The sequence below is a fragment of the Vulpes vulpes genome, chromosome 7 (genome assembly GCF_048418805.1).
Source record: "Vulpes vulpes isolate BD-2025 chromosome 7, VulVul3, whole genome shotgun sequence".
Taxonomy (NCBI): domain Eukaryota; kingdom Metazoa; phylum Chordata; class Mammalia; order Carnivora; family Canidae; genus Vulpes; species Vulpes vulpes.
The window spans coordinates 22,844,022-22,965,917 of NC_132786.1; the positions used below are offsets into that span (position 1 = coordinate 22,844,022).

Genomic DNA, 121,896 nt, shown 5'->3' on the forward strand with positions numbered 1-121,896 from the left:
ACAGGGGCCCAGAGGAAACCAGCCCTTTGGTTCTGGGGCCTCCAGGTGGTGAAACCCATTTCTGTTGTGGTGCTTTGTCACAGCACCCCAGGAGGCTAACACATGGACCCATACCTGTCATCCCGAGGACTCCCCGGCCTCCAGAGCAGGTAGGGTAGTTGGAGAAATCGCTGATGGAAGAGTTAATTCTGAATTAGCTAGATATTTCCCTACAAGGCCTACTTGGAGGAGGACAGACATGACTAAGCACGTTCAGTAAGACATCAATGGTAGAATCCCAATGGTGGGGGTGTTCCGCATTTCATTGTAAAGTTCAATTTAGAAATCGTTAATAGAATGTCAGGGTGTCATTTGTGGCAGACATTAGAGGTTAGATGACCCAACCCCTTCCTCCTTTGCTTGCTTTTATTATAAAGCCTAGAAAACCAAAATGTTTCACTTTCCCAGCTTCCCTTGCAGCTAAGGGTGCCCATGTGACATGGTGTGGCTGATGAGACAGTGGAAACCCCCAGGCGTTCCAGGAGAGCTATGGATTTTCTGTGGAAAGGGGAGGGACATGCCAGGCAATGCACCAGTGAAGTCCCCTCCTTCCTTTGCTTCAACCTCAGATCCTACAACAACTTGAGGTCACAGAGGGAAGATGATAGGCCAAGGGAACCACAGGATGTGGCCTGGACATGGTCGGGCTGCCAAAGCTATGCCACGTCTTCATGGGTGGGGGACAAAGGGTCGGTTTCAGCCATTGTGAGTTAGGATTCCCATTACCTGCTGGCAAAAGCACTCCCACCTGATCAAACTGTCCGAAGACTAGAAATGCCATTATGGATCATGTAAGGCATCGTGCTCTTTGTGGGGGAGGAGGTGGTTAGAGAGATCAGGTCCTTCTGAGAGATGACATGGCACAACCAAGGGACAGCAGGTCTGGGCACGCTAGCTCCTGTTCAGTATTAGCTATGATTTTGAGACAGGGGTGAACAAATTCATACACCAAGTTTTCTTAAGATGATGAATCTTGGGACACCTGGGTGGCTCAGTGGTTGAGTGTCTGCCTTTGAGTGTCTGCCTTTGAGTGTCATGACTCACGGCATGATCCTGGGGTCCTGGGATGGAGTCCCACATTGGGCTCCTCGCAGGGAGCCTCCTTCTCCCTCTGCCCGTGTCTCTGCATCTCTCTCTCTCTCTCTCATGAATAAATAAATAAGAATAAAAAAGAAGATAAATCTTTGCTGAAAATAGCCCCTCCCTCTCCAGCAATCCCAATGCTGGGTTGGACATTTATCAAATATGCCCCCAAAGCCCAGGGGACTGGTGAGGACACCTGGGAGCACTCCATACCACAGGGTCTCTCAGCTCCGGAGACCTGGTACTAATAATTGCAGGACCCAACTAAGCAGTTCCTGTGCAGCAAACGTCTCTAAGCTCCTACATCCCTTACAAGGACTAAGTGGATGAGTATCTCTGCTGCTCCCAGGGCTGTTCCCGGAGGAACTGTATCCTCCAAAAGACACGTTGCTGTGCTGGCAACAGAGGCAGAGGCAGGACGCAGCTGGCAGCCCTGGAGTGCCAAGGACCCTCTGCACCCTCCAGAAGCTGCAAGAGGGGGGCAAGACCATTCCTGCAGATGCCTTGCTTCCAGACCCCTGGCATCTTGCTTCCAGACCCCAGTATCCAGAATATTCCTGCAGACACCTTGCTTCCAGACCTCTGGCATCCAGAATATTCCTGCCAGCACCTTGCTTCCAGATCCCTGGCATCTTACTTCCAGACCCTAGCATCCAAAACATTCCTGCAGACATCTTGCTTCCATACTCTGGCATCCAGAACATTTCCATTGTTGCAAATCTCCAAGATTGTGGTTCTCAAAATGCAGCCATCAGACAGTAAGCTGACGAAGAACACCCTGCGCCACTTTACCATAAGGACACCCAACACTCAGCCGGGAAATTCAGCTCCAATACCTTCAGGGTGGGGCCTTCATTTCTGTGACTGGGTAGCAGAAGGGCCCGGTGTGATGGAATGGAAGCATCCCAGCCCTGTGCTCGGTGAGGATTAGCTTCCGTGTACAGACTGGAGGCTCCTGGGAAGAAGCTCAGCCCCTGACAGGAGCCACTGCCCATCCTGCACAGCACTGCCAGCCTGCAGCATCCTCTCTCAGCTCTGACACCCCGCAGCCCAGGGTCCACAGCCCTTGGCCCCCAATACCCTCCACTCCCCCGAGGTCATCCCGAAGGCCCAGGTCTCTCTGGGCCTCCTTTTGTCTGTGTGTTTACACGCCTACTTGAGCCAGATCACAGGGAGCCAGTAGGTGCGTCTGTGCCCAAGACGGAAAATTAATTAAATTTAAGGCTCCAGGTGATGTAAAATAAATTAGGTCTCTGTTTCATCAATTTAAGTCCCCAAACCTTGGCAGTAAGTTTACTTAGGATGTGATATCTCTCAGTGAAATAACACATACCTCGAGAAACGGAAACCAAGTGTATGCAGAGATTACGCGAATGGATTCAACTTTAGGAACTAGGTCACAAATGAGGTTTTTACCCTGTGCGTGGGAGAACTGAGTGTCAGTTGAATTATTCATGCAATGTGCGCTGCACTGTTTTAAACCAGACAATTGAACATTGGTTTGGAAGGTCATTAACACCCAGGAAAAATGCAAATGGTTTCTCCATCTTTTTAATTGTCATAGCATGAGAATCACCAGCACATGGAAATGGGATGAAAGCAGGTCCCCTCCCTGGTGGGGGACGCGGCTCCCACCTGCCAGACTGTTCTCGGATGTAGACGAGAGAAGGTTCCCGTGGGCAACTGCTTCTCCACAGAGACCCCGGCTCGGTGGGTGAGGAAGCAGATTGAGGTGCTATTTAAAGCCATGTTCTCATACGTGAATAATCAAGAGGCTTTTTTTTTTCTCTTTTGAATAGGGTGGAATTGGGGGCAATGCTCAATTAGCCTGGAAAATATCCCCTTGCCTGGCCACCTGTGGAAGGAAGCCATCCCAGGTGGAATCACAGTGTCAGAGGGGCTCTTCCCAAACCTTCATCTCAGAAGTCCACAGAGGTATGGGGATTCGCCCAGAGGGGCTCAGCTACTTAATGATGGTTGGAGCTAGAATTCTCTTCCGTCCCCAGCCCAGTGCCCTGTTCGCTGCACCTCCGTCCCCGAGGAGGCAAATTTGAAGGGCTGGTGTGCAGAACATTTAATATCTGTAAGTGCAGCTGGAAAAAAATGAGTAGGTTTTTAACTCCAAATCCCAGTCTTGAGGGGGTTCTGAATACAAATCATAGCCAGTGTCTGTTTCCCGAATCCCTTCAGGTAGGCAAGGGGGGTGTTGTGTCTGCCCTGGGGCTGGCCAAAATTATAGGGGGCGGCCAGGGGGCCGGGGCACTCTTTCATGAAGCCCTTGCCAGGTGTTGGAGCAGCATGCCACACAGGATGACCCTTCCATGTCAGAAGCTCCACCTCGTTGACTAACAAACTAGGAACTGGCAAAGCCGAGACCCTCCCCATACCCCTCTAGTTTGTTAGTCACCAAAGACCCATTTTGTCTAGAAGAGAGATGATCAAATCTTAGCATGTGTGAAAGTGACCCAAGGGGCTTGTTAAAAACACAGGTTTCCAAGTCACACCCTAGACTCGAGGTGGAGCTTCCGGCTTAGGAGATGTCGCTGGGCCAAGATCCTGCAGGATGATCCCTGCAATGTGAGAAACACCAATCTGGGGCGAATCCAGCCTTCTGTCCAGAGATGGGCTCTCAGTACAAACTTGTCTTTGTTGCCATGGACCGTGTGGCGGTCTGGCCGCAGACCTGCTGTGTTAGACCAACGGCCCCCCCCAGTGATGTCCACGTTCCAGTGCCCAGAGCCTGGACATGAGTTACTGGTATAGCATGAATGTTTGAACCCCCCGCATGTTGGTATGATGGTGTCCCAAAGGTGGGGCCTTTGTAGGGTGACAAGCTCATGGGGGTTCCCCAGGATGGGCTCGGGGCCCTTAGAAGAGAGATGCCACAGAGCTCCTTCTCCATTCCGGCCACGTGAGGATGCAGAGAGAAGCTGCCTTCTCTCAGCCAGGATGTAGGTCCCCACCAGACACCAAATCTGCTGGTGCCTTCGCCTTGCACTTCCAGCCTCTGGTGGGGTGAGGCCTGCCCGTGTCATTTCCGCTGCCCCGTGTGTGGTGTCCTGTTGTAGCTGCCCAGCTGAGCTTACACGGCAAAAGGGACCCAGCAGATGTGACGCCAGCCTTGACATGGAGAGATCATCCTGGATTCTGTGGGCGGGTCCAGTGTCCTCACAAGGGTCTTCACAAGAGGGAAGCGAGAGGTCAAAGCGGGAAGAAGGAGCTGTCAGATAAAGCACTGGCCCTAGCACGGAGGGGGGCCCGAGCCAAGGGTGCAGGTGCAGCTGGAAGCCTGAAGAGTCCAGGACACAGACTATCCCCTGAAGCCTCCGACGGGATCAGCCTGGCCGATACCCCAATTTTAACCCAGTGAGACCCACGTTGGTTCTGATGTTCAGAACTGTAGGATAATAAACCTGTGTTGTCTGAAGCCCAGGGCTCACAGTCATTTTATTTTTTAAACATCAGTTTGTTACAGCGGCAAGAGGAAACGCATACACCTGCCAGTGAGTAATTCCAAATGGAATGGTCCATCAGCCAGCCGGCTCCAACCTGACCTCTCACCCTGCCTCATCTGTCTCTGAGAACTTGGCTGGCTTTCAAGAGGGCAAGACTGCCTTACCAGCCCTGCACCTGCCTTACCAGCCCTGCACCGCCTCCTCCCCCGACCCCCCGGACAGGGAAAGGAGTGTGCAATCCCCCTAGGACACCGTTCCCGGGCAGGCAAACCCAGTCTCCAACCAGGATATGTGCACTTGTGACAAGGGCCCTGCAAGAACAAGCCTCAGCTCCTGATCACCTGTCGCAGCTTGCCGGGTAGCGGCAGTGACAAACACCTGCTGCCTGGTCACGTCCTGCTTCCATGTAAAGACCAGGGGTCAAGCTTTCCTAATCTCACAAGGACCTTAGGGTTCCCCGCCACCCCTGGAGGATGACAGTGCAGCAATGCCTGGTGTTTATTGTCTTCCTGACCAAGGGCCCACACCCTAAGTAGCCCCAGCGTCACCACTTGAGAAGTGTCTGTGATTGATGACAGCAGGTGCATTTGACAGAGGAAATGTCCCAGAGCCTTGACTCTGCTCTTGGAGGCTTCAGACCCTGGGGAGCTCCCGTTGTTGGGGATTTGGCTGAAATGAGGGTTTCCAGGTCTCTTGCCTGGAATGTTGGGCTCAGCAGATCTGGGGCAGGGCCCAGGCACCTGCACTTCAATTACCTTCCTCTAGATCCAATCACACATTGAGCCTAAATGATTGGGGTTCTGGATCACTTGATGAGGTTCCAGTACCCCATCTGGAAATGCTGATCGAGGGGCCACTCTGGAGGTATCTTGTAGAGGTGATTACTGTCTATAACAGGTCGGCTTTAAGTAAAGAGGATACCCCTCCACAATTACGCGGGCCTCATTCAATCAACTGAAGGCCTTGGGATCAAAAATGGAAGTTTCTATAAAAGGAATCCTGCCTCAAGACCAGCATTAGCTCCTGCCTGAGCTTCCACTGGCTAGCCTGCCAGAAGGGTTTTAGATTTGCCACCCTACAGTCTCCAGAGCCAATTCTATAAAGCCAAACTCCTTGGATCCACTGGAGAGCCCTGGCTGGCACAAGAGCCCATGGGGCTGTTGTGCATTTGGATGGATCGTTCTGCGTGAAGTTTCTAGAACAATGCCCTGGACACAGCAACCATTCAACAGATGTGACCTGTCATTATTGCTATGTGCCAGGGACAAGACATCGTGTTCCCTGTCTTTGGGGACTCTGCCTCATGTGCCCTATGCCCTCTCTCCAGAGGCTCCAGGAAGGTGAGTGGACATGAGCATGAGCCAGGGATGGAGGAAAGCAGGAAAAGGGGTGCAGGTGAGGGGTAAGAGGCCCCAGTGGGCTGGGACACAGGGCCAGGAGACTCAGGGAGAAGGTGAGGACAGGGATTGACCCCCAGGCTGCCCCCAGCTCACCCCCCAGCCCTCCCCCAAACCCTTCCCCTGCCTCCTGTGCCCCTGCATCCCCAATTCGCCTCAACTGGGGTCACCCCTCCTCTGGTCACATTCCTTCCTGCCATGTGCTCAGCTCCTCTAACTGCTTCTTATGCCTGCTCTGAGTCCCAGCCACTGCCACCACCAAGGACGATACTTCCAGACCCAAATGGGATGTCCCCACCCTATCCTTTCACACTCTTCCACCAACAAAGGGAGGTGGACGGAGGATGGACACACTACCTGCTGCCACCCGGCTCCTCTGGGGCTACCCTAGAGGATACCTGAGGCTGGGACCACAGCTCTCCCTCACACCAGGAGATCACAAGCATTGGCATGGATAAGGAGGAATGGAACCTGTGCAGGGCTGGTGTGACAGCTGCCATGGAGAACAGTGTGACAATTCCTCCCAAAACTTCAAAGTAGAGCACCCCCTGACCCAGTGACCCTACTGCTAGGGGCACACCCAAGAGAATGGAAGGCAAGGTCTGGAGGAGGTAGGTGCCCACCTGTGTCCACGCAGCATCACTGACAGAGCCGGGAGGGGGAGACAAGTTGAGTGCCCATTGGTGGATGAGTAGAGACGCAAAACGTGGTGTAGTCACGTTGTAGGATATCACACAACCTTGGAAACGAAGGCAGTCCTGCTGTAAGATACAGCTCGGGTGAACCTGGAGGACGTGGCGCACAGTGGAATAAGCCAGCTGCCGTGTGGAAACGCTGTAGGACCCCACCCACATGGGCGCCCACAACTGTCAGACCCACAGACACAGAGCAGATGGGAGCACTGGGGCTGGGTCATGGGGCTGGGGTTTCATGGGGATGAGGCTCCAGTGTGAGGAGATGCAAAGGTCCTGGGGATGATGGCGCTGAGGGCTGCACACGGTTTGAATGTGCCTGGTTCCTCAACGTCCTTTTAAAAAGGTCAAGATTGTAAGTCTTGTTATTTTTTCCACAATAAAAAAAGTGAGCCTCATTTTAATAGCACATGAAGTCAAAGTTCAGGTCAGACGGGCGATTCACTGTGCAACGTTTTCTCTCAGAGCGCTGTTAGAGAGCATGGATACTCCTTAAGGATTTGAAAAGAACAGCCATTTTCTGAGCAATATTAGCCGCCCAGAACTCAAATTTGCCAAATGCAAAAACTTCCTTTTCAGTGTTATATTTTACCACTTTTGGTACAGCAGAGCCCTGGTGAACCTTGGGTTCTCACAAGTCACACAGAAAGGGAAAAGTCGGGGAGCCCAGCAATCCAGCAAACCTGAGCGGCTATGGCTCTGGGTGCAGAGGACATGCTCAGAGGAGATGGGGTCAGGGCCCTTAATGCCTCCCAAGCTGACCTTGCTGCCAGGGTTCCACCAGGCCCCTAGCTGGGCGTCGGGAGGGCCGCTGGGCAGCAGTGGGGGGCTGGGGTGCAGGCAGCCCCAGCACGGCGGGCCCTGGGCATGGGCGCACCTTCTGTTTCCACCCCTGCAACCACAGTGGGCCTCAAGCCAGCCAGTGGCCAACCTTCCCTCCCCAGCTGCACCCTCATGGCGTAGACATCGAGGGAGATGTCTCAAGGTGTATCCAAACACTTGCAAACCTGCAAGTCACTTCCCAACCTCATTCCGTGGCAAAACCTGATCTCAATGGAGGTGAGGCTTCTTCTCATTGGATCCCACAGAACATGGCTTTCCCTTGCCACAAAAGTAGCAACACGTTTCCTTATGGGGCGCTGTCAGCACCCACGGCCACGCAGAGTACATGAACCGTGCTACCTTTCCAAAACCAAATAAGTTCTTTTTCCTTTTTTTTTTTTTTTAAGATTTTATTTATCTACTCATGAGAGACACAGAGAGAGGCAGAGACACAGGCAGAGGGAGAAGCAGGATCCCTGCAGGGAACCTGATGCGTGACTCGATCCCAGGTCCCCAAGATCACAACCTGAGCCGAAGGCAGACGCTCAACCGCTGAGCCACCCAGGTGTCCCCAAAATCAAGTAAGTTCTGATCTGAAACACATCTGATGCCCAAAGCTCTGGGTCAGGGACTATGGACTTCTAAGTATCCCCCTCAGGAGACTGGAGTGGAATTCATTCATCATTCAAATACACATATAGCAAAGCAAGTCTCAAAATATGATCTGCAGATCCCCAGGGGACCCCCAGCCCTTTTGGGAGGACCACATATGGCTGTTTGTACACTGATACTGAGCCACAATCTACCTTGACACCTGCAGACATGGGCACAGACATGCGAGCAACCCAGCAAAGAGGAGATGGGTCCTCTCCAGACCCTGGCCATGGCCCCAGCTGCACCCATGGGCACGGTGCCTTTCACAGCCATGCGCTCTCAGTTTTGTAAAGGAAAAAAGAAAAAGCCAGTTTTACTGAAGGATGTCCTTGAAGAAAGAGTAAAAAGTGGTTTCATTAAACCTAGGCTCTTGAGTACGTCTCTTTTTTCCCATTCTGGGTGAAAACAGGGGTGGCTGGCATTCACCGGTGCGGTGGCTGTCCAGAGGACGAGCTCTTGTTGACTGAGTTGTGAGCCACACGACCCACTTTTCGTGGAACTCCATTTTACATGAAACAACATCTGACAGACAGACCGTGGTTATTCAGACTTAGATATTTGACAGATATTTTCTCAAAAATAAATGAACTGAAACTGTCGTGTCCAGGAAAACAGGAGTGGTTGCCAATAATAAGATTTGAGTTTTCAAATGAAAGACAAAATCTTGGAAAACTTGTATCCAATACCACAAGCCAGACAACTTCCCATGACTTATAGAAAGCGGTCGGGAGGGGATCCCTGGGTGGCGCAGCGGTTTGGCGCCTGCCTTTGGCCCAGGGCGCGATCCTGGATACCTGGGATCAAATCCCATGTCGGGCTCCCTGCAGGGAGCCTGCTTCTCCCTCTGCCTCTCTCTCTCTCTCTCTCTCTCTCTCTCTCTCTCTCTGTGTGTGTGACTATCATAAATAAATAAAAATTTTAAAAAATATATATTAAAAAAAAAAAGAAAGAGGTCTCCAATGAGCTCAGTGGTGAAATGACGGGTGGGATTTTTGTGGTATTGTGTGAGGAGAGTGGCAACATTCGGGATCCCAGGGTGGCTCACCCGTTTGGCACCTGCCTTCAGCCCAGGGTGTGATCCTGGAGTCCCCGGATCTAGTCCCACATCAGGCTCCCTGCAGGGAGCCTGCTTCTCCCTCTGCCTGTGTCTCTGCCTCTCTCTCTCTCTGTCTCTCATGAATAAATAAACAAAATCTTAAAAAAAAAAAAAAAGTGGCAACATTCAGAAGAACTGCCTAACCCAGAGAACGAGTATTTTCCAAATGACCAGTGAACGATGGCACAAAATCTTTCATGGGTAAAAGATCCTCTCAAATTCAAGATGGTCCCACAGATTTGGACGTCATGGAGTATGAAATGTTCATTGATGTGGTTTCAGATTCCATGCTGTTACTAACCTGTCAGAAACTACCACTCATTGAATTTTGGTGTAGTATTAAGGAAGGATGTCCACAATTATCTGACCAAAAATAAAAACCCCAAACACACTAATAAAACATTCTTCCCTCTTTCAACCACCTGCCTGTGAAAGGTTGAATTTTCTCCATAGACTTGAACCAAAGTAATGGATTGCACAGCAGAAATGGGAACCCAGCTATCTTCTATTAGTCAGACATTAAAGTGTGTAAAAATGTAAAACACTACCCTTCTGACTAATTTTGTTTTGTTTGGGGATACACAGGAAATATTCGATGAAATATATTATTTAAGTAAAATCAAGAGGGTTTTTGTTGTCATTGTCAGTGAATCAACAAATATGTTAAACACAGTTGTTTCAATTTCTAGTAGGACAAATATCAGCGGGTATGATCCAAACAAAGAAAGCTCTTTGGGGCCCTCAGTAATTTTTAAGACTATAAAGGGGCTCTGAGATGAAAGCTCGAGAGCCCTGGCTGGGTGTTGCTGCATGCCAGCTCCTCTGGCTGGAAGGAGCTGAAGCTGCAGGAGACAGGGCCCCACCTGCCTGAAGTGTGTGTCCCAGAACGGCCCAACCCGTATGTAGCCCTAAGTGCCAGGAAGACCACACGACTGGATCCAACGCTGTTTTAGACACATGGCCTCATTCTGGGCTGTCTGTATCGCGGGATCGGGGATGTTCCAGCCAGAGGAGACAGTATCCCCTGGGGGGTAGCTTGGGTGGCAGAATTAGTAGGTGCCCAGGCTTGCAGAGGAAGGCCAGCAGCCTAACTGCAGGTGAGGGAGGGGGCTCAGGCAGTCACGCAGGGCCCTGAGGAACCTTTACACAGTTGTGTCTCATTCTCCGCATTCTTGGAAACCACTGGTATAGCATGTAGCCGAAGGACATGAGAGCATCCGATTTGCACTTACTTGGGCTTATTCAGACTGCAGGGACCAGCAGGGGTAGAAAGCCAGTCAGGAGGATCGTGCAGCTGTCCAGGTGGGATAAGAAACGGCAGCAGAGGGAGAGGAAGTGGTAGGAAGGAGGAATGGTGGGATGGAGCTGCAGGCAGCAAGGTCAGGGTATGGCCTCTGGTACATGGAGGAACCAGCACATCTCCTGGAGGCTTAGCCAGAGAAACTGGGTGAATGGGGGGACATGAGAAGGAGCAGGGGAGGCAGGACTCAACCCATCCATTTGAACTGATACATTTGAAATGCCTATTAGACCCCCTCCCCCCCCAGTGGAGGCGGCCAGGAGGCAGTCAAGTAGGTGCATGAGTATCATGCTCAGAGCTGGACAGAAATCTGGATTGTCATCTGCACAGTGATGGTGATTAAAGTACATCCCTTCAGAGCTGCTAGGAAGTGGTGTTAGTTGGTTGGGTTGGTTGGGTGGGTGGGTGGGTGGATTGCAGCCAGCATGGTAGCAGGGGAGGCTTCCTTCCATAGAGAAGGACATTTCAGACTCATCTTTTCTTTTTACTCTTGGCTGCCACAGCTTTGGGAAGTCTCCAAATGTCAGAGCCCCTCTTGTGGCTGAGGGCAGGTCATCCTGAGGGGGAAGTGGGGGATTTATCCTCTGGAATCTGGGGAAGGGAAAGCCTCAAGGGGCTTCCCAGCAGGTGAGAGGGAGGAGCGGTGGCAGTTGAATGGGATCTGAGGGGCACAGGAGAAAATGCAGTTTCTTCCCGGGGCAGGAGCCTCTCCGGAGGTGCCCTGTCACTGAGGGGCAGAGAATCATCAGAGACTGTAGATGGCGATGGGCACTGCCAGTCATGGTGCCCAGAAATTGTTAATGTGGCCACATGCAGATACAGGTGACACTTCCAGTTTACTGCAGTGACCACGATGCCTGTGATGCTTTCTGCCAAGCTCATGGAGTAGGCAGAAAGGAACGAAAGGCTTTTCAATATTAGGAACAATTAAGGAATCATGGTTTTAGATTATCTGCCAAAGTGGCAATGGAGGGACTTCTGACAACTTGACTTCTAGGGCCCTAGAGTATAGAAACTGAATCCCAAAGATTATAGGTGGAGCAGTTGTGAAGTACGTGGGTGCGGCTGTTTGGATGGAGCTCAAAGGAGGCCAACAGAAAGAATTGTGGACTGGCTGGACCATTGTGGACTGAAACAAAGTTCTTTTTAGGAGAGCTAGTTTGAAGATTATGATTTTGACTTTGGAGGAACAAAGGTGATTGCAGTGGAAGGGTTCACATGCAAAATTCCTTAAATGAAAATTATTGACTTTGAAACAAAGACACAATTGCTGCCCTTCTGTCCTCCTGGGTCCCTGTCCCCCTGAGCCACGTACCACTAGGTTCTATCAATTCCTGCTGTCTCTTCTATTTCCTATCCTTAAGTCATTTAGACTTCCCTTGTCTTTGCTGGACCAACGCCCTGCCCCTAAACTCATTTTTTAAATAGATGCCTGGACCCTCTGCTTCAGTGATTCCCTCCCTGGGCCCTGAGGATGAGAGGGGTCACTGAGCCAGCCGTAATCCTTTCTAACCTCTGACCTCTCCTTCCCTACCCCACCCCCCTCACCCTGCATCCCTTCCCACTTTGCCACTGCTCCCCCATTTAAAGGTAGGTGGGGGACGGCTTCGGGGCCAGGACTGCAGCCTCCTAAGATGCCGCCAGATCCACTTGGTGGAGAGGGGGAGCATAGCGGGATGGGGGGGCTCCCTCCACGGGGCGCTCTCCGGGCCTGGCACCCGGGGCCCAGAGGCCACGCTCCTCGCTCCTCAATGGGGCGCACACGTGGGTGCCTGCACCCCCACCCCAACTACCGGAACACCAAGGAGGCAAGGACAGACTTTGATTTACAGGTGGGAGGGGGGTAGGAGCCAGGCCACGGAGACTCGCCCGCCGACCTAACGGGGTAAATGTTGGGTGAGCGCGCCCAGGGTCCCCGGGGTACGCGGAGGGGTCACTGCGGGCAGGCGGGGCGGGGGGGACACGCAGTCCAGGACGCGCACCCCTGCGAGCGCCACCCCTTCGCGGAGTCGGGGCGAGCGGCTTTGAAGTCGCTGCCTTGGCTCCCCCGACCCCGCCCCGCGCCGCGCGGAACCGCCGAGTCCGGGCCGTGCCTGCTTTGTCGCTAAGCGCTCATTGCAGCGGCTCATTGGACCACGTCGGTGGGGCGATCGCAGGCCTCTGATCTGTGAGCTGCGGAGAGCTCGCGGCGCGTTCACAAATCCGCGCCCGGGGCCGCCCTCGCTGCGCCCAGCCTGGGGCCCCGCGCCCCTGCTCCCGCCGCGCCCTCGCCTCCCCGCGGGCGCCCGGGGCCCCGCCAGCCTCGAACCCGGGAGGTGAGGGGACCGGCTTTCACCTCGAAGGAAGAGCCCGAAGCTGAGAAGTGCGCCCCAGGGATCTGGCCGCTGACTCCAGGGCCCTCGCTGTCGGGCCCAGAGTCTCACTGGGCCAGTCCCCGCCTCTCCCAAAAGCAGAGCGTTGCTGGGGTGCGTCGCCAAGGGCCTACCCCGAGCCTGCGGGGGCGCGAGTGTAGACCTCCCTCGGCCTCCGCGGCCCGGCCGCGCCGGAGCCACAGCGCCCCCTCCCTCCCCCTCGGGGCGTGGCGGGGCACCTGGCCAGTCACAAGGAGTCACCCCTAAAACCGCGCCTGCCCGGGGCTTCGCTGCGTACTCGGATGCGCAGGCGGAAGGGGACCCCCGGACGAAACCTGCTCCGGGGCCTCCTGGGGGTCCCGCGCTGGAAGCTCCGGCGAGGGACCCCTCACCCCACCCTACGCTGCAGCGAGAGAGGTGGAGGAGCCGCGCCCCCGACCGGGGCGGCCACCCCTGGAAGGGAGAGCCCCGGTCACACTCGAGCGAGCAAAGGCCCGCGCCCCGCCTCCCCCGCGCACACCGCCGGCTCCCGCCCCTCGGCCAGCTCCGCGGGGCCCGCGCACGACGGGAGGCTCCAGCGCGGGGCGCCCCACCCCCGCCTCGGCCGCGGCGACCGCTGTCCCCGGGAGCGGAGGCCTGCGCTGGCCGCTGGCCCGAGACGCCTCCAGGCCCTTCCGGGGTGCTGCGGGGCGGCCCTTCCCTCTCTGGCTCGCGGAGCAGGCCTGGCCCTGGGCCCCGAGACGGCGGGCCCCCACCCCGCCCTGGAGCCTGCAAGCGCGAGGCGCCCGGGCTCCCGGAGAGGGAGCTCTCCGCGCGCCCGGGCCGCAGGCGGGCGCCGCCGCTCTCCTGCTCGCGCGATTTTCTGTCTTCCAGGAGTTGTTGCCACCGTGGAAAGGAGGTTTCCGCCCGCCCGGGGACCCGGGGAAGAAAGGCTGCCCGCCCGCACTCGGCCTCTCCAGCCCCGGTGGACGCTCGCCTTTGCGGATCTTCCGGATCCTAACTCCATTCGGATCGCTGGCTGCGGAGCCTGCCCCCGGGTGGGGTGCCCGGCCGGTCCCCCCTTGGTTGTACATTCTGGTTTTTTTCAGGGCTGAGCTGCTCCTGGCTGCTTTGCACGAGGAGTTGCTGGACTTGTATCTGCAAATGTAACAGAAAAGCTGTCACCTGAGGTGTGCCGTGTTTGCGGAGCCCGAGCTGTGCCCTCCGAGTGTGTCCGCCACGCCGTGGCACCAAGCCTTCTGGCCGGCCCGCAGCCCCAGACCACTCACCCCCAGGCGCGGCCCCCACGTCTGTACCCCAGAGGCCCCAGTGCGCCCGGGTCGGCCCTGGCAGTGCCAACCGAGAGCCAAAAGTAGGCAGTTAATTAGAGCAGCTCGTATTTCCTGTTCCTGGTAGATGGGGAGGTGTAAATCCCAAGGAATTTAAGGGCATTAGCTGCATATGTGGGAAATCCTCGCTCGTATCCCGTTTCTGTCTCCCAGCCTGTGCTAATTCTCCAAATGGCATCCTCTCTGGACTTTGCTGGCATCACAGAGGCTGTTGTGTCTTAGGGGATTATCTGATATGAGACACACACAAAATCCTGAAACTCCATAACATAAAACACAACACAAAGGCCTGTGGAGGAATGGAGTTTTTTGTGTTTTTTTGTTTGTTTGTTTTGTTTTTTGGGTTTCTTTGTTTTTTGTTTTTGTTTTTTTGTTGTTTGTTTTTTGGTTTTTGTTTTGTTTTGTTTTGTTTTGTTTTGTTTTGTAGAGGAACCGAGGGGATGGAAGAGTTTTGGAGGAGAAAGAGCACTTCTGCCGTGTGCCCTCACTTTCAAACCTCGCTTTGTGAATTCTCCCTTAAGTGGAGTAGAGGAACTGGGGTGAGGGAACAGACAGAAGCAAGTGGGGAGGGAGGTTCTGAGAGTGTCCCCCGGCCCTAGCAGGACCATCTATCTTTCAGAGGAGCTTAGGGGAGGGCAGCTCAACCCGAGCAGTTACTGAAAGCAGGCACCCACCGCGCAGGGGACACCGTGCCTAGCCCAGCCTGCACAGTCAGCAAGCTGGGGCAGGAGCCTTTGTGCTGGTGAAGGGCCACCCCTCTTCCCACCAGGGCTCTGCTGCACTCAGCACAGGAATTTACCAAAGTGGGACATAACCTCCCTAGACCAGACGTTTCAGAATGTTCACCAGTTAGATACTGAAGCTCAAGAGGTGACCAATGTCGTTGAAGTCTCTGAGAATGTATGAATTTAAATCACAAGGTACTTTTACCCTTTTATATCAAACTACAGTGTTCTATTTAATAAAGAGGAAAAAACTAACTTGAACAGTTTAAAAAAAAAAATCCTCCCTCCCTCAACTGAACAAGTGCATAACTCTACATAACCCTCCTCCTCCCCAGTGAGGTGCTCCTCAGCCCTGTATATTTGAGAGCAACGGTGTAGACATGTTCTCCCTGACATCAAACGTAGATTCCTGAGCCCATTTGTTTCTCTAGCTGTAGGTAGATTAACCAGGCTGGATCCAGGCACTCTACGTTAAGCCTAAACTTGCGCAAAGCTCTGAAAATCCCTAGCTACTCAAACCATATTTCCAAAAACAGCATAAAGTCAGCATATGTGAGTTTATGCTATGCTAGCCTATCTGTGATTACCTGTGGCTTTTAGGGAAAGAGATGGGGAAAACCCTCGTGCTCCATGAGGAGAAGCAGGTGTCGTGGGAGTTCCTTTCGAAGCTCTTGCTTTCCTTCCAAAGGTCAAAGGAAGACACTGGGTAGATATTTGAAGTTCTTCCCCTGTTTGTAAGCAATCAGAACGAGAGGGTGGCTGGTTTCCTCCACTATTATTCTTTTACATGTCTTCTTGTTTTGTTGTGCTGAGACAGCTCCAACCATGAGTGCTGCTCTTCAAATTCCTTTGCCAAACGAGTGTTACCCATTTTCCTCTGGGTTACTTGGAATGTGTCACTTTCTTCTGGTGGCTGCGATTCTCAGGGGACACATTCTTTACAGTAGAGGCATTAGGTCATGGAACAGTCTGTCTGACCCCCAAACGTGACGTTGCACAGGCTGCTCTGGGAAAAAAACAAAAACAAAAACAAAAACAAAAACAAAAACAAAAAACGTCCAAGCCAGACCCCAGAGCTGTGGTTGCTCTGGAGTACAAGTGGGCCCCACTTCCGGAGGGGTCCAGATTTGACTAGGATTAGGAATGGCAGTGAAACAGGTTGAGATAGCAGGAAAGGGGCCTCCGGGGTGCAAAGTGATTCCCAAAGAATCCCCAAGTCAGGTCGCTTAAGCCACGAGTCACCTGGCCATGGGAAAGTCAAGGGAGGGTAGGCATGGGCCAAGACGGTGTTCGGAGTTCGGAGTTCGGTGTGAGCTCGGCAGCACTAGCACGGCCAGCCTACACATCCCCCTTTAGAAGCTTCTATTTTCAAGAGAAATGAGGTTAGGGACGCTTTGTGCACTGTAGTCTCTAGCTCTGGAGATCTGCCCATCCTCTACCCATCTCCCCGGCTCTCCCAGGCTAGCTCTTGAGCTAAGCATCAACATGAGGACCTCTCCCTGTGGTCTGGACAGGACAGTGTTCTCCAGTGGGGGGTGTCTCTCACACTTGGTACCCTCTGACACCCAGGGAGCTTTTGCTGAACACAAGCTGCCACTTCTCCAGCTCTCCAAGCAGAGCCCAGGCAGCCCTCCTCAGCCCAGCCTCCCTGGCCACCCCCTGCCCACCAGGCTCTCCGTGGCACCTGGCAGTGCCTCTGGGGAGCTGGATGACTCTTGTTGGCCTGGGACAGGGAGAGGCGTGAGGCCTGGAGCACAGGACCCAGGAGCCTGGGTGCCTCTGCTCCCTACCAGCTTCAACCTCTCCCAGGCTTTGCCCCTGCTGTGCTTAACCCCTTCCCTCCTGGGGTTACCCAGCTGAGGCCCCTGACCCCAGGCCCAGCCTCCACAACCCTGGGCCCCAAGTTTGCCGGCTAGATCCATAGGCCAGTATTTCCCTTGGAGGTGAGCACCAACAAGCTCCCTTTGCCCGCTGCCCCACCCAACCCAACCCCTGCTCCCGGGGCCCCTTCACTTAGACCTTTGTCTGCAGGCCTGGAATGGCCATGGCACCAAGGGTAGCTGTCCGGCTGTCCGGTGGTCCGGCAGGCTGGGGACGGTTCGGTTCTCTCTGCTCGGCCCAACTTCCCCACCTCAGCTCGGCTCGGGGCCCAGGGCCAGGCCGTGAGGAGCCAGCTCTCCACCAGGGGGATGCAGGGGCCTCTGGGCTGATTTTGTTGGGGTCAAAGTCTCACTGTCTGGAATTGTTGGGCATCTCCACCACCCCCTGCAAGCGAAGGCTCCTCTCACCACCTTTGTTTTTTCCCCAAGTGTCCTCACACCCACCTGGACAAGTGTGGGAAGTGAGAGGACAACAGAGCTGCCAGAAAAGTCACCCTCCCCCAGCCTTCTTTTAGGGGGGAGAAAAAGGAGGCTGCATCTGCAGCCAGGCACCTAACCTCCACAGGAGCGCTCCTACCATCGGCTGGGCTGCCATCCGAAACCATGCGCCAGCTTTTATTTGTGATACTAGTGTCTCTATTCTAAATTGACGTGTCTGGAAGCCCTTTCCTTTGGATGCTCTTCCCTGGCCCGTCTTTGTGCAGATAGCGCGGGAAGTACGGAGGTAGTTCTCTGAAAGTGGGTGGTTTGAGGACGCATCCCTGCACCTGCGAGAGTGGGAGTATTCGAGCTTCCTGGCCTCCGCCTCACTTTCCACCAGGGACAGACAAATGTCCAGCGGAGCCTCTCTGGCCAGCGGTTCGCCCACCGAGAAGCCGACCAGAGTGCAGCGGTGGCCGGCAGGGTCAGGCAGTAGGGGGTGCAGGCCCGCGGGGCAAAACGGCTGCAGGGCAGGCATCCCCGTGCTCCACGAGAGGGACTTGCAGATGCCCCACCACCTCCTCCCCGCCCCCCAAAAAGCGCAGCCGGGCTGGTGTACCGGATTCTGCAGGAGGCCCAGCTGGACCTTCCTGAGACAGCTTGTTGCGACACCCATGTTGTAAGATTTAGAATTCCCTCAACTTGGGCAACTTGGGCCCAGATTCCCCTGCTCCCTGCCCCCCTGGCCCTTTGTATGGTGCTCACTCTCGAGGGGCGCTGTTTTCGGGAATTATTGTCATGTTTGTGTTGGCTTTGGGGGGCCTGATACTCTAATTATTTCTCACCATATTCCTTCCTTTTTGCTCTCTTCCTGCTGCTGCACCTCTGGCTCCCCTCTCCCAGCCTTCTTCCTCAGACCAGCCTGACCCTGGAGACCTGGTGTCCAAAGGTTGCTGCCCACAAGCAGGCTAGGTTTGCCTGGGGATAGCGGGCTGCTTTTCAGACTTCCTGTTGCAGCCATAAATATGGGTCTGGGTTGCAGGAAAGAACACAGTGGAAGTCCAGCCCGTGGGCTCGCTTAATGCTAAGGCAATCAGAGGCAAAGTTTCCCCCAGAAATTAGAAAATATTTCTCAGGAGACGGCCTAATTGATTTTTCATGGGACAGGTGGAGAAATTAACCTGGGATGGCTTTGCAGGAAGCAGACCAGCCCTGGGCCTTCCCTCCGCTCCCTCCGAGTTCTGAAGACCCAAAGTAATTGGACATTCCCTGGATGGTGATGATTAGGGTTCTCAGAGTTGCAGGAAAATTTCCCCGAAAACCATCAACACAAGTGGATAGGGTATTCCCTCAAACCTCACCAGCCCCATTTTCCTAGGGGCAGGCAGACTGTGAGGTTTGATTTTTTTGAGACCTAGGGAGGGCCCCTGGCAGTTATGTACCTAGTTGGATAACTTGGCAAGGACCCCTCCAATAGGAGGAAACAGGGGGGGGGGCGAGGGAGGTAGTAGATGTGAGTCACCCCAGGTGAGAATTGCCTTCTCTACCCTGTTTGAGTCTCACAGAGGATCAGTGAACCTTTCCATCTACCTCTGGAGCCTACAGACACGCAGTCCACCTTTAGTGGCCAGCTGACCCAGCCCATCACCTTCTCCTGTCCCCCACCCAGGTACCCCCTCAGAGGGTTAATTGGCCTGGGAACAGAACCCTTGTAACTGCTGTTTCTTTTCCCCCACAGGCCTGCACTCTGGAGCTTGCAGGGAGTGGACAGAGTGGATAGGAAAGAGCACAGAACCTGGGTATGATGGGCAGAGAGCCCAGTCAGGCTAGGGTGAGGCCGTCAACACTCAAGGTGGCTCGGACACCCCACTGTCACAGTGTCACAGAGAGGGCCGCTTGCCCAGCCTGGCAGTGCCCCACTGGCAGCCCCAGGGCTGGAGCTGCTCTGCAGTGGGCCTCAAAGCCCCAGTGCTCCTTCCTCCCTCCTCCTCCCCATCCCTCCTTCCACCGGGAGTACTTTTATTGTGTCAGGCTCCTAAAGCCTTGGAGCCGGCCTCTCCGAGGCTTCCTGAAGTTTGCAAATTTCCATAAAAATGCATTTTCATTGAAGGACAGCCAAGCTTAGGGGAACAGGGATGTTCCGTGGGGTATCTGCAGCTGGGGGAGGAGAGAAGAGCAAACCGGAAGGAGCCTAAAAGAGGAGGGGGAGGAGAAGAGGAAACAGAAGTTCAAGGTGGACATCTGACCGGACTGGAGAGCAAATTTAGAAAGGCGTAGAGAAAAAAGGGGGAGGAGTGCGGAGACGGGAACTGGAGCCCTCAGCCGTCCACCCCCCCGTTTTCCCGAGGAGGAACTCGTTTAAGGGATTTTAGGACAAAGAAAACGAGGTGAAGGGCCTGGTAGCCAGCCCCTCGGTGGGGGTAGAGATGTGGGGGAGGGAGGGTGGTCTGAGAACCCGCGGGGCCACGGCTGCTCCGGGGTCTTCTCTCTGGATGGCGTTGAAGGTTTGACTGAATCGTCAACCCTCCTCTCCTTTCCAAAACAGAAGATTCAGGGCTAACCTGCCACGCTCCTTTACGGCTCCTTCCCCACACGGAGCCCCAGATCCTGTTCCCGCGCTCCTCGGGGTCCACACGCAGGCTGCACGAGCAGCGGCGTTCCCGGGTGGAATCGCGCCGTGTGCACGCGCCTCCCCGCTCACGCTCACGCACACGCACCTGCACATGCACACTTACAGGGAGTGTCTACGGGAGGCGGGTCCTGCGCGCCAGCTCTGCGGGTGAGTCGGGAATCTGCCAGGTTACCAAAGTCAAGTGTAAGTGACAGTTCCCCCTCCGCCAGCAGGAAAGGAGACTACAAAAGTCCCTTTGTATGTCGGCAGCTCATTTAATATTATTTATGCATTTTTGTGCAAGGAATTGTGGGATTTTTTCCCCACGGTAAACAATATGGAAATGTTAAAAATAGCAATCTTCCCGCGCGTGTCCACGGACGCACACCCGGATGACCCGGCGGGGCCGCCGCGGGGGCGCCGGGGGTCCGCGAGCCGGGAGACGGCCGGGGAAGCGCGGGCGAGCGCAGGGAGCACGGTCGCGGGCTCACGGGGGCCGCGGCGCCCGCACGCGGAGCCCGAGGACGCGGCCGCTTTAAGGGGGGGAGGGGCGGCGGCGGGGGGAGGGGCGGCGGGCGGCTCCTGTCACCGAGCGGCCGCCGGCGCGTCACGTGGGCGCGCGGCGCTGCGGCCATTGGCCCGAGGCACGTGTCCAGGAGACCGGCCCGCGACGTCACTCGAGGGGGCTCTGTTAAAAATAAGAACAAAAATCCAGAGTGAAAGTGTCTCGGGTTGCGCTAAGTGGCCTGGAAGCCGCCCGAGCCCGCGCGGAGGCCGAGGCGGCGAGGGCGCGCAGCCGGCGAGGGAGCGGGGGCCGCCCAGCCCGGCCGGCCCGGCCCAGCGCGCCTCCCGCCGCCCCCCATGCGCCTCGGGCCGCGGGGCTCGGCGGGGCTCGGCGGGGGCGCGGCCGCACGCCGGTGGGGCGCCCCGGCCCGCAGCGGGGCGGCGGCCGAGCGCAGCGCGGGCCCGCGGGCCTCCATGTGCGTGCTGGCGGCGGCGGCGGGCGCGCTGACCGCTGGCGCCCCGCACCCTCGAGGGCCGGCCGGGGCGCGCGGGCGGGGGCGGCCGGGCGGCGGCGGCGGCCCGAGCGGGCCCGGGCGGGCGTGAGCGCCGGGGAGCGCGCTGCCTGCATGCGCGCAGCTCCAGCCCGGGCGGCCGCGGCGGCAGCAGCACCGGCGGCGGCGGCAGCACCGGCGGCGGCGGCGGCCGCGCGCGGAAACGGAGCGCAGCGCCGCGGAGGAGCCCCGGTCCCCGCCGGCCCGTGGCGACTGTCTAGCGCCCGGCGCGCGGCGGAGACGAGGACCCGGCTCTTTTGAACCGCCGGCGTCCGGGCGCCGCGCCACGCCTGCTGTTTCCTAACTCGGCTCGTGGATTGGAACGTGGCTCCGCTCCGAGCGCGGCCGGTGACTCGCAGGAGCCCGGCCCGGGCCCCCGCCGCGCGCGCCCTCGGAAGCCCCGGGGGGTCGGGGCGGGCGCCGGCCGCGACAGGCTCCGCGCGCACCGCGGGCGGGCCGAGGGCTGGGTGGAGGGGGGCCCCGGAGAGCCGATCTGGGATTTGTGGTGAACAGCATGGAGGAGCATGACCCCAAGCCCAGCGAAGCGGCGGCGGCGGCGGCGGCGGCGGAGGGGCAGCGGCAGCCCGAGTCCAGCCCCAGCGGCGGCTCGGGGGGCGGCGGCGGCCCGGGCGACGCGGACACCGGCCGCCGGCGGGCTCTGATGCTGCCCGCGGCCCTGCAGGCGCCGGGCAACCACCAGCTCCCGCACCGCATCACCAACTTCTTCATCGACAACATCTTGCGGCCGGAGTTCGGCCGGAGGAAGGACGCGGGGACGTGCTGTGCCGGCGCGGGAGGAGGAAGAGGCAGCGGCGCCGGCGGGGAAGGCGGCGCGGGCGGCGCGGAAGGCGGCGGCGGCGGCGGCGCGGGCGGCGCCGAGCAGCTCCTGGGGTCGGGCCGAGAGCCCCGGCAGAGCGCGCCCGGGGCGCCCGGGGCGGGCGGGCCGGTGCCCGGCGGCTGCGGCGGCGGCGGCGGCGGCGGCGGCGGCGGCGACTCCCCGGGCGACGGCGAAGGCGGCTCCAAGGCGCTCTCGCTGCACGGCGGCGCCAAGAAGGGCGGCGACGCCGGGGGCCCCCTGGACGGGGCGCTCAAGGCCCGCGCCTTGGGCGGCGGCGGGGACCTGTCGGTGAGCTCGGACTCGGACAGCTCGCAGGCCGGCGCCAACCTGGGCGCGCAGCCCATGCTCTGGCCGGCCTGGGTCTACTGCACGCGCTACTCGGACCGGCCTTCTTCAGGTGAGCGGCGGGCGGGAGGCCCGCGGGCTTGCGGGAGGCGCTGGCCGGGGACTCACGCCGGGAAGAGGACGCCGGGCCGGCACCCCCGCCCCCACCCCACCCCCGCCCCCACCCCCACCCCCAGCACACACAAAGACGCGCAAACGGGGACATTGTGTGCGCCTGACGCCGGCCGGGGCAGCGGCAGCGGCAGCGAGGGAGGGGAGGGGGCACGGCGGAATCGCAGGGGGTACAGACCGCTTAGAAAAGCAGAAGCCACAGGATTCTCTCTCTCTCCCTCTCTTTCTTGTTTTTGGGGCCACTCCCCAAAGTCCCCGGCTCTTCTCTCCCCTGCCTGGAGTTTATTTGGTGAGACGTGAGAGGTGGGTGGCTGGAAGACCGGCCTAGAAGCTGGACTCCACAATTTCTCCGTCCTTCCAACTCAGTAGAGACCCAGGACCCATGCCCAGCTCGCCCCAACCCAGTTATCCCAGAGGAAGCCAGAGAAAGAAGGAACGAGGCTTCAGACTCTTCCTTTGGCCTTGGCTGGGTGTGTGTGTGTGTGGGGGGGGGGGGGGCGGGTTGGGTAGAAGTAGGGAAGGGGTGTAAAACAGAGGTGCCCTTGGCCTGGTGGGGTAGCTCAGCACCCATCTTACATGGCCGGTAAGACGGAGGCCCGCAGCCGGAGGACCTGCTTGCAGAGGTTTCCCCACGCAGCTCCAGGGAGGAAAGAGCCAATTTGGGACGGGTGGGGTGCAGGGGCCCGCGGGGGTGTGCAGAGGTTCTGGGTGTATTCTCCATAGATCTAGGTTTGTAAAAGCTGAATGCATGTCCTGGTGGAAATCCTCCGTTGCCTTAGATGGGGTGACGGGGGGGGGGGGGGGGGGGGGGGGGGGGGTGCTGCAGCTGCGAACCCGCCATTAGGAGCGGGCTCCATTTGTCCCCAACCACAGGCCCCCAGCCCTCCACTGTTTGGCGGGGGTTGTTTACCCAAATCAGCGCAACCCAGTCGCCCCTGGGCCGACTTCCCTCAGAAACCCGTGTGTGTATTTCCAAGGAAAGCCACATTTCTCCCACTAGATCTGAAATTTGCTCCATTGTTCTCGCCTCCCTCCTTTGTTAATATTTAATTAACATAGAGGCTCACAATGCGGCCAGCGAGGAGGCTTGGCCCAGCTTTGTGCGGCGGTCGAGTGGCGGCCGCGTCAGGCCCGGTGCCCGCGGGAGCCCCGCAGCCCGGCCCGGCCTCATGGAATCCCCGGACTTAAACCCATAAGGTAACATGTGTATTTCTGGGCCTTTTAGAAAGAAGCGAGGCAGAGAGTTTTCTTTGCTGAGGTTTGCTTCTGTTGCTGCGACTCTTAAGTATTTCCGTTTTGAAAGAAAATCAAAGAAAGAGAACTAAAAATCCTGATTTTAGGGAAATTTTGTTTCTGCAAAATGCCGTGTATCTTCTTATGGGCCGGTTCACGTGTGCAAGAGCCCTCGGGACCGGAGAGGATGGAGGGTAGGGAGGGTAGGGAGCGTGCTGCCCGGGCCGGGGAGGCGCAGCACGGGCCTCCCGAGAGCATGAGGCCGCGCTCTGGTCGGTGCAGGGCTCCGGGAGCCATCCCAGCCTTCGCGCACCCCGGCAGCCTCTCCAGCACAGCCCTCCTGCCGGCTCGGAACCAGTGCCCTCGGCTTCTGCGCAGCAGGGGCAGGGACGGTGGGGGTGCGGGGCTCGGTGGGGGTCTGCTCTAGAGTCTGGAAGACCAGGGGTTTGCACCCAATGGGGCTTGGCGCCCCGTCGCCGGCGCCCCCAGCCCATCTTCCCGAGTGTGGTTTTCCCGGAGCGCGCCGCCGGGCCGATGGGCAGGGAGCTCTGGCTGGCCCACACCCCTGGCCCGAGCAGCCGGGGTGCACTCCGCGCTCTCCAGGTCGGTTCAGCAGCAGCTGGGGGGGCCTCCGGCAAGTTCCCTCTGCAGCCGCTGCGCAGGATGGTGGGGCTGTCCCTTGGCCCTGATGGCTGGGTTGGTGGGCATGCTGCGGAGACCTGGGGGGTTCTGGCTGCTGGAGGGGTCGGGCAGGGGTCCAGCCTCCCGCCATCGGCCTCTGGGGAGGAGCTGGGACCGGAGCTTCCCAAAGTTCGATCACTGTACTGAGTAAGAAACCCACACATGTGCAGCCTGGCCTCCCTCCCCTAGCAGCCTCTGCAGTCTCTTCCCTCAAAGACACCTTCGTGGGGCTGAACTTCGAGACACCAACAATAAAGAAAGCCTTGGCTCTCCTCTCTGCTCCCCTCATCCCGGCCTTTCCAGATGGCTGGGTCCTAGGACCTGTCCCAGACCAGCCTCCAGTGGTGCTGGGCGGAGGGGGTGCATCCCAGCAGGAGGAGACCCTCTATGCAAGGTCAGCTGGGCTCCACTGTGGTCCCCACTGGGGAAGCCCCAGTCCAGGAGGGGGTGCCTGTACTGGGAGCCTCAGCGGGAGGTGGCTCCGTGGTCCTTCCCCATCCAGGAAAGGAAGGATGTGTGCGCGGTCGGTCTCCCCTCTGGAAAGGAAACAATGAACTGGGACCCACAAGGCCAGTTAGGGGAGGAGAGGGGCCAGGGTGGAGGCAGACCCCCTTACTGCCCACCGCCCCTGAGCCCTGAGGGTATCAGCCCCTGGGGGCATCTGGTGCTGTTCCTGGGCTCCTCCTGCTGCTCCCGCTGCCCCCGCCCCTCCTCCAGCATCCCTCTTCCCCCTCCTGCGCCACCCAGTCCTTACTCCTGGACAGAAAGACGCCATGCTAGGAAGTTTGGGGCTTTTGCCCTCCTGTAAGACTTTCCCTTTTATCTGGAGATCGATCTTTTCTTTCTTTCTTTCTTTCTTTCTTTCTTTCTTTCTTTCTTTCTTTCTTTCTTTCTTAACCTTATGCAAACTCTAGGCCACATGTGGGGCTCAAACTCTGACCCCCGAGATCAAGAACTCCAGGCTCCCCACCCTGAGCCAGCCAGGAGCCCCTGGAGACCCTCCCACTAAGCCTGCCCTGTACCCACACTCAGCCCCTTGCACCCAGATTTCCTCAGCCCACCTCTGGCTTTCCACCCCTTTCGTAGGGTGGGTCCTTGAGGCTGGAGAGAGCAAGCCCGGCATGCCAGCAGACCCCGACCAATCGGGCGCCTTCCTCCCCAGCCCCTGCGCCCCTCTGTTGCTCCCCCTGAGTAGGCAGGCAGGCCCCAGCCCTCCTAACCACCGTGTCCTCTGTCCACCATGCCCACCCAGGTCCCAGATCTCGCAAACCAAAGAAGAAGAACCCCAACAAAGAGGACAAGCGGCCCCGCACCGCCTTCACGGCGGAGCAGCTGCAGAGGCTCAAGGCGGAGTTCCAGACCAACAGGTACCTGACCGAGCAGCGGCGCCAGAGCCTGGCGCAGGAGCTCAGCCTCAACGAGTCACAGATCAAGATCTGGTTCCAGAACAAGCGCGCCAAGATCAAGAAGGCTACGGGCAACAAGAACACGCTGGCCGTCCACCTCATGGCGCAGGGCCTGTACAACCACTCAACGACCGCCAAGGAGGGCAAGTCGGACAGCGAGTAGGGCGGGCGGGCCCCGGAGTCTGGTCTCAGTCCGCGCTCAACAATGCAATAATTTAAAATCATCAAGGGCCAGTGTATAAAGATTATACCAGCATTCATAGTGAAGATATCGTGTATTAGCTATGGTTCTGCAATATTCTATGTATATATAATTTACAGGTGGTGTAAAATCCAAAATATCTGACTATAAAGTATTTTTTGAGTTTTTCTGTGTTTATGAGATTATGCTAATTTTATGATTTTTATGTTTTGTTTGCGAAGGGGGCTGCTTAGGGTTTCATCTTTTCTAATCCCCTAGGCTCCGTTGTGGGACATGGGACACTTTTATTTTTTAATTTCAAAAGAAGAAAAAAAATTAAAACAACTTGCTGAAGTCCAAAGATTTTTATTGCTGCATTTCACACGACTGTGAACCGAATAAATAGCTCCTACTTGGTCTCTGAGTTCTGCCACTTTGTTTGTGAGGACAGCAGGAGGGTCTGCGCCCCCAGCCCTGGCCCCGGCCCAAGTGGGGAGGGCAGGGACCCTGGCTGGGCCAGGTGACCTTTGGGGTCCTGGGAGGAGTGTGCAGCCTGGGCCTGGCCGTGGTCAGGAGCGCACCCCCTGGGGAACCCTGGGTCCATAGTGCTGGGCTACCCAGGCCCCCAGCCTCACCCGGCTCCCCTCCTCCTGCCTTCTCTCTGGGTGCTCCTCCTCCTCCTCCTCCTCCTCCTTCTCCTCCTCCTCCTCCTCCTCCTCCTCCTCCTCCTCCTCCTCCTCCTCTCTTCCTTCTCACCAAGGCCTGGCCAGCACCTCCCAGCACCTCTCTGTGTGCTTCTGTTCTCGTCCATCCGTCCGTCGTGTCTGTCGCTGTCCCCTACCAAGCCGCCTGCCGCCAGAGCCAGCCCTCTGGCCTCCAGGCCCCACTTCAGGGATCCCAGGCCAGTGGGCCCAGCCTGTGGCGGAGACCAGCAGTGGTAGAGCTGCCCCTCAGCCCTCGGGGCCCCGGGAATCTCCTGCGGCCCCACTGGCTCACCCAGGCACTTGCATGGGCCCCAGAGGTGGCTGAGGTCTGCTGCCTCTGGGCAGGCAGAGAGCTCCCAAGAGGGACCTGCTCTTTTCTTCCTTTTTTTTTTTTCTTCCCTTCCTTTTTTTAAAATTTTTTTTAAATTTTTTTTAGTGGCTGCCTCATGTTTTGGAGAGCATTCTTTCAAGGTAAATATGTGTGTGTGTGCATAATCTATGTACTGCGTGTACGCACACACGAGCAAATGTGTATGAGTCCATAGTTCTGGAACATGTGGCTACCTTGATTTTTAATGGAACTCAGAATCCTCCAGGATTGAAAGGAAGGAAGAAAATATGTAAATAATCATTTCTTATCACTTTTTGTCTTTTCTTGTTTTTTTAATATACATTTTATTTTTGAAGGTGTGGTACAGTGTAAATTAAATATATTCAATATATCCCCACCAAGTACATATATATAAACAAACACATTATCTATATATATAACTCTGCACTGTCTCCTGTCTAGTGTATGGAAAAAGAATCGTGTCCAAATGTCCATCCGCAGCCAGGACAGCCCAGGGGGTGTGCCCATGGCTGAGCCAGACCCACGCTGAACCCCTGAGGGCTGAGGTTGAACTTCTCTCTCTCTTTGCCTTAAACCTCTTTATTTCACTGCGATAATAGTCTCACTTTGTACATACTAGTGCAAACCTTTTTAAAAAGGAAACTATAAAAAGAAAAGTTGTAATTTAAAAATTCTGTGAATAACCATCTGCTGCTTAGGAAACTCAATGAAATGATATGCCTTTTTAGCAGGAAGCAAAGTTTTTTGGTTTTTATTTTTTTATTTTTATTTTTTAGTTTATGAAACGTGCATTTTACAGTCCCAGTATCAAATATTTATAATCTTATGAGAAATGAATGTTTCTATTTACAACTGTGGTTATCAGCATTGTGAACATTCCCCTTGCATTTTTTTGTGTGTTTAAATTCTTGAAAGTTACATTAAATAAAAAAAAATCGCTTTATTGTAAAATATTGGATGTCCGAGGTGGAATGACTAGTTGTTCTAAGTGTGTTTCTAAGTCCAGCCCAACCGCTCTGGTGCTCCTGGCCTTTGCTGCCATCGGAGCAGGGAGGTGAAAAAAAAAAAAAAGAAAAAAGAAAAGAAAAAAGAAAAGAAAAAAGAAAAGAAAAGAAAAGAAAAGAAAAAAGATGCTTCAAATATCTCCTGTGTGAGCATAGAACCACCAAAGTAATTGAAGTACATTTCTTTACGGGAAGGAACTGTTTAAAAGTATGGTACTATTCCATAATTGCATAATTGTTGAAAATCCTACAGAAAGCAACAGGTGGCCATCCTCCCCACTGTTCCAATGGAGGGACAGAGACACTGGTCCCATGGGGAGGGCTCTCCTCTTGTTTTTAGCCCCCAAAGCAAAGGACATGGACATATCCCAAGGCAGATTTGGGGAAAAGGACAGACTTAGCCCAAGCTGACCAGACGACTCAAAGCATCCATCTGGATAGTGTTTTGGGGAGGGTGGTGAGGGCCAGTGTGGCCAGGCAGGATGGTGGAGTGCACCCTGGGTGCCCAATTGGTCTATGTCCAGACTTTCCTGCCTTGAAAAAGATTGTTCTTCCAGTAAAAGAAGCTCAGAGACTAGTGAGGATCATCTGCTGCCAAAGGAGACCTGGTAGGCATTTTTGGGGTCTACATAGGCTTCCCAATGGAAAGCTGGGCCTTCAGGCAGGAGAGGGGGGCTGGCTTCTCCCAAGATTTGCAAAGATGCAAGGAATGAACAAGAGAGAGGCTCTGGGGCCCTAGCTGCCTGGTCCTAGGAGTGCTCCAGGGTCATTGTCAATGGGGTGTAATCACTCAAGCAACCCTAGTGTCTCTCCCCTCCCCCTGTACCATTCTGAGGATTCTTTAGGATGGGGCTTCTATTACCTAATTGGCCACTCTCTCTTTTTAATAAAAAGACAGCATAACTACACAAATCCATCTTTCTTGTTCTTTTCATCAATTCACAAATCATAACATTGTTGAGGAGCAATGCATGGTTTTGTAAGGTAATGAGTTCCCCATCCTCAAAGGAGTACAAGCAGACGTTTCTCCTGCAGTGGCATAAGGAGTTTTTCTTTTTTGTTTCTGGTAGGGGTTTGGGCTGAGTGAACCCCCAGACCCTCGAAATGCAGAGATTCTGGTCTTGCTCCTATGTTTATTTGAAAATTCAGCATAGAATCCAAGTGTGAGACTCATGAAGAGCCCCCGTCTCTCTCACTTAGCGGCAAGTCGAGCCCAGAGCCAGGCCTGCAGGGGAGGCAAGGCTCCTTTCCGGACTCGGACTCGGGGGCCTGCTCCCTTCCTCCTGGACTGGCGGCCTACCGAGGCCTGGACCCTGACCGGGACCGCAGCGCCGCCGAGAGTGGCTGGAGCCTCCCGCTGGACCTCAGCCAGGCTGCTGCCCCTGCAGAAGGCCAGTCGCAGACGCGTTCTCGGGGCCAAGCCCTCCTCCTCCCGGCTGAGTCCACAATCTGGGCGGGCCTGCAGGTGTGGACAGGGGTGCGTGTTGCTGCCGCGCGCCCCAGGCCCGTGGGAGCGGCGGCTCCCATGGGGGCGCCGGGTAGAGCGGCCCAGCAGGGCCCCTGAGGTTCAGAGGGTCTTCCTCTTCCCCCTGCCCCACGTGGTCAAACCCGAGGGTCACCCCGTGTGGACCCGCCCTGTGTCTTTTTCAGGGGAGACAAGGAAGGAGCCGCGCGGGGACCCCAGTCTAGGCTCCAAGGGCGCTCCAGCTGTGTTAGGGGCCTCCTGAGTGAAAGGTGAGAGGGACGGGGCTTCCGGCCGGCGGGCGCAGGTGTGCGCAGGTGTGCGGGCGCGCCGCGCTCAGGCCGCCTCCGCGGACCCGGAACGCGGAGACGCCCGGGGCGCCCGGGGGCGGGGAGGCCGCGCGCTCGCTGCTGCTCCGCGCCGGGTCGCTCGGGCCCCGGCCCCGGCCCCGGCTCCGGCTCCGCAGAATCCGGCCTCCGCGCTCTCCGCCCGCCCCCGCGGCGCCCCGGGCGGCCCCGGGACGACCCGGCTCCGCCGAAGCCTGGCGCCTGCCGCAAGGAGCGGCGGGGCGGGCGCGGGGGCTCGGCGGCCCAGGGCGGGGCGCAGCGCCCAGCGCCCACTGCGCCCTCCTGCACAGCCGCACCCGCCCCGCGCCCCGCGCCCCGCGAGCCGAGGGAGGTCGACTCCGGGCCCCGCGGTCCAGGCCGCGGTCCAGGCGCAGCTCCTCGGGCGCGGCCCGGGGACCGAGCGGGCGGGAGCGCCCGGCGCACCCCGGCAGCCGACAGCGGGGCGGTGGGCGTGTCGGTGACCCCGGCGGTGCGCCCTGCAGCCCGCCCGCAGGCCCGGCTACGCAGTCAGGTTGTGAATGTAAAGCGCCTCACTGTATTTTTGCTGGCTGCCCACGGAAAATAAAGGCCGTTCTTGAAATCGCCTGAAATGTAATAATATTCATTAAAGTGGCTCCTAATTATGAGATTTAATCAGGCGTGGTTCGCAGTGCTTGGCGCTGGCTGGTGAGGCCGGGGATGACGCGTTACTATTATTGTTGTTGTTAGCAGGGTTCTCAGGCGACCGAGTGCCAGTGCCGGCCACCTCTTCAGTGTGGGAATTTGGGGAGCCCCGTGATGGAGGAAGGGGGGCAGAATGACTCCAGAGCCTGGGGGAACAGGTGTGGCCCAAGCCTACTGCCCCTGTGGACCAGACGCAGGTCCGGTCAAGGCCTGAGCAGCAAGCCTGGTGTAGGCAGGGGACCCCCCCACTCCTAGGCCCTCCATGTCCCCCAGGGACACCAGGGCTGGTTTTCCAGGAAGGGGAGCCTTAGGTCCAGAGCCCAGGACACCTCCCCCCTCTAGAGGGGGCCCCCCTTTCAGGGCTGAGCCCCACGCTGTGCTCTGAAGCAGGAACAAAGAGTAGCCAGATCGGCATCCCGGGTGCCTTTCCGTCCCCTATGCCTGGAAGGCGTCCCAGAGAGGCCCCAGCCCTGGTGCCCCAAAGGCTAGGAGGGAAGAGGGGCCAAGAGTCCAGAGGGCTGCGCCTCTGCTCGGCCTGTGTCGCCTCCTTCCGCGCAGAGCCGGTCGTGGGCCGAAGGGCCTCTGGCACCAAGGGGTGCTCTGTGGGGCCGAGGAATGGTGGGGATCACTGCGTGCATGGACCGTCTGGAAGAGTCAGGGCGGGCCGCCGCTCATCCCCATCTGTCAGGCTGCAAAACTTGGCCGTGCGGTCGGTCGGAGCGCGCTGCCTGCGGAAGGGGCCGCCCAGAGCCTTTCAGCCGCGCCTTCGGGGTTCTCTCCTCCCGCCAAGTCCTTTGTCTGGAAGGGGACTGTCAGCTCTGCCGCCTTTGCTTGCCTCCTCCTTCCCCCAACCTCTACCCCCTCCGCTAACTGCCCTTTCTTCCCTCGGCTTTTCTCTCCTCCTTGGATGGGTAATCACAGGCTCCAGCTGCCAAGCGCGCTGCGAGGAGTTGCTGCCCGGGTTCTGTGTGTGCTGCCCCTCCCAGCAGCAGACTGGCGCTTCCCCCAACCTCCCCAGACCGGCCCTGCCCTCTGGCGTCACTTAGTGGCCAGGGGCGGCTCCATCCCACTTTTCCCTTTAGGCCAAAACTTTGTCCTGGGGTTTTTGGTAGCTGTACTCTCCCATTCCTGTTGACAAAATGTGTGTCCTGGCAGTTGGCATTTCCTTGGATTCAGGCAGTGGGGGGGGGGGGGAGGGGGAGGGCATGGTGGGATCATGAAGCTCTTTGCAGAATTCTACTACCACCAAGGCCAGTCCCCCTTTTGTATTCCTGCAAGTAAGGTGCCCCCCAATAAACCACTTAAGTTATAACTCAGAGGTCTCAGCTTATCCCTTCCGATGTTAAAACATCTGGCTGGAAGTTGGGAAAATCTCAATCCCTCAAATGATGAATATGCTGGCTTCCAAACATCTGTTTGTTTGGGGATTGGCTGAAGCCAGCAAAGAAAGCAGTGGGCTGAGCTTGCTGTCTGTGGCCCAAACGTCTGTGCTTCCACACGTGGGCCCGGTCAGCTCGGGGTTCAGTTTTTCATGTAAACACGGAACATCACCCAGCACAGAAAGGAGTATCCTACAGTGAAGGTACAGTTTTGTAACTGTCCCCCCACCAGCCAGCCATTCATCTCTCCAATAGCAAGAAAATCTACCTAATGGGCTTCCCCGTGGAGTTTTTTCTGCCAGGGAAAATGAGCCTAAAGCAACTGGCACAGAACGGGGCTCTGGAAGTGAGAGGTTGCCTTTCCTGGACACTTACACCCGTGCTGGGCTCGGGCTGTGCCGTTCCTGATGGAGCGCCTAGCCTTCCTGGCTCCTACTACCCGGTGCAGCCTCTATATAGTTGTCTAGGGAGAGGGGGATAAAAAGAAGAAGTCGTGACTAGCAGAGACAATATTCACACGGTTATACAAAGTGGAACCGTGAGAGGAGCCAAGGGAAAATAGCAAATGGTTTTGCTGGAAGAAATTCAGGATGCTAGTCTGCACTTTCTAGAAACACTGCCCCCTTCTCTGAAACACTGCTGGGTGTGCTTTGTTACTGCAGGGCTCAGACATAGGATTTCCCCCCACATTTTTCTTGAGCACAAAATACAGAAGAGGCTGCGCCTGGTGTTTCCACAACAGCCTGGTAACTTCACACACCCCTCCGTCTCCCACCCGCGGTCGCTGCACTTAGCAGCATCCCATGGCCCGGAACCTGGTCTGGCTCCGAGCATGGGATGCAGGCATCCTACTGGACAGCGAGGCTGGAAGCCAGGCTACACCTTGCACGTGGGTCCCAGCCTGTGTTCACGCATCTTGCTGCCCCCTCTCCCCCGAGGCTCTTCCTCCGAGAGCGAGGGGGCGTCCTGATGGTCTGATGAGCTATTTGGTCTAAATAGCGAAGAGTCTAAGTAACTCTTTTAAATTAATTGCTGTTCCTATAGCTAAAAGCATAACAGGCTTTGATTACATGCTAACCAGAATGAAACATAATCCTGAGTTAATTATGTGGAGATAATTTTATAATTATATCATTCAATTTAAGAAGCAATGTGTTGTTAACCTCCCCTTTTCACAAGAGTAAGGATTCAAAACAAAAATAGTCGTAAACCTGGACCTTTTAAAAGACCTATGAAGGCTGTCTCTTCATTCTGCCCAAATGGCAAAAGTGGATGTCAGCTCAGCCCACATCTTGCCCCTTTACCTGCACACACTCCCAGCAAGAACTGCGGAAAACGCTGGAAAGCCTCAGACAAAGGGGGCCTTCGGAGCAGAGCATTTCCCAGCGCTGACCTGCTCTCAAATGCTAAGGAAGCCTATCTGCATTTCTATTCTGTCCAGCTTGTATGTGGAAGTAACACCCAACGTCCCTGACGGGAGAGCCCCCCCGGAGAATGCACTGTCTCTGAGACGCTCCAGCTGGGAGTGAATGGAGCCTGCGGCCTGGAGCGGGGGGCTGAGGTGAAGGTCAGACCCCAGCCACCTCTGCAGGTGGTTCATTTCCTCTCCCTAACACTAGTGCCCTCAGAGGGGTGCCCCGTGTGGCCCACGGGATCGGCTCCCCTCCCTCCTCGTTCCCCTCCACCTCCCACCCCCAGCTACCCTGCAGGAAGCTCTGCTGGCAAGGGAGGCAAGGTAGTTTAAGAGGTGCTCCACTGGGATCGACTCCAGGCCTCCTCTGCTGGCAAGCCGGCCTTTTGGGGAATCTGCAGAGGGCTGGTGGGGCAGTACACGGGGTCCCGGTAGAGAAGGAAATCATCTAATTCTTGTGAGGGGATCAAAGGTCAGCCGGACACATTCCCTTTGGACACCAGGTGAACCCCAGGATGTACTGCTGCCGATTGCACATTGCCGCAAAGTGGGCGAGTCACGGGTGACTCATCGTCACCTGGCTGGCAGAAAGGCAGCTTTTATGCAGCCACAGGAGTGCGCCCTGTAGGTTGTGAGCCCTAAGGAGACAAAACCAGTGTCAGAGGAAGAACGTAATACAAACCACTGGAGTCACAAGCCAAACAACCCCAACCCCAACGGGGGCATGACAATGGCCTTTGTTCCTGGCCCGGAATGGGGGAGCTGGGCGTAGTTTGGAGCCAGGCGCGTGGGGCACGTTTCCATGCAGGTAGGAGCATCTGGGGGTGCCCACCGAGGGCCTTGGGCCTTGCACCCGAGATTTGCAGCCCCTCCCTTCCCTCTACAGGGGTATCTCATTTGCACCTTTTTTTTTTTTCTAAATGCTTCCTGGTCTAACTTGAATATGCAATGAGGCGCCAGAGCTTTGTGGCGGAAATATAATTAAACTGGTGAAAGATGTAAAAGATGAAGAATGAGGATGACATCAGGCCGATTTCACACTTGGCAGTCGGATAGCTAGGCCCAAGCCTCGCTCTCGCCACGCAAGGCAGATCAAAGTGCCCTGCCACTGCTAAAAAGGCAAAAGGGGACTTAAGTATGCTAATCCCCAGGACAAATATATTTTAATCTTGTTAGAATACAAGTTAATGCTGCAGCTCAGTGGCTGAACTTGGTCAGACTGTAGAGATCCATTTTTATTTTAGCTATGAATGAGGTAGACCTCCTGGTTTATTCATAGGTAGTAAAAGTAAATTTACAAAACGAACTCCTCTTTGGGCTGCCATCCCCCTCACCTAGACCTCGCTTTGCTTGGTGGGGGGTGGGGGGGCGCGGGGATCCGGGAGGCTCCCAGGACCTGAGGATCCCTGCCACCATTTACCACTCCCCGCGCCTCCCTCTTTCTGCACAGGATCCTGATGGCCAAGAAAGGAACTCGGCTCATTTGACAGAGAAGAAACAGGGAAACTCTGAAATTAATTAAAAGATTCTCCAAAGCAATCTGTTTCCCTTTAGGCCTGAGGTTTGACAACCAAACCAATTCCTTTCTATCGGCCTCCTCACTTTAATTTTTACAATGTCAATTTTCATTACTATTAATTATTTGCTGAGCTCCAACTGTATATTCAGTACTGCCCTGATTAACAAGAAGCTCTCAGGTTCTTGCCACTCCCGAGTTTCAATTCCGATTAGATGTGAATGTGTAAGTCGGGCTCGTATGCATATGGAGGATTTAGTTACATAGGGAGGAAGAAAATGTCAGTGTGTCGAGCTGCCCAGCAAATAAAACCATTATGGTAAAATGTGGTATATAATTGCAGACGTATCAGTACATCGGTGGGGGGGGGGGATGAGCGAGCGCGCGCACTTCACCGCACTTCTCCGTAAGGTTACAGAAGGTTAAACTGCCCTGCAGAGCTGCCTGTGAATATTGCTGATGGCAGCCATCTAAAAGGTAATTTCTGTCTTGCTGCTCTAGTGTGTGTTAGAATTCCCTCTGCCTCAGGCATAAAACCTGACTCCCAGAAAGCCAGCAGCACATCCCCGCATTCCAAAGACCTGCCTTTGCTCTGGGCCTGGGGGCCCGGCTGACCCTGAGGTTCCCCCTGGAGGCGGTGGAGGGGCTGGCGGGCTGAATGGGGAGGGCAGTCCCCCAACTCCCCCCACCCCCACCCCGGGCACGCCCAGGTTTCCAGGACTTGGGAATGTCCGGCTGCCCTAATCCTCTCAAGTCTCCCTCATGTCCCAAAGCTGCTCTGTGATGACTGTAAACACAAAGTCAGTCGGTGGTGGGACAACTGGGGCCCCAGACCCCGGAAAGGACCGTCCTGGGATGTTCTTCCCTCCCTGCCACTCAGGGTCTGTTCTTTGGCCTTCGGTTACCTTGGAAGGCGTGCTAGCACTTCCTTTGTGCCCCTGGTCCCAGCGGCCCTGGCTCCCTCATACCCAGCCTACGGCCTTCTGTCTTAAAGCATGACCTGGCCTAACGCTGACAGAGGCCCTACGTTGTGCCTCAGTTTCCTAAGGCCGAGGTTACAAAGAGCCACCAGCGGAAAGTTGTTTTCTCCGCTCTGGGGATGGGAAGTCAGAAACCAAGGCCCAAGTGGGGTGGGTGCCTTCCGGGGCATCCCAGGCGGTGAGGTCCCGCACCTGCCCCAGCCTCACTCACCCATGCTTGGGGGTCCCCGGCCTGTGGGTGTGCCACCCCTGTCCCTCCCTCTGGCTCCACAGGCCTGGTCAGTCTGGGGGTCTTCGTCTAGAACTCTCCTTTTTCTAAGACGCCGGTTATATTGAACTTAGGGAGACACAGATGTGGGGGCAGCCAGGACATGGCATTCAACGTGCATGGTCTTAAACTCCTCCAGCATGAGGCCCCACATGCTGGGCTGGGTTCCTATCACCAGCTCAGGGGCAAGGACCCTGGAAGTGAGCTCCTCCTGGAGGGTGAGTGCCTGGGTCTGCATGTGCTGTGGCTCCCCGTGCCACATGGCCTTCCGGCTTCCTCCGCTGGTCTGTGGCGTGGCTGGCACCATCCCTGACTTAGCTTGGGGCCTGGCCAGCCCACGTCCCTGGGACCTCCTGAGACACTGGCCCGCCTGTGGCACAGCTCGTGTGAAGGGGCTTCGTCAGAGCAAAGCACACGGTTGCTACGTAGTGACCACCCCTTTCCCCCTCTGTGCTTTGTTTTCCTTGTCTGAAACCCGGAGAGTGTGTACGATAGAAACTGCAGCGTGCGCTCGCAGAAGGGCTTGCCCAGAGGCCGCGGGATCAGTCCTGGCCTGGGTGGCCATGCTCTGGGCAGGCATCGGCTCTCATTAGGACCAAAGCCTCCTGTTCGTTCCTCTTTGCCAAGGTTACATACGATTTTTTTGGTTGTGCAAGTGTTGCATTGGGAACTCCTGTGTGCTGCCCTCTAGGCTCTTGGGTTTCAGGAAAGTCTCAACCCCTCCTTCACCCTTGAGGGCTCTCTAGGCCATGGGAGGAACCTATACTTGGGAACCAGCCAGACCTGTCTGCGAGTGCTGGCATCCCTGGGCAAATCTCTTGTCTGCTCTGGTCCCTGCTTTCCTCAAAACAGAGAGAATTGTACCCGCCTCCTAGGGTGGTGGGCGTTCTGCATGTTGGGGCCTCTCTGCAGAGGCCCCTGGCGCTGTGACCCAGGTGGGAGCAGAGGTGAGCCGTCCTGTGCCCCTGCCGAGTGCTGTCGAGCACATCCTGGGCCCTCAGAGTGATTGTTACTGGGTGGCTGTGTCATCACGCCCCTGCTGTCTCACTAACTTCCCGCGTGAGCATGTCCAGTCTTCACAGGGCAGACCAGGGACATGTGGGACTGTGTGTCAGGCTGGGAACTGGAGCCCTCTGAGTGGCAGACGGCGGAGCCCGTCCTTAGGCTCCCAACCAGACACCCTGTGGCCTGAGATTCTATTTCAGGCAGAGGGGAACAGAAGGTGGTTGTTTGGTTAAAGGGCTTTGAGGGCAGCTTTAGCTGGAGACCCCTGTTCTCCACTTTCTCAGAGGCTTGGTGGCACATCAACTGTGCAGGGAAGGCACATCCCTGGTCTTGGGCTCTGCCTGAGTCCCTCCTCTGGCCACTTCAGGGCCTGCCACATGCTGATGCTGACCACCAACAGCGGGAGCCACGAGCATTTGCCGAATGTTTCTGAGATCCAGGTGCCACGCAAGGCCTTCACGGGCTGGCTCACCTCCAGGGGGTGAGTTCTATTACTAGCAAGGTTCTGGTGAAGCCCATGGAGGAGGATAAGGGACTCCCAAAAGCCTCCAACCTGGTACCTGGCAGACCTGAGATTTCCTTCCAGGCAGAGGCTTGGCTAATCCAAAGGAGAGCCTCCTCGCCGAGATGGAGGCTCCGTGTCAGGACACACATTGGGGAGGGGACTGTGGCACAGACGTGGTACCCCCCAGACATTCCACAGGATGTATCCGTGCATTTCCCAGACTCCCTGGCAGTGAGGTCAGGGATGCCTGATTAGCAATGACCGATGATCCGGGGAAGAGTGGCCCACTTGGTCCCCTGGGCCTGAGGCCACTAGAAGCAAATGTGAGTTCCCCACATTCTTGCTTTCCTGCCCTCAGAGCTCTGGACCCCCCAGGTGACATGTGATGTCACAGAGCAGCATGGCCCACATCTCCCTGGGTCCCTACTTGGCTGTGTGGAGCAGAGCTGCCAACCCACTTTGGACATTTGGACATGGGCTAAGCAGTGGCCTCCCGGTACCCTGTCCCTTACCGCAGGACTCTGGGGACAGCTTGTGCTGAAGGAAGACACACAGTCAAGTCTCCCTGCCCTTGACCCTCTGCCTCTGCGTCCTCACTCTCCTCCTCTCCCCACTTGGAACTCCAGGCATCTAGACCCACATTGAGGTTCTCACACTGTGCCCCAATCACCCCTGAGATGATGAGCACTTACTGCATAATGATGCAAGGGCATCGGCTGACAAGGGAAAGAATGGGGTGCAGGAGGACGTGGTGTCTTCCAGGGGTGTGTGTGTGCATGTGTGTGTGTGCGTGTGCCGCTACTTGTGAAGCCCTTGGGCAGCACCACATTCCCTCCTGCCACCCACAGCCCCCGTGTCATGTGATGGGCTGTGTTGGTGTCTGCCACATTCTGCTACTCTGCTCAGGAAGATAGAAAGTCAGTGCTAACATACAGCCAGTCCTCTTTTATGATGATTCTGGGGGTGATGCTTGTGTTACTTGGAGCCATTGACATTTTGTCTCTACTGACTTTGTAGGAGAAAACCGTATGTTTGAACTCATGTGATTGGCTGTATGTCTCGTGGGACCCCTCTGCCCCAAAACATGGTGTTTATAGCTACCCCAAAACTGGAAGCAGTGATGTGGGGTTTTTTCCCTGGCTTTTCAGAGAGCATCCGTGGACCTACCTTGGAGTTTCTGGTCCTTTGCTAGTACAGAGACAGGCAGTACAGAACTGGACTTTTGAGTGGTGTTTGCCAAACTCTGTGTCCCGGCAAGGGCCACCTCTGCCTCAAGGAAGGGGTGCATTTTTTTTTTAATTGCATGAAGCTGCTTCGTGCTCGTCAAGGTTTGTACTTGACCATCCACAGTGACTGCCCAAAGCAGAAATGCTTGGGAGACTAGTGAAGAAGAGGCCAAGGGGAGGCAACCTGTATTCTGTGTAGACAGGAGCACCAGCACCTTCTATTTGTTTTGACATAAACAAGACAAAACTCAGAAGCAGAAGCTACAGTAACACAAAACACTGCCCAGGTGCCTTGATGGTAGGATTATTCTTCTCTGCAAGGATTCACTCCGCTTGTCCTCTTTCTCCCTGTCTCCTCCTTGGGTTGAGGGCACTCCCCATCCCCCCAACACTGAGCTTTGGTCAATAAAACATTTGCAGTCATCTCTGGCTTCACTTTAGTGCCCTTGTGATATTGGCCATGAGAAGGGGTTGCTTCGGGCAGCCTGGACCCCAGATGAGCACACATGACAGACCCGAACCCACCCTGAAGCATGGGGACAGAGCCAGCTGACTGGCAATCTGCTGCAGAACTGCCCACAGTGCCTGCCCCGGGTCAACGGAGCCACATTTTGACCTGCAGACTCATGAGCAGAACGGATGTGCAGCACGTTTGCACCCCACCCCTGAGCTCTATAGTATTCAGTCTGCAGCGCTTCACGCACCACGCTGGGAATAGCCAGGAATACCCCTTCAAATGTCTTCTTTGCCCACATCTGGAATTGGGGACTGATTCTTTTTTTTGAGGGTTTTAAATAAACTTAAATGAAATTCCACTCAATCCCCTCATGTGTGGACTGGGCTGGTGTAGGAGAGGGGCCGTGGGAGAAGCATGCCTTCATTGGCGTGCAGACCCAGTGCTCGGGGCCAGCCTGCACGACGGGGGAGCCAGCCCGTGTCCACTGAAGAGCCAGGACAGGGTCACTTGCATGGCTGTGTAGCGTAGGCCACTACACTGGCTAAGGCTGATATTGGGGACACCCCAGACACGAGAGAGGACTTTGTCATGAGGCTTGGTATTTGCTTCATTTCTTTGATGCCCCAACCCGAAAGGTCAGAGCATGCCTCCTTCTCGTTCCTCCGCAGGTGCAGTCCTGTCAGAAGCCAGGCCCTTCCGGTTATGCCCTATCCCTCCCTCAGGAGTCCTAGGCATCGCTCCCTCTCTCCCAAGCCCTACACATCTTCCTCCTCCAGCGTTGGCTCCTCTCACAGAAGGAGAAAGGCTCATCATGGGACTTGGGGCATCAAGGCTGGATTGGGAGCGAGCAGCAGGGCCGGGGCAGGTGGGGCATCCTGCGGCCACACGGAGCGCCCAGAGCTCCCACCAGGACCAGGCTGGGAGGGGTGACAGAGCGGAGGGGATGCCTCCTGCCTTCTACAGTTTCTGCCTCTGAAGTAAAGTGACAGAGCAGAGAGACCACTTACTGCAGCCCAACCTGGCTCTGGGGCGCTCAGACAGAGCCGGCCACAGGGACATATGGGGGGCCTCGTTGTGCCCGTGCACCAACCCTCTCTAACAGAGAGGTGATGGGTGCCCGGCCAGCGCCAGCGGGGCCTCCTACAGGTTATAAAGTCAACTTTAAGATGCTGGGCATCATCTGCTGAGTCCCAGTGGTTCGTCCTGCTGCTTCCAGCTCTCAAAGCCCAGGCCCAAGGCAGAGCCTCTCCTAGATCGAGAGGAAGGACCAGATGCAGAGAACCCACAACACGTTGTAGTGTAGGAGGGACCTCTGTGACGGGAAGTCTGCCCTGGGCACTCAGGAAAACCACATCGTGGACCGCATCATGGTCCACGAGCTTCCTGTTTGCTTAGAAGTGGCCTGGTCATACCCAAGAGGCTGTGTGGGGCCTGCTCTCCGAGCCCAGGAAATGGCAGAGTCGCCAGGACATTCGGGTCTCCATCCTGCCCGGCTCGGCCAGCTCAGCCCCGAGTGGACAGTTCACATGCACGTCTACGCCTGCCTTCTGGCCACGGCCCTCAGACCTTGTGGGCACTGGGGGAAGCATGATCTGTGTCTTAGCGGCATGTTGGCACAGGCCCCTAGTACCCCGACTAGCTCAGGCGTGGGAGGAGGAGGGAAGGGGTGTGCAGGGTGCAAGTACCCCCGTTCCAGACCAGAGGTTGGAGGCCAGCCTGAAGCTTTTCTACTTGAGGGGCAGGTAAAAGGGGCTCAGGTTTTGGGCCACAACTTGGTGGTCAGAGAGCCATGGTTGGCCTGAGTGTCCGAGGTCAGAGCGGGGAGGTGGGAGATCTGTACACGCAGGCACGCCCATCAGGTTATAGTTCATGCTGGGATGGGACCATAGAGGCCGACCTCAAGTCACATGGTGAACAAGCCCAAAAGGTGGTATTGCTAACCTCAGAACTGCAGGGACAGCTCACCAAGATCACAACAGATGTGCCCAGGGACCCGTTGCAGGGACAGGCTGTGAGAGGGCCTACAGGGGTGAGAGGGCTGATGGCTCTATAGAGGCTTGAGGGCAGACCCCAGCCTGCCAGATGAGCCGAGGGTCCCCAGAGCAGAGTGAGGGAGGCCCCAGACCCGGAAGCCCGGCAGGGGGTAGGGGGTAGGCAGGGCCCTGAGTGAGCACAGCAGTCAGAGAGGATGATCCATCTGCCCTGGGAAAGCTCACATTATCTGGATGCCAACTTTGGAAGCTGACCTGGGAAGTAGATGTGCATGTACGTGGGTGAGCATGCATGTCTGTGCGATATCAGTGTCTGACCATGTGTGATGTGTACAGCCCGTGCATGCCTGCATGTGTGTGATCCTGTGTATGCCCATGTGTGTCCACACATGTATGTGCATGGTCTCTGTGTGCATGCCTGCATGAGTGTGCATGTGTGATCTTGTGTGTGCGCATGTGTCCATGCATGTGTGGTCCTGCACGTTCCCATGTGTGTATACATGTATGTATGTGTGTGCATTGTGAGTGTGCACACATGCATATGTGTGTGTGTATGCATTCATGTGTGCACATCCACAAGTATCTGCGTGTATGCACACATCTGTGTATCAGGTGAGTAAGGTACACATGGGGGCCAGTTTCTGTTATTGTATTTGTCACCTACAGCTGATTGTTTGGGGACCTGAGGTCCAACCATGGTGTAGTAAACAGGAGGACAGAACCTCTTCTCCCACCAGATTTCTAGGGACTAATCATGCAACTTCTCTGGGTGTGTGAGGTTAGATCCCCGGGGGTCAGCTGGGTGTCGGGAGCACCTCATGTCCAGTGGGGATGGATGATCCTCAGTCAGCAGGGCTGGGGCTGGGGGCATCAAGATTGCTAATAGGGACTCAGGCCTCTGAGGCCGTGTCCTGAGAATACCCAGTGCACACTGCCAGGCTGGGGCCCCTGCCCAGGAGCCTCTGCAGACACACCACCAGCTCTGCCCACCAGGCCTCCAACTTTGGGGAGGAGAGAAGAGATCAATCTGGAAGCAATCCCGAAAAATAGGAAGAGTTCCATTTTTCCCCCTACACAATTTCAAATTGTCTTTCTTGTCTGGTTGATTCCCACCAGCAGGAGGCCTTTTTAAACATCCCAAACCCGAGGGATGCTGCACAGTGGCCGCCGTCCTTTACTATCTGCTCGCTAAGCAACTGCACAACGAGAAGACATAATGCTGAATTAAGTAATGCTTTTAGATGCAGCAATCACAACGGCATCTACAGATACCAACTTGTATGAACATGAAACACTCCATTTATCCAGTCTGTCAGAACTGCTTAACATAAAATGAATTAATAGTTGTGTCAGTTAGGATGTTTTCAATCAGGAGGAACAGTAAAAGCCAACTCAACCTGGCTTAGACAAGCCCCACAGTTCAGCAGGATGGCATCAGGTAAGGCTTGACCAAGGCTTGCCTGTGTTACCAGGGATGGTTTCCTTTGTCTTTCCCATTGCCTGCCATGGTGTCAGCTTCATTCTAAACCTTCCTCCCAACAACTTATATCCTCCCAGGATATAAGTTGGCTATCTGCAAAAGTGGGGGTCATGAACCCCCACTCCAGAGCCCATCCTCAGGGAGAGAAGCCTCCCCAAAGACTCCCAGTGAACTTTGCTTTGTGGGTTTAAATTGGGTCATGTGATTTCCCTGAGCCAATGATCAAGTGATGTGCTGGCTGACCCACCCAGCCAGGGCCCTCCCTGGAGCTGGGGGCAGGGCCAATCCTCCCACTGTGCACCCAGGTCCTGCGTGGAAGGGAGAGTACAAGGGTAAAGCAGAATGGGGCCGACAGGAGGTAAGGGACCGATAGGCAGGCTCTGCAAACAGGCCTCACCCCACCCTGGGGAGCGCATACAGGTGCTAAGACAGCATCTGCCCTAGGGTGGGGATGGGGGTCCTGCCACTTTGTAGACCTCTTGGTCTCACCCCAGCCCTGCTCCAACCCCTGGCTGAGTCCTGTCGGCTAGTCCCCTCTTAGGACACGTTAGTCTCCTTTTTTTTTTATAAGATTTTATTACTTATTTATTTATTTTGAGAGCATAAGTAGGAGAGGAGCAGGGAAGAAGGAGAGAGAGAATCCCAAACAGACTCTGCGCTGAGTTTGGAGCCAACGTGGGGCTCGATCGCAGGACCCAGAGATCACCATCTGAGCCTAAACCAAGAGTTAGCCACTTAACCAACTGAGCCACCCAAGCACCCCGGACATGTTAGTGTCCTAATGTCTCCTCTGGGGATTCTGCTCTTCATCCTCTCCCCTATGGCCTGTCCCCTCCCACCATGTCCACTGTGAGCCCATGCTCAGGGGTCAGTGCAAGGCCTGGGCATCTCCTGCTACAAGTCTTGACCAGCTGTGCATTTGGGCAGCGCTTACCTCTGCTCTGCATTTGTCCAGCAGTGACTTTCAGGCCACCACTGTCCTTTTGTCCAGCTACTGGCTCCTCCTTGAGCCGTGACCCCAGGGTTCATTGTCCCTGAGACCCCATTTGCATCCCAGGAAGTGAGAAGTCCCCTTAGGGTCTGGGCTCCAGGTCACTACCTGCCCAATGCTTGCCTCTGGGCACAGATGTAATGACAATGTGCCTGTGGGATTTTTCTGATGAGAACTCCATCCTCCCAGTTGGACCGGGCCTCCCTTCGGTGGCTTTTGGAGCCACTACTACCTAACTGTCCCCCAGCCACTGGCCCATGCAAGCCCATGTGCTTCCAGGATCCTCCCCGGTTCTCCTCCCGCCCTGCATCTGCCGCCATCCCTGCGGACTGGCCCACCCCAGATTTGCGGGCTCCCTCCCTGGGCAGGGCCCGTCCCAGGGAGCTTCCTAGGCCATCTCTGCTTCAGTTGGGGGTCAGGTTGATGGAGCCTAGAACGGGGGATCAAGGAGGACTCTTCCTGGGGAGAATTCGTTGAGCTTTAGGTCACCCACTGGGCCCCCAGACCCAAAGAAGGTGACCTCGAGGCTGTGGGAAGGGAGACAGCCTACCAAGCAAACACGGGCCCTGCGCACCATGTCCCCATATCTGAGGCGCAGGGGTTACTGAGCATTGTCATCACTCAGCAGGAAGTTTTGGGTGACCTGTACAAAATTAATTTCTTGGCTGTCGTGTGAATTCCCAGGGGATGTATTCACACAGTTGCCTATAATGTGATGGCCTGAACACAGGTCTGCTGGGGGGATGGTAAGCCTGGGGGAGGAGAGTTGGCCAGGGTGTCCCACGCATCCCCATTCTGTCCCACCATCAGTTGCCTCTGGGGAGGATGCACTTCAGGGTGGCCGGGAGCCCCACTCTGGCTTTGGATCGCCAGCCACAGCCCAGCCGTGTGAAACTGACAGCCTCTCAGTCTGTCTGTGCCTCAGTTTCCACATTAGGCTGTTGGATGATCAGCTGCACCCCCAAGACACCCAGACACTCCTGCTGGCCCTGCCTGCATTGAGTCACCTGCTCCAAGAGCCCAGGTCTGGGCCTGTGATCAAGGGTCAGTGGTCCAAGCCCCCAGCATCCACATGACCTCCTCGCAGCAGCGTGCAAACCTCACGCCAGGCACCTATGCTCTGGGAGCCCCATGTCCTTCTCTCCAGCTGGGCTTGTCTCTCTCGTCCGCCACAATGAGTCTCAACCTTTTCAGGTAAAAGCGTCTCTTTTTAACATCCAAATACGGACTTTGAGGTCCATAACCTGATGGTCGTTATAGTTTTAGTGCTCTCTGAGAAAACACATAGACAAAACCCCAAAACCTTTGCTTTTGTCAGTCACATTAGCACCTACACGTATTCAAGGCACAATTTATATATGTGTGCATATGTATATACACAAAAATATATGTTCAAAAGCACACACACCCACAGATGTATCTTTTATCAACACATATACACACAAATATATATTTATAAACAGATACCCACAAATATATGTATTTATATAAACATATACACCCACAAATACATATATAAAGGTAAGTGGCTATAACAAAGAGGCCCCCAAATATGGTGTATTCTGTGGAGAATACAGAAGCTTACTTTTCTCAGATGACACACTTCTGCAGTGAACAGGACCTGGACGGTGGGCAGCTCTGTTCCCAGGGATCATTTGGAAACCTGTGTTCCTTCCGGCTGCTGCCCAGTAGGACTCCCCATGATGATGAAAACGTTCTGCGTGTGTGTTGTCTAGCATGGTAGCTGCTAGCCCACCAGCCACTGGGCCATTCACCATGTGGCTGGTGCAACCAGAAATGGACCTTTGGTTTTATTTCCTCTTGGCTTGCTTAAATTAGCTGCCCCCGGGGCCAGTGACACTGTGCAGGACAGCAGGCCCCACCCCAGCCCTGCCCAGCTCCCACTGGGACAGACTGCTTAGAGGGGGCAAGCCTAGGGGGACCCTGTGTCCGCTCACACTGTCGCAGCGGGTCAGCCCTGCTGCTCAGGGCAAGGAGTCGGGCAAGGGACAGACTGGGCAGCAACCGTTAGATGCGTCTAGTTGCTGTGCAGGGACAGAGGGGTCCCAGCGGACTGCTGTCAGCCTGAGCCGGGCCACCAAACCTTGAGAGGTGCTGTGTATTCTGTGCGTGAACGTGCTGGGGAGATGAGAGACTTGCAGGCTCCTGGAGCTCACTGCACACCATGGGGTCCATGACTAGAGATGGGCCCCCCACCCTGCTTTCCTCAGCTCCCACCTACCCTTCCTCATGTGATGCTGGAGCCCATCCCAAGCTGCCCCCCGCCTGCCTGTCGCCAACCTTTCTCTGATCCCCTTGGACAGGGCTCCCTGCCCCTCGGTGCCTCACGGCTCTGGGGACTGGCCCCGTGGCCCTTAGGACACCTCACCCCAGCCCTGGGCTCTGAGCAGCCTGAAAGCTTCCCACATCATAGGCAAAGGACCCAGATAGCTCTTGCCTCATACCATCTCTCCAGCAATGCTGAGAGGGCCGGGTGGTGGAGGTGGGGTGTGGGGGGAGCATCCCCCAGGAGCAAACTCTGCCCGGCGCCTTCCCCTAAGTCCTCTTCCCTCTAATGAAGCCCCAGCGTCTAGCCCTCCTGTCAACCAGAGAGATGCCAGGTCTGTCCGGCTGCCCCCTTCATCCCCACTCTAACAGGAAATGTGATCATTTCAGACTTTTTTTTTCCTAGTCCATAAATATTTGCTGACCGCTTTCTGTAACAGTGGGAGCTGGAGAGCCATGACCCCAGGGTGCTCCACTCACACCCGGGCCCAGACTGGCTGCTCCCAGCCCTCCCCGCTAGAGTGTCTCAGGCTGGAGGACGGGTTCTGTGGTCGCCCCACAGGAGCTTGACTGTTTACACACACACTTTACAGTTAGCTCCTCAACTGCTCAGAGCAGAGCTGTGTAGTCAACGCTGTTCCTCACCTGCTTTACAGGCAAAGAGACTGAGGCTTAGAGGGAAGAGTCAGGAATATAAGGCAGAGCAGTTTCCTTCTCGATGGGTGGAGTGCGGACAGGGCGGGCAGACGTCACCTGTGTTCAAGCACCGGAATGCACACCTTCCTGGGTAGGGCACTCTGCCTGGGACTCGGGTCCAGGCCCACGTGGATGCTTCCCTAGAGCTCCATCCTCTCCATTCCTGGGCGAGTGCCCGATGGCAGGGAAGGGTGTTGGTGGCCATGGGGTCCCAGACACAGTGGCTGGGTGGGAGTGTACGTTGCTAGAGGGAGGCACAGATGGTAGCAGGGCTCGGGGTGGGGGACGGTCTGCCTGAGGGAAGTCGGAATCACTCCTGCTGCTGGGCTGGGCCCAGAAAGAAGGCAGAGGACAGAGGCTGGGAGTAAGCACGGAGCCAGCCTCTGCGGGAGGCCTCGGGAGCCGGAGAACTGGGGTCAGAGCCCTGATGCCAGAGGTACATCTGGTGGCAGACGAAGGGCGATTGGATGGAGGCTGAGGGCCTTGCTGGGCACAGCAAGTGAAGGCCTTCAGTGGTGAAGGCTGAGAAACGGAGGCCGGGAGAGGAGGCAGAGGCAGACGTGCAGAGCTGGGCTTGGTGGCTAGCGGGGCGGGCCTGCTCTCGTGGAGACACTTGCTTCTGGTGGTGGAGGGAGGGCAAGACAAGGCCCTTCAGACCCCCCACCCCATCCCTTCCACACGGCTCCGGCCGGGGTGACCAAGGCTCGCGCCACACTGCCATGAGTGAAGGCCGACGCTCTGGGGCTGAGTGAGGCTGTTGTCACACCCGGGGTCCGCAGGGAAGGAGGCAGCCCTGGCATGGGAGGCATCGGCCCGGGGAACCCTCCCGCGGCCCCTGCCCCTGGCCTGCCCCTTGCTCCCGGGGATTGTCCTAAGCACCACCGGTCAGGACTTCATGGTTCAGAAGCCACCAGAAGGCAAAGGGTGAATGGAGGCCGTTGCCAGAGTCTGCGAGGGCCCGGAAGGGGCCTGTCCAGGCTGCACGCATGGCTGCGCCTTCTGTGTGCCGGGCGTCTTTAAAAGTGGGAAGAGCTGAGGCCGAAGAGAAAAGGAGGAACATCTCAGGAAGTGATGGGGCATCTGCTCTCACCACAGAGGCTCTTTTAAATTTCTAATCAGGAGCTGGGCCTGGGCCGGGAGGGCTTGGTGGTGGGGGCGGTGAGGCCAGTGGTGAGGCCAGCAGGCGCTGCTGGGGGGCAGCCGGCCCAGAGTTGAGGATGGGCTTGCTTTCAGGGAGCTGGCTGGGCCTGCCCAGAGGGAAGCGGGTCCTGACCTGCAGCACCCATGGGACCCCTCGGCAAGGCAGAAATTCCTCCCTGGCGCTGGGGTTGCCGGATGTTGTTCTTTTCCATCTTGGTACTAAGGCGTAATTTTTATACACTTCAAATTACCTGGTGGTTTTTAGCGACACATCACTGATGAGCAGGGTCTGACTGATGAGCAGGGAGCTGATGGTCCACTGAGCTCCCCTCGTGCCTCGCAGATGTCTCAGCATCCAGACACCTGTGGCCAGGAGGCTGAAGCACCTGGACTCAGGGCCAAGTGTCCAGAACCTTCTCTCTTTGTCCCTCAAGATCCCGGGGCTGCTCCTTCTAGCCCTTTCTGCCTGAGGATGGTTCGGGCTCAGGCGGTGGGTCCCAGAGGCCGGCCAGGCGCCCGCAGCACCTCTGGCCGTTGCCATGGTTAGCTGCAGGCATCCGCGGGGGCGACAGGAAACACGGTGGCGGGACTCCACAGGGCAGGAGAGGATGGCTCATGGGGAAGACGGAAATTTTTCTAAAAGTGTGCAAACAGTTTAGTGAGCCCCACAGAAACAAAAGGAGGAGACAGGAAGACAAAGCAACAAAGGGCACAGAGCCAAGCTGGACTCAGCACCGAGATGAGGCTGGAGGGAGGAGGGAAGAGCCAAGCAGGGGGGTGAGGGATGGGGCGGAGGTGTCCCCCCCACCCCCCCACACACACGGGGGACAGCGAGCGGGCAGAGAGTGTGCAGAGCATCAGAGAGGCTCCTGAGGGCAGGAGGGGGCAGCTGGGGGACGGAAGCAGGATGGAAACACGTGGACAGAACCAGTCGAGGAAGACCTGTGCGTCACTAAGGAGAGCAGGGCTGGAATTCCACACAATTGGGAAACAATCAAAGGAGCTTAGCCATCATCCAGCGGAGCCCCTTTCTTTCCCAAGCCAATGGTGAGGGGATGGCCCAAGGTCACCCCACCAGGTCTCCTGGTTTCCTCTGCTGCAAGCTCTTTTCCCTGGCACCACTTGACCTGCTCTTCATGATTTGTTCTCTCTCTCTCTCTCTCTCTCTCTCTCTCTCTCTTTCTTTCCCCTGAGGTACCCTGGACGTATAACATTACAGTCACCCAGGTGTATGGCACGGTGATTACTTGTATCTACTATGAAACAGCGTCATGTGCAGCATGGCAACTGCGGTTGGCAACACTCTAGTGCATATTTGAAAGTTGCTGAGAGACTAAATCTTTTTTTAAAAGACTTTATTTAGGGCAGCCCCGGTGGTGCAGTAGTTTGGCGCCGCCTGCAGCCTGGGGTGTGATCCTGGAGACCCGGGATCGAGTCCCACATCTGGCTCCCTGTGTGGAGCCTGCTTCTCCCTCTGCCTGTGTCTCTGTCTCTCTCTCTGTGTCTTTCATGAATAAATAAATAAATAAAATCTTTTTTTAAAGATTTTATTTATCCATTCATAGACACACAGAGAGAGAGGCAGAGACACAGGCAGAGGGAGAAGCAGGCTCCACGCAGGGAGCCTGATACAGGACTCGATCCTGGACCCTGGGATCACGACCTGAGCCGAAGGCAGACGCTCAACCGCTGAGCCACCCAGGTGTCCTGAGACTAAATCTTAAAAGTTCTCATCACACGCAGATAATTTGGTAACTATGTAAGGTGATGGATGTTTTCTAGACTCATCTTGGTGATGGCTCTGCCATATATCCAGCCTGCTTTGTGAATATGCAGTCACCCTGGAGTTCTGGGATACAGACCCTGGAAGGAGCAAAAATGATGTTGAGAGAGAGGGAAGAAGCAAATGGACAGGAAGCAAGAGGGAAGAACTCAGGCTGTGAGGACTGCATGGGGGGTGCAGTGCAAGAAGGCACAGGTAGGGGCAGCTGGAGGAGGGGGAGCAGATGGAGGAGGGGGAGCAGGTGGAGGAGGGGGAGTTGGTGGAAGAGGGGGAGTTGGTGGAAGAGGGGAGTTGGTGGGGGGGGAGCTGGTGGAGGAGGGGGAGCTGGTAGAGGAGGGGGAAATGGTGGAGGAGGAGCTGGTGGAGGTGGGGGGGCAGCTGAAGGAGAGGGAGCAGGTGGAGGAGGGGTAGCAGATGGAGGAGGGGGAGCTGGTGGAAGAGGGGGAGTTGGTGGAGGAGGGGGAGTTGGTGGAAGAGGGGGAGTTGGTGGAGAGGGAGCTGGTGGAGGAGGGGGAGCTGGTGGAGGAGGAGGAGCTGGTGGAGGTGGGGGAGCTGGTGGAAGAGGGGGAGTTGGTGGAGGAGGGGGAGTTGGTGGAAGAGGGGGAGTTGGTGGAGAGGGAGCTGGTGGAGGAGGGGGAGCTGGTGGAGGAGGAGGAGCTGGTGGAGGTGGGGGAGCTGGTGGAAGAGGGGGAGTTGGTGGAGGAGGGGGAGTTGGTGGGGGGAGCTGGTGGAGGAAGGGGAAATGGTGGAGGGGGAGCTGGTGGAGGAGGGGGAGTTGATGGGGGAGGCAGCTGAAGGACGGGGACCTGATGGAGGAGGGGAAGCAGCTGGAGGAGGGGGAGCAGCTGGAGGAGAGGTGTTAGGTATCATCTTTGTCCAGGGCACGGGGGCGGGGGGGGGGGCCTGATACAGGACTGGTGTGGGGTGTGCGCGTAAGGCAGGAGCGTACAACAGAGATGCCATCACTGGGAAACAGGAGAGGACGACACCCACAGAGGGAGCACGGTTCGCTTCCTCCAGAGGAACCACACCGCGGCTGCCTTAGAGCATCTCTGGTTCGGGAGCGATGACCCTGTGCATGTCGTGCAGTCATCTTGCTGCCATAGGATGTGAAAACACAAGGGTGGAAGTTACACCTTCGATTTATGGAACCAGTGAAAGAGCCCAATTGCCCACCTTCCCATTTGGATCACTTGTTCAATGAATAAACAGTCATGCATGGGTCCATTCTTTTTGGTATATACTCCCAGAAATGTATGAAATTTTTATTTTGGGGGCTACCTGCCCCCAGAACACTTTATTTTACACAGAATTTTGCCACATGGGACCTGAAGACCCAATGGCCTCATCCTCTGTTGCAATCAAAATATAAGTGAAGCTGGCAGCTAACACACCTGTCAATATTTCTTTTAAATTTGAACTTTCTGCAAGATAATTTTAAGCGGTCATATTACTAATCTTGTTACTATTTTTATAGTCCTCCCCAATATGAGCACCATGGATTGAATTTTTGAGATTTTTGTCTGATAAAATGAATCTTTGAATTCCCCCCAATTGACCTACTCTGTACTAGTGATTTAGGTTTGGGTTTTATATTATCAGGAACTCTTTTCCTACTTCCTTGTTTTTTTTTTCCTTTTCCTATTTCTTAAAATGCTTTTTCCAACGTCTTATGCTTTTGTTGCTAGTCTCTTTTTTTTTTTTTAACGATAGTCACACAGAGAGGGAGAGAGGCAGAGACACAGGCAGAGGGAGAAGCAGGCTCCATGCACCAGGAGCCCGACGTGGGATTCAATCCCGGTTCTCCAGGATCGCGCCCTGGGCCAAAGGCAGGCGCCAAACCACTGCGCCACCCAGGGATCCCTGTTGCTGGTCTTCTTCACTGGGTGGTTAGTGTGGTTCAATGATCTTTGCGGAAGCGTTTTGGGATGAAATCTCTGGGACACTAATGAGGACGAGGACATATGAGCCAGGGCTGACTGGTTATGCCTTCCGCACCCAGTCCTGTGTGGGGTTAGCACCTGCTGCTTTGCCTTAGACCAAACGGTGAGCCTCTCAGCCCAGAGAAGGACCCAGTCTCTTCTCTAAACTAGTTTACTTCCTTCTGTTTAGCTTACGTTCTTCATCGGGTTCTGCGAGTTCCGGCAGGGAAAGTGCAGCCTGTTGTCACTAACCTATGACCACCAGCAACTTACCAGTTCTTTCCGCTACAGAATAGACCTGGTGATACCGTGGGAGGATTCAGCAGTGCCTGTGACCCTGTTGCCAGTTTAAGTTTTTGCTTGCTGTCCCATTCGTCCACATACAGTGTTGCATTGGTTTCAGGTGTACAATGTAGTGATTCATCACTTTCACAACCACCAGGGCTCACAACAGGTGCCCTCCTCCATCCCCATCATCTGTCCCCCCACCCCTACCCCCACCCTGTGACCAGCACTGTGTTCTCTGTAGGTAAGAGTCTGGTTCTTGGTTTGCTCTGTTTTTCCCTTTTGCTGGTTTGTTTTGTTTCTTAAATTCCACCTGTGAGTGAGAGCACAGGGTATTTGCCTTCCTCTAACTCATTTCCCTTAGTGCGATACACTCTTGCACCCCTATTGCCAGTTGAAACCACAGAGACTTTCGTATAGAACTACAGTTACTGCAGATACAGCGGAAGAGCGTTTCTGCTCATTGCTCACCTCAAAATCATTGATTAGACCTGTGAGTGCATCTTCTTATCTAATTTATTAGTAAAGAAAGGCATCGGCAGCCTGGGTGGCTCAGCGGTTTAGTGCCTGCCTTCAGCCCAAGGTGTGATCCTGGAGACCCGGGATTGAGTCCCATGTTGGGCTCCCTGCATGGAGCCTGCTTGTGTCTCTGACTCTCTCTCTCTCTCTGTGTCTCATGAATAAACAAATAAAATTTAAAAAAAGAAGAAAGGCATCACAATTAAAATATATTTTATAGGTATTTTAATCTCCTCGGGTTTCTTGTGATCTTGTATATTTTGTTTTATGCACGCATATGTATTCATCTAGGAAGGGCATGACCATGGGCTTCCCAAGGCTGCCAAAAGGCTCCATGGCATGAAAAGAGGTTAAGAAGCTGTGCTTTAGAGGGATGTTGAGACGTGGAATGCACGTTCACTAAAGGGCCAGCAGCTCTCTGGGGCCAAAGAAAGAAAAGGAAGTTCAAAGAACAGTGTCTTTACAAGGAGAACAATCAATGAAGTAGCTCTGAGGAGCAGAGGGCTGACCCTGTGGCATTACCCTAAATTATTAGTATTCAGTGCAGCCAGTCCTGCAGGGTGGTTTTGGGGCCACTGCTCTCAAGTCCAGCTCTGCCTGTGGCCGTGGGCACGGCATCTGGCCACCACCACCTGGCCGCACCCAGCTTCTGCGACCCCATGAGCCACGGCGATTGTCCCCACCCTGAGCTCAGCCCCCATATTAGGGCCACATCCTCTGCCTCTCCTTGACACAGTGTTTCCTGACATGATGCCACCCATGGACAAGCCCACATCTGAGCAGCAGCGGTGCCGCCTCTAGAGTCCTGCTGTCTGTGCAGCAAACTGCTGCTCTGGTGCTCCGTGCGCAGGGCTTCTGGGGGCATTGCAGGCACCGAGCCCAGGACCCTGGTCCTCTGCCGCCGTGTTCTCACATCAGAACCCGGAGGACCTCCATCTCAGGGGCCCACCTTCAGTGCATCGGAGTCCCCCCTCCCCCAACGCTGCAGGTACACTGACGCTACAGTCGGGACACCGGGACCTTTGAACCAGGTCACTCAAGTCTCTCCAGACCCTGGTTTCCTCATCTGCAAGGTGCAGATAAGAATTGGCATTAAAAAAAAAAAAAAGAATTGCATTTCTTTCTTTTTCTATTTTTTTTAAAAGATTTTATTTAGTCATGAGAGACACACAGAGAGACGCAGAGACACAGGCAGAGGGAGAAGCAGGCTCCATGCAGGGAGCCCAATGTGGGACTCGATCCTGAGACTCCAGGATCATGACCTGAGCTGAAGACAGACACTCAACTGCTGAGCCACCCAGGCATTCCCAGAATTGTATTTCTGCACAAAGCTGTGTGACATGGTGCCGGGAGAAGGGATTGCAAGGGCCGTGCTCATGCTTATCCCCAGCACTGCTGTCACGGGAGCAATGGGGTGCTTGCAGGAGGCCCAGCCTACCTGGCAGGTGCTCAGCCCCACATCCCAGGGACTGGGACATGTCAGGCATGCCAAGAGGGGGCTCGGGCTGGTCCAGGTCATCTTGTCCTTGGACTGAAGACACAGAATGTCCCAAACGGGAAAAGACTTTCTGGAATCCTCACATATAGGGGACCAAAGCAGGAGGGCAGGCACTGTTCTAGACTCTGATGGCATCACTGGTCCCATGGGCCCAGGGTCGTCCGAGCCCTTTCTGCCGTGGCAACAAACCAGCCGAGGGGGCAGGAGCAGCACTGTGGTGAACCCCCTTTGGCGAACCCCCTGGCTCACACCCCCGTGCCCGGCACCAATTTCACAGGTGCTTATCCTCAGCACTTTCGGTGTGCAACCTCTGTCAACGGGAAGTTTTTTTAATCTGCTAAAGATTCAGGTAGATATGGGAAATGATCTGAGTGATCTACTATGGGAGACGGGGTGAGTACAGGTGACATGCGCTCCAGGAAATAAGTGCTTTGCAGCCATGACAGGTTACATTGCAGGAGAGTATCGAACAACATGAGAAGAAACTCATAGCACTTTGAGTGGAAAGGCTGGGACAGGGAACAACAGGTGTATACACCTAATCCACACACACACACACACTCCCACCAGTGCACATGCATGTGTACATACATACATGATGCAAACAATTATCTGAGTGACGGGACTTAGGAACATTCTTATTTTCTTCTTTTTAAATCTACATTTTTCTGGGCAGCCCGGGTGGCGCAGTGGTTTAGCGCTGCCTTCAGCCCAGGGCGTGATCCTGGAGACCCGGGATGGAGTCTCATGTCGGGTTCCCTGCATGGAGCCTGCTTCTCCCTCTGCCTGTGTTTCTGCCTCTCTCTCTCTCTCTCTCGCTCTGTGTCTCTCATGAATAAATAAATAAAATCTTTAAAAAAAATCTACATTTTTCTAAATATGTGTATTTCTTTTTACTTATAAGAAAAAACAGAGGGCGTGTGTGCGTGTGTGTGTGTGTGTGTGTGTGTGATTTCCATTTTGTTTTGTCTGGTTTTCAAGAAGAAAACCCAAGTGCCTTCTCTGCACCCTCCTGCTCGGGGCAGATGGAAGCGGCTCCGACCACCCCTACCCCCGTCTAACACACAGCTTGCTCTGATCTGAATGGCACCTCCCAAGTGTTTGTTTGGAGGACCAAGGGTTCCCACTCTGTGGCCTCTGGGACCCCGACGTGCCCTGAGGCCTCCAGGAGGAGCAGGGGCAGGAGGCACTTGACCATCTTGAACGTGGTCTTCCAAGGAGAACGGAGGAGAGACAGACCAGCAGTGCCTGCTCAGTGGGCTCGAGACTGAGCAGATCAGGCTGGCAGATAAACCAAGGATGGAAGTCCACAGGGTCAGCTCGATGAAGGGTCCCTGGCTGAGCAGGTCCCTCAGTTCGTAGCTCCAGTCGGAGACTCTCTCCCTACCCGAGGCTTTCAAAGGCAAGATGACAGGAATGTGAACAGGTCACAGGCCCTTAATCAAATAGATAAAAACTCTAGAGGGGTCCAAGGGATTTCACGTGCTCTCCACCACCCTGGGGACCCCCCGTGCAAAGAAAAGTTAAGTGCTTTCTATTGTATCAAAAATCAGCAAAAGGAGACAAAATATTTTTATGATCCGAGTTTGTGTTTAGCTTGAAGGCGAGCAGGGAAGAAAAGGCCTGTGGGACACCCACTCGGTAGCGGCCCCGGGAGAGGCTCGCAGGGCCCAGCGTTCTTGCAGGCCTGTCTGCAAAACCGCCAGCTGACCCAGGTTGGGTCCCGCTCTGTCTGGGCTGGGGTCACGGGCCACCTGGGAGACACCGTCCCCCACCAAGGTGCCACCAGGGGCATGGAGGAAGGACCACCCAGCCACTCCCCACCCTCACTATGGTCTCTGCCTCTTCCTTCTCAGGGCAGGGGACCCTGGGGGTCCAGGTAAGCTCCCCCTAAAGGCCCCTGGGCAGGAAACACATTTCCAGCCCCCACCTCTCATCAGTAGGGGTCTGGTCAGCATTTTTTCTTGTCACCAGTGAGGGGGGCGGTCCTGGGTCTGCCTTTCCCACTGTGACCTCAGAAACGTGGTGGCTTTGGAGGAGGTGACCTTCTCCAGACAAAAACGAGGACCCCATCCTTGTCCAGCACATGGAGGGCACCTCTGGGGAGGTTTCCACATGGGCCCCCTTCCCACAGAAAATCCCCAAATTCCCATCTGAATGTGGGGGGGCCCTGCCCACCACCTCTCTGCCTTTCCCTGGGGAGCCTGACAACCTACAGGGGTCTGATGAAATGTGGCCGTCAGCAGGAGGCTCGTGGAGGGGGCAGTTGCTGAGGGGGCACAGGGGACAGGGGCACCTGACCCCTGAGGCAGGCGGCACCGAGTCTGCGTGAGGCTGGCCGGCACTGTCCACGCAGGAGGAGGGCTCGGGGTGGGGAGCCTCTCCAGGTTGGTGCAGGGCTCACTCTGAGCTGCGGATGGAGCTCGGATTTAGGGGCCAGCCTGAGAGAAGAGCGGTGAGCTGGGCTCACATCAAGGAGAGAACAAATGGAAGGGAGCCAGGGCTTTGTTTGAGCCTGATGGGCTGACCGTGGTGTTTGCTCGTCTGGGATCTGGGACGAGGCCGGCTGGACTCCAGGCCGCGCTCCCGCTGCTCAGGGCGAGGTGCAGGCCAGCGCGGGACAAAGGGCTGCCCACCTGGGCCCCTCACCTGCCTCGGAGCCCGCTGCCCTGGGGGTCCAGGGCCCAGGGGCTGGAGTCACCCGGCTGTGCTCCCCAGGGGCCCCTGAGTCATCATGTCACTGCGTGGTTGCTCAATACCGGGTTAGAGCGCAAGAGGATGCTGCCGTCGTTGGGAGTAAGTTAGGAACAAGAAGAACAAAGACTTAGCTGGGGTTGACACTCAGTCACCACGTAGAGGGGAAAAGCATTTCTTAAAAAAAAAAAAAAAAAAAGATTTCTTTTCTGAAGGTTCAAAGTACCTCACTCAGGAAGGTGGAAAGGGAGCAGCTTCTATTTGGCCATGTTGGAGCGTGTTGGTTCTAACAGCGGTGCTGCTCCGGGGTGGCTGCGCCTCTGGTGCCCGGACGCAGGCCGGCGGGGCTCCCCGTGGCCTGGGCACAGAGGGCGGCAGCGCCACCGCAGACACACAGCGGCCCGCCAGGCACACCCGCGCCTCAGCCTGGAGGCTTCCACTCTGGAAACTGGTCCAGGCTTCAGCACCCACAAAGTGTACAAAATGGAGCTAATTCACGACATCTCCTGTTCACCACTTGGGGTGTTGCTAAAAAACAAAAAAACCACCGGCCCCCCCACCCCCCTGCTCAAGTGGCCCTTTAATCTTATGGCATTAAAATTTAATCACCACTCTGATTGCATATAAAGGCAGTTCAAGGGTATATTTTCACCTTAAGGTCTAATAATTTAATAACGCTTATTGAACGTGCATTTGTATTAGACTTCGCCCTGTTTTAATACCATGTTGCTTTAAATAGGGTCCATTTTTAATGGGGGCCAAATAGTCTATTTTTTGGTTCTCTGCTCTCTTCTACAAACCACAGGGCATGAAGGTGTGTAATCAGCGCTCTTTGATGAAGAACAACAGAGCCATAAAGATCATTTCTATCAGACAATGAACATCACCTGATTGAAATCTTCTCTCTCTGTCGACAGCGGTGTCACCTCCAGGATTATCATGAGCCTTTCTGGGTTGATATCATAGACTATGCTGTAGAGAAATTCCCACTTGTTCGGAAAGCGGCTTTGAGGCAAACCCTTAATATAAAATGTCAGGAGTACATCCTAACTCTTCAGGTGCCAACTTCGCTATTCATGAAGTTGGAAAATTGGTATTAATATTTTAACTTATCACTTACAGGATCTTTCCGAGTCTCAGCCATGCTTAATTAGCTGACATTGGGCATCCGACCTTCCATTATGTAACTCGCACGCCTTAGATATTGGTTTATTAAGATCCCCGAAAAGGAGGAGGAAGTTAACTGGAGTCTCTATCTGCTCCGAGGGAAGGCGCGCGCCTCTGAGTCGTATCATAGCTCAGCCAAGTGTGCAGTCGGCTGTCGCCTACGCAGTGGTTTGAGGGAACGCGGTTCTCTCTGTCCTATTTAATCACTCACCTCACTGTACTGGCTTCTACTCTGTGCCATTATGTTTTGGGGGATACAGTTTTGACCCGTGGCTGGTCAAATCAAATCTGTGGTCCATAATAACGAGCCCTATCACAATGCCATTCTGCTCTACTTCTAGCACAGCCTCATAGCTTGTTGTTCTCCAAGAACTTCTTAGCAGATGAAATGTGCTTTGTAAAACTATCCTGCTGTTGTGAGGTAGGATATTTGCTTAGATGTGTTATGATTTAGGGTATTTTTTTTTCTTTCTTGAAAATCTTGAACATCAAGATTAAGGATCACAGGAATGATTTTTTTTTTTCCTTAAGGAGTTACAGGAATTTCTAGACATGTTTTCCTCTGAGATCTCCACCTTGGAGCCATCCCAGCCTCAGCTGACTTCCCTGTGCCCGGATTTCTTTCTATCTGCAGGCGTGCGTCTGTGTTTCTATCCTCCCACCCGTCTCCTGAGCCCTCCGAGAATTCAGAAGGGTGGAGAACTGTAGCTGATAGTTCAGATCCCACATCACAAACTGTCCTTAGGAAGCCAAACTGGATTTTTCAGGTAATGTCCCTACAGACAAATGAGCTCATAGTGTATTAAATGTAATCACCATCTCCTTCAAGAAGGGTAGGTCCTGAAAATGGACAAAATCAGTGGGCCATTCCTCCTCAGCAAATACACGTTCAGGGCCAGGGGCAGCACATATGATTCCAGAGAGGACACTGTCACCTGCTGGATCTTTTCCTTGGTAACTTAAAGGCAATGACTGTCTATGATTCTGTATTTCAGTTTCATCTATCTCATCAGGTCTTTTACCTATTTGGTTCCTAAATGTAGACAAATAATCTGAGGAATTTAAGAAATGTATAAAGGTGCATTTAGTTATAGGCAGAAAATCAAAACAAAATGCACACTTGTATCTAACAGGTATTGTGACAATTTAATATCACTGCTAATTGCATTTTGGTATAAAATGATGCAACATGTTATTGAATGGGCTTCAAGATTTAAGATGAGCTCTTTTAAGATTAGCTAAAAAAACGTGTATCAAATTTTAAAGCAGGCCACAAAATCACATCAGAGAAGAGCTTTTTCTCATATTCCATTATAATCTGAATTTTAAGATTGATAGTTTAAAATTCTTTTATTTAGATAAAGCCATTACATATATGAATAAATATCAACCCCAGCAGAGAAATAGGTAGAACAAATATAACCAGCTATTGACTCTATTTTTTAAGGGCTTGTCTTAGTAAATAAAGTATTGATCTCTCCCATTTGGGACTTGGGCTCAATTCCACTTTCCACTCCTTGGTGAAATGGATTCATTGGTCTTGGCTTATTCTTAGAAAGTAGTAATCCACATAACAAAATATAAACAGTGCATCAGCCAATTTGGTTTCTCTTTATGAGAACAGGTTCCCAGCATCTTCCAGGGAGACCCAAAGAACCTGTCTCATAAAGCACATCTTGAAACCATTGCTTCAAATGTGTCTACCCTCCCCGTTATTTTAATGAGTATCACACCCCACCCCCCACATACACACACACTTTTTTCCTTCAGGAAATTTCCTGACCCAGAATTAGGTTGCTTTTCATTGACTCTGAGAAACTTTTGTGCCACACTCTGGGCGCTGCCTTTTTTTTTTTTTTTTTTCCCAGGCTTTTTGCTTTGTTTTGGTTTGGGTCAATAAACGTCATTAAGAAGGCAGAAATGTGGCTCCGAGGGATGCTAAAGCAAGCAACTACTCTGTCCCATTATTGTTCATTAGCAAAAGCAGCACAACCTGACTATGCCCTACAGGGAAACTCCAGAATATTTGCAGCCATAAGAAATGCAGTGGTTTGTGTCTATCCCACAAATGTACATTTAATCAGTGACTTAGCTACAATATTCACACAACTTTAAAAAAATCTCTGGAAAGAAAAGGGAAAAGTATCGAAGGCATGAGATGTCAAACATATCATAAGAGACATGACTTTTTCCTGGGAAATAAGAAACAACTGAAAAAACTGAAAAGCCATATTCGGTGAAACCTTACATGTTCCCTATTAGAGGCAAGGTTGGTGGCTCGCTCCAGTAGGAGCAAAAGCATAATCATCCGTGAGACACTTTCGTCGGGGAAGGAAGGCATACCTCTCACGTTCACTTGGGTTGTAAACAGGAGCCCACATGTTCTGTTGTGCTCTAAGCATCAGCAGTGTCTAGATCTGAGAATTTGTGACAATTGCTAGTGAGAGTCTGGGAAGCCTGAGGTCACATTTCCACAATTACAGATGTTCCAGCTTTGGGTGTGGTGGGGAGGACGTATCCACCAGGTTTTCCTGAAGGCATCACGTTCCTGGGCAGCGCACTTACAAGGAAGCCCAAGTTTGGGAAATGTTTACAGCTCACTATTCGAAATGTTGAATTAATCTTAAATAGACAGGTTTACATAAAGATGTAGGGACTGTGTTTTAAATCGCAACTTTACTCCGTGACTTGAAAATGGTGCGAATGATTCTGAAATCCTATTTCCGTCTTATGTACACTGCAATGCAGGTTCATGGGGTCACAGTATGCATGGTTTATACCTGGTAACCAGCTGCAGACACATCCGAAAAACACATGCCTCTCAGTTTTCCCAGATAAACAAGAGACATTAATTTTAAAAATCTGACTTCCAAAAAGAAGTGGGATGGAAGAGGGAGAAAAGTGGAAACTGCTTCCTCTTAATTTTGGTAAATTTTCCTAAGTTTCAGAACTATCCCTTCCCCAAAGCCTCAGCTGAATGTTTTCTAGGCAGTTATGTAACACATGGCAAATAGCTTTTGCTCTTCGGGCCAGCATTTAGATCATCCTCCCTAGTAAATTCTCACCATCAACAATGAGCATTTCTTTTTAAAAAGAAGTGTAGGGGGATCCCTGAGTGGCTCAACGGTTTGGCACCTGCCTTTGGCCCAGGGCGCAATCCTGGAGTCCCGGGATCGAGTCCCGCGTCAGGCTCCTGGCATGGAGCCTGCTTCTCCCTCTGCCTGTGTCTCTGCCTCTCTCTCTCTCTGTGTCTGTCATGAATAAATAAAATGAAATATAAAATAAATAAAATAAAGAAGTGTAGGATACACCCTGACATTTTAAATAATTAAATCAGATTCAATTGAATGTAAATTTAACAGAGAAAATGAACTAATTGTAATATGAGAACAGGTTATTATGTCCTGGTACTAAATGTGTTCAGTAGGTAATTTCTCATGAAGTCCCACTTCCCCACCATCTCCACACTGACAAGAACACCCCAATGGGAGAATAATAGGTTAGTTAGTAGTAAAATATACCTACTAACCGTTAGCTGGAAGTCTTTCAAAAAAAAAAAAGAAAACAACACACACACAATAGAGTTTTCAGTAAAACAAAGCATGCTCATTGGTGTCATCTTCGAAGAATACACAATGTAATAATAAATCAACTTTCTAAATCATCTGAATTCAAAAGGTATGCTTGAGAAAGGCCACTGCATTGTTCGTGATAAAAATATTTTTTACGCAATTACATTTTAGAGATTAAAAAGTTTTAAAACTCTATGTTTAAAGCTGGCAATTTGAATTTCATTCCTGATATAAAGTAAGTTGGTTTCTTTTATTGATCATCATATATAACCAGAAGTATACATAATCTGGAATTTGTGGCAATATATTTTCTTGATTTCATGACCAATCAAGTATTCAAGAAATCAAATCAAGTTCTTATCAAATAGAACATGATACTTGTAGACGTGGATAAAATATACAGTATGCATTATCAAACCCTTATTTCATTTATGAAATAGCTTCACTTTTTTCTTATTATAAAATTAAATTATTTACTCCCAAACCTGTCAGTACCCAAATCCACGAAGGTAATTTGTTTTATGCACTCCTCAGCCTCCCCTATAGAAAGAACCAAGTTTGTCATGATGCCAAACAACAGATTTTCAATAAAAAGTCACACTTGAGACAACATGGCATAAACAAGAGATATAAACTTTCTTTGCATGAAGAAATGAAGATATGAAACAGATGTTGACCTGTGGAGCTGTGGCTTTCCTCCTCACTAACTGGTAGAACTGGCATCCTAAAGCTCAATTTGGTTAGCAGAGGTTTCACAGAGGTCTGGGGAAAAAAAAAAGTTATACAGCATTACAATCACATTTAATCACAGCATGTGAGTCCCTAACTTTCTGTAAAAAACACGTTTTTATAGAAGCACATTTTAAAAACTTTTTTATCATGGAAAATTTCAAATACACACAAAGGCATAAAAAAGGGTATAATCTACTCCCCAGGACCCCAAACCTGGCCTCAACACCTGCCAATGCTCTGCTATTTTTGTTCTATCCTCCAGCATTTTTTTCCTGGAATATTTAAAAACCAAAGCCCAGGGATCCTACCATTTTGCCCATGGCCTTGGGAGTATTTAAGAAATGCTTTAAATTGGGGCACAGCATGCTTGGCATTTAACTCAAGGAGCCCTTTGATACACACTACTTTTCTAACTGGAAGCAATTAATGCCAACTCTCTTTAGAAAGGCTATGGATTCTTTTAACTACAGAATTTACGTTAAAAAGAAAATATACTGGCCTTTGAAAGTAATTACTTGGTATATTATAATTCAACACCCCCATTCGTGTTGGGAAGGATACACAAAAAGGTAAAAATGCTTTTCCTTTAAATGTAGGCTAAACATCTCAGGATACTTGGTTCCTTATTCCATATGTGGGTGACAGATTCATCAGTCTAATGGTTTCAATGTTAAGATTTAGTATCAAAGCAGGAATAACATGTATACAGAATAAATTTCTGTATTTACATCCATACCCTCACACTCCAGCTATCGAAGAGCCCCAGACACCTCAGAGTATCCATTCATCCATGATCTACAGTGGTATGTTCTCTACCATCAGTAGAATATAGCTACATTTTTTTTTATCATGACCTGATATCTTATTAAGATTTTGAAACACCATTTTGACTTCAAGACATTAAAATGACAATCTGGCAAAGCCTGGGTCATGTGCCACAAAATTTTCCATCAGGAAAATCTAATGAACTCACTTTTCTTATTTTGTCTGGGAAAAAAAAAAAAACAGATTATGTATGGGGTATCCCTATTACTCTGTCTCACACCCCAAGAACAGGATGGATTTGATAACTTTTATTTTATGCAGTGAATAAAGCTGCAGGGGCGTCCACAGACCGATCTGCAATCCTATCTATCGCCTTTCACTGAGGGTTTCTTTACTTATTCAAAAGGTGGCACATAATGTTCATGAAAATCCCACTGATGTGTTATTTTTAAATCCAAACGGTCATTTTGAATGTAACAGATATATTTTCCATCATTCTTCATTTGTCTGTTTGGGGGGGGGGTACGCTGTAGGACCCTAATACTTAAAGGATCCAGTGTTAATTAAATAGATATATAAACAATATATATACACATATAAAATTACCAAGATATATACTTTAAACCCCTTATAATTTTATGCCAATTATACCTCAAGAAAGATGGTTTTAAAATCTGTGAATATACCCTCATCTGCTCCTATGTAAGTATTAAAAAATAAAGCGAAATGAGCTACATTAAAGAGAAAAAAAGCAAAATTCATATATATATATACACATACATATAACAAACACATGGATATATGTACACACACGTATATACAAAGTATAAAAAGGGATCAACTTTCCAATTAAACATCTAGTTCTAGAAATATATATTTAAAAGAAATAATCTCCCTAAAAGCAGTATGTAGACATTTTAGCAGACCTCAAGTGTAGAAGGTCTTGCACACAGTACACACTGGGTAGCATGTTAATGTGGTTTCTGAGCCTCCCGTACACACATAAACACACACACACGCACACACATACACACACATGGCCATATCTTTAAAACATCTTTAAATCGTGGAGATCACTCACACCAAAGTTGCTGGACAATGGAACAAGATAAAGTATTACCTTGACGGAACAGGGCATGGACGCCGTGCTCTCATAGGACACTTGCTATACTTGTACATACATTACATCTGAAAGCGCCGAGTTTTTCTGCAGTGTGAGCATCTCACCTTTTACACGGGAATCTGAAACTGTCCCAGTATGTTCAAACTCACGACTTCTTTGTCACCGGGGTCACTAAGTGCAATTTTTCCCATGGGCGTTCTGCTTTAGCCTTTTCTGGCAATAATTTTTAAGTTTGAAAAAACTCCACCTTGTTATGTGGTGTTAACTTACTTTAAATGTAGGGGAAGTCTGGGTGGGGGGCGAGTCTAGCCTCTTTTTAAGATGAATTGTGCTCACAGTTTTTAATTTATGAATGGTTTAGAACATTCATAAATATGTCTCACAGAGAAACACCTGGAAAAACTCACTCCCCTGCACTATGCTAAGCCAGGAGGTGGTTACCCTTTGGGGGTGCTGGCATGGATTCTCAGTAGTTCTGAGGCACTGATGTTTATGTTTATTAGTGTAAGCACTTAACCGGTTTTTAAACAACCAAATGCTATTAAGAATTAGTTATCTCATGTTTTATTTCACACCAGCAGTCCTGCATAAATCTTAGGTTTCCACCCTATGCTCTTGTTTTTTTTGGGTTCCTGTGAATTTTTATTTCCAGTTATAAATATGCAAAAGGAGTGAAAAGACGATATTATTAAACTCAAGAAGTCAAATTGCTGCATTTAGGGACAGAGCCTTTCCCCCAGGCTCTGATTATTTGTGTCAAGGGCTGCTGTGAAGACTTGGTCAAACTTTCTCAGGTCATTCTGTAAGGTCTGAACAGGTGTTTATAGAGCAAATTGTTGCATTTGCCATAGATGACTATGACGAATCCAAACCCTTTGTGAGGAAAAAATAGGAAAACAGATATTTGATCATCCCATTTTTGTTCGTATCTTCAAACATACATACATCCATCTCTGACTTGTCTGAAAAACTTCCAAAATACTCTCTTTGGAAAATTGTGGCTATGCACTTACGGATGTGAATTTCACAAACTACAACATTATGTAGCTGAACTCCATGGAAAACTGGACTTCATCTTTTTATTATTATCTTTTTAAACTGAATTTTAAGCAGAAAACTATCCCATTATCTACTCAGAGCAAGAAAACTTTTCCCTGTTAACGTGGATTTATAACCTTCTTGTTTGATAACCTTTGATGACATGGATATTTGTCTACAAAGGTGCAGTGAGTATTATTCTAAGGAGTTTGGCACTAAATCTGATAATGTGGGTACAAGTATATTATACTTTATTATAAACAATTGCTAAATATCTCAAGCTTCTGCAATTGTATAAAAGCACTCCCAGGACTTTAAATCACTCCATATGCTTCGTTCATTTTGTCAAAGATATCTGAAAAGTCTTCCTGGCTTGGAAATGTACTGAGTAAGCATCGGTGACACCCCACTAGAAGGCTTACACTCTACCAAACAGGTGGAGGGCTCAAAGGGGGTAACATGTTTCAACTTTGCATAAATCAAGTTCTGGTCCTTTTTTTCCTGCTTCTGAGTGTGAGTGCATGTGGGGGTGTGAGTGTAAGAATATGAGTCAAATTTTATTTTCTACCCTCTGCCAGAAAAGACTTTTTTTTTTTTTTAAAGAAGTGGATTTCTGGGAAATAAACTTGAAAAACAAAATATCCAGCACCCCTCGCAAATCAGCAAACAAAAAAACTTTTAAAATCTTGTATTAAATAAAGACCCCACCTTCTGTCATTGTAAGCAAGTCTTTAGGAGATTCTCCTTCCTGATCCAGGATGGAGAATTCCATCTCTCGGAGTTTAGAAACAGAAAATGTTTTTGGATCCATCCAAATCTGATGAGCATGTGCTCCTTAACATCTGGAAACTGAGTCCTTTAGACTTCCTTTACCAGGCAGAGGAAAAGAAGTGCCAACCAGAGCCCCGAGGTAGCCCTGTGGTTTGGTCTGTCTGTTTTCTCTCACAGGGTGTCTTTCTGATTCAGTGGAGAGCTATTGGTGGCGGGGAGACAGCAAGGCATGGTTTAAAAAAAAAAAAAAAAGATGCTGCAGAGCTGAGGGAGAAGGGTGGGTGAGCGGAGGACACATGTTACATCAGACACAGTACCTGCTTTTTCACTGCACAGCTTGTCAGCGAGGTGGTGTGCCTCCTGGGCGATAAGTGAGGATATTTCGTCTTCATGCTCCTCTATTATGGCTTCGCACTGCGGAAACGGAATAACGGCATAGGTGGCTAGATCCACACGCACGGGGCATCTCATAAGAAGCATTTACCAACACTTTCTTAGCCGAAAATATAAAATCGTATTGCCAAGGTGGTCCGTTTTTATTAGCCCCTTCGGTTTAAGACATCATTGCCCTGGATTAACTCTCTCCCCAGAATGTTAATTGCATCATGTTCCTGGGACTTAACCCACTGATTAGTCCTGTTGAAAGACAAGGGTAAGGAAGGAAAAACTAGTCCTTTGTATCTGGTATTTGGTCCTCTCCCTTAAATTGGAATGCCAAGACTAGGAAGAAATGTCTCCTGGGTGGAGCTGAAAGGTCTTCGCCTTCCGTTTTTTTTGTTTTTGTTTTCGTTTTTTTTTTTTTTTTTTTTTTTTTTTTTTTTTTTTTTTAGTACCCTTTAAAGGACACAGCTCCTCGAAATGGTTAAACCGGGTTCCCTCAGATTTAACATAATAATCCATGTTGTGGTTTTAAAACAGAGTCTGAAGGGTGAAAACAATTAGGCTTTCTCAGCAATCAAAACCAACTCATCCTCAATTTCACTGTGGATAACATGCTTGACAGTTACTTAGGCAAGTTTCTTTTCATACTGTTTAGAGATCCAGTCATAATTTCACTTTGCTCCTACCCCAAAATCTAACTTTTCAGAGGAGAGGGAGCCCATGTTCGCCCAGGCATTTAAAAATCTTAAATTCCAAGTGAAGTAAGTACATGTCTGTGTTAGAGACCCACAAAGGTTACAGTTTCAGGAACTGGGAAGCTACAGCAGGGCATTCACTCGAGACTTGCAAATCATTTTCCAAGTTCATTAAGCAAGACTTTAAAATTTTTAAATGGCATTTAAAAATATTTAAATTCCACTATAATGTATTTATTTAAAACCTGTGAAATGCAAGCACACTCACTTATTGCAATTTCTCTTCCAGGGTACTTTCAACCTGGAATTATTGCCTATACTTTTTAATTAAAATGAAATCTTCAAAAGTCGGCTAAAGCCCTTATTTCAGGGGTTCAGCATGCCTGACATTTTGGCCAATGTGTGAACTTAATACATTTTTTAAACAGGCTTTTCCATCACTTTGTCTGATTCAACAGCATTAAGTAAAGTGAAATATATTGGAATATATTTTGCCAGGCACACTCTAGCAAGCCAGAGGCCAGCATTCATCTAAAATAAACACTATATTGGACGGAAGTTTGGCATTAAGCCAGCTACCATACCTAAGTCTTTGTTTAACTTAGTTTCTGCTAAAATACTTGAATTAACTCAGGAAAGAAATTCTCTCTCTCCTGTGAAGCCTGAAGGGGGGTGAGGAGGATGTGTGTCACTCTTCCTCCATCATTTGGCGATAAATATTTGAAAACGACATTCATTTTAATTTAGACTCTAACCTAGGAGCCTCAACCCCTGATTCCTTCTGTGGGAACCTGGAGGAGACCTGCCCCAGCCACAGGACCCGCCGGGATCCCTCCCCGAGCCCCATAGGAGCACAGAAATATGCCAACTGTGTCTTAAAGTCACTGGGGGCTGCAACAGCACTTTCTGGAAAATATTTCCCATCTCCACAGCCCGTGAGGTGTTTCCAGAAAGGCAAGTTTCTAAATGCCTGCTCAACACTGAAAATGTAGCAGGACAATAAAGCAAACAGATAACAATTTAATGTTCAGTGTCTTGAAACACAACCACCCAAGCAAATAGTAAAAAAAAAAAAAAAAAAAAGGGACAAAAATGTATTCATGGAGCAGAGGATTCACCTGCAAAGAAGAGAGCTTACCGCAAATTTCAAAGGTCTGTAAGCATCAGAATAAAAATAGAATTTTTTAAATTCTTTGTATATTTTGTCTCCTTTCCTTGGAGCAAATCTCTTAAACGCCTTCTTCTTGGTCACAGGGTCTTCTTCTAGCTTGTAGTCGTTCATCCGCTCGCACACTCCATCCAACAGGTCTGCTAGGAAAGCCTCCGAGTGGGCTAAGGGCATCTGTGAAGACAACAGGGCAGGAGGCTGCCTTCAGGCGCACGGGGCTCAGGGGCGGGGAGGGAAGGCGCGCGGAGGCACTCGCCAGCCCCGGACCGCCGGGACGCCGGCCTTCCTCCTTTCCTCTGTGCACTACACCGCTACTTGCAGAATTTCAGAAGTTAGGCTGCACGGGGTTTTGGGGAGAGTGCGGGTGTTTGAGAGTGGCCGGGGGAAAAGAACTGAATTCGAAGGAGAAGGCCCCCTCATACAGGTGACCGCTTCCTAAGGCCACGGAACGTGCAGATACGGCACCGACTGCAGAAATCGGCCGTGACTGTTCACTTGCAAGAGAGCGGGGGAGGGAGAGAAGGGATAGACGGAGAGAGAGCGAGCGCAGGGAGACGGGGAGACGGAGGGAGAGGGGGAGGGAGGGCGGACAGCGGCGGGCTCGGGACGCGTGGGCCCCGCCAGGCCGAGCGCCCTCCGTGCGGGCGGGCGCGGAGGAGCGCGCAGCTGCGCCCCGGGCGCGGGCCGGAGCGGGGAGGCCCGGCTGCGGCGCGGGCGGCGCGGGGCGGCCCCGGGCGCCGGGGAGAGGGCGGCGGGGCGGCCCCGGGCTCCGCAACAGCTGGTGCCCGTCTCCGCGCGCCCCGCTCCCTCCGGAATCCGGCGAGGATCCCGAGGACCCTCGGGCCAGCGCCTCCGCCCCGCGCGGGGGTCAAAGAGCGCCCCTCGCCCTTGGTAACCGAGACAAAACCTCGGGCCCGTCTAGACAGGTCAAGGTGCAGGAGGCTGCGTCCCCGCGGCTCCTTCCGGAAGGGGGCGGGGACCCGCCAAGGGCGCCTCGGACGCGCCGGCCCGGCCTCCGCGGGCTCCTTCCCTCTCCACCCTCCGCTGATCAAAGTAGGAAGTTTGCATGACAACCGCCGTGAAAGGGGCTGCATCGCAAATGAACTCGGTTTCTGCGACGTGGATGTATCCAGACTCCATTGTCCCCTTTCAGACGCAGTGTGAACCCTTCCGGTGCCGGCGGCCGCGCGGCCTGGAGGCGCGCTCGGGGCGCACAAAGGGTCCCCGCGCGCCCCGCCGTCTGGCCGCAGGTGCCGGGGCCGCGCCCGCCCCGCCGCCCCGCCGCCCCGCAGCGCCGCCGCCCCGGGGGAGGCCTCCAGACGCCGCTGGGGAGAGCCCCAAAGAAACACCCCACTGATGAACTTTTCGCGGCCCCCCCGAGTGCACGGTGCTGGCGCGCCCCGGGGCCCCCAAAACTTGGTTTGAGGCCGGCCCTCCCCAGGCCCACGCCTTCCTTCCTTCTCGCAGTTAAATCCTTCGTGGAGCTGGAGTATCCCACCGCATTTGTTTATTCACTGAAACACCAAGTTTTTACAAACTCCCGAGCGTGCGTGTGCTTTTATGTCTACAGTCAAAGGAGCCTCAAGGAAGTGGCTGAAAGTGCCTCCCGAATACAAATGGTGTTTTACTTACACTTTTCATTATGCCAACCGAGCCCTGCGTTGTTAAACAAACAAACAAACAAACACAATACACGGGTTAACTAGCAAACCGAAAATCTGTTTTATTACCTTACAGGAGCTAAGGATTGAATATGTATTGGGTCTGCAAGTTATAAAACACAGAGGTAAATTCTTAATTACAGCTAATCAGGCAAATCATTAGCAGAATAATGGTTTTCTCCTGCCAGGCGCCTGCTTTAAGTGTATCTCCTTAGCTGATGGCTCTGAGACACGGTTCATGGCACTTTCTGGGTGTCAGCAAAGCAGCATTTTACTTCACAGAGAGGAGTAGACTGTATCCCCTAAAAAAAAAAAATCGAAGTGTAAGGGAGAAATTCTGGCCCTCTCCCCTCCTCCTCACTCCTTCCCAATTGGAAAAGTAAACAGGGCGGGGGTGGGGATCATTGGGGGGCAGGGGTCTGAGCCTGAAGAGCTTGGGGAACCCTCAACGCATCCCAGTATTTCACGTTGACTTGAGACCACTCTCCAAAACGTTTTTTAAAATTGTCCTGAACTGTGCCGAGCATCTCAGATGGGAGCAAACCAGAGGCTGATGGGTGGAAGGCCTCCGCAGCTTACTTTTGAGATGCTTTTTGTCTGTGTCCGGGGCTGGCACTTTTTAAAAACAGTCCCTACCTTAAAACTTTCCACACAACAGGATTTTTTTTTTTCAATTTTGCAAGTGTCCATTTACATGTTTGAGTATACTAGCCTGGTGCCGGTTTTTAACACAAATATGTTATATCCAGAGATCAACACGCGAATGTTGTCGATTTTACGAGTCCGAAGGCACACGGGCTTTTAAAGACGTCATTGGTTGGCTCTTTTGAGTAGAGCACTCTTGAATAGTAGAAAATGTTTGTCGGCAGATAGCTCAGAAAGTGCTGCACGGCAATCTCCACCAAAAACAAGAAAGGAAAAACACCCAACATGAGATCCCCGGAGGCTGTTTTCAGAAGATTAAAAAAAAAATATATATATATATTTTTTAAAATCTCAATCAAAGCATCCCATTTTGCGGGAAGATTCCAAAGACCAAGACGCCGAAGCATCGCAGCTCTTTGCACGTTTGTTAAAACGCACACGATTGGTGTTTAAAATGAGTCCACTTGGCTGAGCGGCCTCCAGGAAATCTAAAGACTGTTCATAGAATAATTGGGCCTTTTTCTGCCCTCACAGTGTTTTGATTATAAGAGTGCAATAAGTATTGAGACAAGTGGAATAAAACGAAGTCTTTCTTTCAATACTATGAAGGTTTTGAATAGTACTTGTCAATAAAGCAACTCCTATTGTAATCTGCGGGGAGGGCAGCCTCCACCCTGGAAGGCCGGGCCCGGAGATACTAACCTCATTACAATATGAATGGAGCCGCCGCCATCATTGTACCAGGAGAAACCCGATCCACTGGCTGTTTCCTTATCTCCAGTCCGTTTCCACCCGACTCCCCTGGTAGGACTTTGGCGCACGGCAGCGATCCTTAGGACTCGATGGTAAATGAAGGAAATCCTAACTTTGGCCGTTCTGAAACCTTCAACTCTCGATCCCACTTGGTGTCTGTTTCTTTTCTTCTTTCCGTGCCTTCTGCCCCCCCTGTGCCTGTTCTGCGGGCAGTGAAATGGGGGTGGAAGGACCTACCCACACTTGCAAGAGGGGGAGGGGGCACTGGGGGGAGGTGGAGAGAAGCTGCAAGTTTTGGCTTTGGGTCCTCTGGAAAAGCGGAGAGGGGTTCGCTCTAGACCACCGAGCCGCACCTTGCGGCCGCAGTCCCAGGCTGCCTCCCCTGTGCGTTCATTACTGTGCCTCTGTTCCTCTTGTAGCGAATTTCTTGCTTGAGAGCTATCACAATTAGGCAGGAATACGATTATGTTGCAGTGTGCAACTGGACATGGAGACATCCTCGCAGTAGATCTGTCTCTTTGCTGACAGTCCGGCCATCTCGAATAAATCCCACGTTTCTTTATTTTGAGCGTTCCTCAGATATGGAACCAGGACTTAACCTGCTAAGTGGCTGGTAATTGATCTCATATTGTTGCAAAGATTCTCTTTCGCGAGGTTTAGTTAATGTAGAAATTTTAATTGCATGATAGCAAATATTGCATCTAGCTTAATCACTCCCCTTTCATCCACAAGAATATTGAAATCACTTCTGATATTAGTTAAAAGTCAATATTTAGAAGTGAACATTCAAGCCTCCTTTGCTCTAGGCTACAACAGGGGAAGTATGAATTCAGAAACTTGTAAGATGATGAGATATATAATTAGCTTTTATGTTAATTGACTGCTATGAGTTTGTTGTATAACACTTCATATAATATGCAAATAGAATTGACTGTTTAGTTTTATTAGACAATATAATTAGAAAGCTAGAGGAGCTCATTTCGATGAGGAATAATACAGACGGACAAATCTTCCCGTGTTTTGTGTATCAGAAGAAGTGAATTCCATCTGGACTTAATCAATAACAGAGATTTTTAAGTAGCCTTTGTTTAGGGAACTAAGGCCAGCCAACAGATAACAGAATTAATATCAGTTTCCAGTTACCATTAATTCTATGTGAAAACAGGTGAATTTCTGCAATCAATAAAACCTTGGGGGAAAAAACACAAAGATTTCAGCACGATTTGCCACAAAGACACAGTCAATTTATGAAAATAACATCAACATTTGCCTTCTTTAATTTGAATAATGAAAAGAGTCATTCTTATCATTTAAAATAAAATATTTTACAAGTGTCTCCTTTTCTTATTCTTGGACATCTTATAACAAAGTATATGCTCAGGTTGTGAGGAAACTAGAAATAAGGAAAAAAGAACAATGTGGTTTTGGGGGGAATTTTCCTACAATTCAAAACTGAAAGTTTCAATCACTTTTTTTTTTTTAAGATTCTGGGGCCTATTTCCAACTTCAGAGTGATGAATAGAATCAGAGAAAAATTACATAATGGATCATCATTGTTGAACCCTAGATGGGGTCATTGAACTCAAGTTGACTTTTCCTGGAAGTTTAAAAAAAAAACCTTACTTTCATTATCAAATGCAAAATTGGCACTCACATTTGGTTTCCCGCTCTATAAAGTAGTCTGTTCATCTTCAAGAAAAACCTTTCATTTTCACACATTTTAGGCAAAATAGGGGAAAATGCATTTATTTGCATGAAAGTGTCACAATGTTTTCAATCTTTAAAAAAAAAAAAAAATCACCCTAAGCAAGGGCTCCGGGTACCCACTCCCCGGTGTGTTTGGTGTGTTCCTAAGCTGTGCCCTCACTGGCAAATCCCGGAAGGATTTGGCAGATTCAAGGAAAAAAACGTGGCTAGGAGGGTGCCTAACAAGGCAGAGGCAACCGCGTGGCAGTGTCCACAGAGTAAGACGTGCGTGTGTCTGTTCACTCAGCACATGTTTATTGAGCTCCGTGACGTGTCAGATGGATCACTCAGGTGGTTTTGAAGGGGACTCCTCTGTGATTCTGAATTGACATTAGGATCCTGGAAGAAGATGGGCCTGGTGGAGGCCCAGCAACTGCTCCGGAGCGGTCATGTGGCTCCCTGTCCAGCGGTGGAGCTAAAGCTCTCATTCGCAGGGTCTCTGTCTCCTTATTTCACAGCTTCCTGCCCTCTCCCCAAACCTGGGGATCTTTTACCATCGCGGTCCCAAAACACACACTGAGTCGCGTGGCTGCTTGTTTCTAACCACCTTCACCAAACACTTTCCACAAATGGAAAAGGTGAAAACTCAGGTTTCTGGAATCTACGGTGGCCTGTCCCCACTTTGTGGGCAAATGATAAGATTTCCTTAGAAAACGCAGCGGCTCAGAGGAAGCAGGGCGGGATCCTGGAAGCCCCGTGTTCTCCCTTCACGGATGTGGAGATGCACACGCACTGGTTTCCACGGACCAGAAGGACAACGCAGTTTCCTTTAAAAACATTTTTAATGAAAAAAGGAACACATTCACTTGATTGGGAAAAAAAATCCAAAAGGAACAAAAGGGCGGAGACACCACTGAGGCTGATACCCCAGACTCTGAGCCTTGGTTCTCCTCCAGCCAGAAACCTTCAGCACGTGCATCCGTACAAGTGTGTCCGCATGTGCACACATGTCCATGTGTGTGTGTCCAGGTGTGCTGTGTGCGTTCATCCTCTTTGTACACACAGCCGAGCGCTGTGCACACACACACACGTGGTGACACAAGGGCTCAGCCACGTTCAACAGTCCGTCACTGACCAGTCCCTGGATGGAGTCACACTTACTGCAGAGGCGTGGAAACCCAAATCCATTCCCATGGGAGAAAGAGCCAAAGACATTGCACACCCGTGTGCAGGTTCAACAGAGGAGCTCTTGACCGTCGTGAGTGGTGGCATACCTCTGGAATATTTGTTAAAAATCCATTTTTTTGGACAAATCTTACCTTATTCTATCCCTAACACTAGTTTTGTGTGGGACGAGGTGTGTTCCCCCCCCCCCCTTTTCTGGGTGAAGAGCCAGGTATCCACGGCCAGCCGCGGCCCAGACCCCCGAGGTGGTGGCTGTCACACTGCCAGGCTGTTGCTCTCCACATCTCCTGCCCTCCCACCCTCAGCTCCTGGAGCCTGGAGACCTTGCAGCCTGCCCCCCACTTGCCAGGCGAGGAGACAGGCACAAAGAGGGCAGAGCCAGGGTCAGAGCCCAGCTGGGTAATGTTGCCGGCCAGTCCTCGGGGCCAGGCTGTTTCCTCACTGCCCTCAGCCATAGCCACATGCCACGCCCCCACCAAGTGACCAAGTAGGGGGCACTCTGGGGCTGAATCGTGTCCTCTAAATTCCTGTGTTGAACCTCTCACCCTCGGGACCTCAGAATGTGGCCTCATTCTGAGAGAGGGCCTTTGCAGAGGTCATGAAGCTAACCTGGGGTCACTGCTCTCCTCATAAGAAGAAGAGGTCAGGACCCAGACATGCAGGGGGATGACCATGTGCAGGTGTAAGAAGATGCCTGTCTGCCCACCGGGGAGGGAGGCCTTGGGAGGAGCCCGCCCTGCCCACACCTGGATCCAGACTCCCAGCCTCTAGAATGAAGAGACACTAAGTTTGTGGTGTTTAAGGCCCTCCAGTCTTCAGTCTCTGCTGGTGGCAGCCCGAGCTGCAAATACAGTCAAAGACCACGAGGCCTCAGCCTGAAGCCATGGCAGCCACAGCCCAAGCCCATCACGCCGAACCTCTGCAGAGATGGCAGGGGATCCAGACAGGCTGGGCACCATGAGGACACCCTGGCCCGGCTGAGCCACCAATGCTGACCAGCACAGTGCGCACACGGGTCTGCCCTGGTGCGCATGTGAGGACCCCATATTCTCTGTCCCGACGCCATGCTGGGCTGGGGAGCCTCCAGACACCTCCATTCTGGTCTGCTTTGGCCTAGCCAGCTGCTGACCTGCCTGCTTGTCCGGGAACCTTGCCACAGGCCTTATGCTGTCCCTGAGCAGGCAAGAAACTGGTAGGGAAATCCTTCCAGAGCCTGGCACATTAAGTGCACTTTCCAGTGCTATTATTATTTTCACTTTGATAGAGGCTGTTTTACTTTGCAGGTGTCCCTAAAGTTACGCCAATTTAAGGAGCATAAACTGATTTCTGCACCCTCCTTACTGATGGGATGCGAGGAGAGATGTCTCCTTACTGCGCCCTCCTTACTGATGGGATGCGAGGAGAGATGTCCTTCACAGGTCGGAGAAGCGGGACACACTGGCGACCTCGGCATCGCTGCAGAGCCCTACGAATCTCTCTTCACAGCACCTTCCCCCTCCTGTCTGCTCAGCATCGAGGGCTGCCAGCATGGGCACCAAGGCCCTTGGCACTCAGAGCGTGTCTCTAGCCCCTGGCACTGGTGTCCCAGAGCCCTGGCCCTGCCCAGACCTATCGTGCCCAGCCCTGTACATTACCAGGGCGCACAGGCAGCCTGTGTGGACAGGGAAGTAAGTGTGGGCTGTGAGGTTCGGTGTCCCAAGGATGATGCCCATGGTGGAGATGAGTTTGTAGCTGCCCAAGCTGGCCGTAGCAGAAGCCGGGCTCTTCGTCACTGCTGCCATGTTTCACGTAGAAAAAGCAGGCAACAGGCATGGGAGGAAGGGCGTGATCTGGTTGAAAGCCTCGTCTTCAGAAGCAGGTATGAGATAGCCTGAGAAAGATGCCTTGGTCCTCAGACCCAAATGTCATGCAGACGGCATCTTGGGGGGCAGCCAAATGCCCCCATTTTCTTGATGAATGCTGAGTGCAATGAGACACCATATTGCTTATTAGCGAACACACTTCCAGACCCGAGATCTTTTATGGATGTTCAGAGAAATCTGAGAAGCGAAGAATGGTATCAGGTGCCAGCAGCTCCTTGGCCCATCTCCCACATAAGGCCTTCTACTGGATCCCAGGGCGGAACATTCTCCAACCCATTGCTTTGCTCCTACCGAGTGGCATCATTTTCCTGTTCTGTTCTTCAAACGCACGGTGGGCAGGGCAGTGGTGAGCCATGCTCCACTTTGCTTTTCGGGGCTGGAAGCCCGTGGAAGCACATGTCTTCCTGCACCAGAGCCCTACAGGCCCAGGGCACCCTGATGTCCTCCTGCGCCCACCCAGGCAGCATGGAAAGGTCTGTGCCACGTCATGCTGGGAGGCTGCCCCTCCTCCTGCCTCAGAAGGTCATGGGGAGGCTACCAGATGTCGTGTAGGTGCCGAGGGGGGCAGTCATTAGGAAGCTCTTAGTGTTTGAGGAGACCGCCAGGCCTCGGGGGCTGAGGATGAGGTCCCTCTTGTCTTTGCTCTCCCGCCGATGCTCGGACTCCAGGTCTCTGCCATCCCCTCTGGTCTGGGAAGACCGCGTGCAAATGCGAGAATTGGCGGAGACCAACCCAACCCATGTCTGTGGCCAAGAGACTATTAATAAATCCACTTTGTTCATGTTAAAGAACATGCTTTTTGTTGGGCTTGGTTTGGTTTTCCTCATCGTGGCCCCGAGTCTTCATAAATCACCATGCTCACGAGCGAGTATTCAATAAAATGCTGCCTCTTCCCGAGCAACAGGACTCACGTGCGGCCACCCAACCCCGTCCCCTTCCAGCTCCAGCCACGTGCAACCTCAGCTGCGGGCCCTCCAGCACACACCACTCTCTGGGGCACGGTCTCATCGCCTTTCGCCCCGGGTGGGATTTATAGCCCAGGTCCCAGCACCTTGACCTCGGGACATTTACAGGATCGCCGACATTTATAAAATAAGTCGTCTCTGCATTTCTGTATATGCAGCGTTTCTTCTGTTGGGTTATCTTCTCAGGACGTGGCCCTCAACTCGGGGTAATGAAGTCGTCCTTGATACACGCTTCAGCGAGTTTTGTTTTTCAACTTGGCCCTTTCTGGGCAGCCCGTTAAACCCAGGCAGGCTAAGGACAGAAAGACAACTCTAAAAATAAGCTGTGGGCCAAATCACTGAATTTCTCCAATGGTTTCCCCCAAGGAGAACTGATAGCACAGGCTGCCCAGTCCTGAGGCTCCTCAGATACCCCAGGTCTCCGTTTCTGCTCTTCATCCCAGCTCGAGAGCAGGTGGCGGAAGGCCCCATAGCCCAGATCCATCACGACCACAAGAAACACAGGACGCAACCCCGAGGCACGTCTCAGCACCCTTCTGGCAGCCACACCGGCTCCTTTACTTCTTCACGGCACTCGCAGTCCCCGCAGCTTCTGCCAATGCATTCTGAAGTAGGTAGGAGATTATGTTGCTCCATCAGAACGGAATCATCTTTTTCACTATTTAAAAATTATGATGCCCAAGAGATAATGTTAAATCTGTTTTTTCTTTCTTTCTTTCTTTCTTTCTTTCTTTCTTTCTTTCTTTCTTTCTTTCTTTCTTCTTTCTTTCTTTCTCTTTATTGAGATAAATATTATCTTTCTGCTGGTTGGTACCCAGACCCTGGAAGGTTACATTTCCAAATTAAGGGTAAGAAATACTCCCCAGAAAGCTCCCGAAGAGAAGAAATCCTGGTCCACTATTGTTGCAGGCCCTGGGATCCTGGGTTGTGGGTGCAACTGGCCTCCCGAGGACGTCAGCTGAGCAGCTGGGCCCTACGATCGTGGAGGCCGAGCAAGTTCACTGAGCTCGATCCACGGAGTGCTGTGCTGGGGACTGGGGACTCACAGCCAGGGGCTTTACAGGCAGGACCCCCAAAGATGCTGGATGAAGCAACGCCTACAGTAGAGAGGGTCCAGCACAGGTCACAGCCTACACAGTGACAGCGAATCCCGTGGCCACTGCCTGCTGAGCATCTATGACGTGCTAGGTTGTGCTACACATGGGGAGGCAGCACTGAATGAAATCATAGTGGTCCTTGCCCTCTCAACCCTGGTGGCCTGGTGGTCTGCCCCCCCCCACACCTGACGTCACACAGGGACCATGTCGGCCAGGGGTGGAGCCCTCTGTTAGTGCTGGGGGCCCCCACCTGTGTGCATACAGCCCGTGAGCCAAGACTGGCTGTTACATTTTATCATTGGCTGAAAACAATTAGAAGAATAAGATTTTGTGAAATCTTATGTGAAAATAATATAAGATTCACATAAGAAATCTTATGTGAAATAATATAATATTCAAATATAATAATATAAATATAATAATATAAGATTCAAATACCGGCATCCATGATGAAGCTTCCTGGGACGCAGCCACTTCCGTCCACCCACATCGCAGTGGCAGACAAGCCCACGGAGCCTAAACTGTGCACTGTCTGGCTCTTTGCGGAAGCCGCGTGCCTAGCCCTGCTCCGTGGGCCAAGCCCCTCAGCCCAGGTGGTCTTGCTCCTGTGGTTCCCATGACCCCTGTCCACATAACCCCTGCCCATGTGACTCCTGCCCACGTGACGTGGTTCTGTCTCCACTCCTTCACCAGCATTGCTAGTCCCTTCCTGGATACCAATAGCACTTCTCTCCTGGAGGATGCACTAGTTCTAAATATGTCTAACACACACATGCGTGTGTACTCACGACATGGTGAGCAAGCTGCATCGCCCCGGAAGGACAGCAAAGCTGTTTTTACCCAGCGTTTGGGGCCAGTGCTAGTGTGCAGCCCCTGGGCATGCTCTCGGGCCTGCTCCTGCCCCCCACCCCAAGACATCAGAGCCTATGCAGCCCCCGACAGAGAGGGCTCCTGCTCAAGTCCACACACCAGTCTCTGTGCTGAAGCCAGAGGCAAGCAGTTCTGCCTGATGCTGCAGGCCTTCCCTAGTGTCGGGGTCCAGTGGGCAGAGACCCCTCCAGCCCCCATGGGGTGCTCCTGGGTATCCTTGCTGTCCTCCTGAGACCCATCTGTGCATCTCTATTGGTGTACATGCCCCACAGCACCAAGGAGGTGCCCCCGAAGTCACTGTTGCTAGGAGAATTAGTGCCGCCGAACTTGGTCCCCCATCCTGGTGACCTTTGTCGGAGGCACTCAATGCCTCACTTTCCCTCTGAAGTCTCCGTGGGAAGAACGGTGTGAAAACTGCCAGGCCCAAGGCCGCGGCTCAGGAGACCCGGCCTCCCCACATGCGGCTGAACGGTGCCCACCACCAGCCCTCGCCCCTTCTGTCCTGGGGGAGAGACAGTGGCAATCCTCTAAATGCATCCCCATTATCCCTCCATTCTTTACCCGATTTGTGGATTCCGACAACTCTTATTCAGTGGAATAAGGAGCAATTAACAGGACTAGGGATTTATTAAGGATAAGTCATGCAGACAGTTTTGACAGCTTGTTTTGAGTGTGACAGAATTACAAAATGCATTATGTATTTAGACTTTTGTGTGGCGCCTAATACCAGGCTTGTGAAATTATTCTTGCCAAATGGTCTGAACCAGCCTGGATGAGAACAGCCTCATGTACCGGAAATGAATTCGAACATCAGAGACAAAGGGTATGGCACTCAGCCGCACAGCCAGATGGGGTTGGGAGTGGCGGGGGGAGGGAGCAGGGTTTCCAGAGGGGCCACGGGGGGTCAGGGTTAGGGTTCGCTTCCCTTAACACCCTTATTTATTGATCTGCAGGGAGAGGGCGCAGTGCCCGCCATGGGGCTCTGGGCAGGGTGGTAAGGCCAGCCCCAGCCAGGTGGCCCTCCGCCAGCCGTGGCTCAGCAGCCTGCAAGCATGACGAGGGCGGCAGAGGCGATAGTGCCCGCCCCCCACTGCAGCACCCCCACCGCCGGCCACGGCCCAGCAGATGACAGGGTAGAGACGAAAACCCACTGCAGTCTCAGGGCAGCACAAAGGCGGCAGGAAGGCCCCCGGTCAGCAAGCCTGTCATGGGTCAGATTGTGTCTCCGTCATAAAGGCATGGTCCAGCTCCAACCCCTAGTACCTGTGGATGTAGCTTTATTTGTCAACAGGGTCTTCACAGACAAGATTAACTCAATGAGATCGCATTCACTCCAGATGGGTCCTGACCCGAAAGGCTTGGCATCCTTGTTTGATGCAGAGAAGATGCGGATGCCCCGAGAGGGGACTGCCCTGTGCCCACAGAGGCAGAGACTTCGGTTACAGCCACTGCCAGAGTGAGGCAAGATGGGAACCCATGTCTCCTGAGGGCTCAAGAAAATCCCAGGCCCGCCAACACCGCGGCTGGCGACTTGGGCCTCCTGACCTGTGAGAAAATCGGGTTTCTGTTTCAGCCACTCCATCTGCGGTATTTTGTCATAGCAACCCCAAGAGACATGCAGGTCTGGTTTTGGGTCCACCGGGTGGCCCCCTGTCCCCTGGGCTGGAGTGGAGCTGTGAACATACCCCCAGGACAGGTGAGGTGAGACAGGATGGGGAGGGCTTTCCATCCTCTCCGGGGCCCCGGAAGACTGGGGTCAGCTGGGGACTGGCACCTCCTGTGACACCTGCTGTCTGTACTGACGAAAGGAAGCGCGCCTGGCCAGCATCTGGTTAATTAACCCTATTCTGTGCTAAGCAGCGACAACCTTCCGTTCTCTCCCATCACTTTGTGCCCTCTCATAATTGTTATTTCTAATCTGTTCAAAGGTACCGAATCATCTGTTCTATTCCTTCTCCCTGAGGGTGCTGTAGCATTTAATCCTTCTCCGTGCCCAAATGCTAAAGCTGCCATTTTCTGCCTTCACTAGAATATTCGATTAATCGCGGACCATGGTGCCTCTGTCCCCACAATGGTGACCGTGGCCGACTTTCAAGTCCGCGCAAGCAGCAATGCTAACAGCAGAGAGTGAGCGCGGGGGGCAGGGAGAGGGCAGAGCCGGGGACGGGAGCCTGTCACAGGCTCACCTCCCGGCCCAGAGGCTGGCTGTGGGGAGCTGCCCCCTGGGTAAGCTGGACCCAGCAGAGCACAGAGCCGCAGCCCCTGAGTCTTGTCTAGAAACCCCAGCCTCGTCTACAGACTCCCCATTCCTCTGGGCTCGACAGGCCCACGCCTGGTCCACAGATGCTCAGCATCAGACGAAATACCAGGCAGTTAACAGGTGATGAATCCTCCTTCTCCCTTGATGTTCCATCACCTTCCAAGAGTCTTCCCAAAACCGTAGGCACAGTGCCCAAACATGTCGCAGAACCAATAGAGAAGACGCGGCACATCTGCAAGCAAACATTTATTCTTTTATTCTTTCAGTTCACAGAAATTGAGAAGGCGCTAGAAGCAAATCCTCAGCTGTGAGGTCTAGGGACTGGGGCTCGGGACAAAGGTTATGGCGGTTTACAAACTGCTAAGACAAAGAGTAGAAGGTAACAAATGCTCTTAAAAAAGCGACAAAAATACTTTTGATGTTAGGAATATGTCTGTGTTTCCGTTTCTGACGTGTCATCCGGGCCCAGTGAGGAGGGGCATGGTTGGCTTCCTAGGTGGCACCAGCCCCTGTGACCTGCTTCCACCCACACAGAGAGGACATTGGACCCACCTCACACTCCACGCAGCAGCAACGTTCACACCTAAGGGCACAAACGACCGGGAGAAAATTCAGAAAACTGCTGGTATGATGGAGCAGGGCGGCCGCCTTAAACGAGACCAGAAAACCCCAGTCATCGACTCAAGACTGTCTGGTGCCAAAAGGGGCAAGGCCACCAACACCCCGTGCCTGGGGATGCGCAGGTGCAGCAGGTAGGGCGGGCCACAGCTCCTGTTCCTGTCACAGAGTCTGAAACAATCATGACTCGAGAGAGAAGCCGACGGAAGGCAGGTACAGGCCACGAGTCCACGGTGCACACGGCTGAGACAGGATTCGCTTCCCTTGGAACCGGTGAGAGCAACGTGGGGACACGGGTGAAATACTACCTTCTGTGACCCACACTCCCAGCAATGAAGAATGACCGAACCCAGTGCTGGGGAAAATGCAGGAGAGTTCTCCTACACCACTGGCAGCGCCATGGAACCGCAAGCTTCCGGGAGAGAGTCAGGGACATGATGCCCTCGAAAGCACATGGTCCAACCCCTGCCCTTCAGGGAGCCCATGCTGTGGAGAGCACGCTCACCGGACATGAGGACAGGCTGTCGGGGGGCTGGCTGCAATGCTGCTGGGGCTGGTGACACACTGGACACACGTCCCTCGGTGGGAACAGACAGTGGACAGGGCTGCACGTCCCTTGGTGGACAGTTCACAGGGGGACAGACAGTAGACAGGACTGCACGTCCCTCGGTGGACGGTCCACGGGGGGGGGACAGACAGTGGACAGGCCTGCACATCCCTTGGTAGACAGTCCATGGGGGGACAGGCAGTGGACAGACCTGCATGTCCCTCGGTAGACGGTCCATGGTGGGGACACTGACAGAACTGGGTTGCGGGGGGCAGCCCAGGTGGCTCAGCGGTTTAGCGCTGCTTCAGCCAGGGTGTGATCCTGGGATCCCGGGATGGAGTCCCACATCGGGCTCCCTGCATGGAGCCTGCTTCTCCCTCTGCCTGTGTCTCTGCCTCTCTCTCTCTCTCTCTCTCTCTCTCTCTCTTTCTCTCTCTCTCGGTGTGTCTCTCATGAATAAATAAATAAAATCTTAAAAAAAAAAAAAGAATCAGGTTGGGTCTCTGTCCATCAGGCAGGGGGGGTCGGTGATGCATCGTCTCAGGGGGTGGCTCGGTCTGCTCAGGCTGCCATCACAGAGCAGCAGTGTCCAGGGGCTCAGAGGAGGCGACTTCTCATGGTTCTGGGGCTGGAAGTCTGGGATGGAGATGCCGGCAGGGTCTACTCCCAAGAAGGGAAGTCCTCACTTGGGGGAGAGGGGCCTCTGGTGCCTCCCTATCTTCTCGCAAGGACCCTAGTCCCATCAGGGCCCCTTCACCCCCGTGGCCCCATGAACCCGACCCCCTGAACGGCCCCTGTCCATGTGCTCATGGGGGGTCTGGGCTTCAGCGTATGGATGGGGGCACTGCACAGCCTAGAGCACAGAGAAAGCATTTAAACTTAATATTGGAGTTTATTTTATTTCATGTTTCCACATTCTCCAGAAGATCAACATAGCCTAGTTTTACTATTATTTTTAAATGATGAAAAGACAGAAACAGAATAAATACTGAAGGCATGGATGCTGGTGTGAGCATGGGTGAACGTGGAACAAGCTGCGGGGAGCTCCCTACTGCTGACCATCCGAATGTGGATGGGAAGGGTGAATGACACAAGGGTCCGCATGCCTCTGGCTAACATCACTGTGTGTCACTTGGGTGATGTAAAATTCTTAAAAACAACAACAACAACAACAAAAAAAACCCTGGAAAGCCCAGAGCGGCATCATCAGACCCAAGTGTCCCTGGTCTGACTTCCTCCCGCCCAGAAGCGGCTGGCAGTCAGCCCACTGCTGGGGGACCCAGGAGCCCACAGAGCCCCAGCCTCCGGGGCATCGCCTGAGCCCCTTCCATGAGAACTCAGTGCCTTCCCTGGAACCTCAGGCCAGCCCGAGAGCTGCCTGGTGAACAGGTGATCTGATCAGCGAAGTCTAGTGGCCTCTGCAATATTAGAGGTGACCCTTAATTCTACATTTTCATACAGAAGGGAGAGCGGGGCTCTCCAGATGGTCCAAACTCCAACCATTCAACATGGCTGGAGAGGGTCCCTCCCTCTGATGTTTCCAGAAAGTTCACAGAGAAAGACATGAGAAGGGCCCAAAGAGCCTAATTATTTTTTCACTTGACTTAAACAATGGGCAGGAGAATAAGACCCTCTTAATATAAAATTTAAAGTCTCTCAATCAGAGCTTTGTCCATGCCAACACTCTCCGCTCCTCGTAGCTGAGGGGCTGGTCCCTGAGCCAGGCCAGGTCTCGGGGAGCAGGGCGACATCGGCCCTGCTCACACGTCACCTTTTTCTTCTCGTCCAACAGTAAGCTCTGCTGGAGGGATGGGCTGCTGTCACCTATGTGCCGTTCATGTTGAAACCGGGGTGAAGGGAGATTTAGGTCAGGCACGGGAGTTGGTGCCCTGGCTGCACCAGGCAATGTGAGCTGGGCAGCCCCTCGTCTACCTCCTTCCACAGGACACCCCGAAGCTTCCATTCTTCTCCAAACACCGGACATTTTTTTTAAAGACTTTATTTATTTATTCATGAAAGACACAGAGAGAGAAAGGCTGAGCTGTAGGCAGAGGGAGAAGCAGGCTCCAGGCAGGGAGCCTGATGTGGGACTCAATCCTGAGACTGCAGGATCACGCCCTGAGCCAGGGGCAGGTGCTCAACCACTGAGCCACCCAGGCGTCCCCGAACATTTTTCTTTTATAAAGACTTCTCTGCTATTAGAGACCTGGTTGTTGGCCCAGGCCGCCCACCCGTAAGGAAAGCTTGGCACCCGGCAGTGGGCATGGGGCCTGGCGGCATGGGGGCCCCAAGGGTGCTATGGACAACTACAGAGGACATGCCAGACCAATGGCCCGTCTCTGGATCACCCAGAGAAACCAGAACACAACTGCTGATAGGAAACCTACCACACACAGTTGTTGGCTCATGGTCTTATTCTGTTTTTCACGTTTTGAGGACTGGATGCACCTGGGCCTCCCATCTCTCCCCTGCGGGACCCACTCACTGCTGCACACAAGGCAGCAGACGCCTGCTCCCTCGCCGTTCTGGAGGCCAGGGAGAGGCACTGAGGTGTCGGCAGGGCCTCACTCCCTCTGGGGGCTCCAGGGAGGGTTCTTCTGGGCCTGTCCCCGGTGCCCCTGGTTTGCAGTGGCGCCCCTCCAAGCCCTGCCTCTGTGTCTCCTGGCCTGCCCCCTTGGGGTCTCTGTATCTCTGCCGGCCTCCTGGGAAGGACTGCAGTCCTTGGATCAGGGCTTACAGTAATCTGGGAGGACCTGTCCTAACTAGACACAGCTGGGAAGGTCCTAAGTAACGATAAGGTCACATTCAGAGGCTCAGGATGGCCATAGTTGGGGGGCACTGTCGCCCCAGTGCACCGTCTCACCAGACTTGGGAAGCTCAGCTCCTCTGTGTCCTACCGACATGTCCCCTCCCCCACCTGGATCTAACCGCGTCCCCTCCCCCAGCTGGATCTGACTGTACTGCAGTCCAGGCCAAGAGCTGTGTATCGCTCTGTGTAGAGTTACAGCCAGGACTCTTCCCAAACAGTGGGATTCCTGGTCTGAGGTAAGGCAACTGATCTCCATAAAAATGGGTCTCCTCCTGCTGAGTGCTGGGGACATGGATGCCAAGGATCCTTGGCTGTGGGGATTCTCCTGTGTGAACAGGGCATCCCACAGGGCATCTGACAGTGCCCCTGGCTCTACCCACCAGTGGCCAGGAGCACCTCCTGTCCCCAGCCTGTATCTGCTGGGGCTCAGGCCTCTAGAGCACTGCCTGGACTTCCACGTGGTAGTGTCCAGGGGGACTCGTTGCATGCTTAGTCCTGGCACCTTCAGCTGGTAGGCCCAGGCCAGTCCACCTGCTGGCCCTCAGGGCACATGCCCCCAAACCCCAGGGCTCTACGGCCCATGCACGCTGCAAAATGTGGGACCATTTACTTGTTAGGAGCCTTCTCATTGCAGAGTCTTTGCAAAAGCAAAAACTGGGTCACGCTATGCCAAAATTCTTGACAATCTTCTTTGCCCTCTATGTTCTGTGTTTATTTTTTAAAGATGAAATTGAAGGAAGTGTCCGTATTTGGCATTAGCCTCTGTTGCCTGATGCTAAGCTAAATGACCAATTTCTTTTCCGCTTGAAACTTGTGACTCTAACACATGGGTACTTAAGCTAGTCATGGCATTTAAAGCTGGAGGGTTTAGAGAACATTTAGCAAGTTTACAAAGTGTTGGACAGTGGGGCAGGTGCTCGTGTGGTGGAGCAGGACCTGCCAAGTGCACACGGGGTCTGGGAGGCAGCCTCCCCAGCCTCCCCAGCCTCCCCAGCCTCCTCTGGCCTGCCCTGCCCTCCACCAGGCCAGCCGTCCTACCCAGCTCACCCTCCCTGGAGGTCAGAGGGAGGTGTGCCCAGGGACACACGGCCCATACTCACAGATGGCATAATTCCTTGTTGGTATTTCTGTTCCCTGAGAGCTGCTCGGGGAGCCTAAGGGAGCTCAGGCCGCTTTCAGCTTCACAAGATCCAGCCACAGGAAACCCCGGCAGGGTGTCGGGCTGAGTGGTGACCACTGAAAAGACAGAGTTCCAGGGAAACGCCTCCCAAAAGGGGAAGGGGGTTTCACCTCGTCTGTTGCTTAGAGGTCTACGCCCTGAGCCCCTGAACACTGTGAACCTAGGACATCTGGAAGCATTAGAAAGGACCTCGGCGACAAGGTCCTCTCCTTGCTGAAAAGCATCCTAAGTCCCAGTGCACATTTTGCATTAAAGCACGACAACCAAGTCAGCTTGGATCCCAGATGACCCTTGGAGCCCACAAAATAGAGTGTGAGCCAACACGGGCGCAAAATAGCAGGCATTTACTTAGATCAATGGCTAGCAGGATGCTCCATCAGTAAAGATGATATTAAAACTTATCCATTTGTGTATTGATAACAGGCTCTGCACCCAGCTTGGAACCCAGAGCAAGGCTTGAACTCACAACCCTGACTGAAATCAAGGCCTGAGCTGAGATCAAGCGTAGGATGCTTCGTTGCCTGAGCCACCCAGGCGCCCCAATACTGAAATTTAGAGAGGAGAAAACTGTTCTCCATTCTGTGAATGGAACGGGGAAAACTCCTGTCTCTTTCGCTCGCCTGAGAGTATCTGGAGACTGTCCTGAGGCTGTTTCTTTCCCAGGGTCATTGTCTTTTTAAACAACCCTTTGACAGTAATTCTTCAATCTGGAACCAGGACACCTTTATATACCGTTGCTTTACTTTATGTCACCTGCCGTCTCCTCCTGGAAATGTCACTGGACATGTTTCTTAAATCAAACCCAAGGGAGAAGAACTTGGCATTGAACGCCCCCCACTATGCTTTTACACAGTCATCTTCTCTCACAAAAATGGGAAGCCTACCAAGTGGATGGAGAACCTTTCAGGCTGGCCACGGGCCTGTGCCGTGACGCCTCCTGCCCACGGTATCTTGGGCCCCAGGGGAACATCATTCGCTAAGTTCACCTCCAAAGTAGGTATGAGCCTTCGCCCCCTCAGTCCACGGTCAGAAAACAGCTTGCTAACTGCTCCTTGCTCACGCAGCGACCGCCCAAGCATCTCGAGTGGATATGTGTTCAGACTTGCCGACTTCCTGAGGAGATGGCGGGATGTGTCATTGGGGGCTTCCTTTGCCACTAGAGGAACTGACCATAAATCATACAGAGCTACCACGCTTGTGGTGACCGGACTGCCCGTATACCCCATGCAGATAACTGCAGAGGCAAGATTCCGACAGCGTTACCCCATTGTGGTCAACCCAGGGCCACTGAGCCCACCACGGTCACCCCAGGGCCACTGAGCCCACCGAGGTCACCCCCCAGGGCCACTGAGCCCACTGTAGTCACCCCAGGGCCGCTGAGCCCAACAGAGTCATCCCAGGGCCACTGAGCCCACTGAGGTCATGCCCAGGGCCACTGAGCCCACCACGGCCACCACACCGGGGAGGCTGGAAGAAGGGAACGGGCCAGAATCCGGTAATTCTGAACTGTCATGGTTTCAGTTGGCAAACAAACGGAGCTGCTGTGTGTGCAGCCCTGGAGCAGCTGATTAGGCCGAGATGGAGGGAAAACAGGAAGTTTGCACTGTCACCCAAGGATTCTCAAAGCAAGTTAATGTTCCCGTTCACGTTTCCCCCCCCCCCCCCCCCCAGTTTTTCCCCAAGCGACAGGCTGGGGGAGGCTGAGATCACTGGCTGACAGAGGGCTCAAGGGGCCCTGACGCAAGAATGAAGAGGAGGCCCCGTGGACCCACCTGTGTCGGGGAGTCCTGAGCACTGTACGATCCACTTCCCACGTCTTTGCCCGGTCAAAGCCCCGGGGAGGTGGAAGGTGGCATCGAGCCTGAATCCTACATGCCTGCAATGCCAGCAGGGGGGGTCCGTGCCCGTGCCTGGGAGAAGCAGCGTCGGTGGGCTGCTTAGCACTAAGGACAGCCACCTTAGCGATCTTGGTGGCTGTCCTTCACCCGCCAGCCTGATGGCTCTGCCCCCCTGGGTGCTGGCACCCAGGAAGAGGATTAAAAATGATCTCTTTCCCTTTTAATTTTGCATCATCTTCCGCCCTGCATCCTGGGGAGGGCAGGAATGTTTAGTGGCAGTTTGTGGCCAGGCTGGCAGCTGGGAAGGTCCCCCTGCTGGGCCTCCAGGAAGAGTGCTGGCGCCCCCACACTGGGGCAACTGGGCCACAGAAATAGGCCTCCCTCACCCCAGGGCCACGGACCCCCTGTTGGCCTGAGGGCCCCCACCCTCCTAGGCCACGAGGCCGAGTTTCACACTCCCTGCCCTGTGATAGGCAGTCTCCAGCTAATGCATCTGTGTTGTGTGTACACACGCATGTGCCCATGCATGCCTGCACACATCACACATGCGTGTGCATACAGCGCTGCAGATGCTTGCTCCTGGACCCCAGGGTCGAATTCCCCACCCCCGAGGCCTCCCTGGAGACCCCGAAGGCTGAGAAGGAAGAGATTTGGCTGCAGGGCCCGCATCGGTCCAGGGCACAGGCCAGGTGCAGGGACCCAGAGGGCACCCCGGGCCAGTCCTGGCTGATTCAGTGGTGGCAGCAAGGAGGGGCCACAGTGAAGGAGGCTCGGTGGTTGCAGGCCACAGAGGCCCCTCCAACCACATGCGGAGCAGGGGCTCCCGGACAGCGAGGGGGCAGCGCCGGGCGTGACCACGGGGCTGAGGATTGGGAACCTTTAGGCCCTGCCTAGGGCTCTGTATCCATGGGCAAGGGAGCGTGGAGTGTGTCACCAGCCCACAGGGGACATGGCTGGAGCAGGCCAACGGTGGGGAGGGGGTGCTTTCCAGGTCAGGAACTTTCTCGGGAAGGGGGCAAAGATAGCCTAGGCTAACCTGGCTCGTGAGGGACCCTCTGGGCTCAGTGGAAGTGCAAGGGGTTTTGGGATGCGCGGCACCAGGGAAAGAATGCGATAAGGTTCCTCCCATAGTAAACCAGCCCACAAAACACGGGGCCATCCCCAAACCCCGAATGCGAATCCCACACCCACCATCATGTGCCAACCACGTGCAGACATGTGGGGCAGACCCACGCCGGTGCCACCATGCGTCGCCTGCCCAGCGTGTGCTGTTGCCTTCACACCCCTGCCTCCGGGAGGTCAGGGCTCCGGGGCCAACGGCAGGACTTGCAGGTGGGGGGATCCTGAGTTTGCCCCCTGGGCCAGCGTGGGGCCCCCAGGAAGTGAGAGGCCAGGGCCTTGGGCCATAGTAACAGTAACGATCAAAGGACATGGGGCCACGGAAGGAGCTTCAGGCTTCGTGAACCCAGGGCCCTAAGATGAGGAGGTGTCACTGAGGGACACGAAAGGGGCCAGGACCCGGCACACACCTGGCTGGGGCATCCCTGGCTCCCCCACTCCAGACACTGTGCTCTCTGCTTGTAGAGCCAGAGGTGGGGAGGCTGGCACACAGCCCCCAGATCACTGCCTGCCTGGGGCACGGGGGCAGATGGCACAGCACCCTTGGCAGTGGGGGTTCCTTCTGGGACCTAGGTCTTGGCAATGGGATGCAGCCTGTGTGACCAGGAAGACACGGGCCGGGGAGGCATCTTTTCACTCAGCTGTTGCCCTATGGCTAGCACATCTGCAGCCCTGGGCTGCCTGGAGCAGTTCCTAGCACCCATCAGGTTGCAGGACCAGGCCTAGGGGTGAGGACCTCTGTTTTCATCCTTCCGTGAGAGCTAGCCTGGCAGGCATGTCCCAGCTGCAGAGTCAGAGCGGCTACAGCCACTCACTGGGCCCTGAGACACAGCTGACCCGAGTCCCCAAATTCAGTGGGGCGGCTCACATGGCCTCTGGACTTCCTCTCCTCCTGCGGGCCTCAGAGGGCCGCTCCCCGGTGGTCTGGGTGCTGCATGGAAGCCTCTAAAGCCTGTAGCAAGTTCCTTTCTTTTTAAAATAGCTGCACGGTGGGGATGTGGGCACCTGGGGGCTACAGGGGTTGAGCATCTGCCTTTGGCTCAGGGCAGGATTCCGATGTCCTGGGATGGAGTCCCACATGCGGCTTCTGCATGGAGCCTGCTTCTCCCTCTGCCTGTGTCTCTGCCTCTCTCTCTCTCTCTCTCTGTCTCTCATGAATAAATAAATACAATCTTTAAAATAATAGAAAGAAGTAAAATAAAAGATGATACACAATAAAGTCCCCAAATAAGTGTCCTCACAAGTGCACAGAACCCCAGGTGCTATGTTCCTGAGGACGAGGACTCCCTCATCTCACTCTTCCTTGAGAGGAAGGAAGGATGAAAAGTAGTCAGTGCTATTTCCTCCTGAACTCACGGACACTTGTTCATTTCCTAGTGGACGGTGGGGACGGACAAGGCCTGTGTCCCCGGGGTTGGTGGAGGGTATTCTGGGCCAGCAGGGGCTATGGGGAGAGGACGGTGCCACATCAGAGACAGAGTGGAAAAGCTGCCCCATCTGACACCGTCTTCCCAGGACTCTCACAGTGTCCAGAGGACAAGTGTGTGCCTACCGCGTTGCTGATGGTGATGAGGGGCCAAGATGATCCCCAGGAACGGGCTCTGAACAAATCAGAAGAAGGTTGCTGGGTAGCTTTTGTCACGTATTTTGTAAAAAAGAAAATCACGAGTCCATGCATGGCCTTTCAAGGAAAAACAGTGCTACATTTTAGCAGTGGAATTCTTGAAATGCCATGGGTTTCTTCTAATTTCTCAAAAAAAAAAAAAAAAAAAACCCACCCCAAAACCCACATTTTGTGTCCTTTACTTATAGTGATAATGTTTTCATAATGGAAAAGCATTTATTTTTTTTTTATTTTTTATGGTGATTTTTTCTTTTTTTCTTTTTTTTAATAAATTAATTTTTATTGGTGTTCAATTTACCAACATACAGAATAACACCCAGTGCTCATCCCATCAAGTGTCCCCCTCAGTACCCGTCACCCTTTCACCCCCACCCCCCGCCCTCCTCCCCTTCCACCACTCCTAGTTCGTTTCCCAGAGTTAGGAAAAGCATTTAAAAGACAAGCCAAAAGAGACGAGGCCCACAGTAATACCCAGAGATAACCGTGACCAGCGTTGTGAGCTGTGTTCTGGAAGCTTCCCCCACAACATGTACGTGTAACCTCCAGGTCATCTGTGTGCACTGGTTAATAACCTCTTCCTTGCACTTAAAAACTGGAAAACACCTTTCTGGGTTTTGTTTGTTTGATTTTTACTGATGCTGATCTACTGCTTCCCAGAGATATAATTTTATTCACAATTGTTATCAAAGTAACAGTTATTAAAATGTTGTCGGTGGGCTGACAATGTCCACAGACCAACTTAGGGGTGAGCCCCCAATTCCTGCCCCTCACTAGAGCTCCCAGCCCTGCTAACCCCTCCTCCTGCTGACCAGAGCGGGGAGGACGCATGCCGGATGGGCCGCTACACCCAGCACCAGACACTGGCAGGCCCTGGGTGCCCCCCACCCTCCCACGCACCCAGCCTGCTCCTCCTGCCCTTCCGGCCCCTCCTGGGCTCAAGCAGGCCCCCCCAGGAGGTCCAAGTCTGGGTCTCCATCAGTGGAGACCACCACTGCCCTGGTTCCCCTGCCCAGAGAGGGGTTTAGCTTGGGTGTGTAGGCTCTGCTGACCCTGGCCCAGGAGGGAAGTGCTTTGGGGGTAAGAATGGGACTTGGGGACAAATTTCCCACATGATTTTTTTTTAAGATTTTATTTATTTATTTGAGAGAAAGAGAGAGAGAGAGCGCAGGAGCAGTGGGGAGGGGCAGAGGGAGAGGAAGAAGCAGGCTCCCTGCAGAGCAGGAAGCCCCATGCGGGGCTCTCTCCCAGGACCCCGAGATCATGAGATCACAACCTGAGCCCAAGCCAGATGCTCAACCAACTGAGCCACCCAGGCGCCACCCTCCCCTTTTTTCCTGTTTTTTTTTTTTTTTTTTTTTTTTTTTTTTTTTTTGTGGGCAGCAAAGCAAGTTTTACTGAGCGATAGCAAAGTGACAGTACAAAACTCCCAAGGAGAGTGAGGACCTAGAGGGTTGCCCCCAAACTTCCCACGCGTTAAAGGAGGAACATGATACAGAGCCTTCCCTTTTCTGCTCTGAGCCTTGTGATGGAGGTTTTGTTAGTGGGTGTCGATCAAATCTCGGAATCGGCGGCTATTGGTGACTTTTTTTTTTTTAAGATTGTATTTATTCATGAGCGACCCAGATTGAGGCAGAGACACAGGCAGAGGGAGAAGCAGACTCCCTGCGGGGAGCCGATGTGGGACTTGATCCCAGGATCCCGGGATCCTAAGGCAGGTGCTCCACCCTCGAGTCCCCTGGGTGCCCGGCTATTGGTGACTGAACTCTGTCTTCACCACCCTTCCCTCCCCAGGGGTCCCCTCATCAGCATAGGGTCTCATCCAGGTCACGGTCTCTGGGGACACTGCCCGGGTCTCAGGAGCCCTGTGCCAGGAACGTATGTCTCACAGTTATCACACATGGTGCTTGCAGTGGCCAGGATGTCACTCCTGGGTGACAACTCCTCTTGTCTACACTATGCTCAGTGTGGGCTGTGCTTGCACCTGGCGTCCTGACCAGGGAGGCCACCTTGGCCGTCGCAGCTCCCGAGGCTGCAGTAGCAGCGGGCCCACCCCTGCCACCCTGGATCCTTGGCCTGAGAAATGCACAGCCCATCCAGCTCCCAGCCATTTCTGCTGCAGTTTCTGGTCTCAGACAAGGCCTGGGGCAGGGAGGGGGCAGTGTTTATGTGGAGGGAGTCAGGAATTAGCACAGCACCGTTTGGGTATTAATAACCTTCCCAAATGAAATATCTTCAGGCCACTGTCCCATGCTGAGAACGGCCATCTGCTATGGTGGCTTCAGGTTTTTGGACGTGACCCACTTTTTGCGTGGCAGCTCATTACATGGTGTCACGAGATAACAGCATCCTTTGCTATAAGACACACTCTGATACTGTATATTTTTACGTGCCAGTCTCACCCCACCACACTGATTTTATGGCCCACTAGCAGGTGGCATGGACAGCCTGAATATTACCAAGGAACTGAGTTCCCCCCTGCTTCCTATTACAAAGGCCCACACACACCTCTCACCCTGATAGCAAACAGGGCCCCACATACAGTTGTGGGGGTTGTGCACCGCACAACGCCAAGGTGCTGCAGTAAGCTGGTGTTATACAGGATGTAACAAGACGGAGTCGCTCTACCAGTAGTGAGTTATGTGGAATCTGTCTAAATTGGCTTGTCTGCAAATTAAATTAATACCAGTTTGCCAGAATTTAGTGAGTCACTAAAGCTTTCTGAGTCTTATCTTCTGTATTTCCAAAACGAAGCTAATGAGGGGCGCCTGGCTGGCTCCATCGGCAGAGCATGCAACTGTCAATCTAAGGGTTGCAAGTTCAAGCCCCAGGTGGGTGGTAGAAATTACTTGGGGAAAAAAAAAAAGAAAGAAATTGAAGCTAATTTAAGTGGCCTTGTTTACCTTCCAGAGTTGTTTTTAAAAAATCTACTGAAAAGGCATTCTGCTCTCGTCTAAACCATCATCGTCATTGATGAGATTTGCTGTTTGAACTTGAGAAGTTTATAGAGAACTTGGTATAACCTCATTCTCACTCATCGAGGAAAGGGGGCCTTCACGTTCCACATTTTTATCCGAGGCTCCAACATGTAACAGGTGCGTCCTGGGCCCTCCAGGCAGAAGCACCTATATGCTGGTCCTGTGTGCAGTGGACAGAGTTCGGAGTCTCCAGAGTAAAACCCAGGTCCTCAAACCTCTGCTTCCAGACTCTGGGTCTCCACCAAGAGAGCACAAACTCACCTAGACCCCGTTCCTGGAGGTCTGGCTGACGTACATTTTAGGAGAGGACCGCAAACACTCGCTTACAAAGCAGTCGGGGGGATCCCTGGGTGGCTCAGCGGTTTGGCACCTGCCTTTGGCCCAGGGCGTGGTCCTGGAGTCCTGGGGTCGAGTCTCACGTCGGGCTCCCTGTGTGGAGCCTACTTTTCCCATCTGCCTGTTTATCTGCCTCTCTCTGTGTCTCTCATGAATAAATAAAATCTTAAAAAAAAAAAAAAAAAGCAGGTGAAACCACTGCCTCTGAGTCGCGTTGTGCTGTGTAGCTATGTTTCACCACAACTGCCACTCGTCTAATTTGTTGCAAATAAAGGAAGAAGGGACCTGGAAGCTGAAATGCCACCTGCCTCTTGCCTCGTGGACTACTCGGGGAAACGTCAGGTGGGGACAGCCCTCTCGCACTTAGCTGGTACCTGCACCTGGTGCTGCAGGGAGGGCTTTGGGCCAGCGTGCATACATGTCTCCTTAAACAGCATCAGCTGAATGTTGCTGTGTGTGAGCTTAATTTCCCCATTTAAAATGAGGAAAGAGGGATCCCTGGGTGGTGCAGCGGTTTGGCGCCTGCCTTTGGCCCAGGGCGTGATCCTGGAGACCCGGGATCGAATCCCACGTCGGGCTCCCGGTGCATGGAGCCTGCTTCTCCCTCTGCCTGTGTCTCTGCCTCTCTCTCTCTCTGTGACTATCATAAATAAATTAAAAAAAAAACTACTTTATTAAAAAAAATAAAAATAAAATGAGGAAAGAGGAGAACACACCCAACAAAGCCTTGCAAGTCTGGGGGTGATGCCTATGTGCTGCACATCCATTGCCAAAACTTGCACTGTGTGTTTTAGAGGCTGTCCCTAACATGGGGATACTGAAGACCTCCTAGCGACCTGGAAGATGACGTCAATCAAAGTGAAGGAGACCTATTTCCCTAAACCCCAGCCCCGCGTGCCATTCCCTTTCGGCCCTGCTAAGGTTGGAGGCCCTAAGACCCCTGCAGCCCGCTGAGTCTGCAGCACCTGCTTGGTGACCTTTTGCAACACTGGGAAATGGGGGCCTTCTCCTCCAGGGTCTGGGCGTCCACCCATGCTGGGTGGAGCGCTGGTGGGGGTTCCCGTGGCCCTCCGGGAGCATCACACTTTACACTCAAGTCTACAGAACACCTTGAAGGAGGAGTGCTCAGGAACATGGCAGGCTCACAGGGGCGTGTGTGCCACTGAGTGCTTGAGGTTTTCATCTGGGAGGCTCCCAGGCGTGCGAGTAGAGGGGCAGTGCTGTAGGAAGTGGGGGTGGCCAATAACCGCATTTCTTCAGGAGGAGCAGGACCTGATTCCACTGTGGTCCCTCCAGAAGCTGTGCCAAGTACACTTGAGAAGTACTCTGAAGACACCAAGGAGTATGTAAAACCCCATTCCTGGGGCTGCCCTGGGGAGTTTATTCCCTTCTTGCTCAGCTGGGAAAAACTATCAGGCAGAGAGCAGATCTTTCTGGAAATCAGCTGGAGCCCAAGGGAAATGGGAGAGTCTGCACCTGCTACGGCTCCCCTACCACTCTAACGCTGCCCCCGACCCCACCCTCTACCCTAACCCTGCCCCCGACCCACCTATGACCTTAACACCGCCCCCAACCCCACCCACTACCCTAACCTTGCCCCAGACCCCACCTGAGTCCCACCCAGTCTTCCAAGGGACAGGTCTCACAGCATCCCCACCTCCCAGCGTCCTGCCGGTGATCACATGAATGTCTGCGTCTGGGAGTTTGTGGCTCTAGCGAGTGACCCTAGGGGCAGGCAAGCCCTTGTGCAGTGTGTACAGAGCAGAGGGAGGAAAGGGCTCAAGGCAAGGCTTTGAGCCAGAGGGACTGGGTGACCATAGGGCCCTCCAGAACAAAGTGGGGTCATCAGGTGGGGGGTGACCCACAGGCATGCAAGGGCGATCGCTCTGCGGCCAGTGCACAGGGCAGCTTTCTCCTCTCAAATCTTCTCACTGAGCCAGACCTGGCCCAAAGCAGCTGCCGCACACATGCCTGCTGTCCACACCACCCTCCCCAGGCCAGCCCCGGCACCAGGCCAGACATGGAATGAGCTGCCCTGCACGAATGCAGGCCATTTTGTGCATTTATTGTCTGCACTGTGCTTGGAAGGCCAACCCGTGTCACTTCGTGCCCTGTCTCTCTCAGAACGTGGACCCTCTCAGGAGACGCTCCACCTCACTCCAAGGAAGGGGAGGCTGTCCAAGGTCCCTGTGATGGTCCTCACTTCCCTGGTCTGAAGACACCACATACAGATCAGTGTTTCCTTTATCCTTGGAGACATGCAGAACAGAGAAGGGGGAGAAAAAGCAGAAAAACACAGGAAGGTATGTGGTGGTGGTGCTCTGGCCTCTGGCCTGCCACATCTCTGACCCAGGAGGGGCCCCTGGTGCCCGAAGCCTCTCCCAGCCAGGGCAACGGGTATGAGCCTCCCCTCCTAGAGCATCCTGCGAGGCGCTTCTTTTGTTCTTTGCCAAATGCCAAGCTGAGCACACACATCCTGTGAGCTCGCAGCAGAAGGACAGAGAAATGCCTCTGGATGCACACCAGGCCAGAGCCGCCTGGCCCCCATCCAAGACGGGCATTTGAAGGGCCTGACTTCATGCCGTGAGGCTCCCCTGCATTCAAGTTTGGCCAAGGGGCCTGCTGGCCCAAGAAAACAACGCGCTGGGGTTTTGCATCACTGCAGGGGAGTTTTCTGAGTTAGAGGATGCAGGATGTTCCAGGAGCTTCCTGGGGAAGATTGCTGGGTTCTTTCAACAATGGGGACCACTGGGGTCACTATGCCATGGGTTGGCCAGAGGCAGGAAAACTGACCTCCTCCCCAACCCCAATGCCACATGGTTCCAAAACATGGGGGCTTTAGAGAGCAGCCTCCCGGCGCCACAGAGCCCCCACATCTACCCCTGCATGCTGGCTGTGGGAGCAGTAGCTCTGAGCGCAGAGTGACCCAGAGTGGCACCCATCCTTGTAGCAGGGGCCATGAGGTCACCCTGGACAAACCCATGAACACAGCGAGTGCCGGCTTTCTTTTTTTTTTTTTTTTTCTTAAGATTTTATTTATTTATTCATTAGAAACACATACACAGACACACAGAGGCAGAGACACAGGCAGAGGGAAAAGCAAGCTCTATGCAGGGAGCCCGATGCAGAACTCGATCCCCGGACCCCAGGATCACGCCCCGGGCCGAAGGCAGATGCCCAACCACTGAGCCACCCAGGCATCCTGAGTGCCGGCTTTCAAACAGCTCTTCAGACTGTGTGCAGCAACCTTGAAAAAGTTATTTCAACTGGATTGACTCAAGGTGGGGTATCCTCAGCAGGAAGGGGGGAGGGCCTTCTGTCACCCATGGTCTCCAGGTAAACGTGAGTCCCTTTGGGGGGACCCAAGCCAGGAGGCGAGAGGGCCCTCCACTCCCCATCCACCAGGGTCCAAGCCCCTCCATGCCTGCCTCGGTCCCTTGCTCTGTACCCCGCCCCCCACGGTCTCCTGAGTCCCTCCCTTTGCCCCGTTACTCTGTGAAGAGAGATGTCTTTCTCCCGGTCCAGGTGCGGTAACAATGATTGCGTCAGTTAACCCACATTTTAACCTATTATGGTATTAACACCCTTATTTTTTTTGGAAGCCGTGTTGGCCTGTGCGCAAACATCTCCCTGGCCTTGCCTGATGACGGGGTTCTGCTGCAGCGGGGGCTGTGCACCAGGGACTGGGACCAGGGCCGCTCCTCAGGGGTTTGCAGTGACCACCCTGGGGAGAGGTAGGGAGTGCCACTCTCTGACAGGGAGTGTCAGTTAGCACCATCCTCCAGGTGACACCACCTGAGTAGTGAGATCTTAGGGATCCGGCCTGGCCTATGGCTTCAAGACACGATGACCCAAGAAAGATGGCTGAGTTCCCCACCCTCTTTGGCGGCAGGTATGCCAACTGGGAGAGCCCTCCAGACCCAGGTGGACATCTCGCTTTGGCCCTGCGTGAAGGGCTGGCACATTCATGGAGTCCCCGGCTGGGCCTCCTTCTACTTCCTTCCTCTCTGATGGACACCGATCCCAGAAGAGGTGGGAAAAGCAGGCAGCTCACTTTGACTATTTGCTCTAAAATAGAGAGTGGCGTATAGGACAGAAGAGTAAGAGTGAGCCGGGTGATGCCAGGTGACACTGGGTGATGCCGGGTGATGCCATGGGACAATGTTTCCAATTGTATTTCACTTAGGACGGCAGTGCAGTCAGCTTCCATGTTCAGGGCATCAGGACCTTAGCGATGGGTGGGGAGGAGCCGAGCTGGGGGTCACGGTGGCCTCACCCAAGCCTCCTGGGTTATCAGACCCATCGGGGGTTCAGGGGGTACCAGGGGTGCCGGGGGAGTCCCAGCGTGCCGGGCCCTCCCTGGAGGAAGCATACCCTTCTCTCCTTGGCGCCTGTGTGTCTGTCCCAGGGACGGGTCTTGCATTCCCACCCCACTTGCCATCTCTGCAGACCTGGAGGCAGGGCCAGGAGCCCAGGGGAGGGTGTGCAGCATTGGGTGGCTCCAGGCAGCCCTCCAAAGCTGCCGCGGGAGCCCTGCTGGCCTCGCCCAAGAACCAATGAAAGTGCTATTTTTATCCTGATGAACAATAGTGCCGAAATGTCTTCAGACATGACAAGACACAAAATTTAGGTGCTGGGAGAGAGACTTCAATTTCAAGCTTAAAGATTACTTTGGGTCCCCCAGGACTCAGAAGCAATTTAGAGCTGATACCCTGAACAAGAGGAAGGTTACAAGATTAAGACCAACTGCTGTTTGGATAAATGGTTGGTAATTGCCGACATCCGCAATTATACACTGGCTCATGATTTCTTTCCGCTACCTTTCTCTGCTCCTGCGTCCCGTCAGGATTTATTCGGAAGGAGCCCACCTTGGTCTTCTTCTGCTGAGCCTTGGTGACGTCGTACTCCACCTCGTCCATCAGGGCCCGGCACGCTGAACAAGGCAGAAAGCATTGGTTACCTCTGGAAGGGGCAGACAAAGGCCCCCCCACCCCGAGCCCTTCTCTGGCTGGACCCTCTGCAAGCATGCGTCCCTGGAAACATTCCGTTTCCAGAGATGGAATGTTTCCCGTGCCTCGACTGCTCATCCACAAGCAGAAACGTGCAGAGTTTTCAAACATAGCAAACTGAGACTGGTTTTCTCTGTATACTCCTTTGTATGCTTTTTTTAAAACCACAGACGTTTGACTTTTTCATTTAAAATATGCTTTTTGTGTGGGGGCACCTGGGTGGCTCAGGGGTTGAGTGTCTGCCTTCAGCTTAGGGTATGATCCTGGGGTCCTGGGATTGAGTCCCTCATTTGGCTCCCTGCGTGGAGCCTACTTCTCCCTCTGCCTGTGTCTCTGCCTCTCTCTGTGTCTTTCATGAATAAATAAATAAAATCTCTAAAAAATACATGCTTTTTTAAAGACTAGAGAGATGTTTGCTCCTAGTCTGCCAGAGATCCCCAAGCCCCTGGGGTCATATTACTCATGCTCAGGGAGCCTCTGCATCATGGGAAAGGTTTGCCCCAATCGGGGCCCTGCTCCCAGTGACACATTGTTGCTGGACATAAAATCTCAGGGGGCCTCTGGAACTCACCCCTTATGGGCTGTAGGGCCAAATTTGTCCCTTCTTTCCAGGCACTGCCTGCCCAGCTGAAAGCTGTCACCATTAACACATAAATGAAACGATGCCTCCGCCATCAGCCTCCTCTGTGCCACGGGAACCTGATCCTGGACTTCCTGTCTCTGCCCCAACGGTGGATGAGGGATGTTGGAGGAACCTGCTTTTCTGAACAGCCTCCCTCCTCCAAAAAAGCAAGGCCCCCACCACTCAGGACCACTCTGCTGTAGAAGGAGGCACAAGCACGTTCTCTTACTCAACCGTTTCTGAGTCTCTTTGTTAGAACAGCACAACCTCGAGATGCCCAGAGTGTGAGTTCTGGCCCCGTAGACCCCATCATGTTAGCGCTATTTCCTGATCATACATCTGAACGGGACGGCTGAGGGCTCGCCCACCCCGATGACAACAACGGCCAACCAGAAACCTGATGGCCGCTGGACTCTTGGCTGCTTCCTGCCTCCCAGGCGTGGGCTGAGCTGTGCTCCCATGTGACGTGCCTTCTCTGCGCACAGAGCCTCACAAGCGCAACCCCGGTACCGTCCCCATCTCCCCACCTGGACTTGGAAATCAACACCTTTCCCTGGGATTCACCCTCACCCACAGCCGTTGACGCACCTCTGCGAGCGGGCAGGTCTCCTGGAAGCCACCTCCCTGACAGCTGCCCGTAGCTACAGCTCCCGTGCAGACCGCAGACCAAGCGCTCAGGCCTGAGTGTGGGCCCACCGGGCGCCGTCCTGCCTCGTCCCCACTGGCTGTGCGACACTCAGCCTTCATGAGCAGCCCTATACCATTCTGATTTCCCAGGATAGATGATAGGTCCTGTCCGTGGCACCTGGTCCTCCTGGGTCCCCAGGACCACGCGTGTCACATGCTGAGGATTTCAAATCATTTTGCAAGCTTGTTTTGGACAAAGTTTTTTGTGGTTTGAACCTGTTTCAAGTCACTTGTTTTTGGTGAAATTGTTTTGATCTCAGAAATTGTTGACTTCGAGGAGGCTGTGTCAGGACGATGTTACCAAAATCCCTGGGGTCCTGGAATCTGGTCCTACATTGGGCTCCCCACTTTAAGCAGAGCCTGCTTCTCCCTCTACCCCTCCCCCTCCCCCTGCTCATGCTCTCTCTCTCTGTCAAATAAATAAACAAAATATTTTTTAAAAACTGTGAACATAGGAGGAGCTGTTCGCACATGATCTCACTTAAAGCTCAAATACCAAGAGGTCCTGAGGACTTCTGAAGCATGCTATGTCTGGGCAAGTCCACTCCTTACTGACCTATGTAGCCCTCCGAGGATCATGAGACACCTGTTCCTGCTGTGGCCAGGCTGCTCCCCGTGGGCACCCGAGAAGGTATGCAGTGGTCTCTGGAGAGGTAGACTCCGGAGCAGCCTGCCTTTCTGGCCAACCCCGGTGCCAAGGCCTTTGCTCCGTGCCGGGCAGCAAGGGACGTGCACAGGCAGCTGGCACCCAGCTCCTGGCTGGAAGGGGTGACTCTATGGGGAGAAAAGTCTAGCTCTGCTAAACCCGAGATTTACTTCTTTCATTCCCCCTTTGCTGGAGCAACAGTGTAATTAATCGGTTCCGAATGGGTTGTAATTGGTTCCGAATGGGTTATTCCTTCACTGGCTTATTAAGAGATATTATCCTGTATGCTATTGGCTTGTGAGATATTATTATTATAATTCCTGCAGTGAACCTGTGTTAAATAAATTATTAGCAAAGACAATCTCAGTCTCCGGGCATAATTTGCCCCGAACCAGTCTGTCTGTCCAAGGCCATCACCAGCAGGAGACTGAAGGTTTGCCGGCCTCTTGCCAGAGGCATTGGTCACTGCGCGGGCCGACCACCCAGCACCCTCTGCCCCTCACAGCTGGCCTCTCCCCACCCCCGGTGAAGGAGCACATGACCCCACACTTGGCCCCAGAGAACACACACTCCTGTCCAGCTCTCCTACACCTGGGCATGCCTCTAGAACTGTGTTCCAGAATCTTCCTAGGGAGAGAGTAGCCCTTACCCTGGGCCCTGGTGTTGCCCCTCCCATCCCACGGAGCCCCCACCCCAAGAGTTGGGCCAGGGCCATCAGGACCAGGGAGTGCACAGATGCAGCAGGTGAGGAGCCACAGGGAGCTGCCTCCCATGGAATGTCCTCTAGACGCTGCTCAACCACCGCTGTTCCCAGTTTACCATCTCCCTGGCGAACCCTGTTTATGTTTTATTTCCTCATCCTAGGCTGAGGATTACAGCATCTATAAAGTGTCAGGCCCACGAGAGGCTGGCCCCTCCCCCCCCCCCTTCTGGAAGAGTCCAGACTCCCGGAATCTGAGAACCTGACCTGGTGATCCACCTGGGATCCCAGATCCCCAGGTCTCTCTGCTCTGTGTCGCAGACGCCAGCCGGATCTGGCATGTTCTCAGCTCTCAAGAGCCCACAAGGCTGGGCCTAGCAGGCCCCTGGGGCTCTCCGGCCATATGTTAACACCTGTTCCCTTCCGCTCAGGATTTGGGGACACCGAGATGGGCCCTGGAAGGGAGGTCTTGTGACAAGGGGGCTCCGGGGGTACTGAGCCGCTGGTGGGGCCTCGGGTCATCCCCAGCTTTGATGGTCAGGGAGGCCCAGATCCTGCCTTTCTCTCCTGGGACCCCGACCCCCCGGGTGGCTCTCACCAGTCGGGCAGATCATCTCAGAGTCGAAAGTGCTTCCCCACCTGCGTGGAAGGCTCCGGCTTCCAGGACAGGCTGGGAGGGAGGGCGTCCGCCAGGTCCGCCATCCCTGACCTCCCCACGGAGAGGTGGCTCGATGAGAAAAGATCATTTTAAATTTCTGCCCCAGGTCACAGAACAAGTTAACAGAGTCACATCAGCGACCCGGGCCTCCAGATTTCTAGTCCGGTGTTAATTTAAATGTTAATCTGAAATCTTCACTTAAGTCACTGGAGTTTCGAGTTTATTAGAGCAGGCGGCGGGAGTGGAGCCTCATGGGGGGGTTGGCGGGTCACGTTGCCTGCCAGAGGGCGAGCCCTCCTCCCTCCTGGGCCCACCAGCCTTTTCCGTCTGTCTGCCTCCTCTCGCTGCCCGCCCTTCTTCGCTCTCTCTCCTGGAGTGAGGGGGTGGTGGCGGAGGTCGCAGCAGATGCGGGTGCTCCCTGAGGGGCTCAGGTGCTGGAGCCATCTGGAACAGGCGCACACCCTCCCAGCCCTGCAGGTAGTAAGTGACATCACGCAGGTGGCCCAAAAGCCTTCACTGGCGGCTGCGGTGATAAGGGCTGCCCTCCCATGGGCCCCGAGAGCACCTGCTTGTCTCCAAGAACACAAGCAAAGTGCAAGGAAGGAGCAGAGTGTAAGGCGCAGCCCAGGCCCTCAGAAGAACTGGCATTTGCCCGGAGTTGGCGAGGGCATTGATATGAAGAGGAGCCTGGGCAGTGAAGAGGCCCCTGCACGTACCTTGCCACGCAAGGAGGGGTGAGGGAGCCTGAGCAATAACCAGCCCCTCAGCCACACACGTAGCTGAACCCCAGACTCACAGACCCCAGGTCACAGCCCTGGAAGATCCTGGTCACAGGTCTGGGTGTGGCCCAGGCTCTGCATCTTTTTTTTTTTTAAGATTTTATTTATGTATTCATAAGAGACACACAGAGAGAGGCAGAGACACAGGCAGAGGGAGAAGCAGGCTCCATGCAGGGAGCCCAATGCAGGACTTGATCCTGGAACCCAGGGATACCGCCCTGAACCGAAGGCAGACACTCAACCGCTAAGCCACCTAGGCATCTCCTGTAGTGTGAATTTAAGGAATGATAAAGAAACGCTAGCCCAGCTCCTGAGGAGGAGGATATAAAGGGCCGTGGCACGTGACAGGCTGCAGGGGTGGGCAGGCAGCAGACCCAGCGACCTGTGCAGGCAGAGCTAAGGACATGTGTCTTTAGTCCTAGCCATGTGGAACCACTGTGACATTTTGAGTAAGGTGGGACTTGGTGTGATTTGTATTTTTCAAAAATCATGTAGGCTATTGTTAGAAGAGACAGAGGGGTCCAGGGTGCATGCACGTAAGCCAGCCCATAGGCTACTGCAGTAGTCCCAGCAAGGGAGGACTGTGGCTTAGGTTGAAGTAAGAATAGAGGAGATGCAGGGAGGTTGATGAATTCAAGAGCTCTTTAAGAGGTAAGATCAGTAGATCCGTGGTGATTGGATGTGGGGATTGGGAGGACCCTTCTTGTTGCATCCCAGACACCATTTCTGTTCTAATTCCTTCTTCTGTTTAGTAAAGTACCACTTGTGTGTGGTTACCAGCAGCCATTTGTGGCCCCAAACTGGCTCCTTCCTCATTCAAACAAACCACAGTAAATTCCACGCATGTTGCCAACTATGAGTTTGGGAAGCACAGGTGTTAAAGTTCTGGCCAGAGAGACACAAGAAGGCTTTCCTCTCTTTTACAAAACAGAGACGTGTAGGAAACTCCTTCCTGCCTCTGCCTGGGAGGGGCTGGGACTGTGGCGGCCGTCAGTGGGGCCACCCACAAGCTGAGCAAGCGGGAAGGTGGAAGGGCCTGGTGGCTCATGGCACATGGACACCGAACAGGCTGCTTTACCACCCTAACTCCTCGCACGCGCTCAGCCAATGTGGTCCTCATTGTTGAAGCCACTTGGAGTTAGGGTGAATGTTGCTGGCTTGCTTCGTAAGCCTGCACTGGTGTCCCGGGGCACCCGTGACTCCGTTCACAAGTGGGGGCCTGCACGACAAACTTATACAACCTCCTCAGGGTCCTGGAGGCCCGGAGTCCCAGGTCAGGGTGTCAGCAGGGCTGGTTCCTGCGAGGCCGTCCATTTTTGTCTTTCCTGGGTCTTCACATGGTCCTCCCTCTACTCACACACCTGTGTCTGCGTCTGATCTCTCTTCTTGGAAAGCCAGTCATACTGGGTGGTAAGTTATTGATTATAAATCATCGGTTGTTAATTATACTCCTAGTCCTCATTAAGGTTATGGTCCCCAAAGACCTCATTTCAACTTAATTAGCTCTCTGAAGACCTTATCTCCAACGGTTCCATTCTGCAGTATGAGGGGATGAGGACCACAGCATGCAAATTGGGGGGCACGGAACTCGGCAATAAGATGAAAAGCTTATTTCCAAGAGTCAGGATGGCCACAGGTTGGCAGCTTTGGCATAGGTTAACTCTGCCCCTCAAAGATGTCCCAACCCTGGTTCTACCTCTTTGCAATGCTCTCAGCTTCCCCTGCACAGTTGGGCAATGTCATCTGCAGCTCCCAGCTTCCAGTCCTTGGACCCCTATGTCTAGGGTCACCAACGAGTGTCCTCACCTGTCCACTTGTGTTTGTAAGGAAAGTGTTCCTAGATGTCCCCAGCATTGCTCCCACATTCACTGGCCAGACCTGGCCTAAAGCCTGGCCCAACCCAGCCACGGACATGGAAATGAGATGACTATGTTTAGCTTAAACCCAGTTGAAATGCCTCTTCTGTGGCTAGGAAGAGCGCAACCTGTCCTAGGAAGCACTTGGCCTCTCTCTAGCTGAACAAAATCTGGGATCTGTTAGCAAGGACATGCCCCACCCGGAGACCCCAGGAAATGCTCTACTCCATGATCGTCTCAGTCCTGGGCAGTGATTCAGGGAGGCAGCAGGTGGGGAGGGGTGCTGGAAAGAAGAGGCCCACCAGCTGGTGCATAGACAAAGCCCGACCCGAGGCTCTTGCAAATACCGCTGGCCATTCATCTCCCCTCTCCAACACATCACCACGGCAACCCATCCGTGTGAGCGACTCCCCATCGAGTTTTAACCCAAATTATATTTTCCAGGCCTAAAAATCAGAGTCACTGTGAGAAGGAGAACTCATTTTAACAACTTTAAGATGCTCTGGAAATGAGGCAAAGCGGAGCTGTGAACAGCGGAAGAGAAAAATCACATCATATTTTACTCAGAGCCCAAACCACAGGTCCTTTCCATCTATACCACATTGAGAAAAAAGCGATATTAGGGTGTGTTATTGGTGGCGCGTGTTTTCCAGGGAGTGTTCTAGTGTTGCTATAATTCTATTGACCTCCAGTTTTACCAAGTCACCCTTGATGTTCAGGAGGATGGCGTTTAGTTGCCCAGGGACGAGATGATTAAGATCGGCAAAAACTGTGTACTCTGGGAGGCACGTGGGTGAACCTGCAGCTGAGAGATTGCGGGAGCTAGCAAAACGCGGGTATCTGGTCAGCCTTTGGAAACCAGAAACCCAACCAACCAGAACACCCACTAGAAATCGCTTTCTTTGATTCAGGTGATTCCCCTTGATTGTTCTTAGAAATTCCTTATTGTTCATTTCTCGAGTACTAAACTTGTCTTCTGTAGGACCTGACAATGTTAAGAAAAGTCTGAGAAATCGGTCACTTAGCTGTTTTCACAAGCCGAGAACATGGCATGGCTATTTGAGTGGGGCTCCCATGTTCTGGGTCCCTGTTCATTGAAACCACGCACGACGTGACTATGGATCACTCTGGACCTGTCCATAGGGGAGCTAGAGCCTTCCCTGCAAGGGGACAGTGGGTTTCATCTGTGGAGTACTTCCTGCCTCCACACTGTGCTGGTCACCCCCACCCCCCACACCATCCCACCGAAGCCTACAGGAGACTCTACAGTTGGTACTGTTGTCATCCTAGATGGGGAAACTGAGTCTTAGAGCTGGTAAGTGTCGTGCTTCTGGTCACGCAAGGCTGTAGAGCCAAGATTCAAGAGCAGGTGCATCTCCAGAATTCACCCTCACTTCTCCCAAACACCAGGTGTTGATGCCCTTGATGATGGGCGAGTGCTGGCATGTGGGCTGCCTCGGAGGATGACAGTGAGAGCACGCTTACATCCTCACAACCCCATCATCTTGTGAGGGCTCTGGAAAGACCCTCGCAGGGTCCATCATCTTCATTGAAAAGGCATGGTCCTAGGAAGATGCTGAGATGCAGGACGTAGTGTGAGTTCTACTAAGTCGACTACAAAGTAACGTGGGCTGACGTCATCTCCTGCACAGTGAGCCCAACTACCTGGGTCAACAGCCTTCCCATAACCAGGGGTCACTCCGGTCCTGCCAAGAGGAGCCTTACTTACACGCCTCTTTTGAAAGACACCTGTTTTTTCTAGGAAGAAAGCAGTTCCCCCATAAAGTGTCCAAATGTTCCCATGTCGGTTCCAGTAAGGCCACGGCTCTCAGGCCTGATGGGGAAGCCCCTCTGTCTCCCAGGGAAAGCCAGGAAGCATTTTGTCAGCTCGCCCATCATCAAGGGCATCAACACCTGGGTGGCTCAGTGGTTGAGCATCCGCCTTTGGCTCAGGTCATGATCCTGGGGTCCTAGGATCGAGTCCCACATTGGGCTCCCTGCGAGGAGCCTACTTTTCCCTCTGCCTGTGTCTCTGCCTCTCTCTCTGTGTCTCTCATGAATAAATAAATAAAATCTTAAAAAAAAAATCTGGTCCAGTGGGGTAAGTCAGGAAAGTGGGAAGGAAGCAGGATATAGGTGGGCAAAGCTGAACCCCTGGCCAACCACTTTGCCACACCAGCTGCCCATGAGACCCTCCGCCCAGATGGAGAACCTCATGAAACAGCCCACCACCATTTCTGCAAACGAAACAAAGACAATAATCATACGCAGCTTTGTTTTTTTTAACCAGGGTGAATAACTCTCACAGTCTCCACTTGTAAAATGCTGTCGGATGGTTCTAAGCATAGATGCAAATCAGAGCAGGAAAAACGATGTCAAAAGCAGCCATCACGTGTCTCATGTGTATCACACAGACCTATGTAAAAGCAGGTTCGCGTTTTTATTTTTATTTTTTTAAGTTTATTTATTTATTTTTAAATGTTTTATTTATTTATTCATGAGAGACACATACAGAGAGAGGCAGAGACAAGCAGAGGGAGAAGCAGCTCCCAGCAGGGAGCCTGGTGTGGGACTCTATTCTGGATTCAGAGATCACGGCCTGAGCTGAAGGCAGACACTCAACCGCTGAGCCACCCAGGTGTCCCTGGTTCACGTTTTTAAATCAAGCACCAAGGAGTCAGAGAAAGACCCACAGATCATTGCCACCGCCACTGCCACCAACATTGCTCTTTGAGCATCTGTGAGCAGGATTCTCAGGACACAAAACCTGCCCTCACCTTAACTCGGGGGTGCAAAGTAAACACAAAGCAGCCTCTCATCTTCCCTAGAGAGGGAGGGCACAGGGGCAGCAGTGGAGGGCGGCCTGAGGCGCGAACAGCAGGGAGAATGCAGTCCTCGCTGGGGAAGCCTGTCTTTACCCTCCAGACAAAGGTAAGGCTGAAGGGTAGAGTCAGGGAAGGGATTCTCCTGACAACTGCAAAGGATATTTAAAGAAAAGAAGGTAAGTTACGGGGCATGTCTTTAGCCCCCTGCCCATGCTGTGTGCAATGCTTGCTGGCCCGCACCTGGCCTCTGGGCTCAGATACCTGACGTGCCAATGGACTGTGGTGGGAGTGCCAATGGTCAGCTCTGAGCCTGTGCCTCCAAGCCATCATTTATCTCCGCTTGCCCTGGGGCACCAACAGTGTTGCTAGAAAAGAACGGATCCCAAGCCGTTCATGGGCCAAAGGAGGAGGAGTCCCATCCGGCACATACAAGGACCCACTATACCCCTTTGAGCTGTCCACAGACCCCCTGCCAATTGGCAGGCTTGTGAGAAGAACACTGTTGAGGCTTTGTGGAATGTTTTGTTACACAGCAATAGCTGACTGGCACAGTGTTAAGAAAGATGTGTGAATGGGGGATGAGGAAGGGAAATTAGGTTATAAAAGCGAATTGGTTTATGCACAGACCATCACACTGTCTCATCTGTGCCCTGCAAGCTTGGACATCTCATCAGTCATCAGTCACATTTGGAAAGAAACTCCTTTGAAATGTACATTCAAATTAATTAAGAATTGAGGACCCAGAGGCTGGGGGTGGATGCAAGGTGTTAGATTTTTGTTGTTGTTGTTGTTGTTGTTGTTATTTGTCTGTTTTTCAGGTCCAGTAGCCTATAGCACAGCATGGGGGAGACAGGCGTCTAGAAAGATCCACAGATGTTTTCATTTCTTTCAAATAAACTGAGTAGGTCTGTGTTGGCATCCACAGCAATGCCACTGCCTCAGCGGGCATCTGGGAACTGCACTTAGACGTGGCCCCTCTCCAGAGACATGGTGACTGCCCCTCATTCCCCAGCCCGTGGGAGGGGGTGCTCCCTGATGCCCCGGCTCTGGGTGGGGCCAAAGGATTCATCTTAGCTCACGGACAGTGAGCACCATGCAGGTGCCGCTCTGGGGTCCAGGCCTGCATTCTGGTCAGGACCCAACGTGCTCCAAGTACCTGCAACCCTGGGGGCTGCCATGTGGCACACACATGGGCTCAGGGGTCACTTGTCACCCACCCCTGAGACACAGGGATTTCGCCCATCATGTGAAAAAGATGAGAACCACATTCTGAGGGGAAAAGAAAAAAAGCACAAAGGAACAAATTGCCTGCATCAGGGCTCCCTGTGATATGGAGCTGGCAAGTGGACTGGTGGTCTGATCACAGGCCTGCCCCGTTGAAGGGACCCCCAGGAGGCAGACCCCACAGGCCCAGAACCAGGGACCCCCGCATAGAAAGCACAAGGAAAGGCCAAGAAGTCACCTGCTATTGGGGCTTCTGGGCAGGTGACCCGCACCCTGAAGTGGTTATGACCCCAGTTCCTAAGACACAGGCTGGTGGGCGGATGGGATCTCAGGGGCACTGTGTCACTGTCTGGGAAAGTTTACTGATCTGTGAACAGGCCCTGCCTCCCAGTTTCACACTGGGTCTCGCAAATGACACAGCCAATTCTATCGTGGGGACCCAGCGACCCACAACTGACTGCCGGCTCAGAGCAGGGGTCAAAGTGGAAAGCCAGACCCCTGCACCTGGCCAGGCTGGGGACCTGGGTACTGGGGCCAGGTGAGGTGGGAGCCACGGCTCTGGGACGCCCACAGTGGTCAGACCGGAGGGCTAGTGGGGAGCCCCCAAGCCAGGTGCCGGGCAGGCCAGTGGGAGACATGGATTCCTGCCAAGCCAGGGTGCCAGCCTCCTGCTATGTCACATCAAATACAGTGACCTCCCTGCGAGCAAGTGCTCTCACCCACAGTTCTTCTATTTTAAGATTGATTGATTGATTGATTGATTTTAGAGAGACAGAGAGAGTGAGAGAGCTAGCAGGAGGGAAGGGCAGAGGGAGGAGCATCTGAAGCTGACTCACTGCTGGGCATGGAGCCTGATGTAGGGCTCAATCTCACAACCATAAGACCATGACCTTGGATGAAATGAAGAGTCAGAGGCTCGACCCCGACTGGGCCGCCCAGGCTCCTATCACCCATAGTCCTGGGTGGGGCCCTGAGGCAGAGTCTGCTGGTGGGAAGCAGTCAGGACTCAAACGGGAAAACCAAGGGGAAAATCTGGAGCCCCCGTGTGCTGACCAGGCCATGGGCAATGACGGGGCCACCAGGTGCCGGGGGAGGCGAGAGAGGCAAGGCCCCAGGACAGGGCCGAGGGGAGGCCAGCGAGCTCCTGGTGCAGCTGCCGCCCTGAGCGTCTCTCAGCAGGAAGGCTTGTCGGAGGGCGTGAGGGCTCCCGTCCTTTTGGAGAAGGCGGCTCCACGGCGCGAAGTCACCACGCACGGGGCAGCTCTCACCCCCAGAAGGACACCCATGAGTCACCCTTCCCCAGGGACACGGGACGGACGAGATCTTTACCATCGCCCGGTCCTGGATGAACTTGTTAAAGCATTTTTAGTGTAATGAAAACATTAGATCAATTCCTAGCAGTGATAGTTGTCATTAAATCAATAGCCTGTGTGGGCCGTCACGCTGACAGCTGACACACTCGCGTGAAGGTCTGCTCACAACGGTGGAGACGCCAGTGCCCTCTGCGAGGCAGTCGGGCTGGGGGCGGGGAAGGCGGGAGGAGATAAGGATCTGCTCCGTCCGCCTTCTGCAGCCCTCGAGGAGAGGGAAAGAGGTGACTGTGACCGTCTCCGTGTCACAGACGTCCTGAGAACAGCAGGACAGCGACGCAGGTGCTTCATTAAGAAATGCGTTTGCACAGATTTCTTGCGTGGTAGGGCCAGGGCAGTGCTCTGATTATGTCTGCAGTGTTCACACCCAGTAGGATCCCCACCACCAACTCCATCTTTGTCTCTTCTCCAAATGAGTCAAACAGACCAAAGAGAGTCAGGGAAGGTAGAGGCAAAACTAAACTCTGTGACGGGAGCCTGGTGTGAGCCCTGAGGACAAGCGGTAGCCATTTGTGGGGCTCTGCTCCCCAGGATGGGTGCCCCGACCGCAGCTAACACAGCCACTGAGCAGGATGTGGGTGTCAGGAATGCCCAGCCTGGGTCCAGCTGATGTTTCCCGCTTTCTCAGAGGGCTTCCGCTAGTAAGAGAGAGGGCGCTGCTCTAGGATGACAGCGCAAGGTATGTAGGATGCCAGGGCACCTGGGAGAGTGAAGACCATACACACCCATCACATGTACGCTTGGGCACACCTCCCCGAGTGCACACACTCTGTGGGCAGAACCTGGGGTGTGAACCAGATCACCATGGGGTCTTTTGCAGGCAGAGCAGCGGAGACCCTGGGGTCAGAGCCTGGCAGGGTGGACATCTGTAGGTGAGTGCGGGGACCCCAGGAGCTCTGGGCCTCTGGAAACGGGTAGATGAGGGTATGACGCTCCGGGGGCCCAGTCCAAGTGGGAAAAGGTCCATTTGGAGAAGCAGAATGAGCTAGAAAGGTTGAACCACTGGCAAGACATAAGCAAATTGACTTACTTGCTAGATGGCACCTGGAAAATGCAAATGGATCCCCTGAAAGAGAACTAGGGACAGAGAGAATTCAGTAGAGTGTCTGATTACAAATTTATATATAAAGATACCAAATTTCCTAAGTACAAATATTAGCTAATTAGGAGGCATGAAGGAAGAGAACTCATGAACCCTGGCAATAACAAGAAAGACACAACAGCTCGAAAGAAACTGAAAAACAAGCATTTTAGGGCCGTGAAATCAGTCCATACGAGTCTCTGATGGTAGATCCATGACATCGTACACCTGTCCACACCACGCACGAGCTCTGAGGCCCACCGTGGACTCTGGGCGATGATGGGCAGAGCAGGTGAATGTCCACTCTGACGAGGGCATTGATAGTGAGGGAGGCAGTGGGGGCGAGGGGTTATGGGAGCTCTCCGCACCCAAATTTTGCTGTGGACCTAAAACTGCCCTAAAAAAATGATCTAGTTAGCAGCACCCAGCTGGCCCAGTGGGTTGAGCGTTGGACGTTTGACCCCGGCTCAGGTCTTGATCTTGGGGTCATGAGTTCAGGCCCTGCCTTGCAGCCTACTTTAAAAGAAAAAAAGGTCTATTTAAAAGGAAAACAGGGGCGCCTGGATGGTTCAGTGGGTTGAGCATCTGCCTTGGGTTCAGGTCATGACCTTGGGGTCCTGGGATCCAGTCCCATGTCAGGCCCTGCTCAATGGGGAGCCTGCTTCTCCCTCTGCTCCTTCCCCTCCTAGTGCTCTCTTTCTCACTCTCTCTCTCAAATAAATAAATAAAATCTTTTTTTAAATAAATAAAATCTTAAAAAAAAAAAAAAGGAAAAAAGAAAACAAGTGTGTGGGGCCTGTGTCAGGAAAACCCTTAGCTCTACCAGGAAACTGTAAGAGCTGAATAAAGGAGCCTGTTGTTGGTGAGGGAGGCTTACCATAGTGAAGATGGAAATTCTCCCTAAGCTGGTCTGTACATGTTCAAGGAGAAACTCAAAGACAAAAGCTGAAAGCACACTTGAGATGCATCCAGGAAGAGCCATGGCTCCTGCAGATCTCCGGGTGCACCCCATCTCCTTCACAGGCCCCCGGTCACCTCCCCGTGTGCCCATTCAATGGTACTTGGCGAGCGCCCGCCACGGGATCTATCTTATTAAAGGATCCGCCAGCCCTGCAGCAGGCAGGACCAAGTTCATGCTTATAGGGAGCTCTGGGTCCAGTGCAAGGTGACAATTAGCTAGTGAAAGAGGAGGTGACAATGACAGTGTGGGCGCCGGGGGGGCTCAGTGGGTTAAGTGTCCGACTCCTGGTTCCAGTTCAGATTCTGATGTCAGGGTAGTGAGATCGAGCCCTGTGATAGGTTCCAGGATCCATGGGGCCTGCTTGATATGCTCTCTCTCTCCCTCTCCCTCTGCACTTCCCCCACCCCTTGTGCACGTGCACACTCTCTCTACAATCAATCAGTCAATCAATCAAGAATGACAGCTGCACACTGCCGCAGCTGCTCCGAAGGGACTGGGTTTTGAGATTAGGAGGTAGGAGAACTTTATGGATGGCAGATTTCTGCTTCGTAAGGTACTGCCAAGCAGTGCTAACTAGAGACCCCCCAATGGAATGACTCAGAGATGCTGCAGCATGTTGGGGGGGTCAGAATTCAGAGGTGAGAGGCCCAGGGCAGGTGGGTGGTGCCCATCTCAGGTTCCAGGAGGCTCCCCCTGGGCAGCGGGGAGAGGCGTGGGAAGGAAGGCAAGCCGCCCTGAAGCGCAGTCCACTCACAAAGCACACAGGCAGCCGATGGCCCTGGAAGCTGGGAGCTGCGGCCTTCAGCAGGATGCTCGCGCGCCCTGGAAGGCTTGGCTGGAGGAGGGGGCTCTGTCCCAACAGGGCAGTTGGAGGAGTGACCGATCAGCCTTAGACTCAGCCTCGGATGCCTGTCTGAGGAGCTGACATTTGAGCAAAGGGCCCAAGGAGGAGAATGAGACAGCCTAAGGAGAACATTCTAGAACACCAGAGCAAAGCCTCTTGGCAGGGCCCCAGGGCAGAGGTTTGGGAAGGGAGGTCAAAACAGCAAAGAGCCAGGTGACGAGGGGGTCACAGGCCACAGTAAGGAGAGGGATTTTATTCTGAAGGAGCAGTGACTGCTGAAGACTTCAAGAATGGACTAAAATAAAATAAAGTCACTTGGCTTCGTGTAGAGAATGGGTTGGAGGGGCTGGGAGGGATGTGGAAGCTGATTGGGGTCCAAGAAAGTGAGAGATGATGATGGCTTCCCTGGAATGAGAAGTGGGTGGCCTCATACATCCTTGCAATGGGCAATGGGGCGAATCCTGGGAGAAGAGTGGGGCAAAGAGTCGCAGGCGCCTCTTGGTTCTTCGCTCCTGCCCTGGGTGGCAGGTGAGCCACCCGGTGAGCCTGGGGAGCAGGTGACCCAGGTGGGGAGCAGAGTCCCGGCACCCGCCCGCCGTGGACATGTGAGCGTGGGGCTCCAGGTGGGCATCGGTGCCATAGCTGGGACTCAGGGAAGGGCCGTGTGGGGAGGGGCGTGGTGACCGGCGCCGAGGCCCTTGCCTGGATCACCGACGTCACGACAGTGTGTGGATTCCCCGCACAGAGAAAGGACGTCCTGCTTCTGGGGAGGAGCAGCGTGGGCCCTTGCCCCTCCTCTACAGACACGGTTGTGCAGGATGGCACTGCCATCGTGCCTGCACCTGGCAGGGGAGGAAGGGGCTTCCTGGGTCGGGGAGCTCAGGATCCTCCTCCTGAGACAGTGGGCACCGTCTAAGGAGGGGCTCACCCCTGCTGCAGGAAGACCACCTCAGGAGCGCACGGAGGCCCTCCTAGCAGGGGCCGCTGGCACAGGCGCGGTGGCTTCCGCTGCTACCCCTGCCACGTCGCCCCACCCCCCGGGGCCAGCCAACTGCCATCTGCCTTTTACCCTCAGCGGCCAGGCTGGCAGCCTGATGACATGGAGGGTGACCGACGTCCTGGGTCAGGCTCCCTGAGCTCATGACGGTGGCCTGACATTCGGGGCCCGGAGCACCACGGCCTGATAGTAAGCATCAAATATGTGGAAAACACGCTCCTGGCCAACGCGGTCATATCGCAATAAAACCGCGGCCGCCGGTCTCACAGCTAAGACCTACGGGCTTCGCCTGTGCCAGGGGGCTCCTGGGAGACCAGGCGTCACGTGTGCACGCTGGCTTCCACCTGCAGAGGTCCGGGCTCTCTGCGCGGGGTCATCTCACCGAGACCGTGCAGAGCCACCACGCCGGGCAGTGGGCGACACCCGAGCCCCAACCTGGAGACCAGGGCAGCGGGGGAGCCCCCGAGCAGCGCGGGAGGAGAGGCCGGGGTGTGCACCCGAAAACCAGGAGGGCGTGACGTCAGAGACACGGAGCAGGCAGCGGTCAGGAGGGCCGGGCTCTGGCAGCCCCAGGGTGAGGCCGATGGTCCCCCGAGTCTGGCAGTATAGACGCCATGGCCGTGTAGACGGCACGGGTTCCTGCTTCTTCCATCGGCCCGTTCACCTGATGCTTGCCCGCGTGTCACCTCGTTCCATCTACAGCTTCTCCCCACAAAGACTTGCAGTTCCTGTCTCTGTGGTGCCCGGGGGTGCAAAGGTCTGCTGGCTGCCAGAGTCGCGCAGCAATGCAAGCCAGCGCAGCGCCTGAGAAGAGCCGCAGGCCTGCCCGGATGGGAACCCAGGCACTGCCTCCAGGGAATGACCTCGCCCAAACAGTGGGGGTTTGCTTCAGTTTCCTTGGCAGATGCGAGTAATAAGCCCACCCACCAGTGTTTGGCTGAGTCCCTCCCGGGAACGCAGGAGTAGGGTCAGAGAGCGGAGGATACGTGACTGTGGGTGGCAGGGGTGCAGTCCTTCCAGATCCCGGGAAGCTGCAGGGAGTGGGGCTCTGCAAACCGCAGCCCACCGTCAAATCCAGCCTGCTGCCTGATTTTATAAATACAACTTGATTCCGGGGCACCGGTGGGGCGAAGCATCAGACTCTTGGTTTCATCTCAGGTCATGATCTCATGGGTCATGGGATTGTTGGATGGAGCCCTGTGTCGGGCTCCACGCTAAGGGGAGTATCTGCTTGTCCCTCTCCCTCTGCTCCTTCCCCTGCTCTCTCTCTCTCTCTCTCTCTCTCTCTCTCTCTCTATCACAAATAAATAAAATCTAAAAAAAAATAAATAAAGCTTTATTTGAACATGGTTGTGTCCACCTGTTTGCATGTTTTCTCTGTGGCAGGTGCTGGGGGACCATTGATAGGTTGGCGGCCCTGCAGCTCATAGGCTGTGACAGGTCCGAGGCAGGCAAACGGGCCAAACGTCGTGGGCATGATATAAATGCTGGACACAGAAGTCTACCTTCGTCGGCTTTCACTGCTCCTGGCCTCCCCGCAGAGCCGGCCCAGAGCAACCTGCATCCATGGAAGGGCTTCAGAAGGAAGGTCTCCGGCCCCGGGGCCCCAGGAGAAGAACCACGTCCCCAGCCGTCTGCTCCACCAACAGTCACTGGCAGCAAAGGACCAGGATTGAGGGGAAAGTGCCAAGAATGCTGATGGCGTGCATTTTATTGTTAACATGACTCCGAGAATGAGGGCAGGCAGGGTTGCTTCCTTCGCCCCGCGGGGAAAGTTTTCTGTATTCTGCTTCTCTCCAGCACAGAACTAGGAGAATTGCTGCAGGGCACAGAATAGCCACGTCGCATCAACTGTCAGCGTTCAGGGCCCTTCGTGAAAGGGAGGCGGGGTTCTATGGGGCGGAAGGGGGCGTCCCCTCCCTGGTCTCCCGAAATGAATTTGCTTCAAAGAGAAGGAAACCCACAAATAGGTTTTCCAAGAGCGAAACAGGGTGAGAGAGTGGAACGAGAGACAGAACTTGGGGTGGGGGTTTTCCCAAGTGGAGCAGGGCTGGCCTGGAGGAGCCAGTGACACCACAGAGAGCCACCCTCAGCCCCTCTGCCATGCCTGTTTCTCTCCAGCTCCCTCAGCGACGCCCAGGCCCTGGAGACAGACTTCCTCAGGCTCCACACTGCTTCTCAGAGCCTTTGCTCCTGCGCGTCCCTGCGAGCCCCAGCCCTGCACGGCACGTCCGAGGCACACCAACAAGTAAGGAAGTGTGAGCACCCCCCATACGTGTCTGTCTAGAGTTTTACGCGTAGGCTCTGAAGCACCTTCACATACCATGTATGGTTTTAAGATAAAATACACATAAGTAAAGGGTCTAAGGCTGCCTTCCGGGTCCCCTGAGGGTCTTCACCCTCCCTCAGAGCACACACTTCAGGCTGGAGAGCCTAGACCAGGCTGGAGGACCCCGCTTGGTCTGCTCCACCCCATGTGCTTCTGTGGACAATTGCACCAGAAAAGAGGGGTCTCTTGCTACAAAGAATTTTGAAAACCACCCATCTAGACGGGTCCAAACACCGTTTTTTGTTTTTTTTGTTTTTTTTTTTGTCAGAGCTCACTCATCCAGTGCCTCCTCCTCTGGGAGCGTGGCCCCGCCCTGGATCACCCTGGCTATCCTTGCCTGCCCTCCCAGGCTCTGTTACACATTTGCATTTGAGCAGGAACTTTCTGGAGGCGATCTGAGTAGAGAAATGGCGTCAGGCATTGGGTCCAGACAAAGGATGATGTGGTTTGGGTCAGGGGAGTCTCTTGCTTCATCTCACATCACCCCACTTCGGAGCTGCCTGATCATGTGTGGGGCAGGAGGGGACCAGGTCTGAGGCTATGTGGTAAAGGGGAGATGATGGGCCCTGTGAACAGAGCACCCGCCACGCTCGCAGCACTCAGGGCACCTCTCCAGCCCTGGCTCACACGGCTGGGGGCTCCCGGCCCCACCCCATCTCCCCATCTCCAGCTCCTGGCCACACAGTGCACCCCAGTCCTGGAGCCGGGCCAGGGAAGCCAACATAGGTCAGAGAAGTGACCTCTAAGTGCCAGAGTAGAGCTTGGACAGGCAGGAGCGGCCTGCCTCCCACCAGAGACCCCAGGGCCACACCACGGGCCGCAGAGCATGAAGAAGTCCACTCAGAGGTAGACTCGAGGGTGAATCCAACATCAGCCAGGAGCATCCAGGCTTCCGTCCCAGCACAGGAGGCCACTCGGGTTCTAGGGCCCCGTCCCACTCAGAAGGGCAGTCAAAGCACTGCCATCTGTATTCAGTCCCCGGCTTCTCACGCCCATTACCTCGTGTGACAGAAAGAATGCCCCTTCTGCCTTTATCCTCCTGATGATAAGAAAACCCAAATTCACCTGTGGAGTCTAGAGTCCACAGGCCAAAGTTACGGCCAGAAAACCTGCAAGGGTACTTGCTGAAGTGGGTCGTAAGAGAAGTCACCCCAGTGCTCCAGGGTACATGTGCCGGCTTGACCCCCATAACTGACCTTGCACCCCCAAGTCCACCCTGAAAAGGAGGCCAAGAGGTGAAGTGGCTGCACCCCGCCCACAGAGCCACAGTAGGCAGGGGAGGCTCAGCCAGCTCCAAAGCAGGACTGGGGCCTGGGCCTTGTTAGCACCCCAGGGAACTTCTTGGTTGGGTGCCTGGGGGCAGAGGAGAGGGCTGGCCAGCCCCCACACTCACCTCCACAGAGCACGTCGGGATCCTGAGCAGCCACGGCCTGCGCAGGCCACACCAGCAGGGCCAGCAGGGCCACAGACAGCAGCACCAGCCCCATGCTTCACGGCCAACCTCTCCGGAGCTGGCCTGCTCCTGGGTGCCCGCAAGGAGTTGCAGGTGTCACCTTGTTGCCTGGAGACCCGTGCCCGCCCTGCAGGTGCCACACCTGCACCTGCCACCAGGTGCTGGCAGCTGTTCACTGCCCTGCTGGCCCCATCCCTGCCCCCCCCCACCTCCACCCCCATCCCAGGTCCCCGAGCTCCATCCCGGTCTGTGGTTCTGTCCTCAGTTCCCACACCCACCCCAGGTCCCCTCACCCCCAGACCTGCTGTCCAGGTCAGCTGGTCCAGGTCACAGGTGCAGACAGCCCTTGGGAGCTACAGCAGGCTCTGGTGCACACACTCCTGAGTGCAGAGCCTCACCATGCAGGTGAAGGTGTGCGTTCACACTGGTCACATGGCACCTACTGGCCTTATTCTCAGCACTGCTACAAAGGCAGAGGAAATGTGCTCCGGGGGGCTCTGAGAAGTGCCTAGAAGTGGTCAGGTCCCCCACAGGTGTCCTCTCCAGGCTCCTGCAGGGACTCTTGCCCTATTCCCTTACCCCATTCCTCAGTGTCCCCTGTCCTTCTGTTGGTCCTGTTCCTTCCCACCTGTCCCCACCCATCCCAGAACCAGGTACAGGGAAAAGGGTGATGCATTTAGTCTCATATTTACATTTTAACAGGACACTGCTTTGATTAATGAGCAGGGCATCTTTTTATTCAAATGAGTCTCATGGAAATCCTGGTATGAAAAGCAGTGGAGCTATGAGCCTCCTCCCATTAGTGGGTCTCCCCCCACTCATTCCTCCTTCTCCAGGGCCAGCTCTTCCCACCCAGCTGCAGGCTGCACGGGTGTGTGTAGGTGGACAAAGGGGGTAAGTACTTTCTTTCCCCAAATTCACCTGATCTCCATGCTCTGTGAGTATGCAGCAGGTAGGTGCTCATTCTGTCCAGTCTGGTGGCGAATGCTTGTCCCCTTGCTGCTAAAGCAAAGCTAGCTCATTGAGGATGCAGGTAGGGGTGTATCTGGGGGGAGGTGGAGGGAGAAGAAAGAAAGAGAAAAAGGAGGGAAGGAAGGAGGCAAGGAGGGATGTCTCAGGACTCCTTGTAACCTGTGCCCCAGCCTGGGTACAGGGTCCTTCTAAGGTACCCTGAGTACCGACCGTGCAGTGGAGGAGAGTATTTGGAAGCCAAGTTTTGGATATTCACTGTTCATTGCTCCCGGGATGTCTCCGTTCTCAGGCTCCTTCAATGGAAGAGGAAGAAATGTGTGCGTGGACCCATAGACACAGACACACTCACACCCGCCCCCCCCACACACACACATCTCGATGCCTGAATTGACACAATACCTCCAACGCCAGTCCAGCACACCTCAGGTTCCTTCTAACCCTCCTTTCCTGACACGATTAAGTCCTTTCTCCAGCAGCAAGAAAGTTGGCTTCCATTGCTTCAGTGTTTTCTTGCCCGAGCCCCTGCATATGCCCCGAAGCCTCCAGATTCAGCCATCCGCTTATGTGCTTAGGGCCCCAACTTTGTTTCTAATTGGGGCAGCGGTGCACCCAGCGAAGAGGCTGTGGCGGCCATCCCCTCACTCCCAGGGACAGCCACCAGACTCTTGTAGGCGGTGAGTTGTAAGCAGGAGCTCAGCGGAACTTCTAAAAAGCTTAGTAAAAGTGAGAATGATGTGACGTGAAGTAGGGTCTGGCAGCGAACGGTCCAGGAAGAATTCTTGAGACGTCTTGGGTGCAAAAAGCATGGTTTTACTGAAGCATGGACAGGACATGCAGGCAGAGAGAGATGCAGGGGGGTCATGAGGAGTGGGGAGGGGTGAAGGAGAGCAGGGGTCTCTAAGGAATTGGGAAGCAAGGTTTCCAGACCTTGAGGGGCTAGTTGGTGTTAGGAAAGAGTCGTTTACTACAGTCCAGGGAACCCGTGCTCACATGCCCAGGGGATGACTGCTAATATATATTGGGGGGGTGGGGGAGCGCGGGGGACAGAGATAAAGAAGTTTCTAGAGGGGTTTTCCCAGCATCCTGGAGGTCAGGCTAATGGCAAGCTAAGGTTGCCTTCTGCCTCTAGCAAAGTACTGACTTCCAGGCAGTAGAGTTCCTGGAGGGTGGTCACCCTGCCTGTCCCACATATTTGTCACTGGGCTCCAAGTTGTAAGGAGATTTAATTTTTTTCTACATTTCTTTTGCCTTTGCTCTCCACATCAGGAAGGCAGCAGCAAGGGGCCCTTCTTGCCTTTCTTTTGTTCTTTTTGCTTCCTCCCTGGAATGTGGATCTGATGGCTGGAACTCCTGCAGGCGTCGCAGACCCTGAGGCAGCCTAGAGGTTGGAAAGCAGAGAGCAGACTCAGAGCAAGAACCCAGGAGCCTGGATCCTCATGCCTTTGTGCAGCTTCCACACCAGTGCATAGCTGTCAACTCTTGGCCTTCTCTTAATATAAGAGAACAATTACATTCCTCTGGGCTTAAGCCATTGTTGTTAGTGTGTGTTGCCAGAAGCTGAATGAAAATCCTAACTGAGAAAGGCAGAGAGGTGATCATTTCCACTCCCCTTAGAGAGTCTTCTTAGTTTACAGTGCAAAGGTGGCAGCTCCAATGAACCTCTTGGCCCAGCAGGTTGGCGGGGGAACACCCCATTCCAGAGGAACCAGTCCATAAACTGCGCTGGGCCAGTGCAATTTCTGGGAGTGAGACCTTGCTGAGGAGCCAGTGGGAGGAAGGAGGAGCATGGGGTGGGGTCCCATGAAACTCCAGAGAGAGCAAAGGAACCAGACTGGGGTGAGGGAGAAACTTCTAGACCCCATGCAATCTGGCTTTCTTCCCTCAGCAATGGGAGTCTCTAGACCCTTAATAAACACCCAGTTTTCTTGTATCTGCAGGACAACCATCCACCATCCACACAGTCTAGAAACCTGGAAGTTTCCCTAGCAACCCCCTCTCCTAGGCTCCATATCTCACTCATGACCAATCCTCTTGACTTTGTCTCCCAAATATTTCTGGAAGGGGCCTACTTGTCTCCGCCTCCTCCACCACCACCTGCTCCACACAGAGTCACAGCAGGCCCTGTGCCCCTCCGCCTATCCCGCTATACTTCCTAAGCCGCCAGAGGGAGCTTTCCACAACCAGGCTTTAGGAGATGATGAAGGTGCTGTTTCCAATAAGGGGGCTATTTGATAAGTGGTCTTGGATTATAGCTGACACCAGGCAAACTCCAGATGGATTGAAAAACAAAACCATGTAAGTACTAGCATAAGTAATGGGAGAATATTTTTTATATATTGCAGAATGGGACAGGGCTTTTTAACGAGTATCAAAACAGGGGGAAAAATCCAAAGAGAACATTCCTATAATCATTTCTTTCTAGGTAATCTCTATGCCCAACGTGGGGCTCAAATTCATGACCCTGAGATCAACAGTCACACCATTTGCAGACTGAGCCAGCCAGGAACCCCAACTCTTAATTATTTAAAAAATCAAACCAAATCAATAGGCAGAGCACAGAGGATTTTTACGGCAGCAAAACTACTCTGTGTGATTCTGCCTGAATTTACACTAGGAAGGGGACCTGGAGCAGGAAGGAAGGAAGCGATTGCCACAGATTCCTCTTTGCCTAGGAAACTTACCCGTGTAGCAGGACAACCTATGTTTTCCAGGCATGTTCTTCACCCTGTTCTTCTGTTATGGTGAATCCATGTCAATATATATTTGTGCAAGCCAGTAGGTGTAAACCCTAAGGTAGATTATAGACTGTGGAATGGTGACATGTCAGCGTGGGCTCACCATCACAGATGCACCACGTGGACAAATGCAACAAATGGGGGTGTGTTGATAATAGGACAGGCCATGGAGGGCAGTGCAGAGGGTACGCAGGAAGTCAATAATTCTGCTCACTCTTTTTTTTTTTTTAAATATTTTTTTTATTATTATTTATTTATGATAGTCATACAGAGAGAGAGAGAGAGAGGCAGAGACACAGGCAGAGGGAGAAGCAGGCTCCATGCACCGGGAGCCCGACGTGGGATTCGATCCCGGGTCTCCAGGATCGCGCCCTGGGCCAAAGGCAGGCGCCAAACCGCTGCGCCACCCAGGGATCCCTAATTCTGCTCACTCTTGCTG

At 53.7% G+C, this 121,896-nt stretch overlaps 2 protein-coding genes across 2 annotated transcripts; one reads left to right on the top strand and one right to left on the bottom strand.

Annotated features, from left to right (window-relative positions):
- The first annotated feature begins 21,067 nt into the window (after window positions 1–21,067).
- EN2 (engrailed homeobox 2) lies at window positions 21,068–27,710 on the top strand. Its single transcript, XM_025993926.2, has 2 exons — window positions 21,068–22,143; window positions 25,369–27,710. The coding sequence occupies exons 1-2, from the start codon at window positions 21,423–21,425 to the stop codon at window positions 25,683–25,685; spliced, it is 1,038 nt and encodes a 345-aa protein (XP_025849711.2). The 5' UTR covers window positions 21,068–21,422; the 3' UTR covers window positions 25,686–27,710.
- A 31,055-nt stretch (window positions 27,711–58,765) lies between these two features.
- Window positions 58,766–117,808, bottom strand: CNPY1 (canopy FGF signaling regulator 1). Its single transcript, XM_025993897.2, has 5 exons — window positions 117,691–117,808; window positions 98,530–98,642; window positions 67,650–67,853; window positions 65,753–65,849; window positions 58,766–61,768 (listed from the first exon to the last, which is right to left on the bottom strand). Exons 1-5 carry the CDS (start codon window positions 117,782–117,784, stop codon window positions 61,731–61,733), a joined length of 546 nt encoding a protein of 181 aa, XP_025849682.1. The 5' UTR covers window positions 117,785–117,808; the 3' UTR covers window positions 58,766–61,730.
- Window positions 117,809–121,896: the final 4,088 nt, after the last annotated feature.

Coding starts and splice junctions, on each gene's coding strand:
- EN2 (XM_025993926.2), top strand. CDS start 21,423: ATGGAGGAGCATGACCCCAAGCCCAGCGAAGCGGCGGCGGCGGCGGCG. Junction 22,144..25,368: donor CTCGGACCGGCCTTCTTCAG/GTGAGCGGCGGG, acceptor ATGCCCACCCAG/GTCCCAGATCTCGCAAACCA.
- CNPY1 (XM_025993897.2), bottom strand. CDS start 117,784: ATGGGGCTGGTGCTGCTGTCTGTGGCCCTGCTGGCCCTGCTGGTGTGG. Junction 67,854..98,529: donor GGACGCAGGAGCAGAGAAAG/GTAGCGGAAAGA, acceptor TTGTCTTCACAG/ATGCCCTTAGCCCACTCGGA. Junction 61,769..65,752: donor GCTGTGCAGTGAAAAAGCAG/GTACTGTGTCTG, acceptor TTTTTTCCCCAG/ACCTCTGTGAAACCTCTGCT.